The 120,139-nt window shown below is 34.2% G+C and overlaps 15 protein-coding genes and 2 long non-coding RNA genes across 28 annotated transcripts; 8 read left to right on the forward strand and 9 right to left on the reverse strand.

Annotated features, from left to right (window-relative positions):
- The first annotated feature begins 2,284 nt into the window (after positions 1–2,284).
- Positions 2,285–11,834, forward strand: LOC101215133. Its single transcript, XM_011657517.2, has 8 exons — positions 2,285–2,531; positions 2,608–2,774; positions 3,187–4,171; positions 4,633–4,724; positions 5,307–5,381; positions 5,513–5,574; positions 10,663–10,732; positions 10,845–11,834. Exons 1-8 carry the CDS (start codon positions 2,369–2,371, stop codon positions 11,640–11,642), a joined length of 2,412 nt encoding a protein of 803 aa, XP_011655819.1. The 5' UTR covers positions 2,285–2,368; the 3' UTR covers positions 11,643–11,834.
- A 1,936-nt stretch (positions 11,835–13,770) lies between these two features.
- On the forward strand, positions 13,771–16,531 carry LOC101214897 (transmembrane 9 superfamily member 11). Its single transcript, XM_004146654.3, has 2 exons — positions 13,771–14,028; positions 14,210–16,531. Exon 2 carries the CDS (start codon positions 14,243–14,245, stop codon positions 16,214–16,216), a length of 1,974 nt encoding a protein of 657 aa, XP_004146702.1. The 5' UTR covers positions 13,771–14,028; positions 14,210–14,242; the 3' UTR covers positions 16,217–16,531.
- Positions 16,532–17,997: 1,466 nt separating this feature from the next.
- LOC116403335 lies at positions 17,998–20,845 on the reverse strand. 2 transcript variants are annotated; one of them, XR_004216032.1, is made up of 3 exons: positions 20,710–20,845; positions 20,294–20,564; positions 17,998–18,339 (listed from the first exon to the last, which is right to left on the reverse strand). It is a non-coding gene; the product is annotated as an uncharacterized LOC116403335 (long non-coding RNA). The 2 variants fall into 2 exon arrangements; XR_004216037.1 differs by lacking the exon at positions 17,998–18,339 and adding an exon at positions 19,504–19,624.
- On the forward strand, positions 18,998–22,259 carry LOC101203582 (sugar transport protein 7). The gene is made up of 4 exons (XM_004146686.3): positions 18,998–19,480; positions 20,173–20,492; positions 20,752–21,378; positions 21,589–22,259. Exons 1-4 carry the CDS (start codon positions 19,336–19,338, stop codon positions 22,033–22,035), a joined length of 1,539 nt encoding a protein of 512 aa, XP_004146734.1. The 5' UTR covers positions 18,998–19,335; the 3' UTR covers positions 22,036–22,259.
- A 7,235-nt stretch (positions 22,260–29,494) lies between these two features.
- Positions 29,495–30,418, reverse strand: LOC105434481. Its single transcript, XM_011650174.1, has one exon. It carries the CDS (start codon positions 30,416–30,418, stop codon positions 29,495–29,497), a length of 924 nt encoding a protein of 307 aa, XP_011648476.1.
- A 1,437-nt stretch (positions 30,419–31,855) lies between these two features.
- On the reverse strand, positions 31,856–32,802 carry LOC116401776. Its single transcript, XR_004214137.1, has 2 exons — positions 32,219–32,802; positions 31,856–32,142 (listed from the first exon to the last, which is right to left on the reverse strand). It is a non-coding gene; the product is annotated as an uncharacterized LOC116401776 (long non-coding RNA).
- Positions 32,803–33,500: 698 nt separating this feature from the next.
- Positions 33,501–50,977, forward strand: LOC101203337 (dicer-like protein 4). Of its 4 annotated transcripts, XM_031884470.1 has the most exons (26): positions 33,501–34,188; positions 34,264–34,319; positions 34,911–35,088; positions 35,954–36,064; positions 36,341–36,481; positions 36,575–36,647; positions 37,555–37,619; positions 38,549–38,692; positions 38,772–38,900; positions 40,679–40,820; positions 41,038–41,134; positions 41,714–41,906; positions 43,250–43,410; positions 43,498–43,704; positions 43,792–44,063; positions 44,139–44,410; positions 44,493–44,923; positions 45,076–45,176; positions 46,389–46,594; positions 46,680–46,889; positions 47,585–48,043; positions 48,157–48,429; positions 48,962–49,288; positions 49,845–50,166; positions 50,247–50,364; positions 50,523–50,977. In XM_031884470.1, the coding sequence occupies exons 1-26, from the start codon at positions 34,153–34,155 to the stop codon at positions 50,698–50,700; spliced, it is 4,902 nt and encodes a 1,633-aa protein (XP_031740330.1). In that variant the 5' UTR covers positions 33,501–34,152; the 3' UTR covers positions 50,701–50,977. The 4 variants fall into 4 exon arrangements, with proteins under 4 accessions (XP_031740330.1, XP_011655835.1, XP_011655837.1 ...); XM_011657533.2 differs by having other exon boundaries at positions 33,501–34,319; XM_011657535.2 differs by having other exon boundaries at positions 33,501–34,319; positions 50,250–50,364.
- Positions 50,978–51,414: 437 nt separating this feature from the next.
- On the forward strand, positions 51,415–55,237 carry LOC101203097. Of its 3 annotated transcripts, XM_031886997.1 has the most exons (10): positions 51,520–51,575; positions 51,653–51,710; positions 51,954–52,150; positions 52,422–52,530; positions 52,601–52,742; positions 52,897–52,948; positions 53,047–53,193; positions 53,286–53,397; positions 53,467–53,593; positions 54,680–55,237. In XM_031886997.1, the coding sequence occupies exons 3-10, from the start codon at positions 52,118–52,120 to the stop codon at positions 55,137–55,139; spliced, it is 1,182 nt and encodes a 393-aa protein (XP_031742857.1). In that variant the 5' UTR covers positions 51,520–51,575; positions 51,653–51,710; positions 51,954–52,117; the 3' UTR covers positions 55,140–55,237. The 3 variants fall into 3 exon arrangements, with proteins under 3 accessions (XP_031742853.1, XP_004146732.1, XP_031742857.1); XM_031886993.1 differs by lacking the exon at positions 51,954–52,150 and having other exon boundaries at positions 51,415–51,575; positions 53,497–53,593; XM_004146684.3 differs by lacking the exon at positions 51,954–52,150 and having other exon boundaries at positions 51,416–51,575.
- Positions 55,238–55,876: 639 nt separating this feature from the next.
- On the reverse strand, positions 55,877–59,766 carry LOC101202859 (WD repeat-containing protein 76). 3 transcript variants are annotated; one of them, XM_031886984.1, is made up of 6 exons: positions 59,554–59,766; positions 58,632–59,403; positions 57,573–57,979; positions 57,130–57,204; positions 56,964–57,062; positions 55,877–56,449 (listed from the first exon to the last, which is right to left on the reverse strand). In XM_031886984.1, the coding sequence occupies exons 1-6, from the start codon at positions 59,682–59,684 to the stop codon at positions 56,227–56,229; spliced, it is 1,707 nt and encodes a 568-aa protein (XP_031742844.1). In that variant the 5' UTR covers positions 59,685–59,766; the 3' UTR covers positions 55,877–56,226. The 3 variants fall into 3 exon arrangements, with proteins under 3 accessions (XP_031742844.1, XP_031742840.1, XP_011655849.1); XM_031886980.1 differs by having other exon boundaries at positions 57,130–57,207; XM_011657547.2 differs by lacking the exon at positions 57,130–57,204 and having other exon boundaries at positions 59,554–59,763.
- A 954-nt stretch (positions 59,767–60,720) lies between these two features.
- LOC101214655 (ATPase 8, plasma membrane-type) lies at positions 60,721–65,789 on the reverse strand. The gene is made up of 14 exons (XM_004146653.3): positions 65,548–65,789; positions 64,940–65,158; positions 64,712–64,849; positions 64,167–64,481; positions 63,749–64,075; positions 63,538–63,657; positions 63,329–63,451; positions 63,138–63,242; positions 62,732–63,041; positions 62,131–62,645; positions 61,705–61,875; positions 61,424–61,606; positions 61,173–61,348; positions 60,721–61,092 (listed from the first exon to the last, which is right to left on the reverse strand). The coding sequence occupies exons 1-14, from the start codon at positions 65,593–65,595 to the stop codon at positions 60,996–60,998; spliced, it is 2,847 nt and encodes a 948-aa protein (XP_004146701.1). The 5' UTR covers positions 65,596–65,789; the 3' UTR covers positions 60,721–60,995.
- Positions 65,790–73,605: 7,816 nt separating this feature from the next.
- On the forward strand, positions 73,606–76,757 carry LOC101222900 (class V chitinase CHIT5). The gene is made up of 2 exons (XM_004146682.3): positions 73,606–75,096; positions 75,961–76,757. Exons 1-2 carry the CDS (start codon positions 73,962–73,964, stop codon positions 75,984–75,986), a joined length of 1,161 nt encoding a protein of 386 aa, XP_004146730.2. The 5' UTR covers positions 73,606–73,961; the 3' UTR covers positions 75,987–76,757.
- On the reverse strand, positions 76,627–78,237 carry LOC101214415 (class V chitinase CHIT5b). The gene is made up of 3 exons (XM_004146652.3): positions 77,265–78,237; positions 76,957–77,167; positions 76,627–76,853 (listed from the first exon to the last, which is right to left on the reverse strand). Exons 1-3 carry the CDS (start codon positions 78,156–78,158, stop codon positions 76,822–76,824), a joined length of 1,137 nt encoding a protein of 378 aa, XP_004146700.1. The 5' UTR covers positions 78,159–78,237; the 3' UTR covers positions 76,627–76,821.
- Positions 78,238–82,268: 4,031 nt separating this feature from the next.
- LOC101214175 (class V chitinase) lies at positions 82,269–83,871 on the reverse strand. The gene is made up of 2 exons (XM_004146651.3): positions 82,679–83,871; positions 82,269–82,437 (listed from the first exon to the last, which is right to left on the reverse strand). The coding sequence occupies exons 1-2, from the start codon at positions 83,778–83,780 to the stop codon at positions 82,415–82,417; spliced, it is 1,125 nt and encodes a 374-aa protein (XP_004146699.1). The 5' UTR covers positions 83,781–83,871; the 3' UTR covers positions 82,269–82,414.
- Positions 83,872–85,338: 1,467 nt separating this feature from the next.
- On the reverse strand, positions 85,339–86,279 carry LOC101222659 (protein DMP9). Its single transcript, XM_004146681.2, has one exon. The coding sequence runs from the start codon at positions 86,068–86,070 to the stop codon at positions 85,426–85,428; it is 645 nt and encodes a 214-aa protein (XP_004146729.1). The 5' UTR covers positions 86,071–86,279; the 3' UTR covers positions 85,339–85,425.
- A 4,070-nt stretch (positions 86,280–90,349) lies between these two features.
- LOC101213933 (alpha/beta hydrolase domain-containing protein 17B) lies at positions 90,350–93,575 on the forward strand. The gene is made up of 5 exons (XM_004146650.3): positions 90,350–91,182; positions 91,950–91,986; positions 92,295–92,531; positions 92,622–92,669; positions 92,751–93,575. The coding sequence occupies exons 1-5, from the start codon at positions 90,884–90,886 to the stop codon at positions 93,006–93,008; spliced, it is 879 nt and encodes a 292-aa protein (XP_004146698.1). The 5' UTR covers positions 90,350–90,883; the 3' UTR covers positions 93,009–93,575.
- A 9,025-nt stretch (positions 93,576–102,600) lies between these two features.
- LOC101213687 (two-component response regulator ARR12) lies at positions 102,601–106,919 on the forward strand. 4 transcript variants are annotated; one of them, XM_011657583.2, is made up of 6 exons: positions 102,601–103,173; positions 103,425–103,577; positions 103,806–104,207; positions 104,341–104,417; positions 104,596–105,837; positions 106,529–106,919. In XM_011657583.2, the coding sequence occupies exons 1-6, from the start codon at positions 103,026–103,028 to the stop codon at positions 106,541–106,543; spliced, it is 2,037 nt and encodes a 678-aa protein (XP_011655885.1). In that variant the 5' UTR covers positions 102,601–103,025; the 3' UTR covers positions 106,544–106,919. The 4 variants fall into 4 exon arrangements, with proteins under 4 accessions (XP_011655885.1, XP_031745856.1, XP_004146697.1 ...); XM_031889996.1 differs by lacking the exon at positions 106,529–106,919 and adding an exon at positions 106,057–106,509; XM_004146649.3 differs by having other exon boundaries at positions 102,602–103,173; positions 106,549–106,919.
- A 7,602-nt stretch (positions 106,920–114,521) lies between these two features.
- Positions 114,522–115,395, reverse strand: LOC116403650 (lectin-like). Its single transcript, XM_031884973.1, has 2 exons — positions 115,183–115,395; positions 114,522–114,892 (listed from the first exon to the last, which is right to left on the reverse strand). Exons 1-2 carry the CDS (start codon positions 115,362–115,364, stop codon positions 114,523–114,525), a joined length of 552 nt encoding a protein of 183 aa, XP_031740833.1. The 5' UTR covers positions 115,365–115,395; the 3' UTR covers position 114,522.
- Between the last annotated feature and the right edge of the window lie 4,744 nt (positions 115,396–120,139).

Raw genomic sequence — 120,139 nt, forward strand, 5'->3', positions numbered from 1 at the left:
TTTAGACATGGAATGAGAACAGCGTTTATTATCTCGGTCGTGAAGCGCGCAGCTGCAGTTCTTATGGTAAGGACGGCGGTCGATCTCGGCGTCGGGGCTAACGATGCAGCCGTAGTAGACGCATCTGAGTAAGGCGTCGGCCATGGAGAAGAGCGTAGGGAGTGGCCGATGCCGGAGGGGGGTTGAGGGAAAGAAGGGGAATGGAGAAGAAGGGGTTTATATAGGGAGTGAGGAAATTAAAGGGGAGGTGGTTGAAGAGAAGACAGTTGTCGGGATACTGGAAAAGGGAGAATTAAGCGATGTGGGATCCGTGTGATGTGTGTATAAGTTTGTGCGTTGGGAGTTGGCCTACTTTGCTGCTTGCCGCCTTGCCATGTGATGCCAATTGGCCTTTTGGGTTGTACAAGACATTAACTCACTCATCATCATTATTATTGTTATTTTAATATTTTTAATTTTAAATATGAAAATGTAAAAATCTCCATAAAAATATCACCTCCTCCATTAAAAATAGTATAGGATGCAGTGGTATTAAACAAATATTCACTATACTTAACTAATTATTATAGTTGGGGTTCTGAGTTATAATCATCCATTTCACGAATTTCATTTTGGTGCCCTCCACTACCTAAAAATAGTATAGGTTGTTACAAACTTTATAATACAACGATTAAATCAACTAAGGTTGAATATTAAATTATTATAAACTATTTGTTTACATTTTTTTTTTTTTTTTTGTTCTTAGTTTGATTGAAATTGATAGGTTTAGGAAACATCAAGCGTGTGTTTGCCTCGTTATTTTCTCCCACACATTCTCCAACATATATAGGTACTTTAGTTTTACTTACTAATATTTTAATTTTGTTCTTTAATGGAATGCTTTTATTTATTATTTTTTTTAGGTAAGGGGTATCCATAATATGTGTTTGATGCTAATCCAAGATTATTTTGAATATCTGTTTTTATGAGTTATTAATGTTGCATTTTTACACTTATTGTTTTTTTTTTAAATATGTATTTTTTTTAATAAATCATTAAGGTTACACTGATGTTACGTTCCTTTATGCAGATAGTAATTAATCATTTTAATTATACTTGTTTGAAGTCATATGCTTGGTTGGTTTATGAACAATCTAACATTTGGGCCTAACTAATTGAATTTTAGGTTTAGTTTGTCTTCCGGACAAATTTGACCTACTTTTAGGCCCAATTGATTATAAGCCCACATATTAATACCAAATCTATCAACTTATTTAAATCAAAGGTAAATGTAATTGAGGGTCGAATAATACTTAAGGATATAGCAACATTTAATTGTAAATATAGCATAACTATCGTTGATAGATTTGTATTGCAGATAGATTTGTATGATCTATTAATGATAGATTAATATTTACAATATAGTCTATCAGTGATAGACTTATATGATCGATAGAGTTTGACAAATTTTGCTATATTTGTAAATTTTAAAAAATATTGCTGAATACTTAATTATTTATTGCATCTAATGTATAAATTTGCAACTATTCCTTAATCAAACGAAACCACATGACATCATTCAATTCTATTCGTTCTTATCTTCAATTTCCACTTCAAACCCATAGCGACCTTAATGAATTTTCAGTTTGATAATTTGAAAAGTAGCGGTTAATTTGGGAATTTATGCGACTATTTGGGATTAGTCTAAATCCTTTTATTCAACCACGACAACATAATGAAAAGCGTATCTCCAAATAATTTGGTAAAAGAATGCAAATAAAATACTTATTAATTATAAGGATTGTTGTAATCAAAATCTCTAGATCCATCAATTCACTCTGTAAACGAACAAGAATGTTAAAGTTTCATCTTCAAAAGAACAAATTGTACAAACTATGGTTGAACATACAAGTGTTATTCCAACATGATTCTCAAAAGATACAATCAAACTCAAATATAATGCATAAAAATTGAAAACACATCAAGAATGGTTTGAAACATTGCCAATTGTTAATGCTGCCATTTAAAATTATACAACCTGTTTTAGCATAACTTGCGAATTTGAGATCGAAACTCCCACCTTTAAATTATAGTAATTTAAATTCAAATTTATGGAGTTGGAAATTTAAAATTTTGTTTGAAGATCATGATTGGGGTTTTACTTCAATAAAATTAGGGTTGAAAAGAGTTGGGATTCTGTTAAAGAATAAAGTTGGGCTTAAACGGGCCTTTAAAGAGGAATTGAAGGCTTTTGAAGCTTACTTGCCCAGAAAGTTAATGGATCCCATTATTCTTTGTTGTTTTATCCAACTACCGAGTAGACGCCACCGCAAGGTTCCATTTAAGAGTTCGGGAATTGGGTTTACGGCCTATCTTGCACTGGTGTACGATGGCTGGAGGAAGACGAAGAACGAACCATGCTAAAGCCAGTGATAGCTTCAGGAAGAACAAGACTAATTCAGCCAGAAGAAGATCGGACACGCCATCAAATTTGTTTGTTGATGGAGGGTTTTTATTCGATTGGCAGTGTTCGCCCCCCATTTCTGCTCGAGGTGCCATTTTCTCTTTCTCTGGAGTTATAATTTTTCGTTTTCTTTAATTGATTTTGCTTTGCTATGTTTTCTTTAGAGGGAAATTCTAGGGCGAAGGGCAAGTCTGAGGGAAATTCTAGGGCGAAGGGCAAGTCTGGATCAAAATCGGATACCTTAGATCGTAAAAAGATTGCTTCATCAAGTGGGACTAAACAGTCCAATGGTTATGCTATTGGCTACGAATACCCTTCTGCTCCGAATCAGGTATTTCTTGCATGATTCACCGTTCTCTCCACTTTTAGTCTTCTTTATTCTTTTATTCTTTATGTTATAGTTTTCTTTTCCTATTAAATGTTTTCTTTTCTTCAATTGTTTTTAGCTTTTCTAGACGCATTCTTTATCTCATTGTGTTAGAAAGTCTGGTTACATGAGATGTATTTCTGTCTTGGCTTCTTGATACTTTCTTTTCCTATTAAATGTTTTCTTTTCTTTAATTGTTTTTAGCTTTTCTTGGCACGTTCTTTATCCTAGTATCTTGGCAAATTTTGTTTATTTCGAAGGTATTTACTTCTTGTTCTTTTATTATGTTACTGTTCTATCACATTATGTCTTTTTATTGAGATGGGGAGACTCTTTTAGATTCACTTTCAAGAATTTCTTTTGGCGCTTTTCACAGGAAGATTTGCATTCAGAATCCCGGGTTCTGCAGAATGATGCAGAGCGTCCAAAGGACGACTCGCAGCCTTTTATATTACTTAATTCCAAAAGTAATCAAATTGTGGCATATGTAGATGAAAATCCACCATTAATGGCAGATAATTTAGAATTTACTTATGATTATGGTACTAGTTTTGTGTTAGGTGAGAGTTCACATAGAGGACTAGGGTTTCACGATGATGATGAACATGTTACAAAGCAGAACACAGATGATGATTCAGCCACACAAGTGGAAGAACAAGGAGAATTATGTACTCGTTCATTATCCTCTGGGAAGGAAACTGGTACAGATGAGAGGGTTGATGGCAGGGTAGGAGTTGAAACGGCTAATGAGATGGTAGCTGAAGCGTCACCTTCCAACAAATATTCAGAAGATATGTCATCTCCAAGAAATTCAGGTTTCTTGTCAATTGGTGGTGTGAGATTATACACCCAAGATGTGTCTGATGAAGGAAGTGATGATGATGGGGAGTCATCTGATGGAAGTTCCGAGTACTCTGAGCCTTTAGAGTCAGATGAATCGTCTGAAGATGATAGCTCTGTGGAAATGTCTTGCAGTGGTTCAGATATTGATGACGAGGTCGCTGAAGATTATCTTGAAGGGGTTGGTGGAAGTGAGAATATTTTAAAATCCAAATGGTTAGTAAAACAAGAGTTGCTAGAGTCTGGTGATGATAGTTCTAGCAGTAGCCTTGATGATACTTTAAAGAAATTAGGCGGTATTGCTTTGCAGGAAGCATCAAAAGAATATGGAATGATAAAAACTCCTTCAAGAAATAAAAGATCCGTTGTTTCTAGAGATCATTGGTCAGCACTGGCTCTAGATGACATGCTAGTAAAAAATACTAGATCTACATCAGCTAGAAAGCAAAAGAATGCTTTGCAGTTTGCTCGTTCTTGGCCTCCAAAAGCTTCAACAAGTAAAGCTACTAGAAAGTATCCCGGTAAAGATCTCATTTTCTCAGAAAATTTATTAATCACATAGGATGTCTTCTTTTCTACTATAAGTTATTTGATCGATTGAATGAAGCACATATAAAAGACCCAATCACATAGAAAAAAAGACTTGCATTGTAGTTCATACCCAAATTTCTGAAAATAATTGAACATGCGAGAAAAGGAAGTAGAATTTGCTTCTTATAAAGAGCTCTAGGTAATTTACCCCAAGAACCTTAACTTGATTCTCTAAAATATGACCTCCAGGGAATAAATAAAGCAGAATGCAGAATAAGGTCTACCCTGTGAAATGGCTTGTAATACCTTGTTGATGAATATTGGACTTAAATATGTAGATTCTGGGAATGAAGGGAAAAGTTTTAGTATTTCTAATTGACTTCTGTTCATGCGTAGTGTGCAACTTATCTAGTAAACTTTTGATATGCAATTATATTATGGTTGTTGTCAGGTGAAAAGAAGAAATATCGTAAAGAAGCAATTGCAGCAAAGCGTAGAGAAAGAATGCTTAATCGGGGTGTTGATCTAATGCAAATAAATCTGGTATTATTTGTTTATTTTTTCATCGGGTGTTGAATTTTTTCTAAAGTTTTGTTCTACAAGGTCATAAATCACCTGAATTATGTATGCACCTGAATTATGAATAGTTAAGAACCTTGTTCTACCGAACATCTCAAGTCCAGTAATGCATTGTTTCTTTTCACAAGGCCTTTAACAATATATTCTCATTGCTCCTTCTTCATAAAGAAAGTGTACTTGTCTCTAAATCTTCAAGCCATGGTAGAATTTGTAATTAGAAGCATAACTGTTTGATGTGCAATGTCATTCAATTTTATTGCTATGTTATATAAATCATAGTCCGTAGAGTGGGAGAGAGGGGGGGTGTAAACTGATTAGAGTACAGGGCAGGCTCAAAGCATAAGAAGACAATGGGATTGAAGGGGGGTATGCTCTCAAGTCATGAATTTCTTTGATCTGCAGTAGGAATGTATTCTTTGTTATCATTTATATTCATTTGAATTTTCTCTATGTAAATATGACCTTGTTGTAGCATATACTTCACTTTGCACAAATTGCCTTCTTTGATTTTTACATATCTAATCTTCCAGTTTGTTTGAATTGTAGAAATTGGAGCACATGGTTCTCAATAAAGAAGATATGTACGCTTTCCAACCTATGCATCCCCGTGATTGTTCTCAGGTATATAGCATGCTCTACTTCACTTGCAGTTTGTTATCAGTTTGTGCCATGGAGAAGACAATGTTCCCAGTAATATTTGTCCTTGTAGGGTGTAAACTTGATTGTCAATAATGATAGTTTGATATCATTAGGTACGACGATTGGCAGCAATTTACCGCTTGCATAATGGATGCCAAGGTTCTGGTAAAAAAAGGTAAATGTTAATTTGATGTAAGCCGTAGTTAGTTAGTTAGTTAAAACCCATAATTAGTTAAAGAACAGCTGTAATCAATAACTAACTAAAACAGTTAGACACTCAACTGTTTCAAGGAAACAGTTACTTGTAACTAACCTTGGAATATCAATAAATAATCAATCTCAACTTTGAATTACATCAAAGTGGTATTAGAGCAGCCCCGATTCTTGGACGGATGGCTGGCTGGAGAGGTAACAACCCTGCCGCGGGGGAACACCGTGCGCAAGAAGAAGCAGAGGAAATCACCGCCCTCTCTCCAAGGACAACAACAGTTCGCTTGCTGGCTGTTGAGGAATCCTTGGGAGATCTCCATAACAAATTTGATAGATTGATGGAAAGCGTTGACTTGTTAAGCCGAAGAGAAGAATACCCACAACCACCACCACGGATTGAAGCCAACTTCCAAAACGACCATCGTTTCGGTGAAGCAAGAGGCCAGCGAGCAAGGGGAAACTTCAGAAACGTGAACAACCCACGAGGATTCCAAAGAAGGAGACCCGGTTACTCCATACCACAACAATTTGACGAAGATTTTCAAGAAGACCAAGAAGCGTGGCAAGAAATCCAAGAAGATGGTTCCTCAAGTGGTGATGAACAAGGAAACATTTGGGACTTCAATGATGACTTGCGAGCAGGAAGAAATAACCGAAGAAATGAAGCCAGAAGAGGAGAGTACCACGACTACAAGATGAAGATTGACCTTCCCACGTATGATGGCAAGCGAAATATAGAAGCATTCCTAGATTGGATAAAGAAGTCTGAGAACTTCTTCAACTACATGGATACACCTGAACGCAAGAAAGTCCACCTAGTAGCCTTATAATTAAGAGCTGGTGCATCAGCTTGGTGGGATCAGCTGGAAATTAACAGACAAAGATATGTGAAGCAACCGATCCGCTCGTGGGAAAAGATGAAGAAGCTGCTGAAAGCGAGATTCCTACCCCCAAACTATGAACAAACACTGTACAATCAGTACCAAAACTGTCGCCAAGATACCCGTTCAGTAGTTGACTACATTGAAGAATTCCACCGCCTGAGTGCAAGAACGAACCTGAGCGAAAATGAACGACATCAGATTGCAAGATTTGTGGGAGGCCTCCGATTCGACATCAAGGAAAAAGTCAAACTACAACCATTCCGTTTCTTGTCTGAAGCAATATCCTTTGCGGAAATAGTGGAAGAGATGATTGCGATTAGATCCAAGAACCTAAACAGAAGACCGGCGTGGGAGACAACATCAACAAGAAGGAACAATTATCCGGACAAGGCAAACGACCAACCCTCAACCTCAACTAAAGGAAAAGGGAAGGAAGTTGACAATCAAGAAATAGCCGTTGAGAGGAAGAAAGAACAAACATTCAAAACCAGTGGTCAGAATAACTACTCCCGCCCTTCATTAGGAAAATGCTTCCGATGTGGCCAAACTAGTCACCTCTCCAACAATTGCTCGCAAAGAAAAACCATAGCAATAGCCGAAGAAGAAGGGCTGACAAGTGAAGATAGTAAAGAAGCAGAAGAAGAAACTGAACTGATTGAGGCAGACGACGGGGAAAGGGTCTCTTGTGTCATCCAACGGGTACTCATCACACCCAAAGAAGAAAAGAACCCGCAACACCACTGTCTTTTCAAGACAAGATGCACCATAAACGGAATGGTATGTGATGTAATCATAGACAGCGGCAACAGCGAAAACTTCGTGGCAAAGAAACTAGTAACAGTCTTGAACCTAAAGGCAGAAGCACATCCAACCCCCTAAAAGATAGGTTGGGTAAGAAAAGGAGGAGAAGCCACGATTAGCGAAATCTGCACAGTCCCTCTCTCCATTGGAAGCGCCTACAAAGACCAAATTGCTTCGATATCATTGAGATGGACGTATGCCATCTCCTATTAGGAAGACCTTGGCAGTACTATACTCAAGCCTTACACAAAGGGAGAGAAAACACTTATGAATTCCAATGGATGGGGAGAAAGATAGTTCTACTCCCAATAACAAGAAAGAATAAGGAAGGATTAAGAAGTGAGAAACAGCTATTCATCACTGTTAGTGGGAAGAAGATACTTAAAGAAAGGGAACAAGACCTCCTAGGATTGGTTATTATTGAAAAAACCAAGGAAGGACAAGTCGAAGCCATAGAACCCAAACTACAGCAGCTCTTTGATGAGTTCCCACGCCTAAAGGAAGAACCAAAGGGACTCCCACCTCTTCGAGACATACAGCACCACATAAACTTGATCCCGGGAGCATCATTACCAAACTTGGCTCACTATAGGATGAGTCCCCAGGAGTACAAAACACTTCATGACCATATCGAGGAACTATTAAAGAAAGGGCACATCAAACCGAGCCTCAGCCCTTGTGCAGCACCAGCCCTTCTCATGCCAAAGAAGGATGGGAGCTGGAGAATGTGTGTTGACAGCAGAGCTATCAACCGCATCACGGTAAAGTATACATTCCCCATCTCGAGGATTAGTGACTTGCTTGATCAACTCGGCAAAGCCAGCATTTTTTCGAAGATTGATTTAAAAAGTGGCTACCACCAAATACGCATAAGACCTGGCGATGAATGGAAGACAGCTTTCAAGACCAACGAAGGCTTATTTGAATGGATGGTCATGCCCTTTGGCCTTTCTAATGCACCCAACACCTTCAAGATACTTCACCCCTTTCTCAACAAATTCATAGTCGTCTACTTTGATGACATACTCGTATATAGCACAAACGACGATGAGCATTTACTACACCTAAGAAAACTATTCCAAGTCTTGACAGAGGCAGAACTCTACATCAACATTGAGAAGAGCATGTTTTTGAGAAGAGAAATTGCATTCCTCGGTTTTGTAACCAAACAAGGAAGCATAAGCATGGAACCAAAGAAGATCGAAGCCATCCACACGTGGCCGATTCCTGCCTCCATTAAAGAGATACAAGCCTTCCTTGGCCTGGCCTCATTTTACAGAAAGTTCATCAGGAACTTCAGCTCTATAGTCGCACCCCCAACTGACTGTCTAAAGAAAGGAAACTTCAAATGGACCCAACTACAACAAGAGAGCTTTGAAGATATCAAAAAGAAATTGACATCCAGCCCTATCCTTAAACTACCAGTCATCTCTTCACCTTTTGAAGTAGCAGCCGACGTATGCTGCACAGGGGTTGGAGCTGTCCTAGCTCAGCAAGGACACCCTATCGAATACTTCAGTGAAAAGCTCAGCCCCTCAAGACAGTCATGGAGCACATATGAAGAAGAGCTATATGCCCTTGTGCGAGCACTAAAACAATGGGAGCACTACCTACTCTCCAAAGAATTCGTACTCCTAACTGATCACTTCTCACTAAAGTACCTCCAAGCTCAAAAAATATCAGCAAGATGCACGCACACTGGATATCCTTCCTCCAAAGGTTTGATTTTGTGATCAAACACCAATCAGGCAAAGAAAACAAGGTGGCCGATGCCCTAAGCAGAAAAGGCTCCCTACTTACACTACTCTCTTGCGAAATCATAGCTTTCAAGCACTTACCCGACCTATACGAAGAAGATATTGACTTTAAGGATATCTGGTACAAATGCTCAAACTACATAGACACTGATGATTACCACATTGTTGAAGGATACCTGTTTAAAGGAGAACAGTTATGCATCCCGCACACCTCACTACGAGAAGCTTTATTGAAAGAAGCACATTCTGGAGGGTTAGCCGGACACTTCGGACAGAATAAGATATTAGAGATCACCTCCAAAAGATACTACTGGCCTCAGATAAGAAGAGATTCAAATAATTTTGTAAAGAGATGCCCCATTTGCCAAAGAACCGAAGGCTCCAGCACGAATGCAGGATTATACTCCCCACTACCCATCCCAACTTCAATATGGGAAGATTTATCAATTGACTTTGTGGTTGGATTACCAAAAACACAAAGACAATTCGACTCAATCATGGTCATAGTAGACAGGTTCAGCAAAATGACCCACTTCGTAGCTTGTAAAAAGACAAATGACGCAATCTATATAGCCAACTCTTCTTTAGAGAGGTAGTACGACTACATGGGGTACCTAAAAGCATTGTATCAGACAGAGACGTCAAGTTCCTGAGCCATTTTTGGCGAACATTGTGGAAGAAGTTTGACACAACACTGAAATTCAGCACCACAGCCCATCCACAAACAGATGGACAAACTGAAGTAACAAACAGAACCTTAGGTAATTTACTACGCTGTCTTAGCGGGTCAAAACCAAAACAATGGGATCTAGCATTGGCTCAAGTTGAATTCGCTTTCAATAACATGAAGAACAGATCAACAGGAAAATCCCCTTTCAAAGTAGTATATACCAAATTACCACGATTAACCTTTGACCTCACTACACTCCCTGCAACCGTGGACCTCAATAAAGAAGTAGAAAGCATGGTAGAAAACATCAAAAAATTACACAAGGAAGTCTATGATCACCTTATACAGACAACAGATTCCTACAAAAAAGTAGCAGATAAAAAAAGAAGACAAGCTCACTTCAGCAAAGGAGACCTAGTGATGGTACACCTAAAAAAGAGCAGATTTCCTACTGGCACCTACAACAAACTGAAAGACAGACAAATTATTCCCTATACTAGAGAAGTACGGAGATAATGCCTTTAAAATCGATTTACCACCAGACATTCACATACACCCAGTCTTCAATGTTGCTGATTTAAAGCCATACCATGCACCAGACAACTTCACGCTTGCTGACTGATGAACTCTGGGACGAGTCCATCCTTAGGGGGTGGAATGATGTAAGCCATAGTTAGTTAGTTAGTTAAAACCCATAATTAGTTAAAGAACAGCTGTAATCAATAACTAACTAAAACAGTTAGACACTCAACTGTTTCAAGGAAACAGTTACTTGTAACTAACCTTGGAATATCAATAAATAATCAATCTCCTAGCCAAAAAAGGCAGAGAATTCATTTGAGAAATTAATCCCAACTTTGAATTACATCATAATTTCTCTTCTTTTTTGTAATTTCAGTCATTAACTGCTGATGCTTAAACTTGCTATAATTTGTTCTCAGGTTTGTAACGGTAACTCGAACACAGCACACAGGAATGCCATCAGCAAGTGATCAAGTTCGCCTTGAAAAGGTTATTGAAATCTTTTGGGTTAGAGAATTCTTTTCTAAATGTTTTCGGTGTCAACTTCTTGGATAGTCCATGAACTTACTGTTTTTATCCCTCTTTTCTTCCCGAATTCCAGCTAATTGGGGCAAGAGACGAGGATAATGACTTTTCGGTTGCTGAAGGCTCAAACATAAAATCACGAGGCGGCAACAGAAGCAGAGAAAAGAAAAAAACCAAAGTTCATGGTTTGAACACATTGGAATTTGATCAATCTGTAAGCAGTAAGTCGAGGTCAAAGGGTTCTGCAGGTAAGGGGTCGAGTCAGAAAATGACTGGCAAAAAATATGCTGATCAACCAGTCTCATTTGTATCAAGTGGAGTAATGCAACCAGAATCAATGGAAGAGAAACCGGTCAATGATGTTAATGATGCAGACAAAGGTAAGGACATTGTAGCGGTATCCGAAATGATTGAGATGACCACTAGTAATGTTAATAATATGGATATAAGTAGGGATAGTATTGGTTCATTTGAGCTGCACACCAAGGGTTTTGGGTCAAAAATGATGGCAAAAATGGGATTTGTAGAAGGCGGAGGATTAGGGAAAGATGGTCAAGGAATGACTCATCCCATTGAAGTGATGAAAAGACCTAAATCACTAGGGTTAGGCATCGAGTTCTCCGAGGCCTCAACATCTGCTGCTGGTGATAATCAGGCAAGTGGGATATCGTCTGCTAGAACGGGGTCCAGTGCCTTGGAAAAAACTAAAAAAATTGGTGCTTTTGAAGTGCACACTAAAGGATTTGGGTCGAAGATGATGGCAAAGATGGGATTTGTTGAAGGCATGGGATTGGGAAAAGATTCACAAGGGATAATCAACCCCTTGCTTCCTGTTAGGCGGCCTAAAGCTCGAGGATTGGGAGCCAAAAGTTAGATATGCAAGAATAGATGTTCGTTTCATCAGCTAATACATTATTCTCTTAGATTCCTCTCATTCTGTGTAACAACACTGTAAGTGCAGTCTACTCCTGCTATTTTCGTTGACTCTTCCTCTTAAATTAGTGATAATAAAAAGACAAACTTTCTTTTATTTACTATTAAGAATAATTCCTCTCATTCTCTTAAATTTGCTTTTCCATCTCGCTTCTTCTTTCTCCTTTGTGTCGATGAACAAGGTGAACTTTGAATTAATGATTTTATTTCAATAAAATTGTATACTGTGATTTTGAAATAAAAGTAAGGAATAATTCGGTAAAATGTGGTATTTTTCTGTTAATTTTTTATATTAATTAGAGATGATGTGACTCTATTTTCTTTCCCCTCTACCATTTCTCATGAGTATTCTCCTCGAATAGCTTAAAAGAAAGTGTGCTGCAACAGAGAACAAGCTCTCCGATGGTCATTGTCCTGCTCTTCATTGTTGTCGTTCATAGTTCCAGATATGTTTTATTTTGTAACACTTTTGGAAGATAAACCAAATGATTTGATGTTGTATTGTATATTGATTTCTCATGTTATTTGTTGATGGATTTAAATTAATGGAGAAACTATTTCCTACGATTTTTGGTCACTGAATTTAGTTGAGTTCAGTGGTTGATAAACTACAAAAATTGGGGACGAAAGGTATTCTTCTGATATCATTTTTAATTTTTGCAATTTGTCTCTAACTTTATATAAATGTCTTATTAATTGATTTTTTCTTTTTTACATTTCTAGTCCTATCCTCATCAATTAGCATGTAATTAGAGTTTGTCTGTTAGCATGATCACCCATTTAAGAGAATAAGTGTATTATCTATACTTGTAAAGATCTAACATTTGGCTCCCGATCTTCATAGCTTTAGGCCCATCTAAGAGGAGTCAAAGGGTTACTATCCCTTATGAATCTTTTTCTAATCCCATGCCTTCAACAATTCCCATCTTTGCCACTATCTTCCACCCAAATCCTTTACTGTGCACTTCAAAAGCACCAATTCTTTTAGATTTTCCAAAGCACCGGATTCCGTTCTAACAGAGGATACCCAACTTGCCTGTTATCATCGGTAGTCAGATGTCGAGGCCTCTGAGAACTTGATGCCTAGTCCTCCGCCTTCTACAAATCCCATTTTTGCTATTATTTTTTACCCAAAACCTTTGGTGTGCAGCTCAACTGAACCAATACTATCCCTACTTATATCCATATTATTGACATTACTAGTAGTCATCTCAAATCATTTCGAATGCAGCTACAGTGTCCTTACCTTTGTCTGCATCATTGACATGATGATGATGATGATCGTGATCGTGATGATGAACAATGACGACGTCACATTAACTCAAAAATTAATGTGATACAATCGAGAACATACGTGATCGTGATGATGATGATGATGAACAATAACGTCACATTAAATCAAAAATTAATGTGATACAATCAAGAACATACGTTGCATTATTACTTCATATGATACAATCGAGGCATGTTAATCTAACGTATACTTTTTGTTAATCATATCTAATTTATTTTGTGTTCTAGTCGTAAATTGAACTATCAATCTCTTTTATTAAAGAAATTGATGGCCATTCATTTAATTATTTTCAAGTAACAAGATATTAGCACAAACGATGAGAAAAAAAATACTTTTCAAGAAAATCAAAATTTATTTTTACTTAAAATTCTTTTAATAAATTTCAACATGTTTTAAAAGTCTTATGATTTCTAAACACTTCAAAATAACTTATTTTCAAAATTAAACGGGCTAAAAATGATAGAATACATTTGAAGAGGGAGCATTTTGTTTGTGATGTAGAGTAAAAAGGGTAAAAAAACATAAAAGATGAAAATATATACAAGAAGTTCAAGTGTCAAGGTAATCATAATCCTAAATTAGGAAAGATCTATTACTTTCTTATCATTATACTTCTCCTTTATTCTTCAACTCCGATCTCTAACTTGAGCATCAAGTTTCTTTTTTGTTTTGCAGGTTCTTCTTTCTCAAATTACAAATTTACGGTTACCATTGAAGCTTAGGTGCGTTACGTCACATTAGCTACTAAGAGAGATTATATGAAATAAATATATACAAAAAAGAATGTGATTACTAATTGAAGAGGACAGAACGGTCATTTGAACTGATTGGCCACAACTTCTAGTCTTCCTTCACCCGTTCACCGTTACCGTAATTTAACACGCCGGGAAGGAAATCTATCAAATTCTCCTTCAAGCTTTTCAATTTGTGAATTATCGTCTATTTCTGAGTTCGAGAGCTCGAGGAATTTGGAGCAGCAGCTGCAAATTTCTTCCTCCGCCGGAGATTTTCCTTCCACTTTTCTATGTCTCAGGTCAGTTTAACTTCGTTCTTTCTTTGATTCCTTCTTCCTGGGACTTCCATTTCTTGTTCTCTTACTTCATTTTTGTTGCCAGTTATATGTTATGTGAATTCCTTTATTTGTTTTTTGGTGAATTTAAGAGCTGCTGTAGATTTACTGTTTTGTTATCCACTTTTGTATGCGACTCTTCTAGATCTGACTTCAATCGAGCTCGTACTCTTCAAGGATGGAGTTTTTCGGTGGATTTAGGATCTGGGTCTTATCCCTATGCTTGATTTTTCAATCGGGATATGGGTTTTATCTTCCGGGGAGTTATCCTCTAAAACATGTTGTGGGTGATGACTTATCTGTCAAAGTTAATTCTATAACCTCAATCGATACCGAAATGCCGTTTAGCTATTACAGTTTGCCTTTCTGTACGCCTCCAGGGGGTGTTAAGGATAGTGCTGAAAATCTTGGCGAGCTTCTTATGGGGGACCGGATTGAGAACTCGCCGTATCTGTTTAAGATGTATAAGAATCAGACAGATGTGTTCTTGTGTCAGACGGATCCATTGACTGATGATCAGTTAAAGAACTTAAAGGAGAGGATTGATGAGATGTATCAAGTGAACTTGATCCTGGATAATTTACCGGCAATCCGGTATACCAAGAAAGAAGGCTATCCTTTGCGTTGGACAGGATATCCTGTTGGCATCAACGTCAAGGGTTCCTACTATGTCTTTAACCATTTGAAATTTAAGGTTCTCGTTCACAAATATGAGGAGACCAACGTCGCGAGTGTAATGGGAACGGGGGATGCTGCAGGTGTGATCTCATCAATCAGTAAACAAGAATTGGATGTCCCGGGATACATGGTTGTTGGATTTGAGGTTGTACCCTGCAGTCCTTTGCACAAGGTGGATTTAGCTAAGAACTTAAAGATGTATGAAAAATATCCAAATCCTGTTCAATGTGACCCTGGCAGTGTATCAATGCAAATTAACAAAGGGCAACCTATAGTGTTCACGTATGAGGTTACATTTGAAGAGAGTGACATCAAGTGGCCTTCTCGATGGGATGCATATTTGAAGATGGAGGGTTCAAAAGTTCATTGGTTTTCAATCTTGAACTCTTTAATGGTGATAACATTTCTAGCCGGTATTGTTCTTGTAATTTTCTTGAGGACTGTTCGACGAGATCTTACACGTTATGAGGAACTTGACAAGGAGGCTCAAGCGCAGATGAATGAGGAGTTATCTGGTTGGAAGCTTGTTGTGGGGGATGTTTTCCGCGCTCCAGCCAATCCTGCACTTTTGTGTATAATGGTTGGTGATGGGGTTCAGCTTCTAGGGATGGGAATTGTGACCATATTGTTTGCTGCTCTTGGGTTCATGTCCCCAGCCTCCCGTGGAACACTGATTACAGGTATGCTATTTTTCTATATGATTCTTGGTGTCGCAGCAGGGTACGTTGCTGTACGTCTTTGGAGAACTATCTGTTGTGGCGACCACAGAGGATGGATTTCAGTCTCATGGAAGGCTGCTTGTTTCTTCCCTGGCATTGCCTTTCTTATTCTTACTACACTGAATTTTCTATTGTGGGGTAGTGGAAGCACTGGTGCCATTCCTTTTTCGCTCTTCGTTATCCTACTTTTGCTGTGGTTCTGTATATCAGTTCCTCTTACTCTTGTTGGTGGGTATTTTGGTGCCAAGGCACCCCACATTGAGTATCCTGTTAGAACCAATCAAATCCCAAGGGAAATTCCACCCCAGAAATACCCCTCATGGCTTTTAGTACTTGGCGCCGGCACTCTTCCTTTCGGCACCTTGTTCATCGAACTCTTCTTCATCATGTCTAGCCTCTGGATGGGTCGTGTTTATTACGTTTTTGGGTTTCTCTTTATAGTGTTGGTGCTTCTTGTTGTTGTTTGTGCTGAGGTGTCCTTAGTTCTAACCTATATGCATCTGTGCGTGGAAGATTGGAAATGGTGGTGGAAGTCTTTCTTTGCTTCTGGTTCAGTTGCCTTGTACATCTTCTTGTACTCGATTAATTATCTCATCTTTGATCTTAAGAGCTTGAGCGGACCCGTCTCAGCAACCCTCTACCTTGGTTATTCGCTCTTCATGGTTCTTGCAATCATGTTCACAACTGGAACAGTTGGATTCCTCTCATCGTTCTGGTTCGTGCATTACTTGTTCTCTTCTGTGAAGCTGGATTGAGTAATCCCCAAACTCCTGAAACCATTAAAAAGTGCAGCAAGCTCTATGCAGATGTTCTATCATGTATTAGTCATTGTCTTTGTTTTTTGTTTCACTCAAATTGAGCATGGATCTAGATAATCTAGCAACAATACTTGGTTAGAAGTTTTGCTTCCTATTGTTTTATGGAGCTCATTGTATGACATTTTGAACCTGAGTTTACTTTTAGCTTTGTTATAGAAAAGACCAATAGTAGCTCTTTATAAGTGATGGGTAGTTTACAACTAAATGGTTTACATTGTATTTTTTGTTTTATCAAAACCATGCATTTCTCAACTTCTAGCACTCCAAAAGTTCTGTTTTTAGTCTTTGGGATATGTGGTAGAGGGGCAATAATCCTCGTCCCTCCCCAATTTACTTGATATAGAAAAAGCTTTTGATGCATGAGCGATCGATCAATATCTATGAGCTAGTAATTTGGGAAAAAGATTTACTTGATGGATGGATGGATGTATGGTGAATTATAAACATGTATATAGTGTAAAGTAGTAGAGCTAGAGCTAGATTTTTGTTAAAACTTAGCAAACTTGCTCGATGATTAATTTGAACAAATTTTGATTTTGTCAACAGTAGTTGGATTTGTGGAAATTTTTGGATTGTTAGTTTGTTCAAATTAGTGGATTGAATTAGCAAAAGTTGAATTAATGGTATTAATTGCAATATTTATTTGAGTCTTAATCAAAAGTTTAGAGTGGAGTTTGATTTAATCTATAACCAGTTTCAGAATACAAGATGATTTTTTTTCCTTTTTACTTTTTTCTAGTTAATTTGAAAATTCGAATAAAGAAATAAATGGTGTGGGGTCCCAGAAATTCCTCTTATAGATTTTAAAGTCGTTTGATTGATTGATTGCTGATTTCAAAATTCAAACACAAAATGAATACACAAATCCACAGATCACATCTCTATTTTCACTCTTCACACTAATTTTTCTCTTTTAACAAAAACCACTTTTAAATCATAAAACTACATAAAGTATAGTATATTTGTGATAGAATATGATAGCGTGACATAAATAGATACACTAGACTAGTCTATAATTGATAGTTCATACTAGTTATAAAAAAATCACTTTAATTTTCTTTTATATGTTGATGATAAATCAACCAAAGCAATGCTTTTACCAAAGAAAAAGTTCTCTTTATTGAATAATGTGATACTTTTTTTAATTGTTTTATTATTATTTCTTACAAAGAAAAACAATAACCACAACAATTTATTTATATTTTATTTTTTGGAAGAGCTTCCTCTTTCTTTTTCAATGGAATCAAATATACCTCAAGTTTTAATCATTTAAAAATTTAGCATTATGTTGTTTTTCTCCTTAAATTTGTCAATTTGTCTAATCAACTCATATTCTTTCTTTAACTCTTATCTTAAATAAAGATAAGACAATGATATAAAATGTAAAAGCCACTTTATAACCGCATGTTTCAAGTGAATACTACAATACCATGTTTCTCAGTTATGAAAAATCAAATTCCACTATCCATTTCGAAACTTTAAAACCATTTTAACAAATCGTTGTCTCACACAATTAATCTTCGTAAAAATTATCTAAGAGGAGATTATAAAATGTGACGTTTATTAAATTGACAACTTAATTTAAATTAATATTTATCTTTGAAGTAAACTAAGCTCTAAATGAACAAAAGGTTCAAAATTTATGAACCTAGTGTGATGGACTTAAGCAGTAGCTGCTGCAACCAATAGTAATCAAAGTATTAACCCGAAGAACATAATTCAGTTAAAATATATGGTGGTAACTAAAGATTAGAAATTCAGAATACTGATATTGTTTACTAGAAAAACGTACAGCAAAAGTTAAGCATAGCATGACATGACATCTAAACAGAAAGCAAGTCTGGACTAGTTTTGATAAAGAATTCAGAATCAAAAGAGAGAAAAACGAACACATGCAACAAAGACCTTGAAATTATCAATATCTCCAAGTGGAGCTTATCTCACAATTATATTAACTTACAAATTGCTGAGGCCATATGCCAACTCAGAAAGACAAGGGATCCTTTTCCAAGAACGCGACTTTTTTCCAGACGTATACACATCACAAAAGTTCAACAAACCTGGACAAGTAGAATTGTCATTTTTCCTATTTTCATGCAAATAAAGTATCAGTTTAATTGTAAATTTGGTATGCGTAATGGATGGAGTGTTAAAGCTTTGTCATATAATCTACAATTAGAATTAGTGTCTATAATTTGATAAACTACTCTAAAATAATCCATAGAATAAGGATTGCGTAAGAGGAGTATTTATTGTGTTCTATCAAACTATAATGAGTTAGAATTTAGTCTTCCCCATGTGCACTGTGTGGTTTCAGTGTGGAAGATGAAGAACTTTAGTTTTTATTGAAATACGGAAAGATTTACAAAAATTGTTTTGAAAATCACTTCCTAAAGCACGTAAATATGACAAAATAGTTTTCTCTAACATTAAAAACCACTTTCATTTTAGTAATTTTAGACAAGCAATGAAACAAGTTCTTGAACAAAAATGGGTTTTAAAGACAAGTGAAGATAAACAGCTCGATCCCCCTCTTGATGTTGGGGCCCTGCCTGTTGAGGAAAAATGTTAGTGGGTGACGACTTCACTTTGAATAAGACAAAACACACCGATGCAATCAACAAAACAAGGGATATTATTCAATGTTAGTTGAGTGAATCCTCCATGGTCCAAGCATGAAGAAGAGCCAATCAAATCAAACAAATAAGTCAGCATAGGTAACGAATGAAAATTTCGACTACTGAACTTGTAACAGATAAATGTAAAGAACAAAGAAAAGAAAAGAAAATTAGAAACAAAATTGGTCTACAGAAAGCTCCAAGATTTATTTAAAGGAAAATGATGACTAAGACACGGGACTTAATTTCCCTTGACCAAAATATTTAAAGTTTGGTTTCTCATCCTTTCCTTCCCATTTAGTTGAATATGACCAATTTCTTCACACCCACCAATAAACTGAAGAAATCCCCGGAAGGTTAAAAACAGATAAAAGAAAGGTTCAAGAGAATTGAAGGTTGAACTGAGGAAGTCGTGAATTTTGTAGAGAAGGGAAGAAAATGGCAGGTGGATCTTTTGCTCCTGCAGGAGTGGCCAAGGAGAGAGCAGAGCAGTACAAAGGAAGAGTGACGCCTTATGTGGTTATTGCTTGTCTTGTGGCTGCCATTGGTGGCTCAATTTTTGGTTATGATATTGGAATTTCAGGTACTTTCTGTTCTCTATCCAGCTTCTTTTGAATCTCTTATATTCTCTCCAGAAAAGTATAGGATCTTCAGGATTATATCAGGCTGTTCCTTTTTCGTCGCTCTTTTTTTTTTTTTTTTCTTTTGGAGGGGGGATTGGCCAAGACTATATGGGAGAGAAAAATTAGATGTCAGCAGCAACTTCAAAGCTTTTATTCAATTATCCAGCAAAAAACTGCAAAAAGTTGACTTTCTAGCAGAGTGATTTAGCTAACATACAGGAAATAAACAAACCACAAAAGTTATACCAACTTCGAGAGACGATGGTGCTAAAAAGCACCTTTCGTGATTTTGTGATTTTTTCTCATGAAAATAATATAGAATAACTCCAGAGGACCTGAGCAAATGAATCCCTACAGCCCGTTGCATTTTGTTTTCTAAAATCAAGCCAATAGACACTACTTTTATTTTCATCTTTCATTCTTTGTTACCTATATTTCAACAACGGTTAAAAAATTCACGCCAAATTTTCAAAACTAAAAAGAGTAGCTTTCAATGGTTTTGCTCTTGAAAATTAGCAAGAAAGATGCAAATCTATGTATGACATTGAGATGTAATAGACATAATTTCAAAAACAAAAACAAAAAGGGAAAGGGTTATCCAACTGGCCTTTCTTAATAGAACATTTTGTAATGTTAAGTTAATGATCAACAGGTGGGGTGACATCGATGAATCCGTTCCTTAAAAAATTCTTTCCAACGGTGTACAGAAACAAGATGCGTGCACACGAAAACAATTACTGCAAGTACAATAATCAAGGGCTTGCAGCATTTACCTCATCCCTATATCTTGCTGGACTAGTTTCCTCATTGGTGGCCTCCCCCATCACCAGGAACTATGGGCGCCGTGCAAGTATAGTCTGCGGTGGAATTAGCTTTCTTGTTGGGGCAACTTTAAATGCAGCCGCCGTCAATATTGAAATGCTCATCCTAGGAAGAATAATGCTTGGTGTAGGCATTGGCTTTGGGAATCAGGTATACTTCCTGCACTTGATAATGAAGAGAATGGACTGCCTCGGACGTGCTTCAACACCTTCATTTGCTTGTCTAGATTTTAAAAAAACAAAAACGAAACCTTTCATTGATATAATGAAAAGAGTCTTATGCTTAAAATACAATACACAATCATCAAAATTTAAATGCACATAATCGAAATATTAGATGCTATGACTAGATAGAAACTCATTTTCACCTCAATTCCTCCTAATGCGTTAATGCTTATTTGTTATTGAAGGCAGTTCCACTCTACTTATCAGAGATGGCACCAACTCATCTTCGAGGAGGCCTGAACATGATGTTTCAGTTGGCAACTACTCTTGGGATCTTCACGGCAAACATGATCAATTATGGTACACAGAAGATTGATCCATGGGGATGGAGGCTCTCCTTGGGTTTGGCTGCATTTCCAGCTTTGTTGATGACAGTGGGAGGCTTACTTCTACCTGAGACACCCAACAGTTTAATGGAGAGAGGAGCAAAAGAAAAAGGAAGAAAAACCTTAGAGAAAATTAGAGGAACAAACGATGTGAATGCAGAGTATGAAGACATCCAAGAAGCAAGTGAATTTGCTAATTCTATCAAACATCCTTTTAGAAACATCTTTCAAAAGAGAAACAGACCACAGTTGGTAATGGCATTCTTCATGCCAACGTTTCAGATTCTCACAGGCATAAATTCAATCCTATTTTATGCTCCAGTATTGTTTCAGAGCATGGGGTTTGGAGGAGATGCAGCTCTCTACTCCTCAGCTCTAACAGGAGCAGTTCTAGCATCTTCAACTCTGATTTCAATAGCAACCGTCGATAGATTAGGCCGAAGAGTACTACTAATCTCAGGTGGAATACAAATGATAACATGTCAGGCAAGATTTCATCATACTTTTCTTTATCATACTTAACTGACTAATCAAAAAATCAAATAGCCCTTATTCTTACTAATGCAAACAACAGAAATGGGTTGACAAATGAGAGATTCTTAACTTAAACATGAATAGAAAAAGACAGAAATCCATAAGAAGTCATGAAAAACAGTCCAAATCTGCTGATTATTGACTTTTCTTTTCAACAAGCAGGTGGTGGTCGCCATTATCCTGGGGGTAAAATTTGGAAACAATGAAGAACTATCAAAAGGGTTTTCGATTTTGGTGGTGATAGTGATTTGTCTATTCGTTTTAGCCTTTGGATGGTCATGGGGGCCACTGGGTTGGACAATACCGAGCGAGATATTCCCGTTAGAAACAAGATCAGCGGGACAAAGCATCACAGTGGCAGTGAATCTTCTTTTCACATTTGTAATTGCACAGTCGTTTCTCTCATTGCTATGCGCATTGAAGTACGGAATATTTCTGTTCTTCGCCGGCTGGATCATTGTGATGACGGTGTTCGTTTATATATTCTTGCCGGAAACCAAAGGAGTTCCCATTGAAGAGATGATACTAATGTGGAGAAAGCATTGGTTTTGGAAGAACGTTATGCCTTCAAATGTCGACAATGATCAAAGTAATGCTAATGCTATCTAATTCTTTTTCAACCTTCTCAAATCATCAATGATCAGTTTGCAATTATGCTAAATTTGCAAGGGCAGAAGATTTAAAAAAAATCATCGTGAAAATTATTATAATGTTTAAATTCTGACGAAAACATTGATGTGTTACTTTGTGAATTGTCAATATAAATGTGATAGAATGTTGATATAGTTAACAAAAACGTTCCTAATAAATAAGTTTAGATCAGCAAATAAATATTTTATGAGCCTAACTCCTCGCACACCTTGTCGCTTCGACTGTTGGACATTTGCTGGCCCCTCATTGCGTTTTTCTTAAAGCAGAATCATTGCCTCTAATCTCTCTACAACTTCATTAACTGTTTTCTCAAATCTCTGCACTGAACCTTCAACATACTGCAAGCACCATGAAGAAGTCTTTGGAGAGAGGATGAGGGTTGTCTCGGCCTCTTGCTCTTGATCGTTCGGGCCATTTCCCCACCTGATCTACTGGTCGAAGAATGGCCATTGGTCTCAAGAATTACCAAATGGTATTAACCACTAGGAAGAATTAGTTGAATGAAAGGTAGATACTTCAAGTCACTACTTCTATATTTCTAAAAATTATTCGTGTGAAGTACATCATTTGTGTTTAATTCCATGCAGAAACAAATTTAAAGGTAAAATGTCATTTTGATTATTAATTTTTTTAATACAACATTGAAAATAAGACAATTCAAACCACAAACTTCATAGTTATCAGTACACATATGTCAATAGAAAATGTCATTTTGATTTTTAATTTTTTTAATACAACATTGAAAATAGAACAATTCAAACCACAAACTTCGTAGTTATTAGTACACGCATATGTCAATAGAATTTAGTTCACAGCAAGATCACAATAAGTTGATAAGTGGTAAGAGTTGCTAGTACCACTAACCACAAACTCAGTGAATGATTTCTAAAGTTATTAAAAGTTTGTTGTTGATATAAAATAAAAAAGTGTGACCATTTGTTGATGCAAACATATTGTCACGTGGTTATTTTAATCACAGAACCAACGTGCGGCACAAAGGTGTTGGGGTTGCACCAATGTAAGCCTAAGAGTAATTGGACTTGTTGGAACAACTAAGGAAGAAGGAAATTCGTAGGTAAGAAGTAGGCAAAGAGTTGTAGACAAGGTGTTTGATAAAATGCTTAAGAGAGCTTTGTTGATGAATTCCCAAGGATTCTGTGTTGTTTTTACAAATGGACCCCTTTGGGGTATTTATAGAAGTATACAATCTATTTACCAAGCACTAAACCGCCTTACAAGGTCGGCAAAAGCAATCTGGAACATTCCCGAGCGCTCATGACACTGTCCAGAAGCTTCTGGAAGCGTCTGGGGCCGTCTGGGGCCGTCTGGCGCCGTCTGCGCGCGCGCGCGCGCGCGTCTGCGTGCGTCTGTCGCGCGCCGCGCGCCTTCGCGCGTGTTCGCGAGCCTTCCTGGCCGCTCGCGATTCTTCTGGAACCTTCGAGAGGTTCCCGGATGCTTCTCCGCGCGCTCCGTGCGCTCCGTGTCCGCTTCCCGCGCGCGCTACACTAGCGCGCGCGTCCGACTGGCCTTGCGCGCGCGTCCGACTGGCCTTGCGCGCGCGTCCATGCCGCGCGCGCCCATCTGCCGTGCGCGTCCGCTTGTCTGCCTGCCGCCCTTGCGCGCGCGCGCGCCCATGTCATGACAGGGCCGCGCGCGCCAATCTCCTGCACATTGGCGTGTCATAGGCTTGGCGTGAACTTGCTCCTCTTCCTTGGGTCTTTGGACTGCTTGGGACTTGGTTGGCTCCTCTTGGGCAATGCTAAGGAGCCTTAATTTGCGAAAAATCTGTTGGGTCATTTTTGGGGCGTGACACCCTCCCCCACTCGATTTCGCAACGTCCCCGTTGCGCTTTCTTGAAATCTCCTGATTTCATCTTGAAATTGCCATAGGGTGTCCTCCTTTTCCCAACTTGCTTCGCTTTCGGGTAGTCCTTCCCAAGCAATTAAATATTCGTTATAACTGGGAACTCCTCTCCTTCGTATCTTCCTCTCCGCTAAGATCTCCTTGATTTTCCTGTCGAACTCTGAGATCATGCCGGTAGGTGCACGAGAGGACTCACCTCTGCTTGGATCCTCCTTGTCTTCATAGAAAGGCTTCAACATGCTCACATGGAAGACATTATGGATTTTCAGTCTGGGAGGAAGTTCCAATCGGTAAGCTGCTTTGCCCACTTTCTCTATGATAGAGAAGGGTCCTTCGTATCTTCGGATTAGGCCTTTATGTACCTTGCGTAGGGATTTAAATTGGTTAGGTAGCAGCTTTACCATTACTTTTTCCCCTACTTGGTACTCTCTAGCCCTCCTTTTCCGGTCCGCCCACTTTTTCATTTTAGTGGCGGCCTTCGCCAGGCATGCCCTTGATATATCACATTCTTCGTGCCATTCCTTCGCAAACTTGTATGCCGTTGGATTGGGTCCTTCATATGGAATAATCAGGGCACTAGGAGTGTTGGGTTGTTGATTCATGACTATTTCAAAGGGGCTCTTTCCGGTAGCCTCACTCCTTTGAAGGTTATAAGAAAATTGGGCTATATCGATGAGAGTTGCCCAATTCTTTTGGTGTGCACTGACATAATGCCTTAGGTAGTGCTCCAGTAAGGCATTTACTCGTTCCGTTTGGCCGTCGCTCTGGGGATGGAAACTAGTAGAGAAGTTTAGTTCTGTCCCCACAAGTTTAAAGAGTTCTCGCCAAAACTTGCCTGTGAAGCGGGGGTCTCGATCGCTGATGATGCTTTTAGGTACTCCCCATAACTTCACAACATTTTTGAAGAACAGCCTAGCTGCTTCATCGACTTTCACATCTGGTGAGCATGGAATAAACGTTGCATACTTGCTGAATCTATCCACTACCACCATGATGCTTCCAAACCCTTGGGACTTAGGTAAGGCTACAATGAAGTCCATTGTAACACTATCCCAAGGTTTTTCCGCTATAGGCAAGGGTTCAAGTAACCCTGCTGGGAGTTGCTGTTCCCCCTTGTCTTGTTGACATACTAGACAAGTCTTGACATAGGCTTCAATATCGTCTTGCATTTTCGGCCAGTAATATTTGTCATGAATAAGGGCAAGGGTTCGATTCATACCTGGGTGTCCGGCCCATAAAGAATCGTGACACTCCTTTAAAATATCCTTCCGTAAGGATCCCCATCGTGGCACGAACAACCGATTTCCAATTGTAAGGAGGGTACCATCGCTCTCCCAAAAGCGTCTGGTTTTACCTTCCTTGGCCAACTTTAATAAGTTCTTGGCTGTTGCATCATTCTTCATCCCTTCCTTGATTTTGTCAAGGAAGTCACTCCTGGGCATGCTGGTGGTTATAGCAGCCAGTTTTGCCTTCTGGCTTACGACGTTATTGACTGCATCGGCGTTTCCTGACTTTGCCTCGAGCATAACGTCCTTGTGTTCTGTTGGGACTGTTGGTTTAGAATTTGTCTCTCTCGACGGTACTGTTTGATGTTGGGTTTCGGCGACTCCCTCCTTATTTAGCATGGCTGACAATCTGATTGTTGGTTTTCCCTTCTTTAGTGGGATGGTCGTTATTTGACCATCCACTATCGTCAGGGTACATCCGGAGGAGTCAACGATAGCAATTACTCTATCGAAGAACCCTAAGCCAAGCACAATATCAAAGTCATCCATAGGTAGCACGGTGAAGTCGAGCTTACCTTGCCAATCACCGATCTTGACTGTTACACCTCTTGCTACACCTTTGATGGCTTGTGCTTCCGAGTTTACCGCCTTGACAGTCCCCTCTTCGTTTGTGAACTTGAGGCCTATTCTCTTAGCCTCATTCACGTTCATGAAGTTATGACTCGCACCGGTGTCAAACATGGCAATAGCCTCTCTCCCGTTTATCTTTACATTTCCATGGAGTAGGCCTCCTTTAGTTGTTTGATTGGCCTGTTTCAGAGCTCCAATGTGTTGCAAGGAACCAATCTGTGGTGTATCATCTCCTTGCTTGGACTCGAGCAATTTGGCAACAAGTGCATTCATTGCTTTTCTATTCGGACAGTCTCTTGTCCGATGAGGGCCATTACAAACAAAACAGGGAGAAGGTTTGGACGACTCACCTTGTTGAGTTTTGTGATACTTGCCATGTCTTTGGAATGCCTTCTTTCCCTTTTCCTTTTGCTCGGAGTCTCTATGCTTGTAGTGATTGCCTTCACGTTTACTTGGGCTAGGTTTTCTCTCCTTTGATTGGGTTGTATAATCGATAAGCATCTCAGCTGCGGCTATAGCGTCGTCCAATGTTTGGACATTGCGACGGTCTAGCTCAACCTTGGCCCAATCTTTCAATCCATCTCTAAATTGGAATAGGGCTTCCTTCTCGGGCAGATCACTAATTTCAAGCATAATAGTGGTAAATTCCTTCACATAGTCGAGAATGTTACCTGTGTGTCGTAGCCTTCGAAGTTTGGCTCTTGACTCCATTTCAGCATTGTGGGGAACGAAGTGCTTTCTTAGCTCGGCCTTGAATTGTTCCCACGTCTGGATGGCATTCCCATTTTGGTCAGCGTATCTTCGACGCCACCAAAGTTGTGCGGCATCCCTTAGGAATGTCGGGGCATTGTTTATCTTGGCCTCATCATCTCGAACACCGACAGCTACATAGTATCGGTCAAGGCCAAAGAGGAAGTTTTCCACGACCGTGGCATTCCTCACCCCATTGTATGTGTCAGGTTTCGGCACTTTTATGTGAGTAGTGCCTTGCACAGCGGCGTGTGTACTGGTGGATGGACCGTCTCCACCAAAGTGCTTGGAACGACATTCCATGCAAAGAGTATCTACCTTTGCATCTAGGGAAATATACTTAGAATAGAGTTCGCGTAACTCACCTTCAACAAATGTCTTCAAAGTGGTTACGGTTGATGACAACTCCTTCAAATCCTTTTGGAATGTTTTTCCAAGGTCGGCCACGAGCTCCTTGGTTGCTGCGGAGATTTCCACATTCTCCTGAATAAGCTCTTCGTAGTTATCACCCAACTCTTCTACCGTGTGCTGGACATCCTCGAGACTTTGCTCAAGGTTGGCAAGGCGAGTTTCGACATGCTCCCTTGCATCCGGACCCTTAGATTTCGATCGTCGGGTCGGGGATCGTCGGTCCTTCCTACCTCGTGTGATAGGTCCTTCAAGAACCTGTTCAGCTTGGGCTGAAATGTGGCCTTCTTCGCTGGACATCTTGTTCACAAGTCAACTGGGATTAAGTGGGTGTAGAAACTGTGTTTCGTTACTTTGACAACGTTTCAAGAACTAGAGTCTTGAATCTTGGTCTCTCGGTATCGTGCACTTGATAGCAACGATCAAGAGTATGTCCCTTTGAACGAACCTGGCTCTGATACCACCTGTCACGTGGTTATTTTAATCACAGAACCAACGTGCGGCACAAAGGTGTTGGGGTTGCACCAATGTAAGCCTAAGAGTAATTGGACTTGTTGGAACAAACTAAGGAAGAAGGAAATTCGTAGGTAAGAAGTAGGCAAAGAGTTGTAGACAAGGTGTTTGATAAAATGCTTAAGAGAGCTTTGTTGATGAATTCCCAAGGATTCTGTGTTGTTTTTACAAATGGACCCCTTTGGGGTATTTATAGAAGTATACAATCTATTTACAAGCACTAAACCGCCTTACAAGGTCGGCAAAAGCAATCTGGAACATTCCCGAGCGCTCATGACACTGTCCAGAAGCTTCTGGAAGCGTCTGGGGCCGTCTGGGGCCGTCTGGCGCCGTCTGGCGCCGCGCGGCTGCGGCGCGCGTCTGCGTGCGTCTGTCTGGCGCGCGCGCGCCTTCGCGCGTGTTCGCGAGCCTTCCTGGCCGCTCGCGATTCTTCTGGAACCTTCGAGAGGTTCCCGGATGCTTCTCCGCGCGCTCCGTGCGCTCCGTGTCCGCTTCCCGCGCGCGCTACACTAGCGCGCGCGTCCGACTGGCCTTGCGCGCGCGTCCGACTGGCCTTGCGCGCGCGTCCGACTGGCCTTGCGCGCGCGTCCATGCCGCGCGCGCCCATCTGCCGTGCGCGTCCGCTTGTCTGCCTGCCGCCCTTGCGCGCGCTGCGCGCCCATGTCATGACAGGGCCGCGCGCGCCAATCTCCTGCACATTAGCGTGTCATAGGCTTGGCGTGAACTTGCTCCTCTTCCTTGGGTCTTTGGACTGCTTGGGACTTGGTTGGCTCCTCTTGGGCAATGCTAAGGAGCCTTAATTTGCGAAAAATCTGTTGGGTCATTTTTGGGGCGTGACAATATACATACATATTCCATTAACATTAATTTGTGGATGATTTTGCATAGGACTTCTAAACTTTTATACTATTGTAAATTAAATGAAAAACCTTCCTATGCGTCTTTTTTCGAAATAACTTTAAGAAATACTTTCAAAATCTACAAGTATAGTTAAAACCTACCGAAATAATATTTATAAACATATTTGTACAATTTGATCTATAGTATTGGTCCATAAGGCATCCTTTTTAGGTAGAATGGTAGAAATGAAGATTAACCTTTGCAACCAGTTTCATAAATTGACCTAAAATTTTGGTTTCTCAAAACAATTTTTTTTATAACTCTTCAAAATTTTGAGGTACATTCCTTTTTCTCACCCAACCACCCCTCTCAACTCTTTCACACTTATTGGGTTCTTTCACTATCCTCCCTTCTCTATATTTTGTCTACCGATAGTAGCAACTACCAACAAGTGTAGTTTCCTTTCTTCCTCCAGCAACATACAATGGTTGACACATTGATTTTTTTTACATGTCAAACAGACTAAGTAAAAGGACCCTGGCAATAAAGTGAGCTAAAACAAAACCAAGAACCATAAAAGAAAGAAAAGAAAGCTACGGTGATACTAATTCGAATTATTTAACTCAACCCAATATCTGGGATAAAATTTGAACCTACGACTTTTTGAAACACTACTATATATATATATAGCAAACACGTCCAACCTAGGTTTACTTAGTTACGATCCACGAGGATTAGTCTATCAAAACAAGCATGATCCAACTTATCATATAACTTCGTTCATACCCTACATAAAACGTCGATTTACCCATACAAATCTTTTTTTTTTTTTCCTTTTCATTTAAGCCAAAGGAAAAACTAATAAATTATTGTATTAAAAAAAATGGTGTTCTTAAATAATTTTCGAGTGATTTATATAGCAGATTGCTGCGGATGGAAGATTATTTCTTAACTCAAAATGGAAGATTATTTGCAATTAACGAAAGGGGAAAGCCAATAATGATACACATGGTGATGATAACAAAAGCAATTAAAAAACATACAGTGCTGGTTCGAATGAATAAAGATGAAACGATTCCTTCTAAATTATTATATACAAGAAGATGATTCAGCGTCAAGTTCATATATAAAATGGCAATTGAAGTTACAGTAAAGAACTTGATATGTTTTAGAACTTAGAAAGTGTTCTATTCTAAGTTCTGCCATCTCCAATGAAGAGCATCAACCACACCATTGAAGCTATCAAACTTAGAACTCACCAAATCAACCTTAACGCCGAGTCTCTCAGCTCCAGCCGCTGTCACGGGCCCATGCGCAGCCACTACCATTTCCGGCCATCTCCTTTTCATCACATCCCACTCCAATCCCAAATGCGCCAAGCTTTTAAGCAGCCCCTCCACTTCCCCAGTACTCGTAAACACAATGGCATCCAATTTTTCATCCTTCCCTCTCTCCACCAGCTTCCTCGCGCAATCGGGTCCGGCCCATCGGGTCTCGTAAGCATCGACGCGAACCGGAACCCAACCTTTCGCCTCCAGGTCACGGAGGAAGTTTGGAACCACCGGGGGTTCGTTCAGTCCCACCACGCGAGGAACCGGACATAAAACACTACGGTGGTTTCCAACTCCAAGAGCTTCCACTAAACCAGTTGGAGTTGCAATTTCAGGTACCACAACTCTAATTCGACTCGTGTTATGGCAAATTGTGGTAAGAAATTCATGGTCGAGAAGCTCAGAGTCCTTACCTAGGGCTGCGATTAAGAAGGTATCACCGTGGGACGGTAGCAAGGGCTCGCCAATTTCAGTAGCAGCGTCGAGGAGGGCTGTAATGCCGGAGCGGGACGTGAAGGCGACGGCGGAGAAGGAATGCAGAATGGGCGGAAGGAGATGAGATTTGATGGCGAGAGGAGTGGGCTGGACGGTGAGGGTGGGACACCAGAGTGGTTCAAAGCCTTTGAGAGAGAGGAGGTGGGAGAGGCTGCCGGCATAGTTTGGAGGCGTCGTGAACGCGGCCGTACGCGGAGAGAAGTGGGTGGGGATGGCGGGAGAAGGAGATGAAGTGAGTGAATTGAGGTGAAATGGGCCGTTGGGATGCGCGGCGCCGGTGCTCATTGGTGATTTTTTGGAGTTCCCCCGTCACAGTTTTTCTTTTTCCTTCCATCTTTAAAAATATAATTTGGGCCAAATTGAAAAAACTATAGCAATCTCAAGTAAAAATTAGCCTATTAGATACTTTAGATCCATCGTTTTTTTATTCATTAAAAAAGTTCACTTTCAAAAGCTATTTTGATCCCTTACCACTTTGTTTTTTCTTTTAAGCTATATTGACAACTAAATTTAAAAATTTTATGTCAATATGTGTGCTATTATACTCAATAAAAATGTAGGGTCTTGGTAATTTTTACCCTTTACAATTGAATGAAAATTTAAAAAATTCACCTATCTAAATTTTTTTTTTATTGATTTTAAGTTAGATTAAATTAGTTTAATTGTGTAACTTTGCTCCAACATTAAAAATGTTTTTGAGATTTTTTTTTTTTTGTTTTTTAATAAACATAATTGTTCAAATAGAAGGTAGAATTTTTGTAGGAGTGCACGTTGTATGAAAACCTATATCCCTCACGTTTCTTTTCTTTTTTGACAAGATAACATATCAAATTTATACGAATTACTTTTTCATTTCTATTGTATTTTCTATATTGCCAAAATATCAAACATCATACACGACCAATTTTAACTTTATCGAGCCATTTTAAACATAAAATGTATTTTAATATTTTGAAATGATACTTTAGCTAAAATAAAGTTACATTAACGAAAGTATTTGCTAAGCTTGGAAGTGCATAACCCTAATTCTCACTTGGATTTTGTTTTATTGATGTGTATGTCAACACATTTCATTTTAGCTAAAAGACAACTCATTTTTATACTTTTATCTTTTGTATTTTTAAGCTAACAATTGAAAAAAAAAACTATCAAAATTTCTAATAAATAATTTAATTTTCTTTTTTTGTTAGGTCTTGTAAATAGTTGCAATTTCTTTTTTCTATTCATATGATTTTTTTTTCTATTAAGCCAGGATTTTTTTTTTAAATAATGTCTTTTGGAAAAGTATTTTCAAAAATAGGGTAGTTGGGAAAGAAATTATAAGAATAAGGTTGTTTCCCAAACTATTTTCAAAAATAGGTGTTTTTTTGAAATTGAAGGAAGTCGTGTACGGGGTACACGACTTCGAAATGAAATTGAACGAAGTCGTGTACCCCGTACACGACTTCCTAAATATATGTTTGTAAAATTATTATATTTTAAAAGATTAAAAAAATTAGTTTTTGTTTAAATGGCCAAATTTTTGGTAGTTTATGTTTATTATGAACAAATTAAAAAAATAAACCAAAGTTAAACACATCATTAGTGATATCTTATAAGAATTTTGAACGTTTTTTTTAATACTTGGTTCTCTACTTTTAAAAAATATATATTATATATTGATATTATTAAGAATACTCCTACATCTAAAGCATATATTAGCAACTTCTAATTTATAATTAATTTAAAAAAGTTCAACTTTTTATTTATACAACTTGAATAAGTTCTAGCAAAATTTAAAAACACTTAAATTATACAACTTAAGAAGCTTCCCCATCTCCCTCTACGACATCATCGCCTTGTCGTCGTCGTCGCCGTCGAATGCGTCTACGATCTGTGTCGGCAACATTTAAACGTCGAGTCCGCTGAACAAGGCTGTCTATATCTGCCATGACTTCGTCACACATTGGACTAAAAATTTCAAAATTGTTTTCCATGGAGACTCGACGTACGTCTTCAACAAAATTATTCTGAACGATTGTAAATAATATAATTAAAAAATGTTCATGCTTGTATTAAATTTATAAATCATATTAAAACTATTACCATGCGATAACAGTAAGCGCCATCAGGTGTCATGAAGCGTCGGGTAATTTATAAATCATATTAAAACTTCCTACATGCGCGACATGTGTCCGCTCCCTCTGCACCCTACATCCACCCGTGAACCCTACGGTTGACTGGACTGTTGACCGTTGACTCATTGTACGGAAGTCGTGTACGGGGTACACGACTTCCACCATACGCGACAAAATGTGCCAGCTGTACGGGAGTCGTGTACCGGGTACACGACTCCAGTCAGAAAACGTGGGCCGGGTCCACGACTCCACTCGGATATCGTAAGCCCGGTCCACGACACCAAATCGATTTGTGGAAGTCGTGTACCCCGTACACGACTTCAGTCACCTATTTTTGAAAATACTTTCCCAACTACCCTATTTTTTAAAATACTTTCCCAAAAGACATTATTTTTAAAAAAAATCCATTAAGCCATGCTTGTAAAGTTAACAAACATTTTAAATAATTTTTTAACTTTAACAATACTCTAAAATTTAAATATGTCGTGGGGTAAGATTCTTTCGAATTAAAATTCATTCATCTTTTCCATGTCGAGGTTGAACCATAGAAATATAAAAAATTTATATTGTAAAAGAGGATCCATTTTTCTTGTAATTTAATGTTAAAAGATTGAAAATGAAAACAAAATAAAATTAAAAGACTTAAAACTAAACGGAATACAATTCAATTGGTAACACAAGTATAGCAAATCTTACTAAAAAGAAAAAAAAGTAGTCTATCAATTTTTGAATAATTTGTGTTTGGTCTATAAATTAAAAAAAATGTACATATTTAATCATTCAAATCATATAATCTGACCCATTTAGTTGAAGAGTTTTTCCCATTACATTTTTTGTCTGCCAATTTTTTTAGAAAAAAATTAAGAGGGGTTACAAATAACTTTATATTACTATTTTAAATGATTATATTTCTTTTCCAATGGAAAGAATATTTTTTAAAAGTACATTCTCTGCTAGATTAATTTATTTTAATTTTGAAGATCATATAATTGTTTTTTAAAAATTCAAAACATCTTAAAAACCTATTTTGGAATTAAAAATTCGAGAAAATGTAATATTCCAAGAAGAAAAGAAAAAAAAAGGTAATTTTCCAGAAAAGAAGAAAAAAGAAAAAGAAAAAGAAAAAGAAAAAGAAAAGAAAATCCCATTTATTAAAAGTTATAATAGGGTTAAAACAGACATTTTCTAACGGTACAGTTCACACCCGCCCCAACCCCTACAAAAACGGCGGTTCCCGTCATGCCGTGGAGAAAGAAACGGCGACGACCACCGCACGACCTTCCAAGAAAGAACCACAGCTTATATCGATAGTACGAAGACGAAGCAAAGCAACCCTCTTAATTACTATTATTATTAAAAAACCAAAAGCAGATTGACTTTGCCAAACGTTTTTTTCCATGAAAGAGAACTTGGGCGAGACCTTGGAAAACCTCGCGAACAAGCAATGAAACTTACATTACCAAGAAGAAACCCCGGTTTTCCGTTCAGTGTACACAAATTTCTATGAACAAACCCCACAATTTGCTTTTGAATCATCACCTTCTTCATTGCTCAGAGGACCGACCCCTATTCCATTCAGTGGTGGTAGTAACTTCTAGTGGAAGGAAATTAACTTGCTCACTAAGTTTGGAGTGACTGTATAGACTTTTTTTTTCTGGGTCTTGGCTGCTTGTGGTCTTCTTCTACAACGGGGGTCCCACTCATTGTACGGATATTCGTGTGCCCACCCAGAAACCAAGACATTATTCGCATAAGGAAGCACGTAGCGTAGTGTTTTTTCATTTTTACAGACTCTCTTCTTCTGCCGTGCTCTGCTTATTCCAGTATCTGACAAGCTCATTCATCTCTGTGGTGTCTTCCTTCTTTTCCATTTTTTTTTCTTTCTACTTGGAGTTGGGTTTTATGATGCCTGATGGGGAGACCAATCCTACGACTGAGGTCAGCGACAATTTTCGACCCACTAGTTTTGTGCCGGTCGAGAGATTAATGGGTCCGTCTTTGATGAATGATCAGGATGCGGGTTCAAGTACAAGAACATCAGAGAAAGATCCCAGGAGAATCGCAAGGAAGTAAGTTATTTAATGTCATCTCGTATGGTTATAAAGCTTCACTGCATTTTTTTGGTTGAACAAGCAGGAGAGTTTCTGTTCCTTGAGTGATTGGTGCATATTGTCAGTCACAAATGTCGTACTTAGAATTTAAAATTTGTTTAACGTTTACATGTTTTATTCATATGCAACAACTATGAACTATGAACTATGAACTATGAACTATGTTTCTAATGCTTTCATAAGTACAGATGATTGTTAATTTAACGTTCTAAGTAATGAATTTGCCAGATAATTGAAGTGCATATGCATGCATACCTCATACCTCATTCTTTAAGTTCACATTATAAGCAATTTTCTTGAAAATACTTGTCGAGTGAAACATTTGACTAATGGTCATACTTTTCTTGGACTTAATCTTGGGATCTTACTTAGCAGCCCACACCAACTACTTGTTTGTTTTTAAAGGAGCAGATGTCGTAGAACTGCTTAATGTTCCATCACTATCAGTTGTTTTTCCATTTTCCATTTTAAATTTGATGCAGTATCAGTGCTCTGCTACAACCTGAAAATGTTGTTGAAACATCATTTTTTTCATCTTTCTTTTTGTAGATATCAATTGGAGCTGTGCAAGAAAGCTTTGGAAGAGAATATCATTGTGTATCTTGGGACAGGCTGTGGGAAGACTCACATTGCTATTCTCCTGATATACGAGTTGAGCCACTTAATAAGGAGTTCACAGAATGGTATCTGTGTGTTTCTGGCTCCTACAGTTGCTTTAGTTCAACAGGTGTTGAAACTTGAATTATGCATAAATTTAGTGGATTTTTAATTTATTTATTCATTTTGATTAATAATTTTGTGGGAATAAATTGTTACACTTCTATCTCTGCCTTGTTGAACTGTGGAATGGTAGGGTGGCATGATCTCTTTTATCAGTTGGCTCCTGTTATTTTCATTGGTTTGATTTGCACTCTGATTTCAGTCCTTAAAATGGGTTTTGAAGTTGTTTTGTTCAAGTTCCACCAAGTACAACCATGCATTATATTGTAGTCAATAAAAGAGTCAGAAAGTTTCATTCATTTGAAGGTTGGCCCTTTGAACCTTAAACATGTGGGGCAAGCTAACTGCCAAATTGCAACTAAGCAAATCAAAAGGTGGGCGAAAGTTCGTATCTAAAAGAAAAAGAACCACATAGTGAGAATACGTTTTATACTTCTCATTAAGTGACTGCAAAAGGTGGATAGGGTTATATTTTGTCTTTTTTATTAAATATCTGGGAACAAATGAAAACCCAAATAATAAAAGGCCTCTATTGCTCTATATGGACAGAGAAACAAAAAAAGGTTTAGCGACTCCTTTGACTTCCTCACCAAGTTAACGAGATGTGAGCTTCAATAATAGTTAGACCCACAAAGAGTATAACCAATGAGTTCTAGCTCCTCGATCCTAATATAGGCCAGAACCTTTTTACCATTGTCTTTGATTATCTTTGTTTTTTCATCATAAACTTACTTTCTATATAATTACTCGTTTAATGCCAAAATTTATTTGCTTATATAAGTGATTTTAGATTAAATATTTTGATCACTTTCTGCTTGAGTGGTTCCAAAGCTCAATGTAAAGGCTTCTTTTTGTTCGTTATTGCATTTTAGCAAGCAAAAGTTATAGAAGACTCCTTAGATTTCAAAGTCAGGGTCTACTGTGGAGGTTCCAAAATCTTGAATAGTCATTATGACTGGGAAAGAGAGATGGAAGAATATGAGGTAACTATCCATTTTTATTGTTCCTCTTAATATATCTGTGATAGTTGCAAGGCTCGAGCAATATTTTCTTTTCTAGTCAGCCATACATGGCTGTTATTTTTTTCTTGAGATTGGAAAATCGTTAATATCATTGCATTATATACAGTGAGAGAGGATGAAAATAACTATTTTTATGATCATTTTGATCAATAGAATTGGATATTTTTAAGGTATTAAGGAAAAGGTTTCTTTAGCTACTTACTTCTCCATCTCATATACATGCTTGATCTTGTGCAGGTTTTTGTCATGACCCCTGAAATATTTCTGCGTAATTTATACCACTGCTATATCAAGATGGATTGTGTTGAGCTTCTAATATTTGATGAGTGCCATCATGCTCAAGTCAAAAGTGACCATTCTTATGCAGAAATCATGAGAGTAAGAGATTCTGTATGCATATAATACTTGGGGCAGATGGGTTGATATGGCCACTTAATTTCTTGATATAATTTATTTTCACATCTTCCATAGGTGTTCTATAAAGCAAATGATCCTAAACGACCTCGGATTTTTGGTATGACTGCATCTCCAGTTGTAGGAAAAGGTATTTCCTTTTATCAAATTTAGAAATTTCATTAGGCTGTGAACCTATTTGTGGGTTCCATTGGTTTATTTTTAATAACTGCAAAGGTTCTTAAGTTGGTACTGCTATGAATGCTTGGAATCTTTTATCATAAAGGTGTCCATGCTTTTCAGTTGTCAGTAATTTTTGTTTCTTTAGTGCTGCTATTTCATGTCTATGCATATTATTTCCATGAATGTTGCAATTTGTAAATGATGTTATTTATTTTCCTTAGATATACTTTCTCTAATTTGATAAGGGTTTTTGGTCTCTGGGTTCTTCTTCGGTTTAAAACTGAAATGGTCAATATCTTGGTGGGACAGTTGTGATCCTCAACTCGCAGTTGGTGGGTTGTGAGGTTGTTTTATTACACTGTAGACATTCCACCTTGCTCTTGTTGGCTCTTGATTTTGTTCTTTCTGGGATCTACTGGTGTTCAAGGTCTAGATACACCTTTTTGCATGGAAGAAGTTCTTCCTCTCAAGGGGGAAGGCTCTTTTAATTTCTGATGATAATGGGGAGGCTAATTTTGGTCTGAACTCAGTTAAGTGAATTTCTCAGTTTTTTGCCCACACTGGTATGATGCTGCATTTTAGAAAAACATTTGAAAGATTTTTTTGGGAATGATGGATGGAGAAAATTGCATCCGGTTTGGTGGAAAACAGTTATGAGAATGTGTAGTAGGGGGCATTCTTTGTATGGAGAACCTTGCCGATCATTGCTAATCTATGAAACCATTCCCAATGTTTTGGACTGTTCGTGACCATAATCCTTGGGTGTTTCAACTTTTTTGCTTGGGATACTTTCTACGCGATTGCAGATGACATGTCTTAGCTTTGCTTGCCAGTTTGGTTTTATTCTGATTCTACTTCTACTTCTACTAATTCAGGTGCTTGCCATCAGCAAAATTTATCTAGAAGCATCAATAGTCTCGAGAAGTTACTTGATGCAAAGGTGGGTTGTGGAGCAACCTGAGGTATATATATGTATATTTTAATCGAGAACACTGGATTTATTCTTTTGAATTGGAGCAATTTTCTGTTAGGTTTGGACTCCTTTTTTTTCAATCTTCTTCTCCCTGTTTCTTTCATTTTAGTCCCTATTGTTTGGAGAAAGTTAGAGTTTAGCCTATAATTTGATAAAACCTCACATATAGTCCTTATGATTTGACAGTCTTCATAAATAGTCCCTATGAGCTAAACTGTTTTCTATGATTTTAATAAACTAAAAGGACTAAATTATAGTTATAAACCATAGAAGCTAAACTCTATCCTTTTGAAACCATAGAGACCTATTTTGTAATTTAACCTAAAAATTTATATAATTATAATTTAGTATTCCTATATAATTTATAATACATATTATATTAAAAAAATGAATTGATTTTATAACATGACATTGTATTTCTAAATGTTTTTATATGCATTTAATATAATTCTGGTTTTTGAAATGTAAAATCCAAATTATGGATACAATGTTAACATAAAAAAGTTGTTTACAGAATTTGTACTGTTTGGTTCACAGAATCCAAAAACAGTTTTCAGAAACAGAATTCAGATTGTCTGTCAAAGGCATATCTACTGAACCCAGTGAATCTGAAAACATAAAACAAAATCCGGATTCTCTACAAACAAAAAAGGCTCTAAATTTCCTTAAAAACACCTAAAATTTGAACAAACATTGACAGCTGCGAATGAAACAGTCCAAGTAAGTTTTTTATACGATCAGTTTTGGAGTACTTCTGGGCATATGTACTTGTACAGTGATGCCACATTGCAGGATTACACTCTTTTATGAAGTCAAGGAAAATACTATGCTTCGCATTTAAATTTTGTTGATTGTTAAACATAATCTAGGAATAAAAATTGACTTTTCTTTCGTAGGTTTATTCAGTTGAAAATAGGGAAGAACTGCATGCATTTGTGTCATCACCACTTGTTAACATATATTATTATGGTCCTGTGGCAAATGGGTCTTCTAGCTCCTTTATGTCTTATTCTTCCCGACTTGAGGACGTTAAACGCAAGGTATTTTGACAATCAATCTTCGTTATAACTCTGTTATTGAGATAGAATTTCACTTCTTCCTTGTCTTGGACAAGAGCAGTGCATAGTGGCTCTTGGTCAGGTGAAAAGTGAGCATGAAGTTCTGTTGGCCACCAAGAAATTGTTGTTCAGAATGCATGAAAATATCCTATTTTGTTTGGAAAGCCTTGGTGTTTGGGGGGCATTGCAGGTAAGATTTTTCAGCAATCTAAATGCCGTTTTATGTCCCTATATTTGTTATCATATTTTTTCAATTTTTTGTTGCTTTGCGGTTAGAAGGGGCATATAGAAAGAGTTCAATTGTTCTATCTATAATAGAAAGGGTTTTTATTTTGGGTTTTCTTTTTTGGTGAGTGAGGGTAGTTGATCTAAATTGATTTTAGTAGACAAATATTTACTCAAATTCACACATTTTATCCTTTGCTCTTGTTGTTGATGCACAAACAAATAAATGATGTAGTTGTCTTCTTTTCTTTAATTGTGCTGGAAGATGTACTTCCTAACTCATCTCTAGAGGGGTGGAAAGAAACAAAGACTATAGCGAAGGTTTCTATGTTCATAGAAATAGGTTCACTTTTCACCTGAACATTATCTTGAGTTATTTTATGTCAATGTTTGGGCCAATATTGACATGAATAATGGTGTGTGTTAACTGTAATTTCTCTAACCTTGGAGGTGGGCCCAAATTACACGATGTAAGATTTCCATGTTGTCTCATCCTTAATTAGATCTCTTTTTGGGACATAATCCTAGAAAAACTATGGGCAAACAATTTGGGTTTTTGAAATTGTGCTTGTTTTCTTACATTTTCTCCCCAATGTTCTTAACTTTTTTGAAGAAACATCTGAATTCTTATTTCAAAAACAAAAACAAAATTTTAAAATTTTCACAAAAAAGTTTCTAAAACTATCTCTCTTTAGTTTTCAAAAAACTTGGCATTAACCAAAAAATCTATGGGTGGAATGAGTGTTTGTAAGCTTAAGTTTCAAAAATAAAAAATCAAATGGTTATCAAATGGGGCCTCATAAATTGATTAAACTATGAATTCCCCAAGCATGTGTCAGTGTATGGATGAGCCTTGGGTTAAAGAAAAGATTAAACAATGAAAATGATTAGAAGAAAGTAATGGGAATAAAGAACTGCAAATGGACAAAAGAGAAAATTAGTTTGGCAGATAATAGTAGGGCATCTAGTGTATGGTTATTATTTACCTCAATTTTGTGGTTATTTTTATCCAGAAAAAGAGAGGTTATTATGTCTTTGAAGGTCCTTGAAGCTCTAAATACTGATGGCTGGTTTCTTTATTAATGAGATATTTTGCCAAGGCCACCCATATTATTTACATGGTCATGGAGAAGGAGCAGAGACCCCAGGGTATGGGTAGTTGTTGTTCCTTCTATAGGATATTGTTTCTGGGTGATTTGATTTTTCTGGTAGTCGTACAAATTATTAGATTGTAGCAGAGGGAATGTGTAACCAGAGGGAAGTGAGCAAAGACAGTTGAAATTGTTTTTGTAGAAAAGTCTAATATCATCTTGCTAAGATCGTATTGACAATAATTAAAGGAGTTAATAGTTCACTACCATTTCAAGAGGATGGCACTCTCCCTTGCTGTGAAATACTAATCACCAGCTATTACATGAAATACTAATCACCAGCTATTACATGAAATACCAGGATTCTGTGAATACACGAAAAACATTAATATATACAAACAGCAGCCTCCAACTAAGTGGGTGAATGTTCACTTTTGCCCCTCCTAACATATCTATTAATAAATGGGGGTCTAACAAAGAGTTTCAAGTCTCTTGAATGCATGAAGATCAAGAGATTTCACCTTTTGAGATCTAAGATCGATGATTCTTTGTGGAAATTTTCTGTCGTTTCTTTTCTATCTGTTCTCTACATACTATTTTATGTGTCTTCATATTAGCTTTACTTATTCTCTTTTTTTGTCCGTTTCCTTAGGCTTGTAAAATTCTCCTTAGTGGAGATAACTCTGAGCGAAGTGAACTGATAGAGGCAGCAGAGAGAAACCCAAAAAATGACTCCTTAAGTGATAGGTACCTTAATCAAGCTGCTGAAATTTTTGCATCAGGTTGCAAGAAAGGTACTTAAAATTTCTTATGGAGCAGATTAGATTTGTATTCCTCTCTGATTTATAGCTGTTATCCTCTTTTCTATGTTCTGATGCTCCATTCTACAGTTAGGCACTATGTACAGTTTTTAATTGATGTATTTGTGCTATCAACACTAACTGTTATCAGTTATGCCATGATAACTTTGTGCGCCCATAACTGAGATATTTTCTCTTTCTTTTCCTGTAGATGGTGGAATCTCAGATATGTTAAATGTTGATATTTTAGAGGATCCCTTTTTCTCAAAGAAGCTTCTACGGCTTATTGGAATTCTTTCTTCCTTCAGGTCAGAATTGAAACTGTTACTGTCTACCATTGCTTTTATGTTTTATTGTTGTCTTTATGGAAGTGATAGATACAAATATGTTCTGCAAATGAGCAGCAGCTGTTCTCCAATTATCTTCAATATATATATTCCAAAAGGTGTTTACTTCTCTCTCTCCCCTCTTTAACATGACTATGCTGACAATTACCCCCTCCCCTCAAGATAAGAGGCAGAGAGAGAAAGAGAGATGTAACCACTTTTTGGGATGTATATATTGAAGATAATTGGAGAGCAGCTGCTGCTCATTTGCAGAATATTTTTGTATCTAGGTTGTTACTGATGAATATCTATTATTAGTATTATATGTTTAAAAGGGATTTTGTTATGTTCAAATGTGTATGCTGTAATCTTATTACTAAGACCCAGTGTATAACTACGTACATATGTACACAAGTATTAGGGCGTGGCTAGATCTTCCTAGCAGGCTAACAGCTTTGCACAGCTTATGTCTTTGGCATATCCTTAATTTGTATAAAGAAAGTGAATTTCTTGTAAAAGCTACTAAAAACCTGTTACTTTCTCTTTGTTTCTTCATTTCAGGCAACAACTCAATATGAAATGTATAATTTTTGTGAATAGAATAGTTATAGCTCGGTCCTTGTCATACATACTTCAGAATCTAAATTTTTTGGCATATTGGAAGTGTGATTTTCTTGTTGGTGTACACTCAAAATTGAGGAGCATGTCAAGGAAGACCATGAACCATATTCTTACAAAATTCCGATCAGGGGAGGTAAGTTGTAACACCCCCCCCCCCCCCCCCACCACAATCCACACACCAAAATACGCACGTGCACACCACCTTGGACAAGTGTGGTCAGTTATCTTCTTTTGTATGATTATGTGCTTCTGCTTGCCATTTTCTGTATTGTTTATTTTTGAGGGGTTGATAAATGTTCATGACTAATCGTTTGATTATGAACATTAATGGTCCACTGATTCAGAAAAAAAAAATACAATAAAAGTATGTATTGGGGTGGAGAGGAAATCACCAATGATCACAATATAAGTAATATTTTAAACAAGGGTTCACTCTCTCTCAGCCTCTTGATAAAAAACAAGAAAAGGACATAAGTGTCTTCTTTGATAATTATTTTATAATAATAATAATCTATTATCACTTTAATGACCGAGTAATTATAGTAACTCTTCAAGAAACTTCAGTCAGTTAGGAAATCAAAATACACTAGGTCCATATAATTATATGCATTTTACTCGGAATCTCTTGATAATTTTTGCTTCTTTATAATCCCATTCTCTGAAAAGGTGCTCCAGACACATTTACCTACACAATTCTAGCCCTTTTCTTGAAGCTGCAATCTCCCTACACCTTCGTATGCTTATGATTATTATTATTCCTGTTTTTTCAAACAATGTTGGGTTGTGACACATCATGGTTCAACCTTTCAGAGTAGTTCCTAAAGGGAAGTATGGCCTGTGGACCATCGTAACTTTACTTTCTGCATGGATATTTTCTTCACTTTGCATTAGTATTTCATGCTTGAAAATACTCCTGTGCATACAAAATGTCAAACATACAGAACATCTTTTTTCAGGAAGTTGAATGAAAATATCATAAAAAAGGAGTAATGACAACACACACAGTACTTGTAAAAGATGATGAATCCCCATCATCTACAAATAACTTGAAATAAGTTGATTAACCTCATTGTGGCTCCTTTTGGAGCCAATATATGTATTTTCATTTTTTCTTAGTTAGCTATTAAATTACTCCTAATCCCAAAACAAAACTTCATTTTTTTAAGTTAGGGTAAATTTAGATATTTAGTCATATGAGTGCAACAAATAGACTGTAAATACTGGAATGAGCATTGATAATGATTAAGTTTTTTACTCGTCTCCTATTTCAAGATCATGTTAAACTATCATCAGTTTTACAAGCTTAAACCATTACAAGATGATGAATTTATTTAATCATTTCACTTATTTTTTACATTAGCGAAAGCCTTGTTTCTGATTATTTTTAACCTCTTCTAGCATGTTGAAGCTAATGGTTGTTTTGAACTTGAAAGAGTTAAGTTTATGATTAATCCTTATGGCTCATTGCTCTGGCAGCTAAACCTCTTGATCGCTACAAAGGTTGGTGAAGAAGGGCTTGATATTCAGACTTGCTGTCTTGTCATACGATTTGATCTTCCTGAAACAGTATCTAGCTTTATCCAATCAAGAGGTCGAGCACGAATGCCTCAGTCTGAATATGCATTCCTTGTTGATAGGTTCTCTTATCTTTTTTTCCCTCTTCAAATTACAGCCATTTTTAAAAACTAATATTCCTTAGTTGATCAAATTATTCCATTTCTCAGTGGGAATGAAAAGGAGCTAGGATTGATAAATGAATTTCGAAAAGATGAAAATCGGATGAACAGAGAAATTTATTCTCGCTCGTCCAATGAGACATTTGATAGTCATGAAGAAAGCATCTATAGAGTGGCTTCAACTGGTGCATCTATTACTTCTGGACGTAGTATATCCTTACTGCATGAATATTGCTCAAAACTTCCACATGACGAGTGAGCAAAATTTTCTCCCATACTAGATTACATGTTCAATTTATTTTTAACAATGTCTAAACTTTTGCAATATTCTTCTATGAACAGTTACTTCGACCCCAAGCCACAGTTTTCCTATTATGATGATTTAGGAGGGACTGTATGTCATGTAAATCTACCCTCCAATGCACCGATCCCCCAAATTGTCAGCAGATCACAATCTTCCAAGGATGCTGCTAAAAAGGATGCTTGTCTAAAAGCTGTAGAGGAATTGCATAAACTTGGTGCTCTCAGTGACTATCTCTTGCCCATGAGAGGCAGAGGGAGTGCCAATGAACAGGAATCAGGACTTAACTCCTCCGATTCTGACAGCTCCGAAGGTTCACTTAAGTAATTCCCTGGTTTTTAATTTTAAGTTTATGGATCTTGGTTGATATTTGTAAGCATGGATGCAGATGAGACTTCACGTCGAGAACTTCACGAGATGATATTTCCTGCTGCTCTAAAAGAGTCTTGGACTGGTTCTGGATATCTTGTTCTTTACTGTTACCATATAAAATGTACTCCAGATCCCAGAGATAGAAACTACAAAGAATTCGGTTTATTTGTGAAGGCACCACTACCCCAGGAGGCTGAGAGAATGGGCCTTGAGCTTCATCTTGCACGTGGACGATCTGTAATGGTAAATTTAATACCATCAGGGGTTGTGGAGCTTTTGGAGGAGGAGGTAAATGGTTTATCTGCTGACTCTGGAATAGATTACTCTCTTATAACTTTTATAACTTACCCTAAGTGTCTTTATTTTCCAGATTACCCAGGCAGAGAGTTTTCAGGAGATGTTTCTTAAGGTCATTTTAGACAGATTAGAATTTGTTCAGGAGTACATTCCTTTGAGGAATAATGCCTCTAGATCTGTTTCATCATCTTACTTGTTGCTTCCTATGATTTTTCATGATAATGAGGGATCACTTTTCATAGATTGGAATGTTATTAGAAGATGTTTGTCCTCCAAAATTTTCCAAAATGATGCATGCCTTATTGTCAAGGGAACTGCTTCATCGGATACCCACCTGATGCTTTATGATGGCCATAGAAGGTCAAGTGATATTGAGAATAGTTTAGTGTATGTCCCCTACAAGGGTGAATTCTTTTTTGTTACTAACATCGAGAGGGGGAAGAATGGACACAGTCAATACAAGAACTCAGGCTTCTCTAGTCATTTTGAGCATTTAAAGACAAAGTAGGTTTCTCTGGACTTGGATTTATCTAATGCTTCTAAAGTCGATATGCAGTACCATTGGTTCTAGTTTTTTTTATCGTTGTGTTCCTATATCTTTATTAGTTCTTATCTGTATTACATTCATAAAGTTTTTGTATAAATGTTGTGATCAGGTTTGGCATTCATCTTAACTACCCTGAGCAGCCTCTTCTTCGTGCAAAACCTCTGTTCCTTTTGCACAACTGGCTTCATAATAGAAAGAGGGAAGATTCTGGTAATATTCTTAGTTCTTTTGTTACATAGACTTGTAATTTTCATTTAAGTCTGCTGCATTCAACGTTTGGATATAGGTGCTTGAATAGTCAGATTGAGCTTTCATTTCTGTACTCATTTTTTGTCATCTTTTGTCACGTTGCTCAGTCAGCACTCAACACTTGAGGTTTTTTTTTAAAGTTTTTTTTTTTTAAAAAAATTAGTTTATTTCATTTTATTGTTCTATTAAATGATATTTTTTTTGGCTCTTTACCAGAGTTATAAATTCACTTTGATGCTTGATTATATTAACCGAATATTTTCCTTTCGATTCGATGGAAAGCTTCTCCATTGTGTTCTATTTTTGATCTTTTATCACGCTTATCTTTGCAAGATACTTGTATGAACTGGGAGGTCCTTGTAACTTCGTCTCAGTTGTGTGCATACTTTTATGGTTATTATTTTCTTTACGCTTTCATTGGAAGTGTATATCTTTGACTTCTGCCTTTTCTCATTAATTTAATGAGTTTCATTTTTATTATAAAAAAGAAGGGAACTGATTTTTTCTTTGCTGAAAGAATCACCAAAAGAATAAAGGGTGTTTCTGTTAATCTCAACATACGAAAGTATTCCATCGTTCAAAGTTTATTGAAAGGAAATTCCTGGATGAAGAATGTTGAGCCTCTCCCTGACCACAGTAAATGTATAAAAGACTATACACCCTTCCCTTCTCATAGTAATTTACATAATTCCCTAGACCAATCACAATGCATTTATCAAGTAGATCTTTCTTCAATTACTCTCATTTAATGGCTATCTTCCTTGCTCTCTTCCCTACCTTTCTGTCGAAATACTTGAAATATATGGGTGGTCAATCAGTTTCCAATTTTATTGTCACGATTTGGTATTAACAAGTTCAATTACAATACAACATTTAATCAGTTGCAAACTATTTAATTAACCCCTCATTAGCCATAACCACATATTTGGATATTGTATACTGCATACGCTTTTTTCCATCTGCTAACTGTATTAGGATCAAAGTATCTTAGATATTTATGTCGAGGAAGCTTAATAAGAAAGGTTTGTCTCTTTTAATAAAACTAAGAAAGGCAGATGAATAATCAATAATTAACGGAAAAATGCTTTTGTTTAGTTTTGAAGCTGGCTTAGTCCTTTTATTTGCGTTTATTTTTAAAAATAATTTAGAAGTTCTATATCTTGCTCGATACAGAAGCGCGTCATCTGGAAGAATATTTTATTGAATTACCTCCCGAGGTTTGTCAGTTGAAAATAATCGGATTTTCAAAAGATATTGGAAGCTCCATATCTTTGTTGCCATCAATTATGCATCGTCTGGAAAATTTGCTTGTTGCTATTGAATTGAAATGTAGGCTAGCAGCTGCTTTTCCAGCGGGTGCTGAGGTTACTGCGAACAGAGTGGGTTGCTTTGTCTTGCACTTTCAATTTCTCCAGATATTTTGGTTCTGTTCATGCCTTTAATAGCTGTGAGTTTTCCTGTTAGATTCTGGAAGCACTCACCACTGAGAAGTGCCAGGAACGCATTTCCCTGGAAAGGCTTGAAATACTTGGCGATTCTTTCCTTAAATTTGCAGTAGCAAGGTACCTTTTTCTTACCCATGACAAATTCGACGAAGGAGAACTTACAAGAAGACGTTCTTATTTGGTGAAAAATTTCAATTTGCTCAAGCTAGCAACTAGAAAGAATTTGCAGGTATGATGGATGTGATCTTCAACTCCTAGGTGCTATTGTTAAGTTGATTCACCATTTAACTGTCTATGCCTTTTGTGTTTCTTAAAAATGTAAACAGAAACTAAACTTTTGCTCTGTTTATAATTTATTATTATGATTCCTCTGTTTGGTTACTTCTCTATATACTCTCTGAAGTGAGGTTGTTAGTAATTGTTTGATCATGTGTCCTGTCCTATGAGTTGAACTATCGGTGTTGAAAATTTTGGAGCATTGATTGTGGACAAGTAATTCTGACTTAGTTGCTTTATTATTCCTTTTTTACTATGATTAGGGGTGACATGAGTGTAATGAAATTGATCTCTGTTTAATATATTTGATAAACTTTGATGATTGATTTTCAGATTTAGAATTTGACTTTATTTGAACAAGTCCGTAGATTCAGCGAAGTGACTCTTCTACATCTTCCCTAATTGCACACCTTGTTAGGTCAAATTTCAATGACCATGAGCAAATCTTTTTATAGGCAGTTCTTAATAACCGGGCTTGAGCCAAATAATGGCATTGTGCATATACATCCTGAGATTGATCAACAGATGTTGACATTTATGATTTTTTTTTTTTTTTTTTTAATGGATAGGCATGGGCATTTATTAGTCACTTGCTTACACTCTTTCCATGGATTATAATATCAGTCCGTGTGACGTTTCTTTCTTCAGGTATATATACGTGATCAGCCATTTGAACCTAGTCAATTTTATTTACTTGGTCGTCCTTGCCCAAGAATTTGTAACGAGGAAACTAGTAAAGATATTCATTCTCACGATGATGCAACAAATAATGCAAAAGCCAATGAGACCAAGTGCAGCAAAGGCCACCATTGGTTACAAAAGAAAACGATCAGTGATGTGGTTGAAGCTCTGGTAGGAGCATTCCTAGTTGACAGTGGCTTCAAAGCTGCAATTGCATTTCTCAAATGGATCGGCATACAAGTAGAATTTGAAGCTTCACTAGTTACCGATGCTCTCATGGCAAGCAATGCTTACGTCCTACTTGCAGATAGTATAGACATTTCTGCACTTCAAAATTCATTAGGCCATCGGTTTCTCCATAAAGGTCTGCTGCTTCAGGCACTCGTTCATCCATCTTACCACAAGCACGGAGGAGGATGTTATCAGGTATCAACTTTCTCTTTCCATCTCAAATGGTACGCTATAATCTGCATTTCTTCTTAACTAGTATTTCTACTTAACGTTGCCATTTTATTGATCATTGCTTTGGGTTTGACCAGAGATTAGAGTTTCTTGGAGATGCTGTCCTGGATTACTTGATCACATCATATCTATATTCAGCGTATCCTAAGCTGAAGCCAGGTCAATTGACAGATTTGAGATCAGTGTTTGTGAGGAATGAGGCTTTTGCCAATGTTGCAGTAGATAGATTCTTCTACAAGTTCCTGCTTTGCGATTCTACTAGCCTTCTAAGTGATATAAAAAGTTATGTACACTTCATTAAAGCACCTCCTTTTGAAAGGGATTCACTTGAGCAGCCGAGATGTCCAAAGGTATTTGATACACATCGAAGGCATAACTTTAAACAATACAAGGATTATCATGTGGATATTTTTAGTGACTAGGAATGTCTATCAAATAAAGTTCAGGCTCTAGATCATACACGTCTCTATTGTTTCATTTCATTTATATGTTTTAGTGACCCTCTTGCATTTAGAAACTACTTTTGCATAATTATTCTACTTTACTTAGAAGCAAAAGAAATTCCATTTGCCAACATAAGCATAGTTCAACTAACTGAAACATGTACTATCAACCTCGAGGTCTGAAGTTCAATCCCCTACCCCACATATTATCAAGAAAAAAAAAAAAGAAATTCCATTCATTGGAGTTGCCAAAGAACCCTTATATACAAACCTCTTGTGTCTTTATGTATGTAAATCCTGAGGAAAAGATAGTACTTTGACTTTCTTTACGTCCCGAGGAAAAGTGAGTGCTTAGGGTTTAGGGAATGAGTTTGTCATGTTGGAGTTTCAGGAAAGTATTTTCCTTTGTTTGCTAATTCAGTGTTGCTTCTTACTGCAGGCTTTGGGAGACTTGGTTGAATCTAGTGTTGGGGCCGTTCTTGTTGATACAGGGTTTGACATGAACTGTGTTTGGAAGATAATGTTATCTTTTATTGATCCTATTATGAGCTTTTCAGGCTTCCAGCTTAGTCCTATTCGGGACATAACAGAATTTTGTCAAAATTGTGGCTGGAAACTAAAGTTTAATTCATCTAAAATGGAAGGATATTATTCAGTCAAAGCAGAGGTGAAAGGAGGCAACTTTCATGCCACTGCTTCTGCAGCCAACCGTCGAAAGAAAGATGCCGCGAAAATTGCTGCAAACTTAATACTCACAAAGCTGAAGGTGCGTATTAATATTGCTGCAAACTTAATACTTCTACGGTGCTTTTATGCCAAAGAACCATCTGCATTCTTTTTCTTTACCATAAAAAGGCAATGAATATCATTGGAGTTTTTAGTGTTTGTTTACACTTCAATTTTTGGATTTTTTTTTTTTTGGTACTAATCTGAATCAGTTGATTTTTTTGGTGTTTCCTGTCTTTCATTTATCGATGAAATATTTATTTCTTTTAAAAAACATCCTTTTTATTTTTCTAAATTGTCGATCACAATCAAATAACTTTGGTTGTCTTTCTGAGCAAGGAATCTTTTAACTCTGGAGTTTAGATTTTGGAACTAATTGATTGTCATTATGAGTTGGATTATTTGAGGACATGAAAAAACAAAATCAAGTTTAATTTTGTTTTTATTTGTGGTCTGATCAACTATTTCGACCATTTATGTTTATACCTGTATTATTATTACATGTGTTTGCAGTACTGCATGAACCCTTGACTTGCTAAGCGTATCTTTTCCTACTTCTAAATGATTTTAGCAAATTTCTTAACTTATCGCTGCAGGCCAAGGGATTCATACCTGAGGTCAATTCATTAGAAGAGATTTTAAAGTCAAGCAAGAAGATGGAACCTAAGTTGATTGGTTATGATGAAACACCCTCGATCACGATTGATCAAGTTGACAATGGTCATAGAACATTAAATGTGCTAGAATTTTCTAGTGAACACTCGGATCCACGCATGCACTGTGTGGTTGACAATTCTGAACCAGTACGCATTACACGGATAAGCAAAATGCTGGTTTCTTCATCCCGAACTGCAGGGGAACAACTGAAGCCGGCTTTTGAAGGTCATGATAGTCCAACAGACTTGCAGTCATCATCAGGTTAATACCGTGGCTGTACACTACTGTTCTTGGAGGGATATTATTGTGTCGAATTATTTTCTAATGCAGAGTGATCTCAGTAGGTCGGTCGGGGAAAACAACGGCAAGATCCCGTCTGTATGAAGTCTGTGCTGCGAACCATTGGAACCGCCCTTCCTTTGATTGTATGAATGAGGAAGGACCAAGCCATTTAAAGATGTAAGTCCTTGCCTTGATGAACGCTACAATCTGGGAATATGCATAGTAGAAGAACTGAAAAGGGCTGGGATTTTATAGTTTAGTTTTTAGAAAGTTGTTCAATTAGATTTGCCATTCTTAAAAGTAGGTAGTCCAATTATGATTCAATTTTCTTACAGGTTTACTTACAAGGTTGTATTAGAGATTGAAGAAGCCCCTGATACGATTTTTGAGTTCTTCGGAGCACCTCATTTGAAAAAGAAGGCTGCAGCTGAGCATGCGGCCGAAGCAGCTCTTTGGTACTTGGAGAAGGGAGGATACTGGCTGGGACAGACTGATACAATAAGCGATGACTGAAAGCCATTTCGTGTGGATAGCTAATGTAAAACTCTAGTAGAATAGAACCATATGAATAGCCATGTAAAGATTGTATAGAACAGTTGTAACTATTTTATCAATTCTGGGTGGGAGTCTTGTGTACGTAGTTATTCATGTAATTTATCCATTTATTATATTATGTGTTGTAACTTGTAAGATGTAAGTTGCGGACAAACTATTGGACAAATATGTGAGTTGTACTACTCATTATTATTAAATCTGATTAAATTACAAAATTCAGTTCCGAATTACGATATTTGTGTTGGTTTTATTAGAAACTTTGATATGTTATCATCTTTTATATTTCGAGTCAAATAATATAGGCAAATGTTTCTAGTAAAGACTCAAAAAGTACATGTTATCTGAGCTACACATGTGTATCATTCTTTAATTCAACAAAATAGGAGACTTCAAACATAAGCAATACTAATTCTTTAAGAATTTAAATCATCACATCAACTAAATATTTTTTAAAATGAGAAAGGTGTACAGACCATATTGTAATTATGAGATTTGTTATAATTACCTTCAACTTTTAATTTGATCCACTATTGAATTGTTACAAATATCTCTAAACTTTTAATATGGTCTAATAGTCTGTTATATTTTTATATATACGAGGGGAAGCAATCAAACCTGTCAATGGGTATTATGTCAAAAGTTATTTTGTAAATCGCTAACCTTTTTAAATCTATCATATGCAAACATATGTTTAAAGAAAGCAAAAAGAAATTGTAGTGTTCCCTTTTATCTTCTGAATGAAAAATGGTGAGTGTGAGTGTGAGTGGAGGTTCCACCTTTCAGGCTGCCGCTCCATTGTTAGCACTTTCTTCTCTCTCTCCGCGTCCTCTGAGGTTCTTCTTCATCCTTTCCCTTGTTTCTCAATTCTACCCCTGCATGTATTTACCCACAAAGTGCTATCCTTTTATAGGTACGCAGTGCTTGGAGCTGGTTTTGCTGGGCTTTCGGTTACTTGGCATCTCTTGAAGGTACGGTTCTGTGGGCTCTGTTTTTCAACATTTTGCTTTTGCTGCATACAATGTTTTCTTCTTCAAACCCTTTGTTTTTTGGTTGTTGAGTTGTGGTTTTTGTGTATCAACTGGCAATATGAATTTGTTCCGATTAATCTTTTACACTTTTACGTGTTTGGTGAATGTCTCTTATGATTTATGATTGGACGAAGACATATACATTCATGAAGTATATTTAATTCGTTCCTTCGATTCTTTCAGGCCTCCATTCAATGTCCTATTGAATCTTCGTAGCCCTTCAAATTTGATTTGGCGTCTACATGCTTTATCTAGAGGCAGTGAGCCCAAAAACCAAAAAATGGGATCTCACGTAATCAAAATTTTATTTTTTGGAAAAAGAAACATTTGATTGATAGCATGAAATAATGGGCAGAGCCCAACACACCCAAAGGCCAAAGGTGATCACATAAATTTAGTTAACTGAAGATATTTCCGAGTCAATATGTTCTTATTGTAGGCCACAACAAATGATCCCTTCACATATCGATATTGTCCACTGTGAGCTTGAATAACTCAGCTTTTAGTTTCACTGAAAATGTCTCTTATCAGTTGAGATGTTATCCATCAGTTATCTATCTATGATGTTTTTATCCAGTCAATTGGGACTTTGATGGCGTTTCCAACATTTATTACTTAATGTTGTAGATAATCTTATTGTGTTCATTGCAGCTGTGTCCTAAGGATGTACCTATACGTATTGACATATATGACGAAGCTGGCATTGGTGGAGGGGCATCTGGAGTCGCTGGAGGGCTTCTTCATCCTTATTCTCCAAAAGGTTCAACATAATGATCCTCCTTTGTAAAAGCTGGCCTTTGAATGTGGCTAACCCCTTGAAATTATGTCAGTTAAACTTCTCTGGAAAGGTGCTGAGTGTTGGGCTGAGTGCTTAAAGCTTTTGAGCGTTGCAGAATCAGCACTTCACCCCAAAGAGTTGGATAGTGAGATGGATGAATGCCAGAATATGAATGAACTCATTGTTCTGAGACGGTATTTTCCTTCATTTCTTTTAGATTTGGAGATATATACACTTATCTTTACGTCTAGATATTCCCATCACTTAAGGATCTGTTTTTCTACCATTTTTCTGGTGATAGCGGCAGATGAAGCATTGCATGTTTATGGTTTATTTTATTTATTTTAGGGGTATCTTGAGGCCTGCAATTAGCTCGAAGAATTTGGTGGTGTTAAAAGAAGTAAGTATACTTTATATTCTTGCTTCTGTTTATGTTTCATTGCTCAAATGAGAACGTCTTAACAGATGTCAATAATGTTAATTCAATGATGTAATTAGAATGCTCAGAATGGACTCGATAGCTGCAGGATCGAAACAATTGATGAAGATGCTGCCCGAAATCTTGTTCCTGAGCTTTATGTTCCTCTAAATACAGCTTTTTACATGCCTCAGGCAGTAAATATCAATTCTCAACGTTATCTTGAGGTCACAACTTCAAAACAATTGACTTATCTTCCATTTGTTATATTATTTCAAGATAATTCTTTGATCTTTGTTCTTCCCTATCTTATGCCTAGGCGCTATTTATAGCATGTGAAAATCTGACCAAGGAAACATCCACCTCAGGTTTTGGTCATAAGGAGTTGTATTTGCAGAAAAAATCTATTGACAAACTGCATGGACTAGAAGGTAGTCAAAGTTTCTCCTGCAAAATCTTCTCTCTTTCTATTGTGATAAAACTTCCTGGAAAACTTGCAGGGACATACGATGCTGTGATTGTTTGTCTAGGTGCCAAAATGGTCATGCTTCCTGAACTTGCTGGAAAGCTTCCTTTAAGAACTTGCAGAGGTGTGGTTGCTCATTTTCAGCTACACGATGATATCAGGTACCTATTTTTTATGCCTAGTATGTAGTCTCACTCCACCAAATTCATAATTTGGGCCATAAGAATTACTTCAGCTAAGTGATAGTTATCATTTATCATCATGAGCAGATCGTCGTGCATATAGGATGATTGCTTTTCAATCTTTCACATTTTGAGTTAAGATATCAAATACCTATGAAGCTAGATATGACAGTAGGTCAATTTCTAAATATTTAGAAGACATATATCAAATATGTTGATGATAAGTTTAAAGAAAATCTAGAATATATGTACATTTAACATAAAGATTCAAGATGTCATCCACTAAAAGACATAAAATGTGAATTTAAGAACCATTTGTATACGCAGACTTCTTTTTTGAACTGTTAAAGATAATCAAGCGGGTTGTTTTTTGTGTGACTTGGTGGGGAGTGGGGATGAAGGGATGAAGGGATGAAGATGAAGATTGGATTATTCTGGGGTTCAGTTTGTTCCCTCTTTTTGTTTTGCGCTGGAGCACTGGACTCTTTTTTAATATTTTGCTTAGTTTTGGGTTGTGAAAGTATTAGATGAGATACTTTTAACGTCTAGGGTATCCATTTCACATATCTAGAAGGGGACACATATTGTACAAGAAAAAAAAAAGTAACAGATAGATTTCTTCCACACATGAAGTATCTGAGAGTATCGGTGTCTGATATGTATCCGATACTGATTCTTTGTCTTACATGAAGTATCTGCGCTTCATGGTCAAACACCCAATAGACAATTTGTTAAGGGGGGATAAAGGGCCCAATATAATTTTCTTGGATAGTCCTGAAATAGTTAGAGAAGCCTTGTCATGAACAATCTTTTATTATATATAGGAATTCCGATGCTGTTGTCAAAGTGAGCATACAATTGACATGCAATATGTCTTATTGATCAAGAGGCCCGTGATTTGAATCTCCTCACCCCCTATTGTAAAAATATTTAGATAGTTTTGAGGATTTTTAGCTGCAACGGCATTGCGATGAGGTGCATTATTATTTTCTTTTGAAATACCAAAAAACGCATTCATAATTTTTTCTTGTTTGTCTGACATCTGGTATAATACTATAATTTCAGCAATGCATACCCAGGGCTTGGGCCTTCTATATTGTCAGATGCATGGCTAGCTATTCGAGGTCCAAGAAGTTTATATATGGGTTCAACATGGGAATGGAAATCAACAAATTCGTCACCTGAAGTTTCAGAAGAGGAAAGTTCAAGAGCGGTTGCAGAACTTTTACCAAAGGTGTCTGCCATTTATCCATCAATAAAGGAGTGGAGTTTCATAAGAGCAAGGGGTGGTCTCAGGGCAATGCCACCACTCACTCCTCATGGATCTCTTCCTCTTATGGGTTGTATAGATGAAATTGTAAGACACAACAGCTCTTGCAAGTACTGGGTATTTGGAGGGCTTGGTTCAAGGGGATTATTGTACCATGGTTGGCTTGGGAAATTAACAGCGCAGGCTGTGCTTTCATGCAATGATGAACTAATTCCATCTGAACTAACCTCTTGGAAGAAAATAATGAACAGTTAATCCATTCTCTTTCCCCATTCATTCTCACCTTCATTATTTTAAGACAGAGAGCTTTGTCTTGCAGCCGTCAATATCACTAATAGATTGCAAATTTGCAATGGCAGATGTCCTATAATCATATTTTACCCTCACATGGTGCATTATGTGTGAATCTAGTGCTAAATATTTAGGTTCTTTATTTGACCGTCAGGTTGACTAATATTCAAATCTTGTTTTAAGATGGAGAGCTTTGATTTGGAGTTATTAATATCACTAATAGGTTGCAAAGACGGACGCCCTATAATCATATTTTCCCCTCACATAGTCCGCTTAGTGTGAATCTTGTGCTAAATATCAAGGTAGTTATTTGATTAATATGTTCAAACTTCGATTTGGTTAATTTGTTGATACGTTGAAGAGCAAATGTTCTTCCTAGTCATCTTTCCCCCCTCCCACCCTTATGGTGCAACATGTGTGAATCTGGTACTAATATCTAGATTTTCGAACTTTATTGCTTCTATTTGCTTTTGGTATTTATTCAAGCTTTCTTCTTCTTCTAGCTGCTTTGGAATAAAAGAAATCATAGTCTTTTGAGAGGTGTTTCTTAAATCAGTTTTTGAGAGACGTTTCTACGGCTTTTGAATATTTCAATGTCTCTCCTAAAGAACATCAACTTTAACATCCCATGTTTACACGCCATTGTAAAGAGTTTTTCCACTACTTTCTAATAAGGAATCACTTCAAATGGAAACACTCTCTTTAACACAAGTAGTCTACTAGCCAAAGAAAATTGCATAAAACTTTATACATCAAAAGCTGATTTAAGCAAAGTTTCCAACACTTCTCAAAGTAAATACCAACATTGTAATTGGCTACAAGATGTTAAACTTTATCCCTTTTTTGTATAAAAAAAGGGAAGACAAAAAAATCTACAAGATTCATCCCATGAAATCCAATTGCGAGAGGTTAAAGCATCTCTTCTACCTCAGAAAGTATTTGTCGGATATCAGCACCGGAGATGGATGGAATTCATGTACAAAATTCTCATTCTATCCAAAATTCTTATTCTATCCAAAATTCTTATCCTGAGAACTCTACCACAAGCAAATTATATATCTGGACTCATTGTCCACATATAAACCTGTCCCCCACTAGTGGCTCCTGCTAATGTTCCAACATCATAAGGATGTGCATCGAACCTGCAAGGTATTGCCGATATTTTGGGGCTCTGCAAAACGAACACTCTTTTCCGATATGCCCGTGAAATAACATCTACTGCTCTCTTCATATTTCCAATGAAAATGTACGAGTCGTCCCAACCCCATATTGCTCTGCTTCCAAATAGATAGAATGTCGTTAATCTTCTAATAGATGGGAAAAAACAACTGAAGCCTACTTACCATAAACGTTAAAATAAAAATGGCAATTAGAGGACAACACGAAAACAATACACTAATAATTCAGCCCAAGAACCACGCTTAAGTCCTAATTGTAGGAACAAATAATCATTGAAGATACTCTTATACGTGTGATGCAGGGGCATCTGAAAATCCAACTACTTTATGCAATAAATCATTCATATATATAAGGATATGATCATCAAACGTTTGAGATTGAACAAAATAAGAAAATTAGATGCTTAATAAAAGATATTAGAAAGACATTTTCATTCTTTTGACACAAGATTCGAATTTTGATATCAACATAACCAGAAAATTAGTCATTCATATATATTTAAAATATCTCAATGAGTAGAGCAAGGTGAATCGCACAAGTAAATTTTAGATGGAAATGGAAAGGGGAAAAATAAAAGGTAAGTGACAAGGACAGGGTTACAAAACTTGCCTGAAAGAAGAAATCCATCTGCCTGTCTGATTATCATGCGGTATTAGCGAAGTATCTTTAAAGTTGACTCCACCATATATACCAACAGTGTCGTCAAAACTAAATGAAATGAAACCAATTAATCTCACAACTATTAAATAATACTACTAAGCCATTAAAATCCTACCTACTACTGCACCTGCCTAATTTCGGTGCTTTGGGGGAGACGGAGGGGAGGTGGAATTGAGAAAAATTCATCATTCTTCTGACGTAACAATAAAAGAGCCTCGGTTTTAATTAAATGCACAAAGCGCAATTTCAAAATACTAAGTGTACAACATTTAGAAAGTTTTACTGCCTAGAAGAATTCATGGTCGCCTCACCATAAACAATCATTGTTGTAACAATAACAAACCCATCGTTTGAAATGAAAGCTTGAACTCTAAATTAAAAAAAGAAAATGATACGAAACTGTAATTTCAAAATAGTTGACAGAAAATTCTACCGTCTTAGGACACATTAATGAAACTGAGCTATAGGACACATTGTTAATTTATTCTCTTTTACCCTTTTGCTGATTCTATTACTACTGTTTGCCTATAAAAAAGTTTCAAAAGATGATCAACTTACCTAGTAGTTGCAAGGAAGCGTCCAGAGGGTGAGAAGTAAGCAGAATGAATCGCCTTTTTGTGGGTGATTGTCTTCAAGGTTTGGGGCTTTTCATCACTAACACTTCTCAAATCCCAAATACAGGCAGTTCCATCACTGGAACTCGTAGCCATAATGTTGCTATTGCCTACATTAAAATCGATGGAATTGATCCTATCTTCATGCAACGTCCATTCCATTGTGCAGTTTCCAGTCCTTTTATCCCATATATTCAACCCTCCACGACCCTCAGAAAAATATAAGCAGTTTGCATCATTTGATTGTTGAGAGAGAGAAAATATAGTATCTTCATTACGATATACAAGATCAAACATCTCTTTCTCTACATCCATCAATCGTATAAATCCATCATAGCAGCTGGTATAAACCTGCAATCATTACACAAGAATCATCATTAGCATACCAAAACTAATTGCATAATACCAGAATAAAAACACATGCAAAATTCAGAACTAATGTTTTAAACCATAAAAAAAATATTCTAACAAAGAAAACGACTGGAGTAGATGTAAAGCTCCTTGCAAAGTCTGATCCAAACATATCCACAGATGGTCTCTCCTTAATTAAAAAAATGCATTTTCAATCACTCATGCACAGGCCAAAACTATTATCTTATTTGGTCAAATACCTGGTTCACAACTGACTACTGAGAAATACCATTTTGAATACGGAAGCATAGGAAACAACTAGAGAAGGAATTCTACAATTAACTGAAACTATACTGATACATGAAAACTTCTTCCTCATATGCCTAACTGAACCTTTTCCATTACAATGATAACTTACCTAGAAACGTAGGATCACATAATTGAACTCAGCAAAAAGTAAGAGAATGGACTTTGACGATAAAATCTATGGAGAAAACAATATCTTTTTCACACAGTATAAATTGTTGTACGCAAGAACCCAGAGCTTTTCATTCTAACAGATCATAAAAAATAACAGATATTTCAAAAAATCAAATTAAAAAATTATTCTTCATCTTTAAAATCTTCCTAGAATCTCCTGGATAAATGGTACCTTCGACAATGCATGTCGTTGAATTGAAATCCCAGAAATGGGACCCGAATGGGGGTGATATAAATAAACTCCATTTCCTTCCTCTCCCTCGTGATCAGCATTCCAGAACCCGACTTCCCCAAACTTGTTACCTACAACGATCATTTTAGAATCAAGACAAGGGAAAAACCTCACGGCCATTATTCTCCCAGGCACAACCCGAGCTATGTTGTCGGCATTAAGAACCAAAGATGCAGGCTTTAAGCAACTTCCATCATTCTTATGTTCCATTTTAATCGAACTCAGCAAGGGATCTTTAACGTCACTGATAAGTCCTTCAGTCACCCTTTTAATTAAATTCGAATAATTATCAATAGGATCCATCTTCAAACAATTCCCATCTCCCCCTCCTTCAATCTCTACCTCATTCGAGAAATTCCCATTCCTTCCCCCCATTTTAAATTCCTTAACATCATCAACTAATTCCTCTTTCCCTGACCTACTCAACAGAGACTTACTCAAAACACCCAAAATAGATTCAATCAAAGACGGATGAGACTCCCTCTCACTACAAACTTCAACCATTTCAAGGGGGCCTAAAACACGAGGCGAAGACATGGACTTGGTTTCTGACTTCCGAATCTTAGTAGCTGACTCCGTAAGATCATCTATATCTACAAGCTTTTTGGCATCGGGAGGAATTCCTCGAGCGCGCAAAGAACGTCGTAAAACCATCGGAGTCTCTTTTTTAGGTTTGGTTTTCGGATAAACCTTTTCCGATTTGGTTTCAACTCTGGAATGGGAATAACAAAGGGATCAAAAACAAAACAGAACAAAACAAAGTAGGATAAAGAGATCAATACAGAGAGAGAGAGAGAGAGAGAGAGAGAGAGAGAGAGAGAGAGAGAGAGAGAGAGAGAGAGAGGGAGGGAGGGAAAGATACCTTTGACGCTTGGAAGCAGCGGAGAGTTCAGAAGCTTTGGATTGGAGCTTGAGAGCGGCCAACATTTCATCGTTGCGGCGAATGTTCTCGAGCCTTTGTCGCTCGTAGTCAGTGAGAGCTTGAGAAGCCATGGAAAAGGGAAAGGGTTTTAGGGCAGAAGGAGAAGGAGAAGGGAAATTCGGAAATTTGTAAGAGATTTTACATACCGTTGGCATTGCGGGAAAATACACTACGGCGGGACTTCAGTGACTACGTTGTCATTTAATCGCCACGTCACTCCCATGCTGTGGTTAAAATATATTTCTTCAATTATAAATTTATATATATTATCATTTCATAACTTTGGTCGTCACAAATTATATTTTTTTAAGTCCATTTAATTTTATTTTTTTCCCTTGTAATTCACCAAATACTGAGCTTTAAAGAATGTAATTAAAAATGGTTGTAAATTACATCTAACAAAAGTTTGTTGAATTATGAAAAAAAAAAAATTCAAAGTTCAAACGTTGATTTATTTAGATTAAATATTATGTTATTATAGAGCTCTTTAAAACTTTAAATCTTTCAATTAGTTTATTACTAGTTTAGTGTAGTTTTATCTTAACTTTTTTTCTAAATTTTTTATGAACATCTTTACTATAAACCTTAAAAATATATTCACTTTTTTTATAATCTCTTACTTTTACTTTTACCAACATTTTGAATCTTCCTCGCCATTATTTTCTCCTTTCACACACATATATTGTTATGAATATTTGATGAAGAAATCAACATTGAACAAATTAATGAAACATAGAAAATGAATCTAAAAAAATGAGCGAAAAGTGAATATAACACTAAAAAAATGTATTAAATGTCTTTTTTAATACTTTATATTGTACCATTTTTCTATGAAATGTAAATATTTTATGGTAAAGTGATTCGAGAGTAGAAAGCGAGAAATTAGTTTGATTTTTTCTCACATTTTTTTAATATTTAAATATTTTCTTACATTAGATTAAATAATCTTTAAATTTTAAAGGTAACAAATATATGTTATCCAAATTGGTCAGGCTATTGAATCAACATTTGAATATTTAACTTCTTGAACGAGAATACATGTATTAACCGTCCACATTGTGAATAGAAAATTATTTAACAGTAAAAACAGTATAGGGAACAAGTGGATTAGTATAACTAATATATGTAATATATTCCTTTAAATTATCAAATTTTCAATCTTTTTTTCCCCTTTCCTCTGGAACTTTCAATCTAGAATACATTTTCCTTTACAATGCGAAAAGAATTACAAGTACAAAAAAAGAAGAAAAAAGAATCATTAATAACCCATCCACCACCATTAAATTTTATTCCTATCTTTTGCTTCTTTTTTTTTCCCTTTAAAATTATTACTTCTTCATTTTTGTTGAAAGTCAGCCAAATGTTGTCCTCTCCATTGCAAGTTAAACAGTGTAGTGTTGTTGGATGGTTTCAATGTCCAATCCCTTCAACTTCACTACTGACTCCACATGGCCCTTTAGAGTGTGAAGCTCCCTCAACCTGCACACCATTCAACATTTACCAACTTGATAAAACTTTATTTGGAATGACTTTTCAAGTGAATTCGTTTTCGAAGTTACCTAGCAACTTCAGCCCTTTTTTTGGCTTGTTCTGCAATCTCTGAAAGGTCTTCGTAGTTACTCTTTTCATGGAATATGGTTTCTGGTGGTTGTAGACCGTGCATTGTACGTTGCGCTATCGCCCATTGTGCCTCTCTTTCGCCTTTTCCGTAGTCTTTTTTAGTCGTAAACGCCGTCTAAATGGTCAACAATATCCATTAGTACAAATTGTTACAATGGGAAATGACATTATAGAAAGTTTGATCACAAACCTTATTCTCAAGCATGTTGTCCCAAGCCTTTCCACTTAGACCGTAACGAATGGCGAATTTGAGAACATCAAGTGGGAAGTAAGTAACGATACTGAATACCCAGATAGCTCCTGCCCATCCCCATCCAATACCTTTGATCCTTGCAAAGTTCCACTCAGAATATACAGCAATTAAAGTGGCAACCTGAAAGTGTAGGTAATAGAATCAATAATCAAGAGATAGATAAATGAAATTTTGGAAAATGTTTTAAGGAACAAGAAGAAAAGTGTACGTGTTCTTACCAACTGAGCAGCAATGAAAGCAATAACTAGCAAGAAACCAGGGCATTCAACAAAAGACCAACTTCTTGACCTGGTGACAAAGATGAGAGCTTGACTGATGATGCTAACTTGAAGATAGAGAGCAGAATTGATCTCAGCAAGATCTTTGAGTGGTTTTACACCAAATGTATTCTGCAAACAATGTTAACATGAGTTAGACCTCAAATGTTAGGGGTAAATGGCAGTGGGTAACCATTAGTCAGTCGAACATTTTAGGACGAATGTTATACTATGGGCTGTTAGGATCCGGTTATCTTGTTTATTGTATTTCGTACTTTGAATTTATATAATATTGGAAGTAAGACCTATTATCTTCATTACATGTTAGTATACATAATCGATGTCATAATTGCACTTGAAGAAGGGATAACGATTTTGTTTTCTTACCGTGAAGAAGTTGGTTTCATTGGCGAGCCAAAAGAAAACTACGGTCATAAGGGCCATGTATGTTCCTAGGACAACACCAGTAGCGAAAATTTCTTTGAGTTTCCACGAGTCTGGCACAGGTGATGGCTTGACCCTATCCTTTGAAATGGTCATGATGGTTCCATCGTTTAGGATGGCAATGATCAAGACCATAAAAGGCGAGAAATCGAACTTCCAAATGAGAGCCACAAGCATGAATCCCAAAACAATACGGATTGTAATGGAAACTGCATATATAGTGTAGTTCTTCATTCTCTGGAAAATGGCCCTACTAGTCAATACAGCACTCACAATCACGCTTAGCCCTGGCTCTGTCAAAACAATATCTGATGCACTTCTTGCTGCATCGGTTGCATCGGCCACAGCAATTCCGATATCGGCCTTCTTGAGAGCAGGAGCATCATTGACACCGTCTCCTGTCATGCCACAAATATGATTCCTCTCTTGAAGTTTCTTGACAATCTCATACTTGTGTTCTGCAATCAACAAATGAATATAGTTTAGTTGAGGATGACTGATGGTTTCATCTATCTCATTGTAGTTAAAAGTATAATGTGATTACCCGGAAATACTCCTGCAAACCCATCAGCCTTCTCAATGAGTTCATCAACAGGAATGGAAGCAATTGACTCATCTTTGCTTTGGCCAAGCAAAGACGATGATGGATACATGTTGGTGCCCATTCCAAGCCTTCGACCAGTTTCTTTTCCTATAGCAAGTTGGTCACCAGTAATCATCTTAACATTAACACCGAGTTCAAGAGCTCGACGAATGGTTTCTGCACTGTCATGCCTTGGAGGATCAAATAGCGGCAAGAGACCAACAAACTCCCATGGTTCTCCAGCACTCTCTTTGTCTTTATCTTTAACAGTCTGTAAATAAAGGGAAAAAAAGGTTCAGGATAAATAAGAACACTCGTTTGTTCTACGTATTATCGAACCTATTATATATATTATTCACATATTCACCTGTCGACCGACTGCCAAGGATCGAAGACCACGGTTAGCATAGTTATCAATAATTTCATGAGCCTTCCTTCTTATTTCTCCTTTAAGCTCACAAAGATCAATTATCTATTACCACCAAAATGACAAAGTTAGGCATCTAAAAAAAATGTGATTCAACCCAAGTGATATTGCCTACAGAAAAACAACACTACCTGTTCAGGAGCACCCTTGCTGCTTCTATGCCAGTTACCATCTCCATCAATGTAGGTAATGGCAGTACGTTTTTCGACGGGATTGAAAGGCAAAAAATGTACCTCAGTTATTCCTGCTCTTGCCTTTGGAAGCCAAATGTAAAGTAAGAATAGTTTAGATACCACAGAAGCTTCAATAATGAATATAAAAATAAAGTTGAGCAACTAACCTCTTTAGGGTCACCCAACATTCCAACAATGCAAGCATCAATAGCATCTTGATTTTCAACTCTGGAAGCTCTTGCAGCAAACAACATAACAGTGTCTTTGTCCATGTTTGGCACAAAAACCTACAGTCCTAAAACACACCATGATGAGCCATACGATCAAAGTCAATGACCAAAACTACAATTCTACAGGTTACAAATATGTGAACTCGACCTCAATCAAGGATTTGTCTACTGTGAGCTTATTGAGGGTGAGAGTTCCAGTCTTGTCACTGCAAAGAACATCCATCCCAGCCATCTCTTCAATGGCTGTCATCCTCTTGGTAATGGCACCTTGCTGTGATAGGCGATGCGATCCGATGGCCATGGTTACTGACAGTACGGTTGGCATCGCAATGGGAATACCTCCAATGAGAAGCACCAACAAGTTGTCAATTCCCTCTCTATATGCCCTATGCTGAATTGGATACATCACCAAGATCTCAATGACCATTCCCACAGCAATGGAGCATATACAGAAGTTTCCGATGGCTGTCAACACCTGATCAATGATGAACCAATGTTAGAACCAAAAATCTTGCCACAAATCCCAAGTTAACTTGGTTGTGTGAATTAAATAAGTTTTCTTTTACCTTTTGGAAATGGCCAACTTGGTTGGTGCTGTCCACAAGGTGGGCTGCCTTTCCAAAGAAAGTATGCACACCAGTTGCAATAACAACGGCCTCAATCTCACCTTGCTTGCAGGTAGAACCAGAAAACACTTCATCACCAGGATGTTTGGTGACAGGCAAAGATTCACCTGTAAGGGCAGATTGATCAATCTTAAGAGGATCACCTTCTAGGAGACGTGCATCAGCTGGGATAATATCTCCCAGTTTGACACTAATCACATCTCCTGGAACCAGAATTGCTGCCTCTTCTTCTTTCCACTTTCCATCTCTTAGAACCTACAAAATTCATAAAACAACAATCCACATAAACCACCAAAAAGTTCCTAATTAGTGTGAAATCACCACTATACTCAAAAGTTTAAGTCGATGCATTATCATAAATTCAATCTCTTATTCATACTTTGACCGAACTACTCAATTTCGAGGACATCCAAGAGTATGAATACAATATCTTTTGTTTTGATACTATGGTCATTCACTAGGAACTAGAAAAGAAATGGAAATACCTTGGTTTTGGGTGCAAGACCAGCCATGAGAGCAGCAGCTGCATTTCCAGCATTGTTTTCTTCAATGAAACTAATGGTAGAATTGATGATCAACAAGACAATGATACCAACAAAATCTTGCCAATCTGGTGGTTTACCCTGGAAATTTGGAACATAATCATATCAAAATGAAGTTATTGTGCATAAAATTAAAAGAATGGAAGAAGAATTAAACAAGATGTTATATACCCCTCCATTGGCCAGAACGATGGCCATGATTGCGGCACATTCCATGACCCATGAGAGAGGGTTCCACATAAACCCCAAAAACTTCAAAAGTTTGCTCTCTTTTTTCTCTTCAAGCTTGTTTGGGCCAAAAATTTGGAGTCTTTTTTCTCCTTCTGCTGTACTCAATCCTTCTTTTGTGCATTTTAGTTGCTCAAAAACTTCCTCAACCGGAATTCGTTCCTACAAAATAAATAAACAATTCAAACCAATAACTCAAAAAAGAAGAAGAAGAAGAATGTTAGAAAAAGTTCGTATATGGACAACTCATTCTCAACTCCCTAAACAATGATTAATGACCGGTTCTCACAAACCAACAATATCTAACATTATGCTTACGTCAAAACACAATTTTTACACAATATCCCTCAGAAACAGTCATATATAGCATTGTCATGACATTCATTTCTCTTCACCGAAGTGTGAGAAAAACGAAGATCACAACATACAATGCCACTGCAATATTACTGCATTTTAACGTAAGCAGAAAGTTAAAAAGAGATAGATCATTAATCACTTTACACAACTAAGAATGAGTTGTCATTGAAGTGAGGAAGAATGTAATTAATTACTAGATCAATGTTCTCATTCTTGACATCTTCCAATGAAATGTCACCCATGGCTGACCCAAAAGAACAACCAACAAAACAAAGAAGATCAAAATATCCAAGAAAATAAAAAATAAATTATTTGTTGTCCTCCTTAATCCCTTTCCCTCTTCCCTATGTTTGTGTGTTATTGAATCATATTTAAAACCCCAAAGGGAAAAGGAGAAGGTGAGGAAGAGATCAAAAAATAGGTAATATCATGCAGAATGGAGTTGGCAACATTTTTGACAGCAAACCCAACCTTCTTTTTATAGCTAAGTAGTTCATCAAATCTCATGATCCCCCGTTGATTTCTGTACAATGTAACTTTTACTTGGACAAGAGACAATAGAGTTGGTTTTTACACTTTTGTGGTTTACCACACTCTACGCTTTGTTCTACTTAACAATAATAGCTTAACTTTTAACAGTATGCTTTTTAATCTTTTTTTCAATATCTATATTTGGATGAAAACAAAATATATATTTATTTTTTAAAAAAATTGTAAATATATAAGTTTTCAAAATTATTAAAAGAATATTATTGTACTTTTCTAGAGTGGAATAATTTGATTTTTTTTAAAAAAAATCTTATTATTTTGTTGTGACATGAATTGTAATTTTTGTTTGGATATATAAAATTGATTTGAACATATATTATAAAGGGTAGTTTTTATATAAAAAGGAAAAATATGGTAAAAAATATAAAAATTGACAAAATATTTAAATGGCCCTTTTAAAAATTAATTTTTTTTAAAAAAAAATTTGACTAATTTTTTTAAAAAAATGAATAACAAAAATATAATGTAATGTAAGTAAAAATACAATAAAAATAATTAAGTTAAATTTTGTGATTATTTGAACGATTTGGATTCATATTTTTGTTTTCTTACAAAAAAAAAAAAAGAATCATAAATTATAGTTAATTTTTGTTGAAAGATAACCCTTGAGTGTAATACATAAAATCCTTATAAACATATTATTTTCTTTTCCAATCTCATTCCATCCATGTTTAAGTAAATAGTTCTTTCGTAATTTGTATCACTATGCAAATGAAACAAATACACATTATATTCTCCTAACTAATTTCCAATTAAATTCATTATCTTAGAGGACGATTTCTCATATTTAACCCTAATTAGAAAAGAAAAAAAAAAAGATACCATTTACATGAAATTATCAAAATTTTAAAGGTCAAAATTCATAGTTGTTTCCTAAAAATAAAAATAATTATGGTGATTAAAAAAGTACATGAAATTAAGAACATCTATGTAACAATGCAATTTTATTATTTAAAAAGTGATACTCCAAACTTTTTCTGAAGCAAAATTCTCATAACTATTTATAGTCAACTCTCTCTCAGTCTAAACTATCATTCTCAATCGCTATTCGTATTAACCTGTTATGCCATAACAAAGAAATTAGCAAAGCCTCCCTTATATCTTTCTCAATCGCTATTCGTGCTAATAACCCATTTAGTTTTATCAAAGAACTTATCAAAGAGCTCTATCTTTGAGGTTTAGTTAATTCTTCCAATCTAGCTCTTTTCTTTTTTAAAACGTTTTCACATCCAGAATCGTGCTTTAATTTAGGTATGAGAGAGATTTTTAGAGAGGTTGAAGACCGAATCTGGAAAGTTGTGTTCAAAACTGGAAACAAAATATGCAGGGGGCAAGGAGGTTTTAGTTAAAGTTGTGTGACACAAGCTATTCATATGTATTTATGAGTTGTTAACAAGCTTCTGAATGATTCATTAAAGGAGTTAGTGCGTGCGTGTGCTAGGTTTCGGTGGGGCTCCTTTGATGACAAGAGAAAAGCACACTAGCAAAGTTGGAGGAAGATATATATGTGTTAGCAAAGATCTTAGTGGCATGAGTTTTCATGACATGGAAATCTTCAATCAATTGATGCTTACTATGCATAGCCGGAGAATCTTAAAGAATCGTAGAAGCCTTCTTTCAAGACTGCTCAAAGGATATTAGAACTTGAAGACTATTAATATACTGTTAGTAAGTTAGAGAAACTAAAAACATTTGTTTTTCTCTTTACTGTTATCCTTGATAACTGATTGTACATACACCTATAAATCTCCTCATTGTTCTTCCATTCTTTGTTAATATGGTATCAGAGGTTCCTCTTCCTCCAAAAGTTTCTCTCAATCTTCTGATAAGACTCACGATTCATCACCGTCGGAATGACAACTCCAACAGTCAATACTTCACAGAACCTACCGGAAACTCAAGAAAATCACAATTCCAGTCAGTCTGATACCTCTGCCCAAACTTCTTTCAATCAGAATCAAGGATATCTAAATCCTTACTTTCTTCATCACAATGATAATACAAGTTTGGTGCTGGTTACAAAACAATTGACAGAAGAAAATTATATCTCTTGGAGCCGAGCAATGACCATTGGTCTCTCAGTGAAGAACAAGATTGGATTTGTTGACGAAACTATTGCCAAGCCAACCGGTGATCTTCTTCCAGCTTGGATCAAAAATAATAACATCGTTATCTCTTGAATACTGAATTCAGTGTCCAAACCCATACCAGCAAGCATCTTATTTTCAGACTCAGCAAGAGCAATATGGATTGACCTTAAAGAAAGATTTCAAAAGAAGAACGCGCCAAGAATTTTTCATTGAAAACGATCCCTTGCAACCTTTGAGCAAAACCAAGATACCATTGGTATGTATTATACTAAATTCAAAAATCTTATTGATGAGTTGTATACATATAGACCAGGTTGCACTTGCAGTTATGATGGTGTACGAGAAATGACGGATTTCCTTCAAATGGAATATCTCATGGACTTTCTTATGGGATTAAATGAGAACTTCTCTCAAGCACGGGGTCAACTTCTTCTCATGGATCCTCTACCATCAACTAGTCGAGCCTTTTCTCTTCTTCTCCAAGAAGAACAACAAAGGTCAATTGGATCTCTTTCTTCTACAGCACCAACAATGGCCTTTGTGGTATCCTCTAACTCATCCAAAAATGGAACCAACAATCGACAAAGGAGAGAAAAACCCATGTGCACCCACTGCAACACTCCTGGACACAGTAGATAAATGTTATAAGCTTCATGGATATCCTCTTGGATACAAGACCAAACAACAGCAACAACGAAACAGTAACGTTGTTAATTCAGTAGCTACTCGAAACAGTGAGAATATCTCTCAAGACACCACACAGAACAGTCAAATGGTGAATAATATCAGCACTGCAGAGGCATTAATCCAATGTCAAAACCTTCTCAACCAGCTTCAGTCCCAAATCAATGCCTCCAACCAAATAGCTACCTCACATATAGCAGGTACTTCTTATTCATTCCCTTTATGGATAATTGATTCTGGAGCATCCACCCATATTTCTTGTTGCAAGTCCTATTTTACATCCACTCAACCATGCTCAACAACCATTAGTTTACCAAATAAACAAGTTTTTGAAGTTAAAAGTGCTGGCACCATCAAACTATCTGAATCTATAGAGCTGAAGAATGTCTTATATATTTCTGAATTTTCATTCAACCTTATATCAGTCGGTGCCTTAACAAGAGATCTTCCTGTGGATGTTAGTTTCTCTACTAATAATCGTGTAATTCAGGACAAGTTCACTTTGAAGAAGATTGGCAGTGTTGAACTTCTATATGGTCTATATGTCTTCAAATTGAGAAATGCTTCCAATCCGCAATCTCCCATATGTGTTGTAAATAGTGATAATGCCTTTTTATGGCATCAAAGGCTTGGGCACCCCTGTGTTGATGTTTTAAAGTCTTTACAAAGCATGTTACAATTGAAATCTTTTACTTCTCATACTTGTACTACTTGTCCATTAGCAAAGCAAAGAAGACTAAGCTTTTCTGCAAATAATCATGTATCTCCAAATTCTTTTGACCTTATACATGTTGACATTTGGGGACCTTTATCTACTGCTACACATGTTGGACATACATACTTCCTCACCATTGTCGATGATGCCACGCGTTTTACATGGGTATTCATGCTTTAACAAAAATCTGATGTCAAACAGATAATACCTAATTTCTTTAAGCTTATCGAAACCCAACATGGTAAAACGATTAAACATATGCGTTCTGACAATGCTCCTGAACTTATGTTCACTGAATTCTTTAAAGAAAAAGGAGTACTACACCAGTTCTCTTGCGTGAGCTGCCCTCAACAGAACTCTATGGTTGAAAGGAAACATCAGCACATACTCAATACAGCTAGAGCCTTATTTTTTCAATAAGGTATTCCTCTAACCTTTTGGGGAGAATGCATACTGACTGCTGTTTACTTGATCAACAAAATTCCATCAAAAATGTTGAACTGGAAATCTCCATTCCAACTGCTTAACAACAGCAAACCTGATTACAATAACCTAAAGGTGTTCGGGTCCTTATGTTATGCTTCAACTATGCCACACAATCGCTCTAAGTTTCAACCAAGAGCAATACCAGTTGTCTTTGTTGGCTATCTACAAGGCATGAAAGCATACAAACTATATAACATTGATCAAAAAAATTCTTTATCTCAAGGGATGTAATATTTCGAGAAGAAGTCTTTCATTTCAAAGATTCGACCATCTCACAGCCCATGGAAGACCCTTTACCAGGTTTTTCTTTACCTAAAGTCTTTCCTGAATCCTCAATCGATCACATGAATCCCTCAACCAATATGCCCTCACCCTCCTTTCACCAAATACAAACAATGACAGCACCTCACAGACTATAGTCCAATCCACAAATAACCCAACCAATGATAGTACCTCATCAACCCAACAGCCTAAACAAAATATTTCTGAGACTTCTAACAATCCTACAGTTAGAAGATCCACTCGAATCGGCAAACAACCTTCTTATCTCCAAGCTTATCATTGCAATCTTCTTACATCACAACCTCACCAACCAAGCTCCACAAAATACCCTTTAAACCAGTACATATCATACCAAAATCTATCTCACTCCTTAAACATTCCGTACTCCAAGCCTCTACCTTACATGAACCAAACTTCTACCATGAGGCTGTCATACATGATGATTGGAGAAAGGCCATGGAAACGAATCAAACATGGAGTCTACCAGCCAACAAGAATACTGTAGGATGTCGGTTATGATATATATATATATACATATGTCCTTTATTGTAATTTTACTTAGTCTCTAGGGTTTAGTTTATTCTCTATATAAATATGTAACATTGCTTTGACTCAATGAGAATAAGACATATACGTTTCTGAATTCTAAATTACAGATGGATATATAAAATTAAACACAAAGCCGATGGATCTATTGAAAGGTATAAGGCGAGGCTCGTTGCAAAAGGATACACACAGCAAGAAGGTCTTGATTATTTTGAAACCTTCTCACCGGTGGCCAAAATGGTGACTGTCAAAACTTTGCTAACTATAGCAATATCGAAAGATTGGCATCTACTTTAATTATATGTGAACAATGCATTTCTTCATGGAGACTTATTTGAAGAAGTATACATGGACTTGTCATTGGGTTATAAACCGAACCTCACAATTCAGGGGGAGAAAATGGTATGCAAACTTCACAAATCTATATATGGACTAAAACAAGCCTCACGTCAATGGTTTGCCAAATTCTCCCAATTCCTCAATTCAATAGGTTTTCAACAGTCCAAGGCTGACTATTCTCTTTTTGTAAAAGGCCAAGGCACTAGCTTTATAGCTCTACTTGTCTATGTTGATGATATTATCATCACTGGAGCAAATGTTCAAATGTTGATCTTATTCAAAGATTATGAAATGTGCTCAATCAAAAGTTTTTGCTTAAAGAATTGGGATCTCTCAAATTCTTCCTTGGTCTTGAATTAGCTCGTACATCAACTGGTATCCTATTGTCACAAAGACACTATGCACTATGCTTGCTAGAAGAAGTTGGTTTGCTTGGTGCTAAACCAGCATAAGTACCTATGGATCCGACAATCAAGTTAAAAGCCTCTGACAAAGACCTTCTTCAAGATCCAAGTACTTATCGAAGATTAATTGGGAAACTTCTGTACTTAACCACTTCAAGACCGGACATCACATTTGTTGTTCATAAACTCAGCCAATTCATGGCAAAACCTGACAACTCATATGAGTGCATCTAATTATCTTTTGAGATACATCAAAGGATCACCAAGCCAAGGAATATTTCTGTCCAAAACAGATGATCTATCCTTAAAAGCATTTGCAGATGCTGATTGGGGATCATGTCCTGATATCCGTCGTTCAGTCACCGGGTTTTGTGTTTTTCTTGGAAAATCACTTGTATCATGGAAGTCAAAGAAACAGCAAACAGTTTCACGGTCATCAGCTGAAGCAGAGTACCGAGCATTGGCCACTGTTTCTTGTGAAGTTATTTGGCTCAAGAGTCTTCTCAAAGAATTACAGATAAAAACAAATACACCAACTGTAGTGTTTTGTGATAACCAAGCTGCCATTTACATCGCCAATAATCTCATGTTTCATGAAAGAACGAAACATATAGAGTTGGACTACCACTTTGTTCGAGATAGAATTGTTGATGGATCCATCAAACTACTCCTTGTATGCTCTTCACATCAACTTGCTGATGCCCTCACTAAACCACTTAATGCCATAATTTTGTCTCTTCATATGTGCAAGATGGGAGTTAAAAATGTTTTTTTTTCTCTCTTTATTGTTATCCTTGATAACTGATTATACATACACCTATAAATCTCCTCATTGTTCATAAATAAAATGAGAGAAGAGTTCTTCCATTCATTGTTAATAAAGGAAGGTATTTTTTTTAACCATGATTATCTCTTGGTGAAGCTGGGGCATAATTCCTCTTACACTAGACCAGTATTTTATGGAGCTTTTTTCTCTTGGACAAAGATGGAGGGTGAGGGATGCAAGAAGCATCTTAATCTTTACCCAGCTTTGGATTTTCAACAATGGAAACTAAAATCTAGTTGGGTTCACGAGAAGACAAAAGAGTTAAAGGTTTGATAAATTAAAGAACTGGTGATAGATTTCAATTTTGTTATGTTTGAATAAACGGTCAAAACAATGTTTAGTGGGTGGTTCTTGATTTGTTTGATTTTTTAGTACAACAATTGTAGGGAAGGAGTATCAAACCTTCCACTCGAGAATAGAAAAGATTGTTTATAAGGCATCAACTTATTAAACACAAAAGTGTTAGATGTGTTTTTTAGATTGAACTGGATTAAAATAATTTTTAGATTAATTCAATGGTTGAAGTTATTAATTTATTCAACCAAAACAACTTTTATTAAAAGATAAACTCAATCATAAAACAGGTTGCTTCAAGCTATTTAGATCACTGTTTAAAATTTATTTAGAAAAAGTACAATATTTGCTAATATGAAAAAAGGAACTTATTTAATTATTTTTACGTATTAAATTAAGATTATATATATAACTCAATTTTAATTTTTATCATGAGAAGTCCATCCAAAGTGTCAGAAGAAAATGTAATTTAATAATTTGATGAAAAGTAAATAATTAAAATATACATATATATATATGTGAAATTAAGTAAAATTAATCGATAAATTTTCTATATAATTGCATTGGAGGCACATTATTAAATTACTCTATTCTAAGAAAAGAAAATTATGCCATCAATATTTCATATCAAACAGAACAAGAGAATTGATTTTTTCAAATACATTTTAAAAAAAAATAACGAATGAATTGATTTTTTCAAATATATTAAAAAAAATAAGTTAAACTTAAAAAATAAAAATAAGTTTCACTAATATAAATAATAGACATCTTACCTAATTTAAATTTTATATAAAAAAAAAAATTATAACATCTATTGAAATTTATATTTTAACAAATATATTTCATTCTTAAAATTAAAATTAATACATTTATATTTAGGTTGATATTATATGGACATTTTAAACCTTAATGGGAGGTAAAATAATAATACATTTTACAATTAATAATAAACAAGGATACAATAATTAAAAAGTTTGTGTTCCGGCGCAGATAAGTTTCGAATACTAAGTTCCAAAAGAAGGTTGGCCGGCGCTTCTTTAAACAAACCTCATGCCTGTTCCGGCGACGGTGACGTTATCTCCACCCTCATCTTTGATCACTCGTAATTGCTTCTTCAACTTTGAAAGTCGATATATAAAGAAACAATTTCGTCTTTGTCCCCTTCTCAATTTACTTGCTTTTTTTTCTTTTTGTTTGGAAAAGTAGTATTGTAATGAACGCACTCACAGCCGGCCTCAAGCACAAATTTCGATACAAACACAAACAGAGCATTCCATTAATCTTACCTCCAGCTTCTAACACAAATATGATATAATCAATGTTCATTTTCCTCAATTCAAACAATTTGCATCAAATATCACTCGTTGATTCCCTCTTTTTATGAGTTTCAATCATGCCCCACATCCACAAATTCATTCCCTCACACATTTACTCTCTTCTTCTGCTTACTGTTGCAATACTCTCTGTTTTTTCCCCTGTTCTTGCCGGTGAATCATCGCCCGAAACTTCCGATATCCGAGGCGGTTACTGGCTTTCATGGCTAGCCCAAAACTTCCCTCCGTCGGCAATCTCCACCTCCCATTTCACCCACCTCTTCTACGCATTCCTCGAGCCAAATAACGTAACCTTCGAATTGATAATCACTCCCAACGACGACCAATGGATGAGAAATTTCACCTCCACCATTCACGCCGTCGACTCCCAAATCAAAACCATCCTCTCAATCGGTGGTGGCGGCTCCTCTGTTCCCATATTTTCTGCCATGGCTGCTACCCAGACCACCCGCTCCGCCTTCATCGCCTCCACCATCTCCAACGCAAGATTCTACGGCTTTGACGGCCTTGATCTAGATTGGGAATTCCCAAATTCCACAGACGACATGTCCAATTTGTCTTTGCTCTTCCAAGAATGGCGTCAAGCAATCGAAACAGAATCCTCCTCGAACATCGGCCGAGCTCCACTGAGCTTATCGGCAGCCGTCTCGTACGCTTCCAGTTTTCAATCGCCGCCGAGATCGTACCCTGCCGACGCCATAACCAAGTTCGTCGATTTCGTCAGTCCAATGTGCTTCGATTACTTCGGAAAATGGACGCCATCGGCTACCGGATCACAGGCTCAACTCTTCGATAAAACAAGCAATTTGAGCACCAGCTACGGCGTAAATTCGTGGATAGAGGCTGGGGTTCCGCCGGAGAAATTGGTAATGGGGTTGCCGGTGTACGGGAGGACGTGGCGGTTGAAGAATGGTTGTGATCATGGGATTGGAGCGCCGGCGGAGGGAGTGGGGCCAGGAAATGATGGTGTTATGATCTATTCTGACGTGTTGGATTTTAATTCGGCAAATGGCGCCACGGTGGTGTTCGATACGGAGTCCGTTTCGACGTATTCGTTCGCGGGAACCACTTGGATTGGGTATGATGGGCCGAGTTCTATTGATGAGAAGGTTAAGTTTGCCAAGGCCCATGGGCTTCGTGGGTACTTCTTTTGGGCCCTTGGATATGATAAGAATTGGACCATTGCTGAAACAGGTAGATTTCTAAACATTTTATAGCGGTACCTTTCCAAACATATCAAAATATCTTAAATATTATGGTTTGAAATATGAAAAATGATTTTGAACTAATTACTTTTTTGGACTGAGAAATTTTTGAAATGATTCTTTAAATTTTTTTGTTTGGATTTACTAATATAGATTTTCAAATTTGTTAATTGAAAATTAGAATACGTTAAGATTACTTAAGATCTCATGTCATAACTTTATTTTTTTAGAAAACTACCATTTTCAACGTTCTTCTTTGTTGTCTACATTTTATCATTGGTTTAAAAAATCAAATCAATTCTAAAAATCGCTTTAGAAAATGTGGTTTTGATTTTGTTTTTGAAATTTGGCTAAGAACTAAACTATTTAAAAAAGATGCAAATAGGTGTAACACATAAAAATAAAATTAGACTTGATTTTCAAAAACTAAACCAAAAAAATGAAATGATTACGAAAAGATCCGTGAGAAATTTATTAAATTATGTGAAATGAAGACATTCTCGTCAAAAAGTTTTTGAACTAAAAACAAGATTTGAAATCACTTTGTATTTAAAATCATTCTCGTTTTGTGATAAAAACAACGTAATTCATTTGATATTTCTAAAATTTTCTTTTTAAAATGAATAAATTTATTTTAAAATTTTAAAATTGAAAAAACCACACATCATTGTCTTCCAAACGAACAACTATACTAGAAAAGTTACAAAGAGTAAAACAGGAATTTACGAAAAATGTTGGGGTAAAAGATATATCTAAATATTCTTCCCCATGGTCTCTTTTAATATAGAAGAGATAGATTTAGAGATATCAAAGAATTACGAACATCTAACCAAACAATTTTTCTTTTTGACAGCTCAAAATGCATGGATGTGTGGGTGATGATAAAATTTTAATTCGATATAAGAGAGATTCATTTTTCTTGATTTAGAGCGCAACCAAAACATAGTTCAAGTGACAAGTTATTATAGATTCTTTTATTGGAATCTTTCTTAATAGTATTTTCAAATAAGATATCGAATTCACTTATGTCTAGTTGTATTGAAAGTAACATGTATACCCATTAAAATGATTTGTCTAAGTACTTCAACGTTGTTTCGCTAAACAAAGAATAAGATTCATTTTCATCCTTCATGACTTATTAGTCTTTAATATATAAAAAATTAAATCCTAAATTTTAGATCTTCTAGATGATGTTTTTTTATACAATCCACGTTGTAAAATTGCCATCTATGTTTAGATTGATTTTTTTAAAGTATTTACAAGCTCTCTTTTTAAAATGGTAAAACGACAATTAAAAAGTTAATCTAAACATGCATTACACGAACCATTTTTATTTAAATTAAATAATTTAACTACGAGATATTTATATAATTTTTGTAGAAGAAAAAAAACATATAAATATAGTTATTAATAAATTGAGCACATTTATTTTGATTTTGATTGGAAAGTGAAAACACATTCATCCCAATCCATTCAAATCTAAACATTTGTATGGTGACATTTTAGGTCAAACATCATGTTTTCAAATAAACCAATAATTACATTAAATAACAAAATTTCTACATAATACTTCAATCAATATATTAGCTTTCTAATAATATGTTATTTAAATATTTTGGTGATCATCACATATATAATACTAAACAAAAACAATACAGCTCCCAAGAAAGCCATTTATTTGAAACAACCTAGCATTGGTGATGAATCCCAAATCTCAATATTGGTCCTCAACCCATGCCTTTGAAGCTGCAAAAATAATAAAACAAAAGAAAAAATGTCATTAATTCGTTATAAAACTAAAAATAAATAAAGAATGATGAAATTAATTCATTAGATGAATTGAAGTAACCATGAGTGGAAATTTCCCAATCGCCACTGTCATAACTGAGTGCCCAAAAGAAGTAGCCGCGTAAGTCATTTGCCTGAGCAAACTCCACTTTGGTGGTTGTAGACTTAATGTCATCGTATCCAACCCATGAAGTGTTTACATACGAATATGCCGATACAGTTCGTATATCGTATACTACTGTTGCCTGTGTTTTCTTGTTGAACTCTTTTACCTGTTCAATCGTATATAAATGATTCTAACTATATTCATCCAGTTAAGAAATAACGCAAGTTGTACGATTTTGAATTCAACGGTAAATTTTAAGTCACCTGAACATAAGTAAGTATTCCTTGGTCGCCGGGACCGACACCCACGGCGGGTGCTCCGACGCCATGAACATAAGGATCCTTCAAAGTCCAAGATTTCCCATACAGAGGAATTCCCATAACCATCTTGCTCCGAGGCACGCCGGCTGAGATCCATGACCGGAGCCCGTAATGGGAGCTCAAATTCGTATGTGGGTCAAACAATGCCGCATGAGCTCCAGTCGCCGTTGTGTCCCAGGACCCATGATAGTCGAAGCACATAACGTTGATCCAATCAAGACTTTTTGAAATCTCCGCCGCCGGGAAAGACCGGGGCTCGCCGTAAGTCCGAAACTCCGACGCGTAATACACGGCGGCAGAGAGCAAAAGCGGCGGCCGTGAAGTTAATTTCGCTTCCCTGTCGATCGTCTTCCGCCACTGAGTTATTAAATCGGCGAAATATTTCATCTCGGTTGTGTCTTTAGGAAATTCCCAATCGATATCCAACCCATCAAATCCAAATTTCCTCGCTGTGTTGATGCTTGAATCGATGAAAATTTGACGAGATTTGGCATTGGAAGCAATACGAGCAAACAGATCGCTGTCGCTACCGCCACCGCCAATTGAAAACAGAGTCTTCACCGGTGGATTCTTCCGCCGAAGAGAAGTGGTAAACTGGGAAAGCTCCGCCCTGGTAGTTTCGGGCAAATCAAAAGTAAACGAACGGTTACTGGGCATGAGAAAGGCATAATAGATATGGGTGAAGAGAGCAGTGTTAACGGCGGAGGGTGGGAAAGATTCTGAAAACCACGAGGGCCAATAAGCGGCCTTGACAGGCGGCGACGGGGACATGTGGGCAGCTCGGGCAGTGAAGGTAAGAACAAAAACAGAGCATATAAGAAATCTGAGAAATGCCATGATTTTTAGGGGTTTTTGTTTTGATTGGGAAATGAAAAGATTGGGTATTTATAAAATTATGTTGAAGATTTAAAAATGAATTTCAATGGAGGGCTCTGAAAAATTTGTCAATAGAAAACTATGTCCATTATCAATAATGGAAATTATGATTGTCACTTTTTAAAAATAAATGTGACCTATAGTACTTGTATTGGTTGACCAATAGATTTTTGGTGATGCATCACTGTGTAAAAAAAAATATCTTCAATTTTTGTGCTTTTTTATCATATAAACGAAACTTAGTGTTAAACGAAAATTAGTGTTAAGTTCAAGTTCTGAAAGATATGCAGGTTTAAGCACGTGAATTTTTAAAATGTATCTTTTTATTTTGTTAAAATTTTAAAATATAGATTTTAAAATTCAAAAATCAAGTAGATTTATTCTTCTAAGTATATAAACTAATTAAGAGATATGTTAATAAAACTCAAAGATCAAATACGTAACTTAGAAATTCTAAAATGGTAATTCTCTTTCTTTCTAGACGTAGAAGATTCTTTATTATAATAATAACAACGAGTAGATGACAATAACAAAATCCATCACTATACTTATCTTCTAACTTATTTGTGTGAACTTTCACATTTGTCCATCTCTAGTCAAAGTCAAATTTCTCTAAAGTTCTTATTTTAATGTTTAATAAAAGAAAATTTAGGGTTGGTGGGGTTTGCATTTATATATATTTGGCTATCTCCATATATTGAAGTTTAATGATAGGGTTAATTTTTGACAAAGTTTAGTCCAAATATTGAACTTAAAGGATTAATGGGTAGATTTGTTGGACACAAAATACAAACTAGAAGTTTATAAATGTATTAAAAACATAAATGAGAAAAATATCTTTTATCCCGAATTTAAGGATTAAATTGAAACTATACTTCAAAAAACCAAATTGACATAATTATTCATAAAATTTAAAATAATTATTTAAAATTTAAAATTTTAAGAAACTAAACTCATAATTTAACAACCATTTAAAAGAAAATATATGAAAGTTCAAATCAATTAATTAATTTGAAAATTTGAAAATATTTGTGTCTAACTTGTATTTGGATTAACTTCCTAAAATATAAAAAACCATTGTAGAGAAAATTGATTTTTTTTATGAAGTGTAAGCATTTTATTTATTATTATTATTTTTTAAAAACCCTTTAGAAATAATTTATTGAAGTTTTTGACAAACAAATTTAAAAAAATAGGTCCCTAATTCAAACTTATTACTTTTCAAAAAATAACAAAAGAAAAGTCAAAGCGACGAAACGTAAAAATTGATATTCTTGATACACTTTTTATTTGTATATGTGATACATTATTGATACACTTTTTATTTATATATGTGATACATTATTGATATACATTTGGCATTGACAATAGACAATTTTGAAAGAAGATATTTGAAAAAGGGTAAAAATAAAAAATGGGATGTAGTGAACCACTGATGTTCCAACCAATCAGCAATTAATTTAGTTTTCAATTGTGTATGTAGCAGTCAGCGATTTGACCAATTCTGCAGCCATTTAGTCTTTGTCATATATGTATTATAAACATAATGTGTATAATGCATATTATTCTTTTCTTTCCCTTTGGTTAGATATGCCAAATCTTGCCTAAACCATTCAAACATATCTTACAAAATTAATAATCTACATGTATGAGAAGAGAACTATAGAGAATATCATATACCAAAATAAATAAATTAAAGAACAATTGAATGACCATTTAAGGGTATATTGGTCTTCGACCACTTACTCTAGAGACATGTTAGTTGAGATCATGATTTTGATAGAGAGCATTATTTTTGTTGCAAGCAAAAGGTGAAGGATACCCGTTAAAAAATGGAGTGTGAAATCATCTCTAATTTCTTTTTCGTATTTTATAAAGAGAAAAATGAAATTGCTCATGATATTATAGCTTTGACGTTCTTTCAAAGTTGTTATTTAATTTAGAAAAACTTTTTTCGTGTTTATATTCTATATTCTATTTGTAACGAGGATATGAGGTAGTAGTTGATTTGTTGTTTTCTTAGTTTAGTTCATCTAGAAACAGTTGAATACCTAGAAAATTAAACCTAAATTCAATGAATAAACAATAATAATATCATTTTAAATGCGGATGATTTATTCTTCAATTATGCACTTAAAGAAAAGATTTTAAAAAATGAATTATATATATATATATGTATTATTAAAATGGTGAATGTGTTGAAAAAAAAGGTTTGGAGGATTAGGAGTTCAAATTTTTTCTATTCTTAATCCGAATGGTTTACTTTTTTTGATTTGCTATTTTCTTTTAAGAAAATTAGATGAATGATTCAAAATAAGAAAATGATGAGATTGGTTGAATTGTGGGCATAATAAAAATGGTTGGTGGAAGAAAAATAGAATGAAAAGACTTTTGTTACAAAGTTGTAGATTAAATGTGGGGGTTAAACTATAGTCTTCATTTGTTCAAACCTCTTGACTTTTCCTAAGTCCCAACTCCAAACTACATTATAAAACTATTTGACTCACACAATCTTTTTAATTGTTAAACTTTAATCTTTATATTTAATTCTAAATATAAATATTTTTCGTCAAATTTCTCTGTGTTTGAATTGATTTTTAAAAAAATATTAATACCTTCTCTTTTTCTTTTAAAAAAATGACAATTAATTAATTAATAACAACATTTTTACGTAAAAATAAAAAATATAAATAAATTTTAAAAAAAAACTATTTTGACTTAAATTAAACACTTCAAATTTACCATACTTTTCTGTGGACAATTTTATAAGAAGCTAAAATGATTATTCAAAGGGATTGATTCAAATTTCAATTTTACATTTTGGATAATTTCTCCTATTATTATTTAAATTTAGTTTTCTTTGTGTTTCTTATATACTATTAGTTTTCTTTTGATTTTTTATTTTCACCATTTTTTAAAGAGAAATTTTCATTGAAAAAATTGGAACTATTAAATAAAAAATATAACGAAAAGCCTTAAATAGAACATCTATATATATTTTATATTTTGTACAGTTTCTTTTTTTCCTTTTGCTATATTAAAAAATATATATTTTTTAATTACCTTCCAACTTTTTTTAATTATTCACTCTTGGCTTCGTCAGAATCTATGGGAATTATTATGAACTTCCATTTATTTATTTATATATACTTTAAATTTTTGTTAATTAATAAAATGTTAATTAACGGCTAAAACATTTACAGAAAGTGTCATAAACTCAAAATGTCTATAAAATTTATAATATTTTTAAATAATTCTAGGTTTCTCATTCATTATCGTCTTTCTTCTCTTCCGTTCTACAATCTTTTTTCTTTTCTTCTTCTACGCTATTTTTTTTTCATAGTTTTTTTTGTTTCTATTTGTTCTTCCTTTACATATTCTTTCTTTTGCTTTCAATCATCTTTTTCTATTCTTATGTAATTTTTTAAATCTTGAATAGTTAAACAAATCTAAGTCAAATTTAATATCGTTTCCCAAATATATTAGGTGTTGGATTTCAATTAACTACAAAGCATTTTTGGTATTTTGTACAGTGAGCTTGTGGGCTTTATTTTTTTTTCAAAATTATTCTATTTAATGTAAATATTACATCTCTTTTTGTTCTATACTTGAAAAGATCCCTTAATAAAAACTTGAAAATAAATTATACAATTCCACAAGTCACATTTAGAAGAACAAAAGTGAACTTTTAAAAATTAATATAAAATTCCATATTAGTAATATCAAAATTAGAGAAAAGTTTAATTAGGAATTATTTAAAGCTATATTTTAACTTAATTACTACTCAAACCTTAAAGACAATGACTGAGTTATTTTGAAAAAAACTAGAGTGAAACACTCAAAATAGAGTTTTAACTGTATTTTATATCATTCTTAGAAAAAATAGTTTAAACAAAAATGATTTTTTTTTAAAACAGTTTTTTCTTAATTCAATTGTTTAATATTGATTTGCAAAGAAAATTAGGTTTTTAATTATTTTCACCAACTAACCATTTTATGCACTAAAATGCCAAATTAATCGACAAATAAATAAAATTAACCATATATATATATATTAAGCACACAATAATATAATATATCATTAGGAAAGTATATTATTATTATTGAGGGATTGCAAACTCCACTCTAAATCTCCAATTACAATCTCTTTTATTTATTTATTTAACTAGTTCTATTGGAACATGGTATTCATAAATATATCCACCTCATCTTCCAATCTATCCGGACCACGTCGTTGAAGCTGCATTATTCCATACCCACACCATCATTAATATTATACTCATAACTACTCATTCCAATTATACCTTCTTTTTATCAAATAAATATCCACTTTTTCATTCTCATAAACAAATATTAGTTATATTTCTTTTTAAAAAATGCAAACACTGAAACAATTCTCCACTCCACCCCAATAACATATTATATAGAATTAATATAGATTAATTTGTTGAGATAAATAGCATGTAAAATGAAATTGGTACCTATTCTTGAGAGACTAAAATTATCATCCGCCGCAACTTGCCAAGCAAAGTAACCAAACAATCCTTTCTTCTTCGCATACCCAACCTTCGCCGCAACGCTCTGTTTATCATCATATCCAATCCACGTCGTTCCTGAACTGACATAATTCGTAACAACCGTCGCGTTATACACTCCATTTACTCCGTTCCTCTTTTTAAACTCATTTATCCCCTTGTACGTTATAGCTCCCCCGTCAATTCCCGTTCCCGTCGCTGCTCCATTCGCCGGAGCATACAACCCATTTTTACTCTGGCTCACCAACCGCCACGCCCACCCATAGAACGGCATTCCTATCACTATTTTATTCGCCGGAAACCCCGACTGTATCCACGACGATATACCCGTGTCGCAGTTCACTCGCCCACTCGACCCATGCAGAGCCGCTGGTGGCGCTGTGAAGTTCGGCGACCAACCGGGGCCGTAGAAATCGTAGCACATCACGTTTATCCAATCCAATTTTGTGGCTAGATCTGAAGCGGGTAATGGTGTACCATAATAATTAGAGGATCGAAAAACGGCGGCGGAGAGAAATAGTCTGGGCTTGCCGGAGGATTGGGATTCCTTCTCGGCGGCGGAACGCCACTCTGAACAGAGAGTTTTAAACGAGTTGATTTGGTCTTGGTCTGATGGGTATTCCCAATCGACATCGAGGCCGGATAAATTATTGGAGCGGGCTAAGGAAATGGATGAATCGATGAAGGATTTGCGAGAACTGGGTTGGCTGGCCATTGAAGCGAAGGCGTTGGCGTCGGCGCCACCGCCACCGATGGATAAGAGCGTTTTGACATTTGGGTTTTTGAGCCGAAGGATTCGAGTGAAGCTTTTGAAATTTTCAGAGTTTGAAGCTGAAATGGTGACTTGGTTAGTGTTTGGATTGAGATCGGCGAAGGCACAATAGATATGGGTGAAGAGAGAGGATTCAATGTCGGACAGGGGAAATTCAGAACCGGAAAACCAGTAAATGCCCTTCATTCCGGGGGCGGTTTGTCCGAGGGAGGAGTGAAGATGGAGAAGAAGAAAGATGGTTAAAGAGAAGAATGGATTGATTATTGTGGAAGCCATTGTTGAATGAAAGATGATTGAATTAAATTAGGGGAGGTTTGTTGTTGGTTTTATAAACTGAATAGGATGAAGAAGAAGACGTTGATTAGTATGCTAATTTTATTTAATTTGGTGATTAATGTATGAAGTCATTGTAATTTATTGATTTGAAAGATCAAACTTTTCTGAGTTTCTTGTAGAGATTGTTGAGGATGAAGTTTGGCAGCTCTGCCATTGTAGACTGACACGTCACTAAATTATATTTTAAAAAAATCATGCATTTCTGGTCTTCATCTCACTAAATTATATAATAATGTGAAATTATTATCATTTTATTTCAAATTTTGTGTGAGATTACTCTCCTAAGATTACTCTTCTGCCTGTTTTTTAAATTTAATTGAAATTAAACAACCCTACATTGATTGAGTTTAATTACCCCAAAAGTCAAATCATAAATTTTACATCATACAGTGAATCTCATATTTTGTAATACATTTTAGGTTTTATATATGAATGAGTCACTCTTATTTTGGCATAATAACAATTATTAATAGTAACAATACATTTAATTTTAATTTAATTTTTAAATGGGATAGATTAGTTCTTTAGTTATAATAAATATTGAAGGTACTCATCCGCTTCTCGTGGAGATAGTAAAAGTCAAATAAAATAAAAGTTATATAGCCTTATGGGATGGAAGAACGAAATGAGATTTTTAATTCATTAATTATTAAATGTAGTGTTCACAATGGAACTATCCATCCAAAATTTTAAAAGTATTATAAATATATATCATTTTTAATTGAAAATAAATGCTCTAATATCGTTACTATCACCAGTAGTGTAAACATATTTGATCTTACTAGCAATCTAATATTATCCACCTAAAGTTTTTCAAATTTAATCGTATTTGGTGGGGTTGTAAGTCATATCCATTCATTCAGTTACCAAACAAATTGAAAATAGTGAATACTTTTATTTAAAATTCTTATGTTCGTGTTGTGTCATCATTTTTTACAACAAAATGATTATTTTGAGTTAGTGTTGCAAATCTCGATGTAATTTCATATATCAACCATCTAATAATAGATTCAAACAAACAAAAAAAAATCTTTGTTATTGTAAATATTATAATATATATATTAGATAGATGTCCATAATTAATGTCGATTGTTTAAGTGTATCAACGATGAATTGATACACATCACTAGTGTAAATTGAGTAATTTTTTTATAACATTTTACTTCATATTAAAAATTTTGAAACATAAAATAAATAAATAAAACAGCAAAATGAACACAAAATTACCGTGGCATTTAAACACTATCATCATCATCATTTCATTTTTGTCCTCAAAGTTTTTTCAATAAAATCTTAGTTCAGTTTTCACAATATTTTTTTAAAAAAAGAAAGTCTTTTTTTTTTAAATTATCAAAATTGTGTTCAACCAATTTGGATGAAAATAAACTTTAATGACTAAACATTGGAAGATTACTGAAACTAAACAATAACAACTAAAAATAAAAATAAAAATATGTGATTATTAAAGTGAAACAAATTCTAAACTATAAAGAACAAAATAGTAAAATTAAAACAATAATTAAAAAAAAAAGATCCTAAAAATTAAGAAAAAAGAAAAAGAAAAAAAAAGGTAAGGGTAATAGAGTCAATTAGCCATACAACCAATACCATATCTAGTATTAGGAAACACCAAAAACAAAGCACTACAAATGGTTCCCACCATCAAAGGAAAGCTTTCCATAACCTCTTCCATGTCCGCCACATGTCCAGGAAACAAACAATTGGTCACTCTATGATCCGAAAACGCTATCGCCATGAATACCATTACAGACATAATGGCGTGAACAAAATCCGTTATCCCTACTTTAAACCTTTCCTCCTTCGGCACTTCCACCTCCCTCACCCCCGTCTTGAACACCGCCAGCCCTCTGGGCGTCACGATCCCGTAATAAACTTTCCCGTCCACGCCTTTGAAACTGTCTGTGAAGTGAAACAAGAAACACGATAGAGCGCATAAGCCCAGGAGAAAGTTTATCATCATCGTGTTCACATGCGTGCACTCCCCCTTCCCGGAGACCGACGGCAGAAGCATTTCGAAGGTTAGGAGAGTGCCGGTTGGAAGGAAGTTTACTAGCATTGAGGTTTTTGAGAGTGTTTTTTGCATTCCTTTTGCCATTGCTCGCCTTTTCCGGCCGCCACCGCCGGAGGAGGGGGGTTCTTCGTTGGGGGGTGTTGAGGTGTAGATTTTGATTCCGAGATCTTCATCGGAGGTTACTGTGTGTTCGTCCATTGCTTTTTTAGAAGAAGGGATGGGGATGGGGATGAGGGATTTATAAATGATATATGAAGAAGGGGAATAAGGGTAAAGAAAAAGGATTGGAATAACTGAATTTGGGAAGAGACACTATTGGATAACCGCCAATTTGTGGAACTGTTGTGTGACTTTCACACGTGAGGGGATCTCCATTTGGTATATTTTTCAATTGTAAATTCCATCTATACCCTACCACACCCTACACATTTTGGAATTTTTTGTTTGTAGTATACCTAAATTTTAGTTCACTTAACATTTTATCAACATCCAACGAAATTTTGTTGAGAAAAAACCAACATAACTCAAAATCCACTTCAACTAATTCTCATTAATTGATTCACGTACAAAAATTGACATGAACGTAGGACAAAGTATATACATTTACTAACAAAGTAAGTAGCTCCTTATATATATATAGTATAAACTAGGAGTGAAACTTCATTCTTTTATATTTAGGTTTGATTAAAAATTATTGTGCCCCTACATTAAAATTTGGAGAAAAAAAAAGTGTCACGTGTTCCTTTTCTAGCCATCAAGTTATAGTATTGATACGCTTCTCAAATCTAACAAAGATTAAGCCTAGACCATAATCTATGAATTATTTGGCCAGAGATTCATCTGATGGGTGCCATTTGAAATTATAAAGTATTGGATTGGATCGGGTAATTAAAGCAGTGAGAGTCCAAAGTCTAATCTAATTTATGCCATGGTGAAATTTTGGACAAAATAAAAAGTTGAACCTAATCCAACTTTAAGACCAATGGCGAACTTTGGATCCAATTTCATAGGGTAAGACACATGAAAACTTCCATAAATAGTAGAGATAACTACAAATATAGTAGTTAGATTCAAAATACTCGAGTATATAACAATATCTTTTGAAAAATTGTAAATATAGTAAAATTTGTCAAATTCAATCAAGATAGAAGTTTATCATGCATAGACCATGTTCCAAATATTGGACTATTGCCTATAAACTATAATCAACTATAGAAATCAATTGCCGATAGACTTGACTATATTTACAATTCTTTTAAAAGATGTCATATAGTTAATTATTATTTCTAAAGTTGTTAGTAATTATAGTTCCTCCTACAAAATTACCCCTATAAATAGAGACTTCATTTGGAGGGTTTTCTTGTAGATGAATTGAAACTCTAAAACTTCAAAGTTGGAAGAACTTCTTTTTCTTTTTTACACTCTTTCTATTTCAAATGAGTTCATGATTCTCATACAAAAAGATTTGCTAATTCCAAAGTCAATAGATTTCTTTTGTTGGACGTTGAATCAATTTTGTGAACGGTAGTATAGATAGTTGATCTTTTGAGTTAATTAAAATGAATGGTAAGTAATATCTTCTATTGTTTTCCGTGTAACATTCATAGTTTGAATTTAGTTTTGAACGAGATAATATTCTACTAATTAAACTATAGAGTCTTTTTGTTTTTTTTTGGATAATTTTAAAATTTAAGATTAGAAATAAATTTTTTAAAATAATAAGTATATAAAAATAATAAATAATTTTTAGTTTAAGGATATGGGAAACTATATACATTTTTAATTTGCTGTTATTAATCAACCAATCACATTTTCTAGTGTATATATATATATATAATCAACTATCACATTTTTGTTTTAAAATAGTACCACAAGTTTTTCTAAGATCTTGTGCAATTGAGTCTTTTAAGACATGATAGGCACATTCACACAAAAGTTCATTTAAAGATACTATTTAGTATAACCATTCACAATACAAGAATTATAGAGTAAGAAACGACGTAAAATTTATCATTGTTAATAGAACATTTTGTAGTTGAATAGTTTTTCTTTTAGATTGTTGGAAAATAAATACAAACCCTAAAATTGTCACTTCCCATAATTGATAAAGTAAAAAAGGGAAAAAACATAGGAAGAAGAGCAGATACTCAAATCACTTTTGTCCATAATTGTTTTAGATTTGACTTCTCTTTCTTTTATCTCAAACTTTGATAATTCTCATTAATTGATGAGACAACCTCCATTTTATCTCTTTTTGTAAAGCTATATATATCTCTTAGTTAATTGCATTGGAAAAAGGGTATTAATCACATGTATGTGGTTTCTAACGTCCCTAGATTTCCTCAACTTATTAGATTATTAAATACTATCATAAAACTATAGAATATAAAAGTTAATAATGGGTAATGTTTTCTGTGGTCTAATAATATGTTGCTGTTGTTGTTAATTGAAAAGTTTTCATAATGTTATTATTCATTCTAGGGAATTCATTTATTCCAATGTGTTGTGATCTTTAAGCAAATGTTGCATCTTTTTTTCTTCTTTCTTTGGTTTGGTGCAGCAAATTCCAAGCAGTCTAAGGACTCTCTTTTTGACTCTCTTTTGCTTTTTAGACTTTGAAAATTAACATTATTTTAGCCCCCACACACCTTGAATTTCTCATTAACTTACCCTTTCTTTTTTCCTTTTTTTCATTTTCAAGAGAGAATTTCATCATTTAAATTGATAAGTGTAACAACATTTAATTTTAATTAGGTTAATTTTAAGATTAAGAATACATATCTATATGAGACTCAATTCAATAAACTTTATTGTCATTCTTTCCCATCTATCATTATCTTAGTAAAATTAATAAAAACTGAAAATAAAATTCAAAAGTAGTATTTTTTTATATAATTTTTAGTAAGAATTTAATTTTGTAAAGTGTAGCAATAAATTAGAATAATTACAATGAACACCAATTTTAGAAATAGAAATGAAAGTATGTAGCAATATTTTAAAAGGAATTGTAAACACCCATAGATTTTTACAGCTAATAAACTTTTGTTGTTTATATATTGCTATCTATGTAATTTTTTAAACACGTTATTATATATTTTAATATCTTGAATTTAATCATAATATTTACAACTATTTTAAGAAATTAAGCAACTAGTTATTACTTCATTTTAATATTTTAATACGTGGTATGCTTTATTCAATTTTTGTAAAAATATATCAGTTTAAAAAATGAATAAGAATATTTCCATACTTTTAAAGACATTAAATTAACTTTATCTAATTTATCTTATATTAAAACAGAGGATATTTTCCTAAGCACTTATCTATTTACTTTAAAAGGTTTTATATCAATAATCATACTTCTTTTTTTTAGAGTAATTATAATTTATAACATTTTTATGATTTAGTAATTTAAGTGTATAATAATACTTCGTAAATATTTAAACAGAAAATAATTATAAATAGAATAAAATCTAGTCACATCACAAAAGCAACAAAATATTCATATTATTTAGTGATAAACTGACAAATTGATTTAATTTTTTATATCTAATATAATATAAAATCATATTGTTAATATTTTGAGTTTATTGAAGAGAATGCTTATTATTTATTTGAGATGGTTCAATACAATATTCCCATACGGAATCAATATCCAAAGGTAAGAAAGTGCTTTAAGCAGCCGCCCCTTCCAATGAAGTCTAATCATGACTCTTAAAATTATTGGAATCTAAAGAAGTAATCAAAAAATTATTTCAACTAAAAGCACCATTTCACTAATTTTTTCTTAATGCTATTTTCCTCCGATTCATTTTTCCCATTTGTTTTTCCATCTATAATTACCGATCACTCTTTTAATAATACAGATTTACTTTAAATATTTATAAAATATAATTTGAAATTTTGCTATATTTAAAAGTATTATAATATTAAATTTCTAGAATTTAAATGGTTAGAGAAAAAGTTTTTTTTTTTAAAAAAATTAAGTTTGACTTATGATTGAATTCCCTTGTCTAAGACGTAATTAGATATTGAAAGAGAAGAATAAAGAGTTTAATGCATATTTTGATCTCATCCTAATTTAAGCAAGGTGGAAGCTTCTAATATATTTTAGAGAATGAAAAACCTTAAAACAACTCTCATATTTAAAGATCATATTTTAGAAGTTTTTTTTTGTGATGTAAAACAATATTTAAAATAATAATTTTAAAAAATAGAAAAAAATGATCAGTTCTTTAAACAAAACTAAATTAATTACATTTAATTTTTGGTAGGAAGGGTGAATATTTGGTTAACGATGTATTTTTGATAATATTTTCTTAAAAAGAATGATGAATTTTTGTTGTGTGTTATTTTGGGTTAAATAAAGAGATAAAGAAGAAGAGGAGAAAAGAGTAATTATGGAGGAAGAAAGTTGTGAAATTGACTCAATCTCCAAGGCGGGGAAACCAACTGTCACCAAAGCAATATCTCAGGAATGTCTGACTCTCATTTTTTCTCTTTCTCTCTCTTTCTTTCTCTACCACCACCCTTTGACCATATCTCAACCCTCCATTTTCATCATCATCATCATCACCATCATCATCATCTTCTTCTTCTTCACTCGTCCTCTGTTTTTCCCTCTCTTTCTTCCAAGTTACCCCTTCTTCTCTTTTCCCTCTAAACTCCCCAAAATGGGTTCTCCCTTCTAATTACACCCATTCTTCATTTCTCTGCTTCTCTCTGATCCCACCCTTCTTATGTTTTTCCTTCTTTCTTTCTTTCTTCCTTCTCCGTTTGCCCTCTTTCATTTACGTACTCTAACCTTCACGATCTCCAGAGTAAAGGGTTGTGATTAAAATTAGAACTCATTTACGATTTTTCTCCATTTTTTTTTAGATATTTCTTATTTACCTTCCAAATCCCAACAGAAAATCCGCAAAAATCTCCAACCTCACGTCGAGGGTTGAGCTTGGTTCATGCCTGAACCATTACCAATTTCATTTCCCAATTTACGGATTCTTTCACCTTAATGGGAAATGTAACCGGTAGTGTGGCTGCGAAATTTGCCTTTTTCCCACCGGACCCTCCAACCTATGACGTTTTTAGAGGAGATGATGGGAGGCTTGCCTTCTCCGGCGTCTCTGCCGAAAGGAATATGAGCGTTCATTTGCTTGATACTAAGGCCGGTAATAGAGTTGTTGCTACCTTCTGGAAACACCCTTATGCCCGGTTTACGCTTCTTTATTCCCACGGGAATGCCGCTGACCTCGGTCAGATGCACGATCTCTTCGTTGAGCTCAGAGCTCATCTTCGCGTTAACATCATGAGGTACCCTTTTGGTTTTTTCGCTCAGAAATTTGATGGTTCTTTTCAAATTGGTTTTGTGGGTTTTCTGGATTTCGAATTGTCTCTCTGGTTTTTGCTTTTTTGATAATTTCTGATTCTTGTTTATCATGTCCAACTATGGCATACGTTTTAATTCTCTTTATGTTTTCTGTTTCTGTTCTGGGGTTATATTGTTGGGTTTGGTTTGTGTAATCTGTGACAAATTCAAAATTTGCATTACTCGTTATGTGATTTTCCTGGCCTTATTCTTGCTACCAATAATTTCCCTCACAAGAGCTTTTGAATGTCAGCACCATCGTTTCTGTATTGGTCGAATGACTAGACGTTGTCTTGGGTATGATGGAGTCCATTATTGGTTTAGTTCGAAGACTGTGGTACACCATCATTTCATGTCTCTTTGTATTGTGAGTTATATTCCAGCCAAAAAGTTGAAAGAAAGAGCCAAAACTGTCACATCATTGTAGAGAAAATTCTGAAAATCTTCAAAAGTGGTACTATGTGCATTCTGTTTTGGCATGATTCGTGTTAAAATTTACATATTTTTCAGAAGAAAAAAAATCCTCCAGTGATTTAGCTCATTAAAACTCACATGAGCACTTTGTTAGGAAATTAGACTCAAAATGTTGCCATCCCAGAACTCGAGTGTTCTTTTAGTTATATCTGCAGCCACTGTCTTTCAATTCATTGTGGCATATTGCTGTTTTTCATTTACAGAAGATTTACCAATAACATTTTGTGCTGCGTTTCAGCTATGACTACTCGGGATATGGAGGTTCTTCTGGTAAGGTAAGCAACTGTATTTCTTTTCACTGCTTTAGAACTTTTGAAGCGCTTTTCCTGTGAAACTATGGGTTCCAAAAATTTATTATGCCTTTGATCTTGTTGTGCACACTTTCTTTTGGTTGCAACTTGCATGAAAGTGATGTTTCCGTGGTTAATCCCGGCCATCTTTGATGGCGGTCGATAAAGAAAGTTGTTTGGGTCCTTGGAAACAGTACATTTACTTCTATACATCTAACTGGTCCATTACATTTATGTCTGTTTGTTCTTTCCTTTTCCATTATTGATAAATGGTCCATTTTTTATTTTGCTAGCCATCTGAATTCAATACTTACTACGATATAGAAGCTGTTTACAATTGTTTGAAGAGTGATTATGGGATCAAGCAAGAAGAATTGATTTTATATGGCCAATCTGTGGGGAGTGGACCGACGCTTCATTTGGCGTCTCGACTACAAAGATTAAGAGGCGTTGTTCTCCACAGTGCCATACTTTCAGGCATTCGAGTACTGTATCCTGTCAAAATGACATTTTGGTTTGACATTTTCAAGGTCAGCTTCACGTGGTTTATATATGTTCTTTTGATTCTCATTTGTGTTATACCGACAACCCAATCACCTATCGTTGTCTACTCTTTTCAGAACATAGACAAAATAAGGCTGGTGTCATGTCCCGTTTTGGTTATACATGTAAGTGAAATTATCCATCTCCCTCTTTGCCCCTTTTAGTGTTGTTGGACGATGCAAGCGTGCTAATTTGATAAAATGCAGGGAACAAATGACGATATTGTCGATTGGTCTCATGGAAAACGACTGTGGGAGCTTGCGAAGGAAAAATATGATCCATTATGGGTGAAAGGCGGGGGACATTGTAACCTGGAAACGTATCCTGAGTACATTAAGCACTTGCGCAGGTTCATTAATGCAATGGAGAAGCTCTCAGCTAAACAGACAACGAGACAACTGACTTCTGCTCCAAGCATTACGGAAGTAAAACATAACAAGTGCTTGAGATTTGGAAAGAAATAGTTTGTTCATCAAATGATTGAAAGTAGGGACTGAATCAAAGATTAGTTTCATTGGGTCTGCTCCGCTCGTCTTCACGAGCCGTTGCTGCACTTGCTACATGAAAGTCAGAAAGCGTTGAACAACAATCAAGGTGGGACGGCGTGAGGTGAATATGAATTATACAGGTTTCCTTCTACCATTTTCAGATCATACTCTTTGAGTATAACTCTCTTATTCATCATCGTCAAAAGAGAAAGTAAATTTTGATCAGGACTTTCACTTGTTAAGTTAAAAGCAAAGCATTGAGCTCAGGTCATCTGTTTGAGAGAGAGATTTTAATGATATATCCCATGATCTTGTTTTAACTTTCTCAATAACATCAATTGTTAGAGTAGAATTGTATTTTGCCCTCTTTTTTGTTTATGTATATTTCTTTTTGGTTTTCCTTCTTTTACCTATTTTCTAGTCTTCTTTTTTTGAGGATTTTATTTTTCTCCCAATTCCTAGTTGTAAGTTTATGTTGGGTTTTTAATAGAACATTATGTATTCTGTTCCTTTGCATATAACTTTCATATTTCTTAATTCAAATTGATTCTCACTCTATTGAATTCATATGATTCTTAAACCAATTAAACATTTTTTTATTCATTTCCTCTTTTAGTAATTATGTTTACAAACATTGGGTAATTCTTTGCAAATGGTTAACCTGTTTTCTCGAGTTTTATTATTTCTATTTAAATATTTGAATTTTTAGTCCAATTTTAAAAACAAAATAAAATTATGGTCTTGTTTGATATAACAATTCAAAAAGAAAAAAAAAACAAACAAAAGTTTAAAAGCTATTTATTTAATTTTCAAAATTTGATTTTGTTATTTAAAACATTGGAAATAAATAGATAACAAAGTTTCTTTTTTTAAAACAAAGCGAAAAATGAAAAGATAAGGAAGTGAAGCCTATAAATTGTTTATTTATTTATTTTAAAATTAGACATGGTTTTTGAAATAACTGGTTGAAAGTAATAAACAAAAACAAAATAAAGAAATCGATTAGGTGAACCAATTGTTATTAAATATACCTCTAGGTTTTTATTTTTAAAAATTGTATCCATTGGCATACTCAGTGTATCAGAATCTAATGTCTAATATCTGTGTTTGTGTTTTTAAAATTGTACATTCCAAATTTATCATATATCAAATTTTTAATTGATTTTTTAAAAATATTTTTCACCTATAGTTTAAATTCTTAACTTTATTGATTTTGATTTTGATGATAACAATGTAATGACAAAAAAATGAACATTCAATAACAATAGTTTTGATTACAGTTGCATTAACATAATAAGATAAAATTTACTAAAGTTCTAGTTAAGCAATATTAAAAAAAGATCTAATAGGTTTCAAAATAAATATATCAATGCATAGTTGCAAATTTAGCAATTAAATTTAAAATAATTAAGTATATAGAAACATTTTTAAAAAATTGCAAATATAGCAAAATTTGTGAAATTCTATCCATGATAGAGTTTATCACTGATAGACCATGTTATAAAAATTGGTATATCACCGATAAATCATACGAGTTTATCAGTGATACAAGTCTATCAACGATAGTTTTGCTATATTTGTAATTTTTTTAAAACGTTGCTATACCATTAATTATTATATCAAATGGTCATCTATTACAATTACCCATATAACAAAAGGATCATGCAAAAGTGAAAGTCAAGTAGAGTTACATTTAGTTATAATTATTGCTTTCCTATGAACACATACCATATATATTTAAACCACCTTATTAAATGAGTTTTATTTTTTAAACCACCTTATTAAATGAGTTTTATTTTTTAAAAAACATTTTTTTAAAGTCAATCTAAATAAGTTTTAAGACTTCGAGCTAAAATGATAAACGAAAAAAATGTATATTTAAATTCTATATTTTGTACGTTAGGTATACGTACTCTTAAAATTTTAAATTATGTATAATCACATGTTTTAAAATTTTATTATGTGTCAATATACTGATTTTTTTCTTTTACGTGTATGTATATATAAAGAAATTATATATTCATTCCCTCCAAATAATAAAAAATTAAACGAACTACTTATTACTTTTTTTTTTTATTTAATACTTAAAATTATAAATAAATTTTTACAAGACTTTTGTTGAGTCGAACCAATTCAAATGATTTTGATCTCTAATTATTTTGACATATTATCCAAAAATTATAATAATAATTTTTTAAAAAATATTTAAAATGGGGTGAAAGTTGTAGTTTAGTTTTGAAAACTAAAATTGAAAAAAAAAAGAAAGAGAATCTTCACGAGTTATTTGTTCATTTTACGTGTGGTTTAGGTGGGATCTATGATTAAAAAATAATGAAAAATTGTGAAAGTCCATAATTTACTATATTTTTTAATTCTATAGTTTTATATCGTGGGCCAAACATAGACTTAGCATCATATCTTAATGTCAAAGCAAGGGGTCAAATAGTCTCGAATGAACGTGAGCCTCCCTTAACTTTATAATTCATGTATATATATTAGAACTGAAATAACACAAAATAAAAAGTTGTTCGATTGTAAAATTATTCACAATCCTCCTCTAAATCGAATTTATAATCATCGTTAACGAAATTTTTGGATCTACCAATTATGTATGATCTTGAGAAAACTAAGCTACACCATGGCTTTAGCTATAAGCTATAACCAAGAAGAAATAATGTGATATTGTTTTCTCTTTTTCAAGAAACTACAGTACGGAAATTGATAAAGTTAAGAGTTAATAATATAAAAATTTGGTCCAAATTGATTCAACTGATTTACCAAAATGCCCTTAGTGGGTGCACAATAATTCCAGCCCATCCAGTGAATTCAATAAGGTATAGTCAGGCCCATTTAATGCTTCCCAAATGGGCTTCCTTGGGCCCCTTTCAACAAAATGGAAAAACAATTGAGGAAATTTCTCAAAGAATATCCCTTTATCATTATTATCACCTATTGACCTCAAAGTTTGTATATATATTTCATCTATAAACCTTTATACTTTTAACAATTTTTATCCTTAAATTTATATATATATATTTCTAACAATATTTAATATATATTTTTAAAATTCATGATCTTGTTTGACATTAGATTAAATGGTTAAGAGTTAAATCAAGATAAAATTTATATTTATACTTGGAGTTGATGGAGTTAAATGTGTTGATGTAAATGCAGTTCAATTTATAGTTTTGGTTCTCTTACGATTGGATATGTACACAATTTTGAAAAATTGAAGTACATGATGTTTTTGAAGTTGAAGTTTTAAAAGAATATTTATATCTTCAAAGGAACCTAAGTCTGCATTGTGTGATCAGATTATCAGGTTCAAGAGTTAAAGTCTTATGATTGTGGGAAGTTCTCTCAAGACATGTAAAATTTATGACACCAAAATAAAGGAGAACTCCTTTATTCATAGAGCTTTCACTAGAAGACTTTATGGGCTTGAGTTTGGTTCGCTTGTAGAACTGATCCTTGGGCTCAACTATTTTGGATGTGTACCTTATTTAACATTTAAGCTAAATTAAGATTGAATTTTAGCCCAAATGATATTTAATTGAATACAATCAAATTTGATCAATAAAACTTTTAGAAGCATATATAAGGGACAACGAGGAGATTCTCAAATAGAAAAACGGACAAATAAAAGGACGTTTTGCTTGGCATTAAATGGAAACTTCCAATTAAAAAGAGAAAAACAAAAAACAGAACTATCATTAGTGTATGAGTGTACATTGGTTTATGATATACTTGAACTTTCAAAAGTTACACTAACATTCCTAAGTTTTCAAAAACAAAAGTTAAAATTGTTCCAACTACCAGTAATTGTGATTAATTTATTTCAAGTGATCTCTAGTAGTTAGTTGATTGAATAGATTTTTTTTCCCTTCTACATGTAGATAATCCCATTTAACTTTGTATTCTTAAACCAATTTGATGGAAGACCAATTAGATGTTAAATATAGATTGTGCAATAAAGTAAGGTCATGAGTTGGGTAGTTGGGCGTAGGTTAATGGAGGAGTGGGGAAGTGCTTTGATAGCCCTCCTAATTGGCTAATTCCTTTTCTTTAATTCTTCTTGTCTCCTCTTGTAATCTGTTTTGAACTCTACATTTTCAAATTCAATTATATATTTATCCAATGTATATATATATATATATATGTAATGTTTGAATTATTGAAACTATTCCACAATTTTGTGATTTACATTAAAAAAAATACCTCAAAACTTTGAAAAGTTTAGGAAATGCTATAAAACTTTAAAAAATGATTCTAAGATATCATTATAGATAGTTTTAGATGAAATCTGTAAAAGTTTTGTTACTATTGAAAAGTTTAATAAATACCTTTAAACTTAAAAAAAAGATTTTAAAAAAATATTCTTATTAATTTATTTTTATACCAAACTTCTTAGCACTCAAACAAAAAAAATTAAAACTATAGTTTTAAAGTTTTTATGGATATGTTGATATTTTCATTGATTTTTGTATATTTTCATGAGTTCGATATCAATAGAAAGGTGAATCGATATTTATATTGCATCGTTAAAAAAATCTTCGAATCACATAAACTAAACATAAAAAATGACACTAATATAAATAATTGAATGTTTGTTTATTTTAAAATAATAAAACATTTATTTACTAATTTAAATTTATTTTGTTGTTTTTATAATTTTTTCAAAAATATTATTTGAATTTTCTATACAATTAACATCTTGATTTATCTATTAACATCAACATTTTAAACCTTGACTAAAACATACCCAAAATCTTACGAAGTTTCAAGCAAAAAAATCTCCTTAAAACAAACTAAAACAATAATTAGTAAAAGAAATCACACATTAATATAAACTATCCTCATGTGTTAATATATAGTTAAATACATTTTTTTTATTTGACAATTAAATGTATATTAATTATAACAAATAACTATTGAGATTAGTTGTGTTCGTGATCTATTATGGTACGTCAATAGTTAAATAAATTTAAAACTATAATTTTAACTTAAAATTTTAATTTTGATTTTGGTTGATGAAAAAATTGATATAAAATTAAGATTAATACATTTTGTATATTTTTTTAAGTTCAAGAGTATTTATGAAACTTTTAAATATATCATATAAATTTCACCAAATTCAAAATCAAATCCCTCCCTCCTAAACTGAACAAAATGAATAGCGGAGGATATTTGGCTATTAACACACATTCAACTACTAATACACAATGATACTAAAAAGTTTAAGTACCAACGTCTTTTAGTGATTCTATTCTTCTTTCTGCTTGTTATAGTCTATATTCCTTAATTAATAAATAGAGGTCAAACATTTAAACAAAAAGGGGATGAAAAGTGTATTCAACAAGAAATAGGAAAAAGGAAAAATAGTGAGAAGCATTGGGTCATAGATTGAAGTAAGAAAAAGAGAAAATTGGAGAAACATGATTATTATAGTCTTACATAATCTTCACTGGAACGGTTTCTAATTATTTTTATCTAAAACTAACAATAAAGTTATTTTCTAACTCGTTTTCGAAAGTTAATTAATATGGTAGGAAAATTATAAAAACTTGCATGTACTTTTTATACTTTAAAAGTAATATTTTTAATGGTTAACAATTGTAAAATTAATAATTAAATATATAACAACGTTTTTATATTATTACAAATATATCCAAATTAACTATCAACCATTTATCTATTCTCACCTCTCAAACCATCTCTTGTTAGTTCACCTTTCTTCAAATTTACTTTTTTCTCTTCCTAAATAATTTTTTTTTTATTTTGTAATATGTTATTATAATTTGAATAAATATACCCCTATATTCTTTTTTTTTTCTTTTTTTGTTATACATACAAATAATACATTATACGTTTAGAAAACATATTAGCGATTTTAATAGGTTTTTTTTGTATCAAGTTAATGATAATGCTTTTTTTTTCTAGTAACATAGTTTAAATTAAGAGTTTTATTTATATTGACATCTTCCTAAGTTATGTTGTCTTTCTTCATAAGTGTGTATCTTTACATTTACGTTTATATATGGATTAGTATGATTGATATAATCAACTTTTTTTTTAATATATGTTTTAAATGTAAAGATCACGATTGGCCTACATAATTATTATTTAAGGAAATCATATAATATGATGTGTGTGTGTATATATATATATGTATATGTATAGTTTAAGGAAAAAGGAGATGAAGTTAGTTTGGTTCACAAGTAATGGGGAAGAAGGGGGAGATGAGACAGAGTGTTAAATGTGTCACGAGCAAAGGAATCAATTAAACAAAAAGAAAGAAGAACAATTTGTTGAAAATGTCAAACACCATTTCTTGGTTGTACTTAGCTGTCCTCAACCCCACTTTCACTTCCCTTTTTCTCCAACATCATTTCAATCATTCATTCATACATACACGCACATATATATATATATTATACCACCCGATTTCTTTTATTTTAAGACAAATAGCAAAAACCACTCGTAATATATGATAGTTGGGTAGATATTAAACTTTGAATGGTAAAAAACGAGAGCTTTGAATTTGTATACAAATGTTACAATTTTTATGATTAGATAAGTTTGTGGGTCAAATTTTAAAATATGTATAAGTTTGAGATAATTGGATGGAGTTTTGCAATTTATCTTTTTATATTATTAGCGTTTATTTCTCACTCATATTGTATCATCGATCTTTAAAACATAAGTTCAAAATATCATTTTCGTGTTTGTCTTTTCTAACTTATTCAATTTTAGTCTATGACATATCAAATGTTAGTAAATTTTTAAATTTACTTAATACAACTTGTTTATTATTTATTAACATTCTTAATTATTTTATTTTATTACTTAAACAATTTCGATAAAATATAACTTTAAGGAAACTAAGTTTAAGATTTGTTGAAAATATGTAGACTAAGATTAAACAAACTCCAAAGCACAATAACCAAATGATTTTGTTATATACTAATTATTGTTGAAACGTTCTATTCCATTTCATTTTGTTCGCTTCATAAGTTTATAATTCGATTCATATTATATAGTCAAAATTTGATCAAATTGTAAGACATTTTTTTTACTAAACTAATCTTTATAAACGTCAAGAAGAGAACTTGCCATTTATGATTTATTAAACTATATACGAAGAAAAAACTTAACTTGGTTAGGTATACCCGTCGTTGGTTAAAGTAGATATTAAAAAAATAGAACGTGGAACTAAAAGAAAGGTAGGCAAGGGGATGAGAAGTAGAAACTAATTAATTATAAAGCAATATATAGAGAAGTTGTTTTTGGTTTGTCTCCTTTTAGAGAAACTAGAAGGCAATAATATAGTTAGTTTAACTAGTTGGAGTTAGATCATCATGTGGGTAAGCAATTAAAACTTAAAAAGTGTAAATTGTAAAGACACATGATTGAGAGAGAGAGCTTTGGGGATGAAAAATTGGTCAAAAGAGTGTGCTTTTTATATGTATATTCACATTTCTTTGTCTAACTTTATTTGTCACTTTCCAACTTTATTGTAAATATTCATATTTCTTTAATGGGATTAAAATTCCAAGTCAGCTGCCAGTTCCATTGGAGATTTTTTATTTTATTTTATTTTTATTTTTTTAAAAGTACATGTTAAGTAGATCTTGACTTTGTATTTTGAAACATTTTTTCTTATTACGATTTACTTAATCGTAAATATCATTTTGTGATTTTAGTAAACGTTATTGCTCATCCATGCTAGGGCAGTTTTTCTTTCGTTTGCTTATTTGTGTTTAACTACATTCACGATTCATCTAATATAATACAATAATGCTCTCATCACCTTATACGGAATTTTCTCTTCCACTCTTTTGTATTTTAATGTCCAAAATTATTTTATTTTTTTTTGTAAATATTTTAATATAAGGATTGATGGTTAGGATGTAGAATATTGAACTTTAAACCTTTAGAAACCAAGATCACGCTTAACCAAATTCACTTTGGTTAATATAAAGTAAAAAAAATAAAGAAATACCACATATTTATCAAGATTTCATAGACCAAATAGATTAAAAAATTATCTTAACCGTTTAAATCATTTCAACAAAAAATAAAAAAAAATGATAGATCGAAAAACCAAGTCTAAGAAGTGTCGATTTCAAAGAGTTTGAAATCGATAATTTTCAAAAAGTATTTTCAAGTGTTAAAACGATCTGATGGACAGAGCGACCAACCAAACCGACAGACACTTACTAATCGATATCGAGATCGATTTAACACTTTTACTAAAATGATTATGGTCAGTTCGACATGATTTTTTAGAAAGGGACTACCATCACTCTTACTATTTATTAGAAAAAAGAAAGAAAGAAAAAAAAAAAAGGGATGCATATGTTTGTGGGTCTAACATATAATTGGGGAAGGGACCCACATGGAATAAATGGGGAACCAATAGGGAGATGCAACGTGGGCAATAGCTGATGTCTGTCCCATTTTTATAGCTTTCTTACTTTTTAGTTATAAAACCAAATCCTTTTACTGCTTCACATCAACCAATCTCATAGCGCGTGCTTTACACCCCCAACCCTTTTTTTCTTATTTCCTAATTCCTATTACTATTATTCTAACTCTTTTCTTTTTTTATAAAAAAAAAATTCACAAATTAATGCAACTTCTAATTGGAAACACTAAACGCCTAAATTCTACAAGGAAACAAACTAACTTACTATATATATTATTACTTTTTTTTTTTCTTTATTCTTTGGTTTTTTCTAGTATAATGTTAGTAGGAGAATTTGAATCAATAACCTACCTTCACTCGTCATTAGTTGAATTAAGAATTCATAGTTTGTTACTTCAAAATAGAAAAAAGCAAAGATTCAAGGTGTAGTTCTAAACTTTGAAGTTGTACAAATTAAAATCTGAGGTAATAACTCTATCAATTCAAATCATTGAGTAAGTGTACCGGTTTATATCCTTTAGAGTTTCGTCAATCAATATATGTCAAACTTATATTTTGAATCAACTAAATTGGTATTTTTCTTTTGAAATAGAAATTTTGGATGTTAATATTTATCACACAATAACCAGTGAAAAGTGAGATAGTAGAGAGTAAAAGAAGCAGTTTACCTCAGTTTTGATTTATTTACATTAAACAATCAAAGGAATTAGCTTTGTTTAAGGTAAGTAATTATGATTTAGCAAAAAAAAGAGAGATAAATAGGAAAAAGAAAAAAGACTACCTTTTAAAGTATCAATAATGACTAGATTCTAAACAGGATTTGAGAAAAAGAAAAATGGATGTTTTGAATTTGGACTAAATTGCTGTTAAATATTCTGGCAAAATTTTAATTAATGAGGGATTGGAAATTCATGGCATAGTAACAGAAGAAATTGATTATACACAATAATCACATGGTTGATTAAATTTCATATGTGAGATCATCAAAACAGTGGAAAAATAATGAGCGTTGATTTGACTGACTTTTTGTATGATGAATTTTAAGTTTGACTAAAATGGCCATTAGACTCCCACTGTGAAAAAAAACCCAAAGTTCTTCCACTTTCTGTGTATATGGATGATGGAGAAAGAGAAAGTGGAACAGAGTTTACCTTAAAGCAATTATAATAAGACAATGGTGGAAAAAAGGAGGAAGGGTTTTGCTTAAAATACTCAAAAGATTTCTGTTTTATTTGTGATTCAATTCAATTGAAAAAATAAAATATATTGATTTCATTTTCATCTTCTTCTTCTTCTTCTTCTTCCTTCCCCTCTGTTTTGAGCTATCGCCATCATTGGCCATTTTCTACAGCTTTACTTTCTGTAATCTCCTTCTTCTTCTCTTGATTCTGCCCAATCAATCTCTTTCTTTCCCTAACCTTCGTCTGGGTTTTTGAGAAAAACTAAAGAGGGCTCGGAAAACTTTGTACCCACTTCCAAATTTTCGATTTTCGATCTCGCTTCACTGTTCTTTCTCTTTTTCTGTAAGATTTCAACGAACCCCTTTTTCTTTTCTTTCTTTCGCTATGACTGTGGAGGGTCATTCTGTTGCTGTAGTCGGTGATGATGGGGCTACTGATCATTTTCCTGTTGGGATGCGTGTTCTTGCTGTTGACGACGACCCTATTTGTCTCAAAGTACTCGAATCTCTCCTCCGTAAATGCCAATATCATGGTTTGTTTTTCCTTTCATCTCATGTTTTTCAGTTTTCGATTCGTCTTTCTCTGTAATCTTAGAAATTCTTCAAATCAATTTCTTCAAATTTTGAGGTGGTTTTGGCTTTGTTGACTGATTTTACTTGTGAGAACGGTATCTTCTTAAACTGTGTGTTTTGGGATTTTGGGTGTTGAAATGTTTCGAATGGTTCATTTCTGATGATTTAGATTGTGGGGTTTTTGTTTTGTTTCCTTTTCTTCTTCCTATAGTTACAACGACGAAGCAGTCCATTGAGGCTTTGAGGATGTTGAGAGAAAATAGGAACAAATTTGACTTGGTTATCAGTGATGTGAACATGCCTGATATGGATGGTTTCAAGCTTCTTGAGTTGGTGGGGCTTGAAATGGACCTACCTGTAATCAGTAAGCTTCTTTCTCATTATTCACAACAACCTATGTCTTTACTTCATCTTGTTGTGTTTTAGATACCAATGTGCTGTTTAGGATCAGTATGTTGCTAAATAGATGAAATTAATGTGGTCTCTTTATTGCCAGGATTTTTGAACTGCATTAATTGTCTTGTTCTTCAGTGTAGTTGGTTTGGTTATTGACTTTTCATTTTTATGATGACGTGTTTCTTCTTTTCCCTAGTGTTATCAGCACATAGTGATACTGAGCTCGTTATGAAGGGGATTGCACACGGTGCTTGTGACTATCTGTTGAAACCAGTTCGAATTGAGGAGTTGAAAAACATTTGGCAGCACGTGATTCGGAGAAAGAAGCTTGAACCAAAGGCGAAAAACAAGTTCCCTAGTCAAAATAAGGTTCAAAATGGAGGTAATGAAGTTGAACAAGGTTTCTCACCAACCAGTAATGCAGACAGCGCAAAATTCAACAGGAAACGGAAGGACCAAGATGATGATGATGACGACGAAGGAAAAGAGAATGGGCTTGATAGTGACGACCCCTCGAACCAGAAGAAGCCTAGGGTAGTATGGTCAGTTGAGTTGCATCGGAAGTTCGTTTCAGCGGTTAATCAGTTGGGTCTTGAAAGTAAGTTGGTGCTTGAAACTATATTAATTAATTTGTGTTTCCCTACATGGGTTTTGAAAGTAAGTTGGTGCTTGAAACTATGTTCGAAATTTGTGTTTCCCTACATCTAACAATTTTCTTCACTCTCAATCAGAGGCCGTGCCGAAAAAAATCCTGGATCTGATGAATGTTGAAGGACTTACCCGAGAAAATGTGGCAAGTCATTTGCAGGCATGAATCTTCCCTTTCCTTCACGTCCCCAAAATACTCTAATTAAGCTGTAGAAACAAACATGGAATGAAGTGGAAGATCGTTTACTTTAGTATTTTTTTACTTGACTGATTTGTTTGGTTGCAAAGATTCAACCTGGAAACAAGATGAAAATAAGGGGTTTCATGTTGTATTGCAGAAATATAGGCTTTATCTGAAAAGAATCAGCAATGTGGCATCCCAACAAGCTAACATGGTTGCTACATTTGGGAGCAAAGATGGCACTTACATGCGAATGGGTTCACTTGATGGATATGGAGATTTACACGGCTTTGCAGGATCAGGGCGGCTTCCAAACTCTTCATTATCCTCTTATTCACCTGTTGGAATGCTTGGAAGATTGAACTCCCCGGCTGGAATGAGCCTGCGTGGAATCACTTCATCTGGACTGATCCAGCAAAACTCCCAAAATTTGAACTGCGCCATTAATAACCTTGGCAAACTCCAACCAACTACAATGTTGTCTCCTAACCAAACTACTAATCTGCTGCAAGGAATTCCAACATCACTTGAGATCGGCCAATTGCAACACAGCAAGTCCACCACTTCCATTGGAGACTTCAATACAATGAATGATACTTCCGGGTTTGGAGTTCCCAACAGTTTTCCTGAAACTAGAGCAAATATTGGAAATTCAACCTATTCGGTTTCTCCTGCTCCATTGATGTTACAAGGAACGATACCAACATATGGAAATCAAACCTCCCTTAGAGTTGATCCGCTAAATGGAGAAACTTTTGACATAGACGTTGGTGGTTCAAATTTTTTGGATCCTGATCCTTCTAATGGAAACTGGCAGGGAGCAGCACATTTGTCTAGATTCTCAGCAACTTCATTGACCACCAATGAAGCTTATCCGAGTGATCAATTGCATTCAATGAACTCAGTCATTTCTTCTACCCCCTCGACGATTGGGAATATCTCAGTTGATTTTTCCTCTAGAAGTGCAGGTTCAGCTTCCTTACTGGATTCAAGAGACGTGCAATGCCAGACAGGGGTAGTTGGCAGTGTTATTCAATCTATGAATACCATGCCAAAGCAGAGTTGGGAAGAGCATAAACATGACTTCGGTCGGAACGTGCAGCATAATCTTGGTGCAATCAATTCTCTGGTTGCTAGCGATGGGAATCCAACTCCCTTAAACCAGAGTTTCAATCAGAATGGTGTCGTACGTGATAGAAAGGTTGGTTCATCTTTAATAGTCCCATCAAATGTTGCGTCACTGTCCTTCCCTCAACATGGTGTGGTTGAAAAATTGGGTCCTAACACAAAGACGAATGTGGATGGAAACTACCTTTTGAATCAGATGAAGTCACACGATGGATCAATTCAAGGAAGTTTCGAGTCCTTGGATGATATAATGAATTCGATAATCAAACGGGTATAGTCAAATTTCTTGCTAAATATTTAGATACTGGATTCTGATGTGCCTTCAAAATTTCAATTTTTTTCAAAGTTACTTTTATATGAAAATTCACCTCCCTGTTGAAATTGGCACCTGACATAATTATATATATAGAAATTCCTTTTTTTGAATGGTATTACTGTTTTCCTAACCACTTCTGCTGTGATTGTGTCAACTTGTTGCTTGCTGTTATAGTAAATACAAATACAGATTGGCTTACTGCAATCAAGTTTGCCAAACACGGTAAATGGCTAAAGATCCCATGTGATTTTTTTCTGTAGTGAAATGAAAAACTGCCATACCCCAATGTTCTACGTTTGGAGATAGCTAAACGTTCCCATTTGATTACAATCATACCAAGAAAAAGCCGTAATTAGTTTCAATCATCATATGCGAATTAGTTGTCATCAGAAAATATCATCCAAGCATTTAAACTTCTTTTGTTTGTTCAAGCAAACTTGTTGTATGCATCATAGACAGATCAAGTTTCATGGGCCAGTTCATCAAATGCAGTATTCCTCGATTTTAGATAATGTCATGCATTTCTCCTGATCACTTACATGGAGATTTTTCTTGGATAGATATGATATCACCATTATTTTCCATTTTAGACCGCTCTTTCTATCTGTGTTGTGCTTGTGCATCTTTCCTGATCATTTAGTGACAGGACTCTGCAAAATGATTCAGGAACAAAATGAAATACCGGAAATGAATGGAGAATTTGGATTTGATCATTTCTCTCTAGGATCATGTACTTGAGACCTCTACCTGCTGACTGTTGGATGGAAACAAAGGCATTAACAGCATTGCAAAGCAGTTTGTGTACGTACATAATGTAATTCTTCGTCAGTTTGGTTTGTTTCCACAAGGCTCCATCTGTATCTGTTCATCTATTTACTGATGCAAAACATCTGGTTTCGAGGTTATAATGAAACAGCAGACATGCCCTCCTTTTCATTGTTCATAAAATAATGACAAGACAACTTCCCAATCTTCTCTTAGTCTTCTTTCTGTTGTCCTTTGAGAAAGAAAGTATTGAAATTTAACATGAAGGCCTACTCTTTTATTAACTAATGCAGATTTCCAATGCTTCTTTCACATGGGAAAGTATGAAGGGAGCAACAATGGCAACACAGACAGTTTTTCCACATGTTGGTTCGAGTATAGCAGAGCCCAAGTAATCTTTTTGAATCAATAAATTTCAGTTCATACCAACCCAAAAGAACATACCAATACAATAGCCTATTTGGATTCCGTTGGACTATTCGATTTGTGCAGTTCCTTCTTTCAACCTACCTGACCGATTTCTTATGTAAAATTCTTGACGAGGTTGAAAAAGTTTACATTCTCAACCTTAATAAAATGAAACACAACGAGGCTGAGCATAAAAATGAAGAGAAACACATGACAGCACAGAACATAGATTCTCCATCAAGAAGCCAATAAAACAAAGCTAACCAAAATGAGCTTATCAGTAAGCATCCATTCCACAAGTACTAGTACTCCTGTGTCTACAAATATCTGTGAGAGGAAAGCTCTCTCTGTCCTCTCTATTTTCTGAGGCAAGGGCAAAGAAACAAAGAAATGTATGAGGTAAGAAAAGATTGAAGCTGGAGGGTTAGATTGGAAGTCGTGATGAAATAGCTACCATTTCATCGAGATTTTAACAGAATCATGGTGTAGACACAAGGATAACTTGAGTATACTTGCATACTCAACGAAGATGGTACTTAAAGTCTCTCATTCAAGGAGAGATTTCTTTATTCTCCTAATATAATAACTTATCCAAATTATCTAATTAACAAAATACATAGTTTTTGGATCTGAAAAAGAGAGATCTTGAAAACATAAAAGTAGCGACAAATTTAGTTAACGCCTTGGGAGATTGAACTTCTCTCAACTTTATGTTCTTTGTATAATATATATTACAAATTACCTAGCTATTCTAGTGCTAAATCTACCCGCTAGATTCTAATTCAAGTCTTACTTTTTATAATAAATGAATCAATTATTTATTTTTATATAAAACGTTCGCCAACAAAGTTTTTGGATCTGCCACGGCATGAAAGTATGATTTAGAAAAACTTAAGAACAGAAGGTTCCTATTTATACAAATAAGGTGTACATTTCTTTCAATCATAAGAACTCCAAAGTTAAGCGTGTTTAATTAGCTTGAAGTAATTCAAAATCTAAATCCCAAGCTTGGGGTGCTCTCCCCATCAAGGTTTAGCTCACAATTCTCTTTCACTTCACCCCACCCTGCTCCATTCCAAGCATAAATGAGAATTCTCCATCCTTGAGACGTCTCTACGAGAGGATGAACATTCCTAGCCACAAACCATGCGTTCATTTTGCTAAGTCCTATTGCTCAATCAAAATACAAAAAGGTTCTTATTCTTCCTGCCATGGTCAAAGTCAAAGGTCCTGAAATACAAAGAATTATTGACATGGTTTTGAATATCAACGTTGTTTGTTGCCAATAAAAATGAAACAGACAATGAAGAGCATACAAGAGAAAACGATGTTTTCCCATTACAGAACAGAACAAGTTTCATCAAGAAAGCCATGGGAAGAAAGCTAACCAAAAAGCCATGGAGTTACTAAGCTCAGTAGCAAGAAAATGTATGCAACTTAACTAGTCAGCTAATAACATGATACCAATTCAAATGTACAAAAGTTTCCGATACAATTGGTACATTTTCCTAGACTTCGGCCGTCGGGAGAGGGTCAGTTTCCGTCAGTTTCTTGTAATGTTTATATCTCAAACCATTGGGCCACAAGGGCGCTGTTGAAATTGAGAAGACATTACATAGATAAGCATCCACAAAATAAGCAATGAATCAATAAATAGTGTGTTTATAAATATAATGTCAACAAACCCAAATTTGTATGTAGTTTTAATTATAAAAAATTAAAATTATTACGTGTGGGAGGATTTGGTCAGGGAGATGCGGAAATCGTCCTTCAAGATCCATTACGTGTCCAAGGCCTTTTGTTCTTTTTTGCATCTGTTATTTTGGCACAAATCTTTTTAGTTCTTAAAAAGAAACAGTTTGAGAAGGTTCAATTGTCCGAAATGAATTTCTAAATCTGGGGATTTCTCAAATAAAGTTCGGAAAAAAAACAAAATTCTTGTTGGTAATTCTCTAATTTAATTATGTATCATCAAAAAATGCTGAAAAACTTTTTCCCTTGTTTTTGTTTATATTCTTTTTCGACCGTATTTCGGGAATGACTTGGACCGCATTACTAGTCATAGTATGGATATTGTCAGGAAGACTATTTTACCTCTTCTTTATTTCTTTGTTTTTTACAATACAAATGGGAGCGGTATTATTATGATTATTATGTCACAGGTGCCAGATTGAAATGTCATTGAATGTGTCTATTTTTATTCTAATAGAATAAAAATAGAGTAGATATTAAAAATAAGATAAGTAAATGGAGAATAGAAAAAAAATGAAGGGAACAAAGGATTCTAGAAGGAATTATTCATCTTTCTAGTATTCGATACCAGAAAAATTCCTTTTCTATTACAATTATCATTTATCATAATTCACACCTATAAAACTATTTGTAATATTTTGTAACCGTAAAACGTTGGCCACCATGACCTTCTCACCTAGGTGTTTCTTGGTTGCCTAGGACACACCTTGGTGGTTATTGACACCTCTTTGGCAGCCTAGCACCAACCAAAACACCTAACCATCAAACACTAAGCCTAAAACATCTCCATATCCTTTCTTTTCTTCACTTGGCTGCCAACCCTTCAAACCCTTGTTACTTAGCCAAAATTTAGCTTTAACTCTTCGACTAAGCTACCTAAACAACAACAAAAATAACAACCACCACCAATTTTTAGTGTTTCTTTCTAACTTAGAAATTCTAATGGAAGAATGAGTTTAGGGTTTGGAGCTCATCTTCACCCTCATACCATCGCCTCCCTTCAATGCATGACTTTTAAAGCTTACAGCGCCAAATGTCAACACCTTGTTTTATTAGTAGATGTATTTTAAAATTTGGATGCCTAGCCCAACTTTGCATCCATAGTACTTATTATAATGCCTAAAACAACCATGTGTCCCATCCTTGAGAATACATAAGTATTATGTGATACACTCATCCTTGGGACCAACCACTATAAGAAAAGAAGGATCTTTTGTTGCACAAATGTGTCGAAAGATGTACGAAAACGCGTTGAAAAAGGATCTTCTGACGCATGAAGGCTCATCGAGATTAGGGTCGAAAGAAATGTGTCGGGAGAGGATCTCTTGATGCACAACAAGATGCATCGATGTCAAAATAATACTTTTCCCGATGTTGTATATACGACATCAAGAGTTCTTTATGATCTCCCGACGCATCATGTTGTTCATTGGGAGATCCTCTATTTTTTCTTTTTTAAAATACCTTCCATTCTTAAATGGAAAGCATATATATTTCTTACCCTGCATCACCTTTTTTACTGATACAACTTCATTTATTTCCTAACACTTAGTCTATAGTAATATACATGTGAAATAAAGTACATAACCAACATCAAAGGGTGAATGAAGCAAAGATAGTCTAAGTTCTCTAAGGGGTCATTTAGCTTTCTACCTTCAAACTCTCTTAGCGATCGTTTACTTCTACCTTATAGCGACCAAGATTGTAAGTTCATATGTATCACTTAATGTAGGTTAAGAACACAAGAATAATATCAAGGTCACATAAATGAACTCCACAAGGTAAATAAAACATACATTTGTAGTTTTCTAGGTTAAAGATGACATAAAACTTACTGTTTTGGCCTTGAAAAATAATGATAGAAAGCCGACTACTAATTCAAGTTCAATAATGTAAGAAAACATGAGCCAAAGAACTCATAAAAAGGAGGAAAAACCTATAAAAATGAATAGTTACAATTTTTTTTTAAACCAATGGAATGTGAACTCTAGCCACATATGGGTACCGCCACACCTAATTATTTATGTTATTGTATTGTTACCATATAGAAGAAAGAAGATACAAAAATTAGAATCATAGAGGAACTTTAAGGTGGTAGTTTCAAAATAAAAAAAAAAAAGAACCTTTGATGAAAAATATTGTGTAACCCAATTTGGGAGCCAGAACGGATGTTTTTTCTGAGATGAAGAGGGAACAAGCTGCCTTTCAAAAAGTTACATGAAATCAAAAAAAAGTTTTTCCAATTCGGACAACTATTATGGACTTTCAAAGTTTCAACATAGTTTTATGTAATTTCGAAGGAAATTCAATGTCAAGATACATTAATAAAATGCTAACTTTATGACAATAGATGTAAAGATCTTGAAAAAATGCATCAAATCAAGTGGTCTTATGCATAAAATGAGTTAATATTAATGAAGATATGAAACTTGAAAGATAAATGATATACATAAACCTTTTACTACTAACGGTAAATTGTCAAAGCAACACTTTTCAACCAAACCTTAACTAAAATGCACACAACAATAACATTCACCAACAACATTCATTCATAAAACGAATCCTAAAATTATTAAAAGTAAAAAGCATAAATAGAACAGTGAATTTCTTGACAAACAAGCATTTTGACTTTTATATCTTAATGATAGCATAGTTATTCCTTTTCCTTTAATTCATTGTAATTTAACTAAGTCTTCTTTCAATTTTCCTTTATTATTCTAAACAAAAGGCTATTTAACTTGTGTCTCTACAAGTTATAAGGCAGTTGCGTTCCCTAGGACTATTTTTGGCAATTCTTCTCTTGATCACGATCAGTTGATGCTTCTAAAACTTTGTCTTACCTCATTTTTTAAAAACTCAAATCTAACTCCAATGGTCTGGTTCACTAACTTAATGCTTATGGTCTAATGACCATCAAATAAACCAACAAAACCAAGAAATGAGCATGAATTGGGTTGAAAAAGATTATCCTTTCAGAGGCAAATGTATTTTCTAGCTTGGGTTGAGGAGGAAACCCGCAATAGTTATTTTCACCCTTGTGTCATTACAAGTATCATCCTATGAATACTTATAATTCTTGAATGCATTTGACTCTCTATGCTTTGATTTATGTTTAGATTGATCCTTCTTGGATACATGCATTCATGTATTTGCTAGAGATTCATAATTGGTACGTGACAACATATATATAACCTTTCATAAATCATCGAATAACACATATCAAAGCATTCTTATGTGTGTATTATTTTGTTATTAATGGTGACCCTTTTACAACATTACATGACATTTATATCTTATCTCACATACTCAAACTTAAGCAACACAACCCTTAATTCATCACTTTATATAAAAATTAGATTTATCAAATTAATTAATCTTTGTTCTGCCGTGTGGATCGATTGAGTTTGGCTACAAACACTATTCAACAAAATGTTTCGACAACATTATTCCAACAAGTCAAGTCCTTGACAAAATTATCCTGAAAAGGCATGTGATACACATAGCGCCCTAAAATGGCATATGACATACACTCCTCTAAAAAGACAAATGACACAATTGACCTAAAAATGTACATGATATGTATAGCCCCATGGAATGATACATGACACTAAAAAAAGTAGTGAAACAACATATGACACAAAAAAATTCTACATATACTTCTTTATCATTTTGAGAGCTTTAGGTTAAAGTTTGACTGAGATTAACCAACAAACATGATATTTTTTTGATTTTTACTTCTAGTTGAATGATTTGGTAACATAATTCGTGTTTATTTAATTGGCTAGCCTTGAAGTACTTATTTTAAGGTTCATTGGGTCCTTATCTATGGGATTTGTGAGATCTCATACAATGTGGTCTTACAATATTTTTGTTTTATTTTTCATTATAGGACCGGGCAACAAGATGAAAGAAGAGTTAAGTGATAAGAAGAGAAAGGGAAAAGAACAACTTAGTTGAGTGAGTGATCCTTCAAAAGAAAAGCAAGCTTTTGAAAATGTTTTTATCACCAAAGTCATGTTGTTAAGTTGTCATATAGTTAAGGTATGCTCATGCTCTAATCTCATATTTGCGTATGAAAGAACATGACCAATTTGAAGTATGTCTATGTTTAATTGCGAAGTTGGATTATTGTGATGCTTTTATGTATACAAAACCATTAGCCTTATTCTTGATAAAAAGCTAGATATACGTGTGTGCACATAAGAGTAGAGGTTGTCATGCTGAACGCATTGAGTGGTCCGAGTTCAAGTTAATCGTCACAACAATTGGTATTGAATGAGGGTCGTAGGGATGCTAGTGGTGAAGTTGTAATCATTACAGTAGTCCTTGCATTGACGAAGTTCAATATTCAGACGTTGGAAATAAGTAGAGCATAATATGATTATTGTGTTATATAACGCGTAGTGAGACGTTAAGACTTTTTTGAAAATAAGAAAGCTTTTATTTGTGCAATTGTATTTCTAAGTCCTTGTCCTGCATTAAGCTATTAGCTTACGTTTTAAGTTCCCCTACCTAGGTTAACTGACGAAGTGTCATCGAGCGAGACGAGAGAAGGCCACTGTTAAGTACTAGATGTGTTGTGTGGTAGTAGCAGCAGTTAGCTTAAGTTTTGTAATCCCTTAAGTTGTAACTTATACGCTTGTTTCATTGTAAGAAGATTTTTAATAAAAGGGTTACTAATTTTTAAATCGCAAGTTTTTCTACTACACAGTAGAAGCTTTCATCACCATGGAAACACATTAAGGTTTAAGTTAAGTTTAAAGAAATACCTAGACGTTAGCGTTATGCCGTTTTACCACGAAACATCGAATAGCCCAAGTCAGGTCCTCACTCAGTATGTAGAAGGCGTGTGTCTGGTGGGGGTGTGACATGTTATGTGAATCTTAGTTTGTTGTCTTAGTAAGTGTTCAAGCTTAGTTCGTCTTACTAGAGAGCATGTAACGTTAATGTCCCTAATGTGTTGGTTAGTTTAAAATTGATTTGATTGTCTATGATTGATTCATTACCGTCAGTGAGTTTGTCCAATGCTTCTAAATAGTTGTTGGTTTTGTTGTAAGATTAGATAACCCTATTCTTATATATAATAAATCATTGAACCAATCTATATGATCTATTCCAACAATCTTTCAATCGAAAGGTAATCTACTAAGCTATCAACCACTCCCCCATTATATACTTTGTTCCTTGTAAAACTTTACCTTAGAGAAGTGTTAAACACAAAGCTTTTTGTGTGGTTAAAGCCAATCTTGCTACTAATATTATCAAGAAGAAGTGGTTTACATCGACATATTACAAATTGGTAGTTGATTATGGTAACCCTTAACAAGTTCTTGTCACTAGTTAATTGAAAACTAGTGGGTGGTAAAACCAATCTATCACAACATAAAAGCGACTCTTGCACATCATTTACAAAAGCGTTAATTTTGTCTTCTCATATTAGTGTTTGTTGATTCATTTCCTTTAACAAATTAATAAGAAAAAAAATAATGATTGTGCTTACTTGCTTTCATTTCTTCTTTTTAATTTCCAATATTCTATATATACATACAATTAAACGATCAACAATCACAGGTGCTTAGATAATTTAATTAGAATAAACTCACAACACATACTTTATGAAAAAACATACTAAAGTTTTTAAACTAACCTTATTGAATAGAACACATTTGAAATTAGAGCAAAAGGTCTTATTATTTAACGCTTTATGCTATTACTTTATTCATCTGTTAATATATCAACAACAAGGGCTCTTATAATCAACCCTGATTTCCATTTAGTTTCATGGTTATAGAAGCCAAATTGAATTACCCCACTAGTGGTAGAATTAGTTATTATGAATTTACCTAATGAAATAGCGAACCCCACATTCTCTCGTCTATCTAATTTTATTAAACTCTCTTGCTTACTCCCATCTGGCATCTCAATTTTAGCGTCCACTGGAGAAGTCCATCCGAAGGCACCGCTTGTTAATTTTACATCAATGTGTGCTTTGTACCAAATATTTGGTTTGAAATAAGATGAATTCAAGTTCCAGCGACAATCGAGCCAAGATATTTGACGAAGATGGGCTTCTTCAATTGTGTGCCTGCAAGGTTTTACATGCCATGGTGAGAGAGAACAATAAATTGACTTATTTGATCATGTGACTTTTTTTTTTGTCCACCATATTACATATATAAATATTGTTTTAGACATTGTTTTCATTTTTTAAACTATTATATTATATATATTTTTTTGCATTTAAGAAGCATCATTTGAATAATAACATAGTACAATTGAATATAATAATTAGTTTATGATTTTGCTTTTTATTATATTAGGCTGAAAATGAGATATGAATTAATGAATAAATAAAATTTGAGTTGAAGATTATACCCGTCATATTCCACGGGGGTCCAAGTCCAATACCGACTGTCATCACCGAATGCTAATATGGAAGCTCTTGGAAATGCGAGAAAGTATGTGGTTTGGGTTGCCATTGAAACATTATTTGGATGAAGGAGAAGGAGAGATATAAATAAAGATAGAGAATAAGAAAGTGTTGTGTAGAGTCCCATGATTGGTCACAAGTATGGAGGAATATGAGATGTTGAGGTTTGGCTATGTCTTTCTTATTTTATACCCATGCATGAGGGTATTTTAGACCTTTCAAAATAAAAAAAAAAGGCAGAGACTCTTTTCTATTTTTTTAGGGTTAATTACCAAAATATTGTTATTTTTAAAACTATTTACCAAAATGTTGTTTTTTTTTCTCTCTCCCACAATTCCTACTTTTTCTCGACTCCATTTTTTTTTTCTTTTTTCTTTTTAGTTTTTTATATAAATTTTATTGCTTCTCTTTTTAAAAATGAATTGTTAGCATGCATTTTTCTTCTTCTTTTTTTATTTATTTATTTTTCATATAAACTTTTATATTTTTCATATAATTTATAAGTTATTAAAAAAAAACTAAATTCTACTTAATTTAAAAAAAAATCTATTTTAGAAATATTTGAGTAATTGGCAAAATAAATTAACAAACATGATAATGGTAATACTTCTTTTAAAATTTTACTATAAAATCTGTTGGGATTCTCTAAACAAAATTAAAATTTTCTTTTAAAATATACCAAATTTCAAGAGTGATTGTATAATTAAAAACACACACTTGAATACGATTGTTAATTAATATTTTTCGTTAAAATTTGAAGTTGATATAATTTGACAAAATAAATACCTCATAGATAAATACAACAAATAATAATGTTAATAATTCTTTTAGAATTTTGTTAAAATATTTTTGTATATTCTAAACAAAAGTAAGATTTTCTGTAAAATAAATAAACGAATACAATAGATAAGGTTTTTATAGAGAAGTATAAAATTGTAAGTAAATATGTTTATTCAACGAAAATGATCAAGTGTTTATTTTTTCAAGAGGAAATAATGTGGTTGGTTTTATTTATTTGATCAATTTAATAAATCAAATAAAGTAAAATTACAGTATTGAAATTAATAAAGCATAAATGTAAATTAAATTTATTTTACAAAATTTTGGAGATTCAACCTTCCATTTATATATTTCTAAAACAAGAAGAATGTGTGAATCAATAAGATATATAATAACTTATATATATATATTAATTACTAATATATGCTTTTTGGAATCTTATTCACCTAACGTTTGCTTCAGAAAAATTATTATGATTATTTTAAAAAATTCAGTATTAGTTAACTTCAAATAATTAAACAAATTTTAGCATTTGACAAAAATTAAAAAATTAAAAACATCAGCCAAAATTTAAAAAAAAAATGATTATATTTAGTTTATTAGTTGTATAGAGATTAAAATTTAATATTCTAAAAGTATATATACTAATCCCGAATAAGATTCAATATTGCAAAGTAAAAGAAATCAAGCGAAAAATCACTGTAAATGATTTTATTTGTTTATTTAGTTTTTGTAAGTTGAAAACTATAATCACAATAACATTAGTAAAATATAATAGATAACCTCTAGCACTTACAAAGACAAAAACTTATGATTTCTAATTTTGACCGTTTACAAAATTAAAAAATTACACATTCAATTTTATTATTTTTCAAATTTCATGCATTCTCAAATTTTCAAATGTATAAAGAATCATATTTTGTTCCATTTTAAATGAAAAATGGTTGGGGACCGGATAGGTAATGTAGAAAAGAATATATATACGAGACATATAATCATCAAACATTTTAAACAACTAAAAACTAATTTTTAAAATAAAACACTAATACAATTAATTAAGTTGATAAAAAAAAACTTACGAATTGAAGGACGGTTCTACTATTGTCTTTCAATTTGTTTTTTCGGTTGTCAATCCAAGACAACAAAACTACACAAAAAGTAAATAGCATGAGAATATAATATTATTTGTTATATGTATAGGACATAAAACGAGAAAATAGACTTGAACGACCACAAAATCTACAAATATAAAATATAAAAATCTAGTCAAAATATATCTAAATAATTTAGAAAAAATGAATTTAGCAAAAATAAATAATATACTGATTATTGCGAAGATATAACCTAGATTAAGAAGATTTTTATAGAAGAAACGGAGATTTTCCATATCTTCAAAGTTTAAAATTTTACTTTTGTTTAGAATACCAAAATATTTTAACAAAATTCTAAAAGAATTATTAACACGGTTATTGGTTGTATTTATTTACGAGGTATTTATTTTTACTTATACAAAAAATTCACTCTTGCAAATTTGGTATTTTCTAAAAGAAAATTTTGGTTTTGTTTAGAACATCCAAACTAATTATTTAAATATTAACATTACCGTGTGTTTAACTTATTTTGTTAATTATTTAAATATTGCTAAATTTTGATTTTGTTTAAATTAGTAGAATTTAGTTTTTAAGAAAAAGTTAAATTAAAAATTATCTCAAAAAAATGTGAATTAGATTCGTATCAGAGCTATACGTTAAATTTTATGATTGCATGTAAGATGTTTATAAGAGAAAGACATTTTCAAACGTTGAAAACCTTTTTTTTCCAACATCTGAACAATCCTCCAATTTCCACCTCTCTCTCTCTTCCTAACACTCGATCCCAGAATCCAGTTCTAAATCCAGAGAAATAGTCGGTCAGCACTCGTGGTGATTCGATTTGTTTTCGTGAGAAGATTACAAGCAATTCAGAAGCTATAAAGATGTGTTACTAAAAGCCCTAAATTAATTTAATTCGGTCCATGCACATTAATTTATAATTATATTATATTCAATTAGTGTATTTTTTTTCCTTAATTCCAGAGTGTCCAAGTAATGAGGCTAAGTTTAAGGTCAAATACTAGGATAATTATAATTGGTAGCAATTTTCGAAATAATAATCAAGTATATCTATAGCAACATTTTTAAAAAAAATTGCAAATATAGTGAAATCTATCAATGATAAACTTTTATCGTTGATAGACTTTTATGGTTTATCAGTGATGTACCAACATCTGCAATATGATCTATCAATGATAAACTTCTATCATTGATAGACTTTGACAAATTTTGTTATATTTGCAAGTTTTTAAAAATGTTTCTATATACTTAATTATTTGAATTTAATTGCTATATTTGCAACTATCCAATTGAACTTGCCTAAAATAACCCAAAAACATAAAAGGTCCAATAGGTGAAAATTAATGTTAAATATGGAGGGAGTAACGTTATTGCAAGGGTTTGAAAACAGAACCTCCATAGACCACCGACAAATTTAATATATATAATATCGAAATAAGTGAAAATCAATATTAAATGAAAAAGGTGAAATAATGACGCATACCATCTTAAATCACCAATTCAAGTCAAAAGTTTAAGTTGAGCAAATTTAAAATACTATCTAATAGTTTCTCTATTGAGTATGTTTTCATAATTCACTCTCTTGTACCAAATTTTCAATTTTTGGATTTTTTGGTAACGTTTGTGTTGTGACTGCGAGATAGTTTCTATAAAGGAAAGTTGTTATAGATGACAAAATTACTAAAAATATGAATGGATATATGAAAGTTTTTACTTTGATAGACCATGGTAAACCTCGATAAACATTAATATCTTTCACAAATAGAAAGCAAAATTTTACAATATTTATAAACATTTTAAACAAATTTCCTATATTTGAAAGCATCTCTTAAAAAACTATTTTAAATGATAGAATTATCGAAAATATTTATCAATATTTATAAACATTATCATAGTCTATTAATAAGAGTTTGCCATAAACTATTATCTTAATCTATGGTAAAAAGTAAAATATAATTTATAAATATTTTGATTCATTATCCTTTCCAAAATATTATTTAATTTTAAACTATTTTTAACCAAAAGAGTTTTGTTTTATTTTATTCAAAGAGAGTGAAAAAGGATTATGTATTTGTGGGAAGAAATATAGCTTATATACACCCATGTGTTTTAGGGGGAGGAGGAAAAGATAAAATTGGACAAGAAAGATTTAAAAAGGAAAATAAAAAATTTAGGACAAACAAAGTTAAAATAATCAGAAACCCACCAACACATGAATTAATTAGAATGGTTAAATTAACATCATCATCATATATTTATATATATATCCTAATTTGAGAAGAAAAGTGATTTTTAGTTGCTTTACAATGAACTACTTCAAAAAGCCAAAGGCATATGCATAGGGTGCATAAAGTCTGATCTTTTTGGAAAATAAAGTTCATCCCAGGAACTGTTCTATTTATTTATAACATCATCGAAATACTATTCTTTCGAACTAGGCTAGAAATGATGAATACCACAAATTTAAATTTCTTTTGACACAAGAAAGTGATTAAATGTAGATTCAAACATCAATAAGCTAAGATTGAGCACTTTTTTCATTCCTCACTCAAATTGCATGTTTTGATTATAGGTTTGAAAACGAGCCTCACAATTTATTATGATTGTGGAACAATGTAGACAATATTAAACATAACAAAATGGGGTTCATTTTTTAGATTATGCGTTTTCTAGCTGAAAAGTGTAGCCATAGATACAAATTGATCTTATTTGATAATCTTCATTAATAAGAAGTTTCTTTGAAGCCTACTTATAGACATTAGATCTTACAGTTTATCCAAGATATAACATGTATTATCTTTCATACAGAGGCATTAGTTCCCTTCATCATTGATCATCAAAGGACAATCCAGTGGATATTAGATTGTATTTTTTTCATGTCCAAGTTACATTCCAAAAGCTCAAATCAAGTGTGAGTTGTTTACATAAGTGATATCAAGATGGAATCCACATTAATCAACTTTTTTTTATTAATATGATGTCAAGAGGGCTATCTAACGACCCAAACTTA

The sequence above is a fragment of the Cucumis sativus genome, chromosome 1 (assembly GCF_000004075.3).
Source record: "Cucumis sativus cultivar 9930 chromosome 1, Cucumber_9930_V3, whole genome shotgun sequence".
Taxonomy (NCBI): Eukaryota; Viridiplantae; Streptophyta; class Magnoliopsida; order Cucurbitales; family Cucurbitaceae; genus Cucumis; species Cucumis sativus.

What these genes read in the sequence shown, in the direction of transcription:
- LOC101222659 (XM_004146681.2), bottom strand. Translation starts at nt 86,070, where the DNA reads ATGGACGAACACACAGTAACCTCCGATGAAGATCTCGGAATCAAAATC.
- LOC101203097 (XM_004146684.3), top strand. Translation starts at nt 51,487, where the DNA reads ATGGTGAGTGTGAGTGTGAGTGGAGGTTCCACCTTTCAGGCTGCCGCT. An exon ending in CTCTCTCCGCGTCCTCTGAG is followed by an intron (nt 51,576 to 51,652) that starts GTTCTTCTTCAT and finishes ATCCTTTTATAG; the next exon opens with GTACGCAGTGCTTGGAGCTG. An exon ending in ATTCTCAACGTTATCTTGAG is followed by an intron (nt 53,194 to 53,285) that starts GTCACAACTTCA and finishes TCTTATGCCTAG; the next exon opens with GCGCTATTTATAGCATGTGA.
- LOC101203337 (XM_011657533.2), top strand. Translation starts at nt 34,153, where the DNA reads ATGATGCCTGATGGGGAGACCAATCCTACGACTGAGGTCAGCGACAAT. An exon ending in TATGCATTCCTTGTTGATAG is followed by an intron (nt 43,411 to 43,497) that starts GTTCTCTTATCT and finishes TCCATTTCTCAG; the next exon opens with TGGGAATGAAAAGGAGCTAG. An exon ending in CGATTCTGACAGCTCCGAAG is followed by an intron (nt 44,064 to 44,138) that starts GTTCACTTAAGT and finishes GCATGGATGCAG; the next exon opens with ATGAGACTTCACGTCGAGAA.
- LOC101213687 (XM_004146649.3), top strand. Translation starts at nt 103,026, where the DNA reads ATGACTGTGGAGGGTCATTCTGTTGCTGTAGTCGGTGATGATGGGGCT. An exon ending in CCGTAAATGCCAATATCATG is followed by an intron (nt 103,174 to 103,424) that starts GTTTGTTTTTCC and finishes TTCTTCCTATAG; the next exon opens with TTACAACGACGAAGCAGTCC. An exon ending in TAATCAGTTGGGTCTTGAAA is followed by an intron (nt 104,208 to 104,340) that starts GTAAGTTGGTGC and finishes ACTCTCAATCAG; the next exon opens with AGGCCGTGCCGAAAAAAATC.
- LOC101214897 (XM_004146654.3), top strand. Translation starts at nt 14,243, where the DNA reads ATGGAGTTTTTCGGTGGATTTAGGATCTGGGTCTTATCCCTATGCTTG.
- LOC101203582 (XM_004146686.3), top strand. Translation starts at nt 19,336, where the DNA reads ATGGCAGGTGGATCTTTTGCTCCTGCAGGAGTGGCCAAGGAGAGAGCA. An exon ending in GCATTGGCTTTGGGAATCAG is followed by an intron (nt 20,493 to 20,751) that starts GTATACTTCCTG and finishes TTGTTATTGAAG; the next exon opens with GCAGTTCCACTCTACTTATC. An exon ending in TACAAATGATAACATGTCAG is followed by an intron (nt 21,379 to 21,588) that starts GCAAGATTTCAT and finishes TTCAACAAGCAG; the next exon opens with GTGGTGGTCGCCATTATCCT.
- LOC101213933 (XM_004146650.3), top strand. Translation starts at nt 90,884, where the DNA reads ATGGGAAATGTAACCGGTAGTGTGGCTGCGAAATTTGCCTTTTTCCCA. An exon ending in CTTCGCGTTAACATCATGAG is followed by an intron (nt 91,183 to 91,949) that starts GTACCCTTTTGG and finishes GCTGCGTTTCAG; the next exon opens with CTATGACTACTCGGGATATG. An exon ending in TTTGGTTTGACATTTTCAAG is followed by an intron (nt 92,532 to 92,621) that starts GTCAGCTTCACG and finishes TACTCTTTTCAG; the next exon opens with AACATAGACAAAATAAGGCT.
- LOC101214655 (XM_004146653.3), bottom strand. Translation starts at nt 65,595, where the DNA reads ATGGGTGACATTTCATTGGAAGATGTCAAGAATGAGAACATTGATCTA. An exon ending in TAGACAAATCCTTGATTGAG is followed by an intron (nt 63,658 to 63,748) that starts GTCGAGTTCACA and finishes TTAGGACTGTAG; the next exon opens with GTTTTTGTGCCAAACATGGA. An exon ending in AAAAGGGCTGAAGTTGCTAG is followed by an intron (nt 61,093 to 61,172) that starts GTAACTTCGAAA and finishes AATGGTGTGCAG; the next exon opens with GTTGAGGGAGCTTCACACTC.
- LOC101214415 (XM_004146652.3), bottom strand. Translation starts at nt 78,158, where the DNA reads ATGGCATTTCTCAGATTTCTTATATGCTCTGTTTTTGTTCTTACCTTC. An exon ending in GAATACTTACTTATGTTCAG is followed by an intron (nt 77,168 to 77,264) that starts GTGACTTAAAAT and finishes ACGATTGAACAG; the next exon opens with GTAAAAGAGTTCAACAAGAA. An exon ending in TTGGGAAATTTCCACTCATG is followed by an intron (nt 76,854 to 76,956) that starts GTTACTTCAATT and finishes TTATTTTTGCAG; the next exon opens with CTTCAAAGGCATGGGTTGAG.
- LOC101214175 (XM_004146651.3), bottom strand. Translation starts at nt 83,780, where the DNA reads ATGGCTTCCACAATAATCAATCCATTCTTCTCTTTAACCATCTTTCTT. An exon ending in TTTTAGTCTCTCAAGAATAG is followed by an intron (nt 82,438 to 82,678) that starts GTACCAATTTCA and finishes GGAATAATGCAG; the next exon opens with CTTCAACGACGTGGTCCGGA.
- LOC101215133 (XM_011657517.2), top strand. Translation starts at nt 2,369, where the DNA reads ATGGCTGGAGGAAGACGAAGAACGAACCATGCTAAAGCCAGTGATAGC. An exon ending in ATCTAATGCAAATAAATCTG is followed by an intron (nt 4,725 to 5,306) that starts GTATTATTTGTT and finishes TTTGAATTGTAG; the next exon opens with AAATTGGAGCACATGGTTCT. An exon ending in ATCCCCGTGATTGTTCTCAG is followed by an intron (nt 5,382 to 5,512) that starts GTATATAGCATG and finishes TGATATCATTAG; the next exon opens with GTACGACGATTGGCAGCAAT.
- LOC101202859 (XM_031886980.1), bottom strand. Translation starts at nt 59,684, where the DNA reads ATGGCTTCTCAAGCTCTCACTGACTACGAGCGACAAAGGCTCGAGAAC. An exon ending in GCTGCTTCCAAGCGTCAAAG is followed by an intron (nt 59,404 to 59,553) that starts GTATCTTTCCCT and finishes TTCCCATTCCAG; the next exon opens with AGTTGAAACCAAATCGGAAA. An exon ending in TTAGGCAGGTGCAGTAGTAG is followed by an intron (nt 57,063 to 57,129) that starts GTAGGATTTTAA and finishes CATTTCATTTAG; the next exon opens with TTTTGACGACACTGTTGGTA.
- LOC105434481 (XM_011650174.1), bottom strand. Translation starts at nt 30,418, where the DNA reads ATGAGCACCGGCGCCGCGCATCCCAACGGCCCATTTCACCTCAATTCA.
- LOC101222900 (XM_004146682.3), top strand. Translation starts at nt 73,962, where the DNA reads ATGCCCCACATCCACAAATTCATTCCCTCACACATTTACTCTCTTCTT. An exon ending in TTGGACCATTGCTGAAACAG is followed by an intron (nt 75,097 to 75,960) that starts GTAGATTTCTAA and finishes TCTTTTTGACAG; the next exon opens with CTCAAAATGCATGGATGTGT.
- LOC116403650 (XM_031884973.1), bottom strand. Translation starts at nt 115,364, where the DNA reads ATGGGACTCTACACAACACTTTCTTATTCTCTATCTTTATTTATATCT. An exon ending in ACCCCCGTGGAATATGACGG is followed by an intron (nt 114,893 to 115,182) that starts GTATAATCTTCA and finishes AAAACCTTGCAG; the next exon opens with GCACACAATTGAAGAAGCCC.